We start from the raw sequence: 108,731 nt of genomic DNA, 5'->3' as shown, positions 1-108,731 counted from the left end.
CTCCGCTCCGCCCGCCCCCGCGGTTCCGCTCCCGCCCCTTCCACCGTGCCGCCTCCCGCCCCCCCCCCCCACACCTCCCGCCGCTGCTGGATCCCTCCGCCCGCGCACGCCGCGGGGATATAGTCCCTCCCCGCCGCCCCGCTCGGCGGGAAGCCGGCCCCGCCGCCCTCCCCCCGGCACCCACGCGGAGCACACACACCCCCCCCCGCCCTAGCGCCGGCCCGGCCTTACCCCAGCGCCGGGCGCCGCGGCCCCCCCCGGTGTCCCGGCAGCGCCGCCTTGGGCATCTTCCCCCCGCGCCCGCCCCGGCCGGACTGGCGGCTCGGCCCCGCGCCCCCCGCCCCGCCCGCTCGCGCCCCCTGCAGCCCCGGACCCGCGCGGCAGCCCCGAGCGCCGCCCGCCCGCACCCCCTGCCCTGCCCCCGCCCGCACCCCGGGGACACGGGGCCCTGCACTGGACACCCGGGGACGCAGGGCTGGAGACGGGGCCGCCAGGACGTGGGGCACGGACGGGCCACCCGGGGCTGCCGGGCACGCAGCCCCACGGGCGGGCCACTGGCTGAGGCAGTCCGTGTCCTGGCGTTACCTCCCCACGGCGCCCGAGACCCTGCCTGGAAGAACTGGTCTGTTCTGCAGCACGGCCCCTCTCAGAGGGGCTTCTGAGATGGCTTCTCGGGGTTCATTTCGTGTGTTCAGCAGCACCGCTCTGTGTAGCACCCATACCCCTTCTCCTGGGACAGTGTCCAAAAAGAGAGCCATACCAAAAAAAAAAAAAACCAACAAAAAAAAAACCAAACAAGGAGGAAAATCTGCTCTGGAGGAAATGGCATGAAGACAAAGCAACGAAAAGTTTTTCAGGAAGAAGTGTAAACCACAACCTATTACAGATGGCCAAACCGCCTCCTGCAGTACCCCCAGGAGAGAGGTGTCTGCCTCCCGCTGCCGGTTAACATCTACCTGAAAACCCCAGGTTTGGTAACGTACAACCGAGCACCTCTATTTTGGCAGCTGGGTGTTCCTCGCCATTACAGCATCCACGTGCTGAAAAACACTAAGCGCCACAAGGCAGCCCGCCTTCCGAAGCAAGTCAGAGTAATTAATTTTCCTTTAATGAACGAATGACATACTAGGTTTTTGTTAAGAATCCTGCATGGACCAGCAGTCCTGAAGCGATCACCACCGGACTTCAAACCAGCAGCGTCCACGGGAGCGCACCCGGATCCTGCCGCGATCGGCAGGGCTCGCCGCTCTCCTGGCCGCGTACGCGAGCGCAGCTCCAGCCACCGCTCCGTTCTTCTGACACCGAGCTTCCTTAGTCTATTTGAACTTCCAGTGCTTCCTCCAGCCCACATCTGTGCAACAGGCTGCCGGCAGGTTTACTATTTTTTTTTAATTTTTTTTTTTTAAAGCAGGACTCGCTCATTTGTTTCAAACTCCCTTATTTGGAAAGCAGCAGGGAGCACGAGGAAGGATGCGAGACGCGCGTCGCGGGCGAGAGGAAACCCAGTCGCCCGCGCACGGGGTGCAAGTGGTCCGGACTCACGGGTAGGAATTGAAAACAGCTTCAAAGAGCCGGGTGCGCCTGTAGGTGCTGGGTTGCATTTGCTTTGTACAGGAAGATTTTTGTATTTAAGATATGCGACGGTGGGGATTTTGTCTTTAATTTAATCGATACGGAGCTTTCTGTTGCCCTGAAGGCACTCCATCTCCCTAGGGACTGGTTTTGGTTTTGTTGGTTTGTGTTTAACATTGTCTCCTTCTGGGCTCACACTTATGAAATATCTTGCTCTGCTATCGCTGTTATTTCCTGCAATCTTGAACAGACAGATCAGAAAAGTTCTAATCGGCAGTATTGATCAAAACAATGTTATTTTTCATAAATGCACTTTCCCCCTTTTTTTGTTAAAAAAAAAAAAAACACAAACCAACCAACCTCACAACCCAGCCAAACTCATACTATTCTAACCCAAAACCTGTTCTGAAATACAGCTTCTTGATTAAAAATGAAACAAGTGTATAAAGGGAAACCGAGGCACAGAGTGATGCAGTTTGCTCTCGTTTAGCACAGCGAACGGGGAAACCGGGAGCAGAACTCAGTAAGGGCGAGACCGCAGCGCTGCACACCTGAAAGCGGAGTCCGAACCCCCGCATGCTGCAAGGTAACCCACTCGACCCCGCTGGCGACTACGCCTGGGAGCAAAAGCAGGCGTAGAGTCCTGCCCGTACCTCATCCCTCCGCTCCAAACCACCGGTGATCCTCAGCACCAGGGATGGCAACCTGGTAGCCCTCTCTTTCACGCTAACCACTTGATTGCTTCCTCTTTTACTGATTAAAATCAAAGCCACGAAAAGGAATGAACCTTTCACTAAGAAACGAGATCGTGCAAGACACACCACCCACATTTGGACGCTGCGTTTTGAGAAAGATATGGAGTGACTGGAAGAAAGCCAAGAGGAGAGCAATGAAAATCATCAGCTGTCTACAAAATGACCTGTGAGGGAAGAGGAAAGAACCAGGGTTGTTTAGTCTCGACAAAACAGCTGAGATCTCGTAATAGCCTTCAAATATGTAAAAGGAAGAGAATTACTGGGCTTGTATTGCAGGAGGGGAGAGAATTTCTTTTTTCCAAACATGTAAACTGAGAAGTTAAGCACAGAAACAGACCATGTAGAGGGACTGTGAAATCTCCCTCAATGGCATTTTTTAAGAATAAACTGGAAAAGCCGGGGAGCGGATCCTGCTGTGGGGTGGGGATGGAGATGGTGACCTCTTAAACGTCCACTGAATGTCAAGCTCAGGGTAACAGTAGTTAGAAATCAGTTTTCACTGACAGCTGGTGCAGCGACAGCTTGCAGAAGGGAAGATGTTTACTCTCCTAAGACCGCATGAAATGTTTGGGTAGAAACTCTCTCTTGAGCCCAAGGGAAAATATTCCAGTGTTCCTTTGGGAACGCTGTCAAGGTACAGAGGATAAGGTCTTTGCAGATATTGCCACCAGCTGAAAGCGTATTCAACTGCGAGAGAGTCCGTGTTGTTCCAGGTCTAGCAGATAATCCAAAAATCACCAAAATCAGTTGTTGTCAGTCACAGAAGCAAGCAACAGGATATCCTGACAGAAAAAACTCTTTCATTTAGCCCTGCAGATAACTCTAGTTGAAAGCTTTCTGCTCTGCAGCCGAATATCCCAGACCCAACAGAGGAGCTTATTTCAGAGCAGGATTCGCCAGGGAGCACCCAACCTACCAGCCCCTGCAGAGGGGCAGAATCTGAGGTTGGTTCAGGAGACGACCGCAGGAGAAGAGACCGACAAGGGCTGAACGTAGCAGACTGACAGCGCTGAGGTGGTCACAGTAACGACTCCCTGTCCCATCTCCACTTACACTTTTGACGACAAAAGTGAAGTGGAGGTACCAGCATGGACAAACACTCAGAAGAGGCAGGCAGGAATGCAAGAATTCCTTTTCTTAGAGGCAGGTTTGAAGTTAGATCATTAACCCGGAGCTGAAGGTGCTTTTTGGATTTCTGCAGATCCAAAGCCCCGCGAGCTTGGCCGCCGCTGTGCCCTCTAGTGGAACTCCCCAGGTTTTGAAGGGGAAGCTTTTCCTCTTCCGTCAGGTCGTTGTCTTTTAACTAACTTGTTCAGATAATGGATGTGACATTTGGTTAGCTCATTCAAAAATAATTAGCTGTTAGAAAAGAGGCAATGCTAGGATATTAAAAATTAGAAAGATCACTCATGACACTTGAACAGTAATTATTTGAATTTTAACAGAAATTTGCCTGAGAATGCAGAAGATATTTCTAATAGAGTATTTCTGAAGAGTGCTTGCTTTTGTGGAAGGAGAAATACTAGAAATTAAATCAGTTATATGCTAATCCTAGGGTTAATTAGAGACAAAACCATCATTTGAAATGCTGCAGAAAGCACAAGCAGCTAAACAATTGCCAACGGGCAAACAAATCCACGGTCTGTACATTTCTTGCAGTGCCTGCCTGTGCAGGCAGTTGGTATTTTGAATATGTTTTTCTCCTTTAAATATCTTCTAATCTCATCTACTGTGCACAATGCTATCACTGGTGCTTTGCTAAAGGTAACTCTCACTAACGAGAGCTGCGGACTGACAACTCGGGGAGATCAGGGTCCTTAGAGGAATGGGCAACACAGACAGATCCTCAGCTCGAGGCCTTCTGAAGAACTCTCTCAGCCGTGGGAGCAGAGGCTCGCCCGCCCACAGGAACAAGCCAAAACTAGGTCATTTCTGAAGTCAGCGGCAGCGTGTTATACCCGTCCTGTCTAGACGTGTTGAACAGGTAAGTAAGAGCAGAGACTCTAACTGTTCAAGTCTGAGCTTACAATCCTGATGACGTGCGAGTACAGGCTAATGTAATGTCCACTTCCAAGGCGTACTTTGGATGAAAATGGATCAATATCAATATCCCTATATATAGCACAGGGCTGTTGTTGTCAGACCTACACTCTCAGCATTTCAAGGCACAGTGGCTTTGGCCTTTTGGGAGTCAGCCAGGAGTTCAGGAGCACTGCTGGAGCAGGGGAGTGGGACAGACTGAGGAAATAGCACGGTTATCCCATTACGCCATAAGCTTCTGTACCATCCTATTGGACGTAGCAGGGCAGTGAAGTGAGTTTTACATGCGAAAATGATGTTCCCCACCCCCCCAATTAATTATCAATGATGCTGCCGAAGCAATGCTAAAGCAATTATTCTGTTAAATAAGTAGTTCAAGCGTCCCGCACAGTGCCACCGTTTAGGCAGGTTTTACAACATTTTCCATAGAAACATCACTCAGAAGCCTTCAGCCCTGAAGGTGACACCCAAGCAGCACAGCTACTACAACTGAGATTTTTCCCTGAAGAGATTTGAACCTCTCATTACAGCCAAAAATTATAACGAGGTGAAATCTGGCACTAAACAGAGAGAAAACAGTGATCCTGTTCTTACACAGAGATAAGTTTGTTTGCAAATTCTGGTCTCTGTGGAAAGAGATGAACTTTCCCCCCTAAGTCTGAGTCGTCTGCTGTGGCTTAGTGGCAGAGACCAGATCAAGAATAATCCTTGTACTTCCTTCTTCTAACAGCTGAAAACTTTTTCATCTAAAGGGCTCTGGTAGCGGGTTGTTTCATCACCAATTTATGTTGACAAATATAACTATACCTATGAAGTATAAATACATATTTTTTTTCCTACTCAAAACCCACATTAAGAAAGTAACTGAGTAGCTCTCTAAACCACTGTTTTTCACCCTGGTACATGGAAAGCCTCTCAGGGTTTGTGGACTGCTTTCCTTGAGCCCCGACATTAAGCCAGAAAAGCTAGCCTGTTTTCACACAGCACACACTGTTTTAAAATGGTGCGTGCCCAATCAGACAGTTTAAGAGGTCCACAAATTGATGTTACAAAGAAACAAAACTTTGCTTTAAAGCAAATGCCAGGAATCTGTGTTACCATGAAACTCTGCAATATTGGCTATGAAAAGTTAACTGCGTGCAAGAGTCCACAGTTGCTACCGATCCAGGAACGATTAGCTTAAAATCAACACATCACTAAGAATAGTTCGAGAACTACAGCAGCATTAAGAGTGATGAGCAACAACTACCCGGGGACAAACAAAGGCTCAGCAAACCCAGCATCCCAGCAGCCACTGGTCGATGCCCGAGGAACTGGCACAGGAAGAGAGGCAAACACGCGGCAGGCCTTCCTTAGGACACACATTCAAACAAGCTGAAGACATAACCCAAACCAGGAGTCTAGTCTAAAGAATGTGGACTAAGAAGGTAACACAAAAACCCGGAAATATCATTCACTTGGTTTATTTTGTACATCAGGTTTATAAATTACTCCCAGTAGGACAAGATCTGCTGTGAAAGTGATCAGAGGAAGAGTACTATGCAGGCTGGTCAGTGAAGTTAAATTTGTTTACAACCAAGCGATCACAACTGTTCATGGGAGAGAGAGGGACACCACGACCTGTTGCAGAATCTGTATGGGGCATTTCAAGTTCACCTCAAAGCAGGGTCTCAGCGGACGGATGGCTCCAAAACACTCTATCCAGCAATAAATTTCCTACAATAAACACAAAGCAGTCATTAAGCAGTGCTTCCTGCAAAGTGCTACAGTAGCCAACACTACAGACAGATTTCGAAAACCTCCAGTATCCAGGCAAGAAGTTTCTGTTACAGAAGCCGACACAGGCACAGCAGAATGCAGGCATGCAGGCCTATAGTCTCTTTAGAAGGCCACCATAGAAACAAACATCCTCTTCCTCTATTCCTGTAGAGGAATATGCTCTTTCCAGACGATTTATGCACAATGACACATCAAAGCTCTTGCTTCAAAACAGAGAACACACGCTGTGGTCTCAGGAATGTATCCGTGTTCCTACTACTGGCTAAGACAATTTTTAAGTAAAGAAAGCCCTTACTAGGTAATTTAATTGCCTCTACATGACTTGAGAGCTTTTCCACTGACTTGTCCGTAAACAACTATGGTCACCTGAGATGCTACAAGTGCAGCTGACTTTCACGAAAAGTTTCTTTCATCCTTTGGTTACATGAAGGATCTGTGTGATACATATTTTGAAAACGGGGAAGACAGGGTAAATTGTTTAAACTGCAACAAGTATCTCTGGAAAGAGAGACTTACAAAAGTACTAACGATTTGCTCTGTGACTTCCAGACTCACTGATTTCCCTACAAAATGCTGTGTAGCTTGAAGGCAAGTATCTTAGTTTCTTTTATCAACATTTAAATGTAATTGTTATTCTGACCAGAAGAAACAAGTATTGAGATGTATACACTTTCCTCTGGACCTTTTCCCGTCAGCATCCTTTAATGCAAGGCAAAAATCTTCCTAACTCCCTTCTATCTGCGGCAAGGAATAAAAAAGTTCTAAGCCTGCCTACTATTCAAATAGACGTTTAGAAGGTATCATCTAATTGCTGCTCTAGCTTTACGGATGGTCAGTCTTACAGAAGATTCAGAACAGCACATTTTATATGCAATTAAAGAAGGGGGGAAAAAAAACCTTGAGAAAGCAAATTTTCCAAGGAATTTGTGGTACATAATAACCAGCTCTGAATATTCAACTTACTTTTAATAACAGTTACAAGGAACAGAAAGGAGTCTGAATTTGCCTAGCAACAAAACTAGTCATGAGCTTGAAGCCATTCTACCTAGGATTAGAAGTAAACAGATCTGTCAAAAGTTCCAAATTACCACAGAAAACTTGATTTGACTTCTCAAGAACCACATTACATTGTGAAAAATCCACTGCTTGCAAAATAATCACTTGAAAAACATAGCCTTATTAATATTTCATCCTTCTGGCACCCTGTGAAGCCCCATTAAAAAAAAAAAGAAAGAAAAAAAAAGTCCTGAACAATCAAATTGAGCAGTTCTGGTTTGGATCCGGATTGTGCCCTGGACAAACAGGACGCACCAACGCAACACAATGCCACTACTTAAGCCAAGATATGCACAAACAAAACTTACCATTAGAGGGAAGCTTAGTCTTCAGTTTTAAACTTGCCACCGATGTAGGGAACATACTGAAGGACCAGCTTCCAGTCTGTGAACCATATTAAACCAGCACCAGCTACACCACCCCATGTAACAAGGGTGGGAGTCCTAAAGAAGAGACACACACATGTGCAGGTAAACAACATTAATTCTCCACTATGAAAGGTCTGGCAAATGCTCATTGCTAAGGTATGCGGGAAAGTCATTTCAATCAAGAAGAAAGCTTGGCAGAAATCTTGAAAGAATCTCACATACACAGAAAAGTATTAGTCCCCAAGGCAGTCAAGATATTTTACAGCAAAAGGTTGATACGTTTTTATTTAAAAACGGCACTACCAAGTTAAGAAAAGACATGCTTATTTGTTTAACTATTCTACTGCTATAGCTTTTGCGTCCCCCTTTAATTCTGGCCCGCAGGCTACTTCATTCTCCCTCAAGCAACCCTGCAAAGCGGCACCCGCTGGCACCGCGACAAACATTTCTAGCTCTGAAACACTTTGAAGACAGCCAGAGCAAGCCGGAGCCCAAATCCACCTCAGCCAAAGCACCGCCAGGCACACAGCCTGGCCCAGGCTCCCCCTCAGCCCTTCAAACCCAGGCCTAGCGCTGCTCCTCACCCCCGGGGCCGGCCCCAGCGGGGTCAACGGGCCTCACACGCAACACAGAGCCGCGGAACAAAGCGGAGGGGAACGGGGAGAGCTCGGGAAACCCTTCAGGTTCCTTAAGTGCGCGGGGGATCGGCCGCGGCCCCCCCCCCGCGCACCCAAGGCCCACCGTGAAGGAGCCCCGGGGTGGAGCGGGCAGCCCCGGGCCGGGGTCTCACCAGTTCTGAAGGAGCTGAACGTAACGCGGGCCCACCAACTTGCTCAGCATCGCGCCGTCGCCGCCACCACCACCGCCGCCTTCAAAGTCACCCCCACTGCGCATGCGCGGGCGCGCCGCCGCTCCACGAAGGTCCCCGCAGCCCGCGCATGCGCGTTAGAACGGGAATGTCCGCGGCGCTGCCGGAGTCGAGCGGCGTTGTCAAGGCAACATCCGCCTTAGGTCGTCGGCCTTCATGGCCCCATGGCGCCGCGCCCGCCACGCAGCCGCGTCCCTGGCCCCGTCTGGAGAGGGGACATGAGCCCTGAGGGGATGGATTGTCCCCACGCTGGAGAGGGGACACGAGCCCTGAGGGGATGGATTGTCCCCACGCTGGAGAGGGGACAAGAGCCCTGAGGGGATGGATTGTCCCCACGCTGGAGAGGGGACATGAGCCGTGAGGGGATGGACTGTCCCCACACTGGAGAGGGGACATGAGCCCTGAGGGGATGGATTGTCCCCACGCTGGAGAGGGGACACGAGCCCTGAGGGGATGGACTGTCCCCACGCTGGAGAGGGGACTGTCCCCACGCTGGAGAGGGGACACAAGCCCTGAGGGGATGGATTGTCCCCACGCTGGAGAGGGGACACGAGCCGTGAGGGGATGGACTGTCCCCACGCTGGAGAGGGGACACGAGCCCTGAGGGGATGGATTGTCCCCACGCTGGAGAGGGGACACGAGCCCTGAGGGGATGGATTGTCCCCACGCTGGAGAGGGGACACGAGCCCTGAGGGGATGGATTGTCCCCACGCTGGAGAGGGGACACGAGCCCTGAGGGGATGGATTGTCCCCACGCTGGAGAGGGGACACGAGCCGTGAGGGGATGGACTGTCCCCACGCTGGAGAGGGGACACGAGCCGTGAGGGGATGGACTGTCCCCACGCTGGAGAGGGGACACAAGCCCTGAGGGGATGGATTGTCCCCACGCTGGAGAGGGGACATGAGCCCTGAGGGGATGGATTGTCCCCACGCTGGAGAGGGGACACGAGCCGTGAGGGGATGGACTGTCCCCACGCTGGAGAGGGGACATGAGCCGTGAGGGGATGGATTGTCCCCACGCTGGAGAGGGGACATGAGCCGTGAGGAGGTGGGACTGTCCTCGCCCTGAGCTGGGACTGTTTATCCTCCATGCTGGAGGAAAGTGGCCACTTTCCAGAGCAGTCTCCCCAGTGCCCATTCGTGCCTCTGCAAACCCTCCTCGTCGCTGCCGCTCAGCCTCTCCCAACTGGAGAGGGAGTTTCAAGCCAGATCTTTTCAGCAGAGGGTCCTAAATCCACCATCAATTCCATAATGTTCTCCAGGCTCTGCTCCAAACCAGCTCAGCCTCTTGAGAACCTGCAGAAAGTCCTGGGGGACATTGGAGCCCGACGTGCTCATCTGCCCGAGACCTGCGGCTGGACTGCCAAAGCTTCAGGGCTGCAAACGCTTCCCCTGCTCCCCTGCGCAAACCTGCAGTAACAGTGTCCGGCAGCCAGCAGCCGTTGTCTTCCCTCACACCCTGTGCTGGCTGCTGAGAGCTGAGATTCACAGAGTGGAGCCTGCTGCAAAAATCCAGCTCCTGTTTTTTCTCACCGGGACATGGAACAACTATTTTCTCAGCCCTTTGCGTGCCGGACTCAACACCACATTTCATACTGATGGTTTGAGTGTTTCTCTGCCTAGGTGCCAGCAGAGCAACGCGGGTTACTGAACCATGCAGACTTCTGGGTTCATTTCTGCGAGCTGTTTCCCCGCTGCCCACGCACCAGCTGGTGCACGAGGAAGTCAGGCGGGAGCTTCGTGGCGTGCGTTCCTGCAGGAAACCGGCGCCTTTGCCACAGCCACCGCGTTACTGAGGGTACGGTGGGGGAAGTGAGCCTGGTGAACGGGCTCCGCACAGGTTTTGCTTTTTGAATGTCTGTTTAGCTCCGTGGAGTCATGCACACACAGGAAAGTCTCAGCTTTTGCTTTGCATTGAAAGTTTCCTAGATGCCAAAAAAAAAAAAATATTAATAACAAAGGCAAAATAACTCAAAACTCAAAAGGCAATGAAAAACAGCTCGATGTTTATCTTCAGAAAAGCCTTGGGGTTTTGAAGGCAGTTTTGGGGGCAGTGTATCCTACTGCTTTACCCCAGTGAAGGCAGACAGGGAAAGATCCAGTAATACTACCAATTTCCTGGTTAAAACAAAACAACAGCAATATTAGCAACTCATCCTTTCAATATATTTTGCTGTCATCTACAGTTCAAGCACTGTGCAAAGGGATTTGCGGTCTGCTCCAGACACCATGCTGCAACACCACACTTGCTCCTTCCCTGCAGAAACTCCTTGTAGCTGCTGGGAGAATGTTCACACCGCAGCAGGGACAGCTACGCCTCCAAAGCCTGAGCCCTGAAGGTGCGCTGCCACTGAAGGCGGGGGTCACTTTCTTCTCTTGGTGACTTCTGTGGCACAGGTGTCATTTTAGGTTCGGAAGCAGAAAAGAAAGGGCAGTGAGCCTGGCTGTCCAGAGCTGCCTTAGGGACACCGCAGTAAAGCACAAAGCTGTGTTCAACCATTAGAACAAGGGATCTGCAGCTCTCGGGCCACCAGAGCAAATGAGGATGTCTGTGTTGATGCCTTGCATCAACAAAAATCACTCCCTGTTTAAAGCAGTGGAGTTTTCTGCTCCAAGAGAGTGGACGGCTCTGCGATAGCTTGTCCTTGCTTTAAGGACAGTTCATGGCCATGTCTGGCAGTGCCAGCATGACATGATGTTTGCCCACAGGCTCTGATAGTCTCATCCCACCTCTTGACTCACCTCCAAGGAGAAAATGCTTTTGAGCGTTCACCCAAGAACCTCCAGCTCCGTGTCAGTTGGTGGCCACTGCTTGGATCTTGGGCAAACTATTTGCTCTCAGCCACTCAGCAGCACCTCCTGTGTGTTGCTCCTTGTTCCTGCCCTCACCTGATTTTCCAGCCAAAGCCTGCTCTGGCCACTGCGGCTTGCCTGCTTTACCTTCAGCCTTGTGCATCTCTGAGCATCCATCTTCCAAGCTGCAGCCTTGCTCCCAAGCACGCATTTCTCCCTTGTCTGGATCTGGTACAACCTTGGTTTCTTGGTCCTCCACCCTTCCTTGTACCTGACAGGAGTGGATGGCTCCCCTCCTCGCCCTGAGGATGCCCATCACCCCCTGGCCTGGCAGCTCACATCTCAAATTTCTCAATAACCAAGGTGTTTGGTGTCTTTCAACAGTTTGGCTTATCTGAGCCTGCCCTGGCTTTTAGCCACCTCAAGGGAGAAGAGCAAACAGGCCCAGCACACGCTCCAGCCACAGGACAACGCAACCCCCAAGGCTGAACTAGCTCTTCTACATGACAGCACGCAGGAAACGATCTCTGTGAGGAGGGAACGAAGGCAAAGAGGAGGAGGCAAAGCACATCAGCCCAGACAAGGAGACACGGACTTGAAAGGACTATCATTTGATGCACTTGGTGCAGCTCGGGAAGGGCTTGCTTGCTGCTGAGAGGCGGCCAGCCGGGGCTCAGTGAGATTTAACTACTGCAAGAGCCACTGCTCGGTTAATTTGGACTGTTTTTCTGCTTGGCCCCATGTGGACAAGCCCTGAGCTGGAGCAGCAGAGCAGAAACACAGGCAGCAAACCTGAGAAAGCAGGGCTGCTTTCAGGCAGCATCTCCTCTTTGGAACCAGGGTCTCGGAGAGGGTCCGCGAGGGGTCAGTGCTCCTGGATGCAGCTGCTGCAACTCTTGTTTCCCCCAAAAGGTAGTCGCTAATGTGCCGAGCGAGCTGGTGGCGGAGCGCTAACCCAACCACTGAAACCACAAGGGTTGAAGCGATGACGATTTGGGGAAGTACCTGCTGATCAGAGGGGCAACACATCGGGGACCTGCCCGGCGAAGCCTGGAGGACGAGGGCAGGGAGAGCCTGGCAGGGCAGCGCAGCACAGCAGTGGGTTTGAAGATGCCGTGGCTGGGCCCTTGGCAGAGGGTGATGGAGAGAGATCCCACATGATTAAGCCTGGCCAGGGCATAGCCTCACCCCATGGACGAGGCTGGGAGGGTGACAACCTACGAGGCTGGGCTGTCTCCCAGTACTGGATCCAGCCCATTCTTGCAGGGTTTAAGCCCTCTTAAACACTCTGCCACGTTGTCTCCCCCATTACCAGTCTGTGCTGGACTCCTGGTATGGGCTGGGTGTGTTTGACCTGATTTCCAACTTGCACCCTGCCATTACCACCCTCACTGGGTGCTCCCCAGGGCAGGGCAAAGGCAAGGAAGCAACAGCCGTGCTGCGACATCCCTTCCTTCCAGCCAGGCAGGGGCTGCATTCCCAACACAGATCTTTCCAGCAATAAAAATGAAGACAAGATCCCTGCCACCTGTAACCCGGGCCAAAATGCACACTGCCCCACGAGAACAGCACCGCGGAGAGGTGGTGGAGGACCCCATCGACCACAGCGGAAGCTGTGCTGCGACAGGGAGACTCCAGCACCTACACCTCTGCCAAGGTGTTTCCGATGGCTGCTGGGGAAGGTGCCCAGATCCCATGGTGATGGGCAGCGCCGGAAACGTTCACCGGAGGCCGCGTGCAGCGGGGATCAGAAGCACTCGCAGTCCGTGAGTTCAGGCTGCGCCACAGTGCTGATTCGGGTGGGTAGGACCCGTGCCCAGAGCACAGAACAGAGAGCGAGTGGACAGTGTCTGAAAACCTGTCTTGTCTTGTCTTTTTTTTTTTTTTTTTAGTACAAGGTAAAACCTTTATTACAACTTTTCATTCATAGGTATACAACATCTGAAAGACAGATATGGGGAAAAAAAGTAATATTGTTATAAAATGTCACATTTATTGCTACATTACTGTTATATACAGGACAGTTCTCAAAATCTACTTTAAAAAAGTTAGGATTATTTAAAAATTCCAAATAATCCAGCCAGCTGTTTTGACACTTGTATAAAATTATTTAAAAAAATGAAAACAATTCATATCTTGAGGCACTCAGAAACACAATTTTATCCCCCAATTGTGATTCATTTCAAAGAACAACGCATTTCCCCACCCCCAAATACTTTATTTTTTTTTTTTTTTGCTGGGTTAGGCATATATATATATATATTTACTATATATATAGTTCAAAACTATAATGTGTATCTGATTTAAGAACAAGGATTTCAGCCACTTAAGTACATCTGGATTTACAGGTAGGCAGCATAAACATCAAAAGCAAGGACCATTTTTTTAAAGGCCAAAAACCAAAACCAAAAACAACCCAAAACTTTCTACGGGGTTAAAAATAAACAACTTCCGCAGGCATCTCCCATCTGCTCTCCCACCCCCCCATCCTACAAAAATATATAGAAAGAGCAACCCAGTAACGCTTCGTTTCCCCAACGAGCTGGAGCCCTCCATAGAAAATGGGTCATTTCCTGCAGACCGTGAGGTCCAAGCACGTGGTTGGGGTCACCCCTGCTCCGCTTCGCCAGGTGCCTCTTTCTCCTCTCCCCTCTCCCGGCAAATTAACCACCGCTGGCAGGAAGGTGCACGGCTTCCCACCGCTCCTTCCCTCCCCGAGAGGCCCCATGTTACAAGGTTTGCTCAAAAGCTGGTGGGTTTCAAGTGATTTGGGAAGATGTGGCACCGGGAAGGGGAAACTGCGGTGTCCCCAGCTCGCTGCTGCGGGAGCTGTCACAGGGAGCTCTATGGCTCTCCTGGGCATAGCCCAGGGATGCAGGGCACAGGGATGCTCTTCGGCAAAGGCCTCGGTACCCAGGACACCCCATTTTGAAGCACAGACCCCTTTGCTCTCCCGTACTGGTGCCCCCAGCTGCCCTGTGCCAAGATGTAACAGGGCGTGAGTTTTATTCCTTCTCCTTCCAACGCGGTGGGTGCTTGGCCAGACCAGGGTGGGTATTGCAAGACCTGAGGAGCAAAAGGCGTGCAAAAGCGGAGGAACAGAAATACCGGCATGGAGACCCATGGCAGGGCTGCCTCTTGCCCCTGAGGGTGGGACGCAAGACGGACAGAGGTTTGGCAGAAAGGACACCTATGGCCTGCACCGCGCTCCTAACCAGAGACCACCTCCACGCTCGGCTCGTGGGAGTCCCGCAGGCAAAGGCACTGCAGCTGCCAGCTCTTCAGAAAGGGCGAATTGCGCTGAGCAATGCACAGAGCACCAGGTCCCCCCACGCCTGCCCCAAGGGCAGCGGGGCAGGGAGAGGCAGCCGTGCCGTGGGACCGACCTGCAGCATCCACCTCCCAAATCCTCCCGCCTCCGCCCCAGCAGATGGGCAGCTGGTGGCACGGTTCTGCCCCACCGCAAAGAAACCCACGGTGGCTGCGCACGAAGGGAAACAGCTCAGAGGTGCGGGCTGGAGAGACTGGGGAGCGCAGGAGGAAGGAAAACATGCCTTCAGGCTTGAGGCAGTTGAAGGAAGACCAGCTAAGCCAAGCCAAGCCTGAGGCTCAGGCATGAACGGAGCAGTCCATAGAGCCAGGCAGCAACGAGGTGGGACACAGCTTCTCCATTCAGGGGTACTGGGGGAGATGGTGTGAGATGAAGCATGCTGGCAATAAGCTGCCAAGCATGGAGCAGAAGGCACAGGAGGGTGAAGGGTGCGTGGAGGAGCCCTAGGACCAGGCCTTGCCCTCTCCAATTCAGTGCTCAGCTCCTGTAGCATGAGTTGAAAGGGGTGTTCCTGCGGTCTCACCCCTCATCTACCCCCTCCAGCTCCAGGGCACAGGTCTTGAAATGCTTTTGGAGCTGCTAGAAATGAAGCTGGACCCTGAGAGCAGCAGGGAGCGAGAACTTGGCAGTCATGGACAAGAGCAGAGAGATTGGGATGGGATGGGACCTGGAGAGCCCCGGGGAGAGGAGAGGGGGTTGCATAGGATTTAACAGGACAAAGACCTTGTGCAAGCTTGTGGTACAGAAAACAGGTCTTGCTATTGCTGGTGTCGAGCAGGAACGGGGGAATCCAGTGGCCATGGCTTGCTCCAGCTTAGCCAGCACTGCACCTCGAGGGCTGATGGCTTGTCCTGGCCCAACTCCAGTACTAGCTTTGCTTCACCTCCCCATTCTCAGCTCCTTTCTAAAACCCCAGGCCAGGGGCTTGCTGAAACTGGAGCTGGCCCCGAGTCACCAGTACAGCACACAGCAGGGCCTGCAAGAGGACCACGGGCTCCCCTGGCACTGAAGCTGGCAGCCTCGCCATGGGAGCAAAGCTCAGGGATGCAGGGGACTGGGGGTTTCAAAAGCCTCCTGTTTCTCAAGGACCGCCCTGCCTGCTGACGGGGAGGACGTGCTGAATTGCCCAACATGGGCCCAGGGCCCAAAGGCTCTGCTGGCTTCAGGGGGTACACGCGTGAGACGCAAAGGACCTTTGAGAGCAGCTTCTGCACTGAACCTGAAATTGCAGACTCCTGGGGAAATCCCAGCCTGATTCTGTCCTTCCTGTTCAATTGCTACCGGGCGGCGAGTGCAAAACCTCTAGGAAACCGGCTCATCGCTGACACATGGGCTAGGGGAAAAAGCTGTTCACTGAAGTCACAGCTGGGGAGGTTTCACATCACACTTCTGCATTTCTCTGCTGGAGAGGGCAAAAACCCCAACTGCAAAGCAGCCAGACCCCTGGCCCCGGAGTGACGGTGCACAGGGAAGGCGCAGCAACTTGACCCCACCGCATGGGGCTGGCATGGACCTGCTCCTGACAGCCAGACGCGGGATCTTGGGCTGCCCAGCTAACTCGACTGCCCCCATTCCTGCAAACCGTCTGCCCAGGCCCTGCTGCGCCCCTTGCTCCCAGGCTGGAGCTCAGTGCAGACAGGAGGGGCTCAGACTGGGATCCAGATGTCCCAGGTCCTGTCCCTCCTGCCAACACACCTCCGTAGGACACCAGCGCAAGCTGTGAAAGCAGGGGAGCAGAGAGCCCGAGGAGACGTTGGCAAAGAGCTGGAGCTGAACTCAAGCCAGGCAGTTGCTTGGCTGTGAGTAGGTCTGACTGGCGGGTCACAGGCAGGGGAGCAACTGCCAAACCAGGGGTTAGCTGGAATTTTGCTCCCCGGGGTGCGCTGGCAGCGGCTGTGGGGTTGTGAGCAGGAGCAGGCAGACTGCCACCACCTCCCGTTGATGCCGAGTGCCGTCGGTACGAGACCATAAAGGTGCAGTCTCTGGGAGGCTGCAGCTGTTTTGCTCTGGGGCGAAAGCAGGTAAAGAGGGAGAAAGAACAAAAATCTGCAATTTTTACTGTTAATAAACTGGATTCCAGACACTCCCCAGCACCTGGCGGCATGCACAGCTCTCAGGCAGGATGTGCAGGGAGGCAGGGGGCTGCTTGAGGGGGAGGAAAGAGGAGGTCCCTTGGGCTAGGGACCCGAGGACTGCACCCCAGCGGCTGGCCCTGCCACACAAGAAGTGTCCCATGGCAGCTGCATGACTGGGACCCCAGTTCTGCTGCTTGAGCGCAATGCAGCTCAGCTACTGCGGCCTGAGAAAAGAGAAGCTAGAAAATGCACACAGGGGAAGGCGGCCTCTCCCCTGATTCCCTATCTGATGAAGAAAGCTTTGGGGGGGCTCTGTGGCCCCCAATGATGAGGGGCACACAGCCCAGGAGAACCCAAGCACGCAAGGCTGAGAGAGGAAGCAGAAAACTGAATGCCACCCTGCAGCACGTCACCCATCCGTGACGCCCCTCTTTGCAGGACCACCAGCGCGAGGGACATGCAGACAGGCAGAGAAGCAAGTCTGGGGAGAAAAGTGATCCGTAAGATCACACAGTTGAATGCCAGCAGAGCCGTGGGCTGGGGAGGGCGCAGACCCTGGCCCTCTCTGACCCTGACACCTAAAGACGAGAGTTTCATTGCAACAGGCTGCTATTTCAGGGCTGGCCTGGTGGTATTTTGGGGACAGCGCCTGACAGTGCTCATTTTTAGAAAAGCCACTTTCCCTGGCAGGTTACAGGTACCACATTCACACTGAGCCAAACACGCTGGCAAGCCAAAGTAATTTTTCCTTGCTGCACTCCACAATTGCTCCCTATGCACCCGGAGAGCAGAGATGCCACCGAGGCTGCGCTGGGCTGGCACAGGCAGCAAGCGTGACAGCATGCAAAGCGCCCTGCGCCATCGAGGCACCTCCCGGGCACAGCACTACATTGCGCGCTCCTGCTGGAGGAACCAACATCTCCTCCAAACCCTGGCACTGGGGGTTTATGCTCGAGGACCTTCATCCAAGCCTTGCCAAGGAAGTTAGCTGGTTTTGCTGTCAAGAAAACAGCATCTAAACCACCTAAATGCAGATGAAAAGCCCCTTCTTTGTTGCAATGCCTGGTGGTTTGGGGATGATGGGAAAGGCTCTGTCTCATCAGGAGGCCCCAGTGGCCTGCAGAGCATCAGCCAGGACTCAGAGGGGATGAAGGAGCTCAGCAAAATTTTGAAGAAATCATAAATCTTCTCAAATTTACAATTTTGTTGAGTTTCTGGATTTTTCTTGACTACAATCTCTTTTCTTTAAATCCAGTTGTACGTGACGGCCACCTCAAATTCTTGTTGCAAAATCAAAGTGTTGGGGAAGCACTTTTTAATTTTTTTGTACGGTTTCAAGCTTGCCAGGGCTGGGACATTGCTCCGTCCCTCCCTGGTCCTGGGGCAGTGAGCCAGCAGAAAACCCCGAGCAGCGAGCGCCCTGCCGGCCCCAGCACCGTCCTGCCGATGGGGCAGAAACGCTCGCAGGATGAAGCAGCCTCTTACAGGCTGCAGAAAGCAGCCGATGTGTCCCAATTCCTACCCCAGAGCGTGAATCGGGGTTGTCTGAGCGTCCGGACCCAACTGGAGGGTTACGGAGGGGCACTGCCCCCTCCCTACGTGTTTTACCATCCCCAAACTGAACTTGCTCCAGCATCTGAAGCACAACACCCAACCCGGCAGGATGCTTCAGGGAAGACACAGCTTTTGCTGCCAGGGAGCTGCTCCACGGGGGCAAGGCTGTCACACACGGAGGAAAACCTCATCCATCTCACACTGCTCAGTGCTTAAGCAGGCAGAAGAACCCAAGGGAGGGAAGAGTGTCGTAACCTGAAGAGCTAATTAGGCTGAAACATGTCTGTTGACACAGGCGAGAAGAACGTGTGTTCCCGGGCTGCAGGGACCACAGCCACTGGCCTTTCCCGGCCTTCCTGGGGACAGAGCTGGAGGCTGCTGTGGTCTCAGGTCTCACCACGCAGAAGCGATGGTGGGCAGGGAAAGCCAGGAGCACCCGAAAGCCTCAGAGCTATGGTTGGACCTTGCAGAGTCCCAGGGCAGTGCTGGTGCCAGAGGCAGCAGGGAGAGATGGTTCCATACTGCTCTGGCACTTCTAAGCGGCTCCTCTCTGAGATGCTACAGGGCCTGCGCCCCTGGTACCCGGGTGGAGGTGGGAGATGAGCAATGTCCTGAGCATTTCCAGCAGGCTTTGCCGGAGCACAGAGCATAGCTACGAGCACAGAGGAGCACCAGGAGGTTATGCCACAGCCTGGAGTTGCTAGGAAGTGCCACAGGACCTAATCCTGTTTGCCAGTCCTTCCCTTGCCCTGTGCCAAAGCAATACAGCTTCCCCAGGAGCACAGGCCAGAGAAGCAGAAGGGAGACATGGACCCTGCTGCCGGGGGTCCTACCGTACTCGCTGTCCCCACGTCCCCCTGAGGCCAGCACCCGTGTCCTGTGAACTACCTTGCCTGATTGGGCTCTGCCAGGCAGATCTGGGCAGCAGCTGGCCCCAGTCCGAGAGCATTACAGACACCGCTGAGATGGGATTTAACATCCCCCTGGGGAGCTGACCCCGTCTGCCTGCAGAGCTGGGAAGAACTGGGCACAAAATGTTTCAGAAGGGGAAGGAGAGGGAAGAAACAAGAATAAATTCCCGGTGGACGCTTTTCCATTGCCAACTCCAGAACGGCTGCCGCAGCTCAGCACTGCCGAGCACCTCTTCATTTGCTCCCGTACCTCCAGGGCACCCTGCTGCACGGTGGGGCTGCCGGCGGTCTTCCTCCCACTGAGCACACCGGAGTGGTCTGGAGTGACACTGGGAAGCCCTCGAAGCGAACGGCTCATTGGCCCATCTTGGCTGCTGGAGCATCTCGCGCAGGACGGGTGCTCACTGCTCCCCTCCTTTCCAGCACGGAGAGGAGCCCACATGCAGGTGGCAGCAGCCACTCTGCATCCCCATGGCAAGCCGGGCGGCATGCCGAGCTGAGTTTGCCTCCAAGGATGCTTTGGAGATACGACAGTGGGTGAAGGCAGGGTGCGAAACCACCCCTCTCCCCAAGCCCGCAGCGTTTTGCACTTCCGATGGTGGTGGCTCCAGCGTGGGGAGAAGCTGCGCAGAGACGGGGATCCTGCTGCTGGTCGCGGCTTGCTGAGGGCTGGAGCGAGCACACATGCCAGGTAGCTGCTCCCCTTCCTGCCACCTTGGGCTCTGCTGCCTGCCGCCTGCGTCCGCGGCTCCGTCTGCTGCAAGGTCGCCGGGCACGGTGTCCCGCTGCTGCCTTTGCTCCGTCCACCTCTGCCTCTTCCCAGTCCTCCAGCTTTGTTCAGTTTGTCTTTGTTCAGCGCTGCCCCTGGAAGCGCCTCTGACAGTCGGTGTTTGCTCACACGCGTGGGCGAGAGGCGCTTTCCTCTTGCATCCATGTTGTTTCTTTGCTTACCTTGAAAGCGCCCTAGTCCCTCGGTTCTCTTCCACCCCCCAAGGCCTGCTCTCTCCCGGCAGCTCGTCCTCCCCATCACGATGCTCCGGACAGCCGTGGGGCACCTCCTCTCCCAGGCGGGACCGCGGCCTCCGGGATCCTCCAGGAGTAAAGCAAATCTTGCAGAGACCCTCGATGGACCTCGGTCACCTCCCGGGAGGCGCGGGAGCACCGCTGAGGGATACTGCTGCAACTTGTTTTGCTGTTTAACTTCCTTTTCCCAAATCAGAAGTGGCCAAAGCAAAGAGATGGTGAATTGAGCACATGAGTTTGTTTTTTTTATAATGGAAGGTACAAGCCAGGCAAGGAAGAACATCCCCTCGCTGTGGCTACATTCGCTTTTAGTGGCTTTCAGAGCCGAATCTGAGAATTCCTCTCTTTATATCCAGTCTCTCTTAATACAATTTTAATATTCTGGTTGATCCTAAAGATGCAACGTTAACTATAGAAACAGCAGCAGAAAAGCGTGGGGTACAAGACATTTTTTTATACAAAAAAAAATTCTTTTTGTTGCTTACAAAACATATGCAAAAGAAGCTAAAAAAACCAAAAGGCATTGCTATTTGTTCTACATAAAAAATCTCATAACTAATGTTCTTTTTTTTTAAAAAAGAAATATCAAGCTTAGGCACAATTTTGCTGCTGGCTGCTTGTGAACAAGCCAAGAGAACACGCCACCCCCTCCTAACTGAGTGATATGTATTGACTGTTCTGCACTTTATACTTAAGGCAATTTTTTGTTTTCGTTTTGTTTTTGACAAAGTGTTTTTTCCACCCCTTACGTCATGCCAGGATCCGTCCACGTGTGTCAGTATTAGCAGTACTAAAGTTTATGGTTCGAGAAGGTTGCAGGTCACACCGAGGGTTTTCTTCCTACAGATCTCTGTATCCAGAGGAACAAAAAGATCTACAAATAAAAAAACCGAGAAGCCTGAAGTGAGAGAAACCCAAATGAGAATAAAACTCTGCTCCTTGCATGGGCGGGCTGCAAGTCCCCCTGCCGCAGCCTTGTCTCTGCAGAAGTCAGCCCCGAGGGCTCGACGTGGCTGCAGCAGAGCTGAGACACGAGCTCGCTGTTCTGCCAAGACACCGGCTTTGCCTTTTTTTTTTTTTTTCCCCCAGGGCAGCCCCAGGCACCCACCGGCACAGGGGACGTCGGGGGACCACGGCCCCTCCATGTGCTCCAGGGTGCACGGGTGCTACAGGCTGAGGCACTGCAGCCCTGCAGAGGGGAGCCTCGCTGACGGGGTCAGCCTCTGACCCACTGCTCCTAGATCTGCTCAATCCCCCACCGACATCCCTGCACCGCTCGGGCCAAACAGGCTCAGCTACTCCTGGCCAAGCACGGGGTTCCCTTAAAAACGGGGACAGCCCAGCAGAGCCTGCGCCTGCCATGGTCTTGCTGGGGGAATTTCACCTTCTGTGTCTTTCTTGGCATTTCTGGGACCTGCCCATTCCCTCCCATAGCGCCACCAGGCAAAGGAACTGCTGGTTTCCAGTAGCCAACTGGGGCAGGGCTGGGAGGTGCAGAGCAGAGCTGAGCTCACTCAAGGTGGTGAGAGCACCGAAAGTCTCCGTCCCGGCTATGGGGCTGCACCTCTCCTGCAGGGCAGAGGCTCTGGGTGTCCACAGACGAGCAAACGACATGCACGTGCAAGTCATTTACTTAAGGTAAATTAAGGAGGACGTTGGCTGGTGCCGAACGAGTGGGGCTGAGCAGCCAAAGCAGAGCAGCGCGTGTCGGCAGCGGGGTGAACCCGCAGCAGGGTGCTGGGATCACAGGACGGGGGACGATACCTTTACATGTGTCCAACAGGGTTGTGACCATCTCCTAGACCAGGATGTGAAGCTGAAAGTGTCATCTGGGGATCTCCTACTACTCCGGACACTTTCTCCTCTTCCCGACGCTTCAAGCAGGCTGCTTTAGGGTTCAGATTGCGCTCTATGCCAAAAACAGCAAGGGAGGAAGGGAAGCAACCTCAGTTTGGGCAACAGCATCACGCGCAGCAGCAGCATCCGACAGAGAGAGCGAGGACAGAGTCCCAGGACAGACACACGGGACCATGCGAGGAAACAACCTCAGTGCAAGCTGCTCTTTGCCTGCCGCTCCTTGCAGTGGCTGCAGTAACTTGGCCGGACCCCTGCTAGAGCAAAACCCCATGCCCGGCTGAAACACCATGCCAATTTAAACATGTGCTTGCTTACAGAAAACCCCAAGTGCCTCAGCCAGTTCTCAGAGTTGAGGACTGAGTTTTCCAAAGCTGCTTAATGGGATCCAGGTGCCAAATTCCCATTAAGCATGAGGGGAGACAGACAGAGCGGCCTCGAATCCACCCCGGGCCGGGGCTTTGGAAAGCTCAGCCTGCCGCGCAGTGCACCCGAGGGTGCCGCTGGCGATGCAAACGCACAACCTCGCACTGAAAGCAGGAGTCACAACAGAGATGCACGCGCACGCAGAGATGTGGGGGGGAGAGAAAGGCCCCGAAATGCACCTGCCAGCTGTTACCATACCTCGTACTTGCTGCTCCAGGCCCAGAATGACCTGCACCGCTTGCTGTAGGATGATCAGTTTGGTCTGTGCTTTGTCCGTTTTTAAGTGCATCTGACACATGCGTCCCAGTTCTTTAAAGGCCTCGTTAATGTCCCGCACACGCACCCTTTCCCTGGCGTTATTGGCCATTCTCCTCTCCCGGTCCCTCAGATCTTTGTCCTCCAGTGACAAGGCCTCGTCTGTACTGCTGGGTTCATAGCACCACAGGGATTAGTCAGGGGGGTGGTTCCAAGGGGGGAGCTATACGTTGCCGTGCTGGTAGTGCTTCTGGTGTCCACTGGAAACGGCTCAAACAGCCTCACTTTGCAAAGCCAATTCGTCTCGGGCGCTTCCTGGAGCAGCCCGGGCTATTTGGGCTGTGCGTCACCTCTGCGAGCCATGTGAAGGTGCTGCCAGCACGGGGCCGGGCTCCCACGGGGCTGGAGGGTGCTGCCGGGGGCGAGGGTGGGCAGTGGATGCAGTATCAACACCGACACCTTCTCCCCTCTGCAAAATTTTGCCTTCCTGTTCGTTTTTGGCTGAAAACTATAAGTTCAGGGGGGGTCTCAGCCAAAAACATCGGGTTCATCCCCCAAGGAAAGACTTTTTGGCAGAAAGCAAATCCCTGTTTGTAAGGTTTCCTTCAAAAATCCCATCTGCATCAAAATCCTCCCAGTGAAGGTGTTTCAGGCAGCCGTGCCGCAGCAGCGCGAGGCAGCCGGGCCCGGCACCCTCTTACAGGTGGGGGGCAGCACCGGGGGCAGGAGCCAAGTGCCCTGGCTGCTGCTGAGGGTCAGTCTCGGATGCAGACACTGAATTCAGGTCTTTCAACACAGCCAAAATCACTCCGGAAGGGGGTGATTTTCTTTTCCAGGCACGGTCAGGAGCTTTGGGAGAGCCTCCACCGCTGGCAGCACCCCAGGGGTGCCCAAAACAGGCAGGGACAAGGGGGAAGGCAAAGTCGTGGTGGCAGCATCTTAAACCGTGGCCTCGCCTGCAGCCCTTCCCCTCCAAGCCCCTAATTTACTGTACAGACGACCTTCTCCCCCAGAGCAAAAATTCTTGCAGGAAAGACACCTATCTGAGGAGGGTCCTTGGGTGAGACCTGGCACTGGGACAGACTGTGGCCTTCGGCTCCAGGGGAACCACGCGGGGATAAGCCTTCACTGAAGAGGGGCCGCAGAGTCAGAGCCTTCCTGGGTGCGCTGGGGGGTCTGGAGAGCCTCCAGACGGTGCCCAACTGCGTGGAGGGGGAGCAAGGGGTCCCCAGGCAAGCGTTTGCCTGTGTGGGACAGAGGGTTGCCCACTGTCCCTGCCTGCATCCTCTCCTCGCTGCCTTGTCCCTGCCCATGTCCCCTCCTCACTGCCTCGGTGTCCTAGCCGGCACTGCCGCCACCTCTCCAGCACACCCAGGATGGCCAGGGGGAGCAGAGCCACCAGCCGCCCTGGCACCCAAGCCCACCCGCAGCAGGAACCCAGCTTGTTCCTCTGAACATACGCCGGCAGCCACGGTTCCTGGCTGGTGGCTCCCCCCAGCAGGAACATAGCTCCAGCAGCGCCTTGCACGCCGCAGCCGGGCAGCACGGAGCCGTCTCCTCGCCACCGGCAAATGCTGCCGGCGGTTTGCACGGCCACGCAGGGTCCTCCGGGTTATAAGAACGTGCAGTGCCTTGGCTGCCTTGTGCCCCGCTCGAAGGGGGCACTGACCTGCCTGCCTGGCCCCCCGCAACGCCCCCCAGTCTTGTTGTTTCCCTTCGTGCCCCGCTAGCTGCTGATGGCAGCAGGAGGATCCTGGCAGCCCCGGCTGGGCACGCGGGGACCCGATGGCCCCACTCCCACGGCAGCCCTGCAGGAGGGGACGTGGGGGTCGGCTTCTCTCCTGCAAAGCAGCCCGAAGGCCAAACCCGCCAGAGAAGGGACACCCTAGCTGCCTGCGCTAACGCCTGCTGACAGCAGCACGTGGGACTCGGCTCGCTTCCCCGCCTGCGTCCAAGAAGGGTTTAAAAAGGGACAAGCGTGGGAGACCAAAGTGAACACGGTGCCAACTCTGTCTAGCCCCTGCCCCCCACCGCCCCTCGGCTCCTGCCTCGATCCGCAAGCAGCAAGTACAAGGTAGAGAGTGGGACCACCGAGAGGTCACGGCTGGGGACTGTCTGTAGGAGATCAGAAAGAACAGAACCAAAAAATAAAAACTCGAAATAAAAAAATAAAAAGGAAGGGGAAATTAAAAAAGAGACAGGAAAAAATATACATGTTATGAAAGGCAAAAAATTACAAACTGAAGAGAGGCACAAAGGACTCCAACATCAATGCAACAGCAGAGGCCAGCAGAGAGGAGCACAGCCAGGCACAAACCACCGATGCGTGTTACAACAGCCTCTGCAGAGAGAAAGGGGGTTAACCTGCCACGGCACCCTGCGCAGCGGGGCCGGGGAGCGGGAGCATGCACTGCGGGATGCAGGAACAAAGCAGCAAAGTCCTCCGGAGCGGGAAGCCAAGCCCTCCGCTTCCCCTCCCACCAGGACGCGGCAACCGGGGCAAGTACGGGTGGCCGAGATGGGCGCACACGTACGTGGGAAGGGAGCGAAGGAAGCGAGCGTGCCCCGGCGAGGGGGAGAGCCTGCATGCGCCCGCCTGCAGCTCCGGGCTCCGCTAGGGATGCACAGCGCTCCCAGCTTGCGTCGGAGACCAGTTTGTACAGGCAGCAAGGGCTGCTCAACCCTGGGCTCAGCATCTCCATCCCGCTGTGTCTCGCATGGCTCCAGCGATCCCCAAGGATTTGCCGGGTGCCCGCAAACCCAGGGGAGCAGCGGTGGGGACAGGAGCGCAGAGCCCCGCGCCGGGTGGGCAGGGAGGATGGGGCATCGCTCACTGCTGCTGTGGCCACGGGCAGAGACGGGCTCTGTGCTTGGAGCAGCCCTCGGAGAGACGTCAGATCTGGGCCCCCTCTGGGAGGTTTGCTGGTGGTTTTGGGGTTTTTTCATTTTGCTGGCCAAGCAGCTGAGCAAAACACCCGGCTGCAGGAAAGCGAGGACGGCGCAGGTGCCCCCTCAGGAACCGGCATGCAGCACACGCAGTGGCAGTGGGGAACAAAAGAGAGAACAGCAGGGATGCAAAAAAGGGGGGGAAAAAAAAAAAAAAGGAAAAAAAGAAGGACATCAACAGCCTTGGGAACCCAAGGCCACAGGGGAGAGAGACAGTGCGAGGCACCACAGCACATGTCACAGGAGACAGACAGACAGACAGCCCCGTGCCGATCAGATACGTAAAATATCACCACTCCGGGACCCTCACTGACCTCTAACTTGTTGCTCCAGGTTCAGTATGACTGATACGGCCTGGTGTAGGATTAGCAGTTTGGTCTGCGGTTTTTCGCTGTTTAGGTGGAGTTGGCACATGCGTCCGAGCTCTTTAAAGGCCTCGTTGATGTCACGGACCCGCAGGCGCTCACGGGCATTATTGGCGACCCTCCTTTCTCTCTCTCTCTCGGCTTTTTGCTCTGGGGGAAGAAGATCGTCCTCCTCATCCTCATCTTGACTAATGGTTTAAAATAAGAACGAGACAGGGACATTCCTCGTGTGCACTCTCAGCACTGGTCAACTCACAGAAAAGAAACACACGTCGAGGCACCGAGACGCCAAGCCCCGCGCGTGGCCCCGCAAGCCGGGGCGCTGCGCCCTGCGTGCTCCCACCGGGACGTGCCGGCCCGGTGCCCTGCGCTCAGACACGGGGACACGCAGTGACTTTGGAGAGAAGCAATTAAGAATCTTCTTCTGCCTCTTTTTTTGGTTTGTTTTGTTTTTAAACAACAAAGAAAGAAATGACAACAATGCGATTAAGGCCTGAGCTTGTTGCTGGGAGGTTGCAGGGTGGCCCAGAGAAGGTGGGGGGGCCAACACTGGTGTCCCAAGCTGGCGTTTTGGAAAGACACAGTCCTCTGCCTCCAGGGCAGGAGGTGGCTGCGGTCTGGCAGGAGCGGGGCTGGCGCTGCCCCTCTGGGCAGCATCACCCTGGCGAGGTCTCCGAGCCGATGGTGAGGTTGCAGACAAGCCAGCACGCTGGAAGGACTCTACCTGATCCACTGCCACATATCTGGCTGGATGTGACAGAGGATACAGGAGCCTGAAGCAGACAGCGGAGACGACCCGAAGCAGGGAGGAGGTCAAAACCTTCCCCGCCCCTGGCCGAGGGGAGCTGAGCGCTCGGTCCTTTCTGCACATGGCCACAAGCAATGCCCCGAGCGACCACGCAGGCGGGTGCAGCTCATGTGGATAAGGTGCAAGCCCTCTGCTTTACGAGCACGAGGAAGCCCTATGGCCACGGGGATGGGAGCCAGCAGGAGAGGGTGGCAGGGACCCTTCCCTGGCACGGCCCAAAGCGGCCGGCTGCAGGGAAGCAGCGGGAGCCCAGGCTGCGCTGCCTCTGTGCAAGGAGACACAAGGCTCCCGCGGTGGGCAGGGGCTGGTGGCTCTGCGCCGCAGGACGACCCCCGGCCTCACCAGGCCGAGCCCAGCGTCTGGTGGGTCACTGTGGCCGCACCCCAGCCCGAACGCCCCCAGCCTGGTAACAGAGTAAGTGAAGGGAGAGACCTGTTCAAAGAGCACCTTGTTCTGTTCCGGGAGGGTTTCAGCTCCTTCTTCTCCTCTTCCGAGTTATCTGCCACCGACGTATTCTCTTCGTCCTCCTTCTCTTCCCTCTTTATTTCGCTGGTTCCCGAGGAGACGCTGCTTCGCCCCAGCCCCCCTGACAAGCCTGCTGAGGAAGCAGAGCCACATATGGAGGTTGGAGGGGCCTGACCCACATGGAGGGCTGGGGGGTCCCCAGGCCCTGCTCCTGGTGTGCTGCGTAGCCAGTGTGCGGCATCCCGGACTCATCCTGCATTGCCGGTCTGCAGCAAGAGGAGCCGGAGGGGTGCTGGCTCTGCCCTGCCACCATTCCCCATTCTTCTCCCCCCACCTCCCAGGCCCTCCGGAATCAGAGCCCAACCTCCCCCAGCAGAGCAGGGCCCGGGGGCTCTGTGCACCCGCAGCTGGCAGGAGGGACAGGAACACGTAGGTCAAACCTCTGGAAAATGCTTAAGGTAGAAACTGCCCTACAGATGCTGCAAGGAAGCACCAGCCTTGCAAGAGCACCCGTCTCCCCCCAGGCTGCTGCTGCACAGGGCTGGACCTAACAGGTGACCCGAATTATCCCTGCGGCAGGCGAGCCTCAAGCGTGCACGCGTGCAGAGCTGCCTTACCGCTGTACGTGTCTTGCTGCCTGTTGAGGTCAGGGAGTGAGCTGGGCTGTGACGGAAGTGTGACATGGTTGTGGAGCATGCTGGGGTTGCTGGACAACCCATCTTCGGGGTGACCTCCTCCCACCTACAGCAGAACAAGCAGAGCAAGCCTTGAAGGGGGGGGGAAGTGTCATGGCCAGTGGGCATGGGCACAGTCACCCCGAGCACAGCTGCGGGGCTCCGCAGACCAGGCTGAGGCGCAGCCGCGTGCCCTCCTCGCACACTCCCACCACCCAGAGCGCGGGCATGCAGGAGGGAAGAGCCAACCTGCTCCAGCACCAGCTCTCCTCCGGGGACCATGGCGGGGGCACTGCAGAAAGCAGCTCCGTGCCCTGCACATCAGCTGGACCAAGCAGAAAGCCCCCATCAGTGCCGTCTCCCCCCGCCGTGGAAAAGCCTCTCTCTGTCTGGATGCAAGGCTGGCACACTGGAGAGGACACCCTGCCTGGGCTGCACGTGTCCTGTCTCCATCAAGCACCAACGTTTCTGCCACCTCCCCAGTGCCCCCAGAGCAAGGGACATCCCAGCAGCGTGAAATTTGCTCTGAAGGGCCTGGACGCAAAGGGCGAGGGTCAGGCAGCCTTTCTGAGCCTGCACCCCCCGAGGCGGCACTACGCCGGCCAGGGAGCGGCAGGACAGAGCCAGCCCTGCTGCAAACACTCTCGTTTCTGCAGCTGGCAGCAGTTTTCAACAGAGGACACACATATGATTCATCGCTTAGTAGCAGAGTCTGGGGAGCTCGGAAGGGAAACACGTCTGGTTCTCTAGAGAGACCGGAGACGTGTTACTGTTTGCTGCAGCAGGCAGCCAGCTCTGCCAAAAATGTGCTCCTGTGGTCATCAGCCTCTGGACAAAGGGGGAATCTTGGTGACCCAGCATGGGACCCCAGCATGCACGTGCTCAGGGCACCCGGGACCTGTCACGCTCCCTGGAGCCTGAATGAGCTATCACACATCAGCACTCCCCATGCGCACAGAAGGACGCGGTACCTGCCCGAACGGTTCAGGGCACCCCGGGGACGGCTTGAAGCTGTTTCGAGGGATTTCCATCCATGTTGCAGGGAAAGAAGAAGAGCTTTCACCACCTCTGCCTGCCCCGAGAAGGGGCATGAGCGAACTGCATGTGCGGGGCTTGTGCCCAAGAGTGACCACTGCGCTGAGCGCAGATTCAACTCCCCCGGCATGAACACGGCAAGCCACTGCGCTTCTGTGCACGTCACCCGTTCAAAGCTGTCAACAGCTGACCCAAGCTGGACCACACTGAGCTAGTCTCACACCAAAGGCAACGTCCCTCTGGATGCTAGAGGACCCCATGACGTGGGTCCCTGGCACGTCCCCGCCAGCTGCCACGATGCTTCCACACTTACCAGACTCGGGTGCCTGTTCCCCAGGGACATGACCGAGGCGGGGAAAGCCTGGCCCAGGCTGCCCACGGTGGCACTGTGGGCTGGCGCCGAGCCCAGGAGCCCGTGCATGTCCCCGTGGTTGCTCGGCATGGCGGCTGTCTGGCCCACGGCGTGATTTCTCAGCACGTGGATGGCTTCGTCCAACCTGTCTTCCATTTTGTTTTGCTTGAAGGACAGGACAGAGAAAGAGGTCTGTGTTAACGCCTGTAAAGCCAGCAGCCCGCTGCAGCTCTCTACGCTAAAGAATGGCTGGTGGCAATCATGCGCTCAGCTACCGCAAGGCAGGTATGGGGAGAAATAACCCCCCGACCCAGTCAGTGCCGTCCCCTAAAGGCACAAGGGGTTACACAAGTGGAACTGCTCAGGAAAGGGAGGCAGAAACCAGCCAGAAACCTGTTCGGCTGGGCCAGACCCACAGGGATGTGCACGGGCCGTAAACAGGGTGAGGGTGCAAGGCTGCACCTCTGCCGGCAAGGCTCTGGGCTCAGGGAAGCAGCGCCCAACTCTGCTCAGCTGCTTCCAACCAAACGTCCATCTATCGACTAACCGTCCTCCTTCAGGTCCCAGAGGTTTAGGGGAGAGGCGTGCAAGGGACGGAAGAGAAAAGGGGAAGGCAGATCTTTCGGCGACACTTACTAAAGTGTGGAGGCTCCCTTCGTAGCTGGGAGATAAGGCACCCTGTCCGCTCGCTCGCGACCACTGGGATGTGCCTGCGAACAAACGGGGAGAGCTTGGGACCGGGCATGGCTGCCGCTAGATGGGGCTGCAAGCTGGGCCACCACGCTGGGCACGGGCCACCACGCCATGCACGGCACCGCACAGGCCACCACGGCACCGCATAGCACCGCAAGGGCCACCATGGCACTGCATGGTACCGCACGGGCCACCATGGCACCGCATGGTACTACGGGCTCGCCTCTGCTCTGCCTCAGCAGGAAACTAAGCTCAGGCCTTTGGACCTCGAGAGGTTTTTAAATTTGTATCATCTCAGTGAGCAGGCAGCCAGCACACACGCTGTGCTCCCTCCGACCCCAGGGGAGCGGCAGGCTGGTGGGGGTACGTTGCTCCGCACCCCGGGCACCGAACAGCCTTGGCGCCAGCTCTGCTGGGCAGAAACAAGACCTCTCCCGCTGGATGGGAGCAGAGACAGGCGTTCATCAGGCGCTGAAAATGGTTTTTAGCTCATTGGCTGCTTCCCAGTTCCCACTGCGCTCCTCTCACGGGAGACAAAACCAGGGACAAACTCTCCCAGCCTCTCCAAGACAGGATGCTCAGGGACAGGGTCTGTCTGAATGGCAGGAGTGGGTCCCGGGGGTGGCAGCGACCCTTTAACTCAAGCACGTGGCGGTGCTACCATGTGGGCCAGGCTCATGTCACCAGCAGAGCAACCTGCTAAAACTCCTATGCAGGGGCAAAGCCAGGGCAGGCAGAGCCATCACCCTCACGCACGTGGTGTCTGCCGCATCCGGGCACTGCGCGGCTCCACACGGGGGAAAAGCTACAACTGGTTAAAGCAGATGGACATGCAACTTCACAGGAGACATTTAAAAAGTATCTTCAAGTTTGCTTGTCCTTCCTCTTCACTCTCCTGCTTTTAAAAATAAATGGGATTTGGCGAGACTGCCAAAAATATCTTTAATGAGGGTTTGGGGTTGATCTGGGAAGTACACTGCCTTGGACCTCCTGAAAGCAAACCTGACGTCCCCCTTTACACAAAGAGCAATGTTTTTCACGTACCTGCAAGCCCCTGAGGGGAGCCGACCGGTGTAGAGGGGTTTGACGAGAAGTTATTGCTAGAGTGATCGGGGGAATAAATCTGGAGCGAGAGAAGCAGGGCACGGTCAGCAGCGCCCACCCCTGCGACGGCTCTTCCCCTCCCCAGCAGCGCTGCCAAGCCCAGGTGCAGCGAGGACCACCGAATGGGACCACCTGATGGGACCACCCGATGGGACCACCCTACCCGCACCAGCTCCCAGCCGGTGCCATGGCCCAGCCCGCTAGTGCCCCCGCAGCTCCCCCATTAATGCCGAGGTCTCTCTGTCCCCACTGCCGACACCCCTGCAGCTACAGCCTCTGTCCTTCAGGTCCCGCCTCGGAGGGAAGCGAGAGCCCCAAGAAATTATTGCAGGCTGCAGTGCTGGCACCCCTCTGCCACCGTGCAGAAGCAAAGATCCCTGCACTGAACAGGACAGAGGCAACCCCAAGCTCTGATAGCCCAGTGCCCTCCAGTTTGAACCAGCAGACACAGGGCCAGGACTACTGGGACCTGCAAGTCCTGCTATGAGGGCTGCATAGGGTTGTCTTGCCAGACCGGTACCAGGCTGGGTGGCTGCAGAGCCGGCTCATGGGCATGGGTCTGCAGGACCACCATAACGTCCAGTGCCTCAGTTTCCCCATCTGCCAAAAGGTGCTTTTGCACAGTGCCAGGACTCAGGACGGCAGCACACAGAGGGGGGGAAACACTCCCCTCAGAGGCTGCTGTGTTTTTGGGGTGCATTCACCCAAACTTCTCAACATGTCCATCTTCCCTGCTGCCTAGCGGGTCCCTGTTATAGAGGGGAGGTCCAACGCTGCAACAGGACAGGGACCAGGTCAAGGATCTGCAGAAACTCTTACTGAAGCTAGTGCCTTCCCGAGCGCGTCTCCCGAGCTCCCAGCTGTGGTTCCTCTGTTACCTGCCGAGAGAGGACACAGACATCACTGCCAGGGTGCCAGAAACCCCGCAGGACAAGGCACCCATACAAGACCTTTTCTGGGGTCACCTGCTCTGAGATTGAAATTTCTCGCTCTTACTGCTTTGCTTGAAAATTAAACGGATGCCCAGCTCAGAGCAGCCCGGACGAGCGCACATACACCCCAGCAGCTTTCATGGGGCTGCAGGAATGCCTTTATAAGACGCTGGGTCGAAGGTGTCATGCCATCAACAGCGATCAAATGTCTCTGCTGCCCATTTTCACAGAGCATCTTAAGCCCCTACAATCCTGAACTTGCTTCCCCTCCTCTAAACAAGGGGTTTTCTATGAATCAAGGTCAGGATCCTCATTTTCTGGGGAACACGAGTTCGTTTCAGTAACAGGTTTTGTAACAGGTTCAGCAGGGTTAGAGATTAAAGCACTCGGGGGTTTAACGTGGTATCCAAATGCAGCACAAACATTCCTATTCCGGATTTAGATGAACAGCTTCACACATACCCCCGCCTTCCCGCAACGCAGGTGCAAATCCTTCCCGCAACTCATTTAAGCCACGGCACCTCCAAGAGATAATGTCACAGATCCTGGTCTCCTCCCAGATCCACCAAGCGAGGTGTAAACCCCCAAGCCAGCACCCTGTCTTCCTGCTACAGCCTGCCCAGGCATCCAGCAGCAATAACCTTGCTGCGCCTCTTCCTCACGCAGTAACTCCATGCACGGGTGACACGCAAGGGATAAAAAGTGTCCGGGTACATCGGACACAGATATCGCAGCCTCAGGCATCAGAGGTTTGCACAAGACACTGATTTTCCAGTTAAGCCTCCGCGTGGCAGTGGAGCGAGGGGGGTCGTGCTGGGGACCACCACGTACCCGGGTGCCATACGTACCCATCATGCTGTCTGTCCCGCTGATCGGGGGCGTGTGACTGGAGACACCGTACGGCGTGGAGGCAGAGGAAAAGCCAGACACAGAGGGGAGTCCGCCGTTAACCTCTCCTGAATGAAGCTGGTAGTTCTGACAGAGAGGGGGAGAGGAGTGAGAGGTGCCCTTGAAAGGCTGCCGGGCTTCGGCGTCCGGGCCAGGACCCAGGTCCTCCCTGTCGGCAGCCGCCCTGAGCCGACAGCTACGGGACGAGGTGACGCGCCGCCGCTGACCGGCCGAGCGGAGCCCCCCAGCCCGCCCGCGGGGCAGCGCAGGGATGTGTTACCATGCGTTCGTGCTGATGTAAACTGTTGAAGCCGCTGGACTGCGGGAGCGGGGAGGAGGAGCTGCCCAGCATGGCACCGTAACTCGACTGGCTCATGGCACCTGGTGAACTCCACAGGTCTGGTGAGTTATGGAGCCCGTCTGGAAGGAAAACCAGAGCTGAGCCGGGCAGAGATGCTGGCATGCACCCCACAGCCCACACCGGGGCAAGTCAGCCCAGGCTGAGGGGCTGCGTCTGTCCCCATCGCATCCTGCCTACACCAAGCGTCACCCGCTGAGCAAATCGGAGCCACTTCAGGGCTGCTTCGTGTCTCATGCACTCCTGCCCCAAGCTCCCTCCATCTCACGTGCTGTGCAATTCCTCCCGTCGTCCGTAATGGGCCAGGCAGCTCCTGCTCTGGCTGGCTTGCAGGATGCCGGAGTTGTTAATAACTCACCTGCCATATAAAAGGCTCCGGGATACACAGTGCTGGGAGGTTTTGAGGGAGTATATCCAGCTGGATCCCTGCTGTAGTCATCACCTGAGTTGGATGGATACACCTGTGGGGCAGGAAAGCAGTTAAAGAGAAGGGCTTGGCCACTCCATGGTCCCACATCCTCCCCACGGGTCACCCCACCCCGTGCAGCTTCACTTTTATTCTTCGCAGCAGATGACAGAGTCGGTCCCACAGCAAAGCCGGGGAGGGAACTGAAGCGGCTCAGCCGAAGTCACGGCGGCGGTACCGAATGGCGCAGCTCTGCCGGGGAGCGGTGCAGGGGACGGGGCTGTTGCGCAGACACGTCCCATCTGCCTTCCCGTAACAGCGCGGATCCCCGCAGCCCCCTCCTACAGAAGACGCCGGCGCCAGCAGAAGTTTCAACTCTCTGCTCTAGTTCCTTTTTCTGCGGTTATAACTTTTTATGGGTAACCACAAAAGCCGTCATTTCTGCGTGCTAACCCCGCACCCAAGGGCGCGGGCTGGGCGATGGCAACGGGGACCGGCGAGGCTTCGGGACCTGCTCAGGCCTGCGCCGACCCTGCCGTACGCCGGGCTGCAGCACTGCGATGGCAGCGGCTGCTCCTGAGCACGGCCTCTGCTCAAACCCTTTATGGAAATCAGCCCATCCCGCTTGAGGGGAAACTGAGGCACAAAGGAAGCTGAGGGCTGAGCAGTCCCTCAAAAGGGATGTCACACGGGAAGGGATGGCTCTCAGACAGCTTTTGGCCAGATTTCTGCAGCACTGTTGAGCTATGTTATTTAACAGCATATTAAGCAAAATAAAAGGCTTTTTTTTTTTCCTTCTAAATTAACTAAACCCATCCTAGAAAGCCCTTACCGAAAATCACCTTGTGCCAGTGCAAAAACATACTTTTTTTTTTTTTTAAGTAGAATTTCAACACGCAAAGAAACTGAAATGTCACTCAAAGTTACGTGAGAACTTTTTTTTTTACAGCTTATTTTCATCCCCATTGATTCATTCTGAAACCGCTAATAATTTTTTTTTTAAATACACACGAAAGCAGAGGCAAGTGCAGGGGCTGGCCGGGCACGCTCAGCCAGCTCTGCCTGGAAGACACAGCTCTCTTTGGAAAGGAAACCTGCCCTGAGTTTCTCTTTCCCCACACCCAGCCAGCTCCCTCCAACCCCTCGTCCTCACCCAGCACGACGGGGCAAAACTGTTCTTTTATTTCTGTAACTGCTCAGAACACCAAGAATTTCTTCTTTTTTTGTGGGGGAGTAATAGAAAATAGGGGTCTCTTCGTTTAAAAAAAAAAAAAAAACAAGTCTGAGAAGCACCAGCGATTGCACTTAAATATATTGCTTCATTTTCCCCGGCAGCCGAGCTTCCTGCTTCTCGGAGCAGCTTCCCTTGAAGCCGGGGGAGTTGAGAGCCCTGGGGGCAGCCCTGGCCCCTCGCTGCCGATCGATCGGCTCTTGGGCAGCGGGCGGCCGGACCCTGTGGGGCAACGGGGAGCCGAAAGCAACTTGTGGGCATCGATGCTACAGATTGAGACTGGGGAACTTGTAAAATAAAAAAAAAAAAAAAAGAAATAAGAAGAAAATAAAGAGAGGGGGAAGGGAAAAACCTGACAGACGCTGGCAGCTGCCCTTCGTCCCTCGCTCAAAAAAGAAAATTCACAGCACTTCGCCTTTGTGCGGCATCGCAGGACAGCGTCGGGGTGAAGCGGGCGCCCGGAGCCGCGCGTGGGCAGCGCGTGCGGCCGGGGCGAGCGGGGGAATGGAGGAGGCTGCAAAGAACAAGAATCCAGTAAATTGACTTTTCCTATAATTTGATTAAATAGCGGGAGCTGGGACAGGGAATCGAATGAAGCACGTCTAATAGCCCCACGCCATCTGCCAGGGGCTGGCACCTGGCCAGCGCGCGAGGCAGCTGTGCGGCAGCGGAGCAGGCGCGGGGGGGGCCGCCGCCGCGAGCTGCGACATCCATTTATGAAATCCAGAGCGAAAATAAGAAGAATAAAACAGCAGGCATGAGCGGACCAAGGTTGCAAAGCAGGGGGGGAGTTCACCTTGCAGGCGTTCATCCGCCCTGCTCTGCCATCCCCCGACCCTCCATCTCCTGTTGGATCCCGGGGGGCCGGGTTTCACCCCAGGAGTGGCCCTGGCCCCTCCAAATCTTTCATTTCCCTGCTCAGCACAGGGGAGGCTGTGAAAAGCCAACTCTGCTCTTCCCCACACCGGCCCAGCGAGGAGCATCCCAGCCCCGCCGCGCGCGCGGGGGAAGCCGGCCGAGCCGGCGGCCACCGGCCAAGCGCCGCAGGAAACGGTAAATCAGCGCCAGGTCCCTGCTCCCCACCCCGCGGCCCCAGCCCTCACGCCGCCGGCGGCCTCGGGGACCTCCAGGTGAGGTCATTTCCTCCGGTTAAAATTGCCAGCGCGGCGAGAGAGCGGCTTGAAAAGCCCCAGCGCTGGGATTCGCAGGGCTTTGTGGTGTTGGGTTTTTTTTTTTTTTCCCCCTCCCTGTTTTTCTTGCTTAAATGCATGAACTGGGGTGGGACTTCAGGCAGACTAAAGCTAAACAGAGCAGTGACCAGACTGCGAATTCACAGGCTGAAATGGCTCCCAGCCACCACACTCGCTGCGGCAACAAAATCCTGCAGGAACCGACTTGCACAAAATCCCTCCCCGGTTTCCTCCGGCGAAACCAGCCGATGTGCGGTGGGGGCTCGGGGGCCTCATCCAGCCCCGGATCCTGTGCCTGGACACGTCAGCCCGCGGGGCAGCACGGCCGCCGGCACTAACCCTGTTTTCCAGCTCCACGTCACAGGGAGGCTCAAAGGGGCTCCGTGCCCCGGGGGCAGCCCCAGCGTGCGCCACTGCCCCAGCCCAGCACCTATTTCGCAAGAACTAACCCCAAAGGGCCGTGGGTTACACGCACAGGTACCTCTGCGCCCTTCGCAGTCAGAGTCAGAGCCAGATGCCGTCCCTGCCCGGCATCGCCTTTCACAACCCCACTTTAACCATCTCACGCCGCCAGCGCCTCTTGGTGCCTTTGGCAGAATCACTCCCCTTTCAGCCACCCTCAACTATTCCAGCCGCTGACCTCTCCAAGTTTTCAAAGCAGCGAGGGAATTACAGATTAAGGCACTTCATTTTAATAAGATGCTGATTAACCTATTTATTTTGCACGGGGTCCAGCGATAACATGGGGCGGGCTCCTGCGCAGGCGAGTCAGACAAGAAAGAGCCTTTGATCCGCTGCCTTTGAGGCCGGCAACTCCTTTTGCTCCACGCTCCTTTCGCTGCCTTGGTGCCGATTTCTCTCCACAGGTGTGGAAGTTCAAAAACAAACCAAGAAGCCGGAGGTCACAGCAACGAGAGGGCGGCAGAAAGAGGCAGCACTGGCACACACACCAAAAACTGGAGCTTTGCGGTCAAGGGGCAGCCGAGGCAACAGCCAGTGCTTTCTGGGCTGGAAAAGCCGGTGTGCAGGTGTCGGCTCAGACACAGGGAAGGGACTGAGTTTTGGCAAACACCGAGCGGCTCTTCCTGTGGGAATCAGGGCCCTTTAGGGCACTGCCTGCACGACGGGCAGCGAGCCCCATCACCTTTGAAATCCGAGGCCAATAAAGGGCCATTTGTTGGGAGCGGTGTTTTCCCCACGTCAACTCTTGGAGCAGCTCAGCACGACTGACTGGAGCTGGTTTCTACATGATGTGGGTCTGCAGGGACCCTTCAACACCCTCCAGTCTGCGAGCCCAATCCGGCAAGGCCTCGGTGCTTTTCTTTCCCTCCATCCCCCCAACATCAGCATCTCAGGCTCCATTTCCGAAGGCAGAGCCCACGGTGGAGGTTACAGACCAAGCTTTGCACTAGCGGCGAGGGAACGCCACAGCACATTTCCCCCGCGGGTGGACACCCATCGGTGTTCCCCAGGGAACGGGGGGAGCAGGCGCCCGCTTCCCGTCTGCATCAGCATCAGCTTTGGCAGCGAGCGGCACGACACGCTTGGGCAAGGGCACGTCTCCAGCGCAGCCCCAGCCTGGGCTCCAGCTCGCCTGTGGGACAGAGCCCGCCCGTCCCCCTGCAAGCACGCAAACGCTCCAGCGAGGAATGCAGCCTCGGCCGCCGCACAGCCAGACAGCTCCCATATTCCTGCAGGAACCCTCCAGCCTGCTCCAATTAGCTTTCCTGGAGATCCCATTACTTCTAGCCACAAAGACATTGTTCAGTTTATTCCCCTGTAACAGCCGCAGGAGCATGGCTAACATATTCCTGCAGGCTGCTCGGCTTTCTTATAAAACAGCCCAGGCAGCGCACACACCTGGAGCAGCCCCAGCTGCCTGCCCGCATTACAACTGGTTTGGTTTCCCTTCTGGAGTGAAATCCGATCACATCGAATATTACATTTCACTCGGGCACTCGCGACATAACGTCAAACAGAGGAGAGCCAGTGAGGGCAGGAGACGGTGAGTCCGGGCTCCGGCCGGGAGGTGCCGCCACCGGCTGCTCCGCACGGGGAGCACTGCAGCTCCTTCTCTCCTATTAGTGCCCCGGCGCTGCAGTCTCACAGCGCTTCCCCATTTCTCCTACATAGGAAGCTGTAGCTGGGAAAACCCTTCCTCGTCCTGCTAAAATCCAAGCCCTCGATGTTTGGAATGGCTGGACCCGTAGGGGCAGCAGCTCTCGTGGCAAAGGGAGCAGGGATGCCCAGGGGATGAAGGAACGGGGAGGGGATACCTGCGGGGAAAACACTCCTGCCACTTACCGAGGAGGGGAGTCCAGGAGGCACCTTCCGTACCTTTTTGGGCTGTCCATCTGGTTTAAAGAAAAGAAGAGAGGATCTAATTTTTGAAGGGGGTTCGCGGGAGGGAAAACAACAAGCTACAGCTAAAAGTCTCCAAGGATGAAAGATGCAGGTACAAATTGGGCTCGGATCCCAAATGCCCTGTAGCCAAGGAAGCATCAATAGTGAAAATATCTGAGGATGAACCTCTCCTCCTCACTCGTCTGCACCCTTTGAGGGCAGGTTTCACCCACAAACAGAGTTCACAGGGCAGTCTCTCCCAAAACACCGTGATAAGAGGTGCTCACCGCGCAGAGAAGGGCTGTGCTTGCTCTTTGGAAGAGACTAAGCCCATAAATAACCCCTTGTTGGGGTTTTTTTTTGGAAACAATTTAACTTGGAAGTGGGTTTGTGGACAGAGGATGCAGAAGGAGAACAAACGCAGGGATGGGGTTGTATTTTCATTTGCTCCTTATACAGCAATATACTTGGGAAAGCTCCACTGCTGCAGGAAGGCAGGGACGGCGCTTGCCCCGGGCCGGTCCCTCCCCAGTCCATCTCTCCAGGTCCAGCTCCGAGGGGGGAGGACACAGTGTCCTGGGGGAAGGGAGACAATTCAGGGAGGCAGGAGGGAAACATCCAGAGGAGTGGCTCAAGGGGAAGCAGTGGTTAAAAATTTGAGGGTTTTTGTTTTTGTTTTTTAGTTCATAATTAAGGAAAGCCCCAGCTGGCAGGGTGCAGGATGCTAACACAGCAAGTCTGCCAAGCCAGGGACTCTGCCGGGTTGTAGCTCAGGAGGAGAAATTCATCACACAGAATGGCCTGATGCAAAAGAATCATTTTCCAGGCTGACAACATAAACCAGCAACATTTTAAAGTGGCAGTATCAAAGTGGATGCCTTTTTCTGAAAAGCACTTGAAAAAATACATGTAACACTGGATCGCTTCTGGTTTCGTTTGTTGGGGAAAGCCCAAAATAGCAGCAAGAAAGTGACTTTGGAGGGTGAGGGGGGGAACTATGACAAGAAACACAAGTTCTGGAGAACTGGGGCTTGTCTTCACTCGAAAGTTACATTCACACCCGACCTTAGCCTTCATTAAAAGCAAAATGGCTTATTCCCAGGTAGACCCAGACGTGGGCAACTCCTGCTCTGGAACACCAAAGCAGGCAGGTAGGCAGGGAAAGGTCCTGGAGCAAACACCGCCTGCATCCCAGGGCACAGCTCCCATGCCCCGGCAGAGCGTCCGGACCTCACGCTGCTTCTTAACAATTTGTTCCTGGCAGTCTCGTTTGCTTGCAGCAGGACAGGGGCTCCAAGGAGGGCCACCAGCCATAAAAACAGCCTCGAAGGCGGCCCAAGGTTTTCCAGGAATGACTACTGATGTGCAGTGTGGCTGGAGGCATTTTTAGAAGAACCTCAAGCCATTTGCTGCTTTCACCTCATCTGACTTTTTCCAGAAAGAAGGAAATTCTACATGACTCTGAGCCCAACCTCCCTTTTTTTTTTTTTAAATTATATATATATATATTCCCCCCACCCCTAAAAAAACAAATGCCAAATTCACACCTATGTGCACACCCAGTCAACAGCCCCTGCGGTTGCTTGACCAAGCTGCAGGACAAACCAGAGCGGTGGCACCCGAGGGTGACACGAAGCGACTTACCTATGTTGCTCTCAGCACCTCTCCTGCGAGGATTGTTGGGGTAAGAAAAATACTGAGACCCCCCTTTCACCCCGGTGGGGGAAAGCGTGCTCGGACTCGCGATTCCCATTTCGCTGGGCAGGAAACCAGTCTGCAAACAAGGAGACAGAAAAGCCCTTCCATGTAATTACGCTGGAAAACCACCGCGCTCGCTGGAAGAGAACAGAGCCGCCTTGAGCTGCCTTCACACAAATTCAGCCGAGGAAAAAAATAAAAAAAATAAAAAAAAAAAGAAAAAAGACAAGCCAAAGGGCCAGAAGGAAAAACAAATATGTAAATATGGTGGTAGCGGTGGGGGAATATATGTGCCATTAGAAAAGGGTCTTTCAAGCTGTGTTTTCTCACAGGACCCCAGCAAGGAACCTCTCTACAAACCAAGGGTGCAGACTAGCAGGTGCCATCGCAGGGAGCATTGCGGTCCCACGCTCACCTCGCTGCACACGAGGGCAGGATGAGACCCCGCTGACCGTTTGATCGGCCCAGCCCGCTGAAGGCAAAGAGGAGGCGACCGTCAGGCTGAGGGGCTTGTTCCGCAGCACTCCCCGTCTGCCTCACGCACTTACTCTGAACAAAACTCTTCCCTCACCGCCTCCGAGGTTTTACGGCAAGGGATTAGAGTTTCTGAGGTGATCAGTGCTTTGGTGCCTGCCGGGGACACACCTGATGGGCACAGCGTGTCCGTCCATCCGTCTTCAAAAGCCACATCCGACTGAACAGCCCCATGCTGTCCCTCGCGATACCGTCCGGGACCCAGCCAGGGTAGAAGACAGATACAGTGCTCACCCACCAACAAACCCAGGAGCCCCCAGGCTGTCACATCTCTCGACTGTGCCTAAACCGACCGTAAGAGACAGGAGAGGTTCCACAGCCGGCGGCCCATCTGACTCTGCCTCCCCCAGTCCCCTCTGGCCATAACACCCAGCCCAGGGTGCCAGCACTGACAGTTTCTCTCCCATCCCCAGCGCGGCGCAGCCGGACCCATCGTGGACGACGCAACAGAGCTGCAACGCCTCTGCTGGGGGTGGTTTTTCTCTTGCTTTTTATCAGGGAAAAGCCAAATCCCTCTTTCTAAAAAGAGGAAACTCCTCCCTCGTGTTTATCCCAGCTGACCTTGGGCACTCTGGGAAGCAGCACGGAGCCAGCAGGAGCCGGAGCCCAGGGTGCTCGCTGGCTCCCGGGATGGAGCAAGCGTGTCTTTGCTCCAGGAGCACACCCACCGGATTTGCTCCTTTCACCTCGCGAGAAAGTTAAACGTATTTACGTGGAATTTAAGAGGGCTGGCAAAGGGCCTTTAAGTAAGAAAAGCTTAGCTTTGACCCATCTTCCGAGGGCAACACGTTGAAATAAAGGAGGATTTCAGGCTTTTGAGAAACTGGAAAGAAAAACCCACTGCTTTAAAACTCCGTCTCTTCCAGAAAGGGGTCGGGGAGGGAAAGAGGAGATCGTGTATTCACAGCTGGTGAAATTCCTGCAATCTGTTCCACCGGTCATATTACCTTTGCACTGAAACCGCTACGCACCACGGAGCAGCGCGGCCAAGAAAAGCAAGCGGCACAGCACCCTGGAGGAGATCCCGGAGGGCTGGGTCGCTGCTGCCCGGCTCCTCCAGCAGGTACCTCCGGACAGGCACTGAGATTTTAAGGCAATTTCCCAGAGAAAGGGATTTTCTTCCCCTTTCCTCTCCCTGGGGACGCCTCTGGAGGTGGTTAAGGGTCAAACGAGGGGGGAGCCGCAGCTCTGCCCTGGAGGAGGACGTTTTGGGGAGGAACGTGCTCCCCATCCAGGGCATCTGCCACAGGACAATTTTTCAGCGCTTTTCAAAAAGAAAAAAAACAGATCAGCCCCCCCCCCCCCCCCCCCCCCCCCCCCCCCCCAAAAAACCTGGAGCCAGAAGCAACAACTGTTCTGGGGGCCACAGCGAGCATGCAGACGGCCCCGCTCGCCTCCCACCGCCCCGCACAAGAGGGGTTTTGTCTCCCCTCCACATCAAACGGGCTTCGTCTCCTGTTCTGCCACCCGATCCGGACCCGCGCGCCCGCGCCAGGGCCTCTCCCGGCCCGCGGCACCATTTGCCTACCCCGTTTCTGTTACCTTATATCTCCCCCTCCTCCATGAAACCCCAGCAAAACCATAACATTAAAAAGCAAGGCTTGGCATCTGTCCCATTTTTATTTTAGCAGCTTCAGTGGTAAATTAAATCCACTCTGGCACAGACAGCCAGCACAGCTGTTTCAGCAAAGGAAACATCCTCAGTTCAGAGAAGAGGAAATTATGACAAATTTGTGTAAAATTAAAACATGTAATATGTGTGTGTGTACATGTATAAAATAAAAAGCTGTCTGGCCAAAAGCTGCTCCCTTGAATAAAATGGTGGGACTGTTTTCCCGGGGCCACGCTCAGGCACTGATGGGGCAGTTGCAGCAACACATCAAAGCAGAGGTGCTCGCTCCTTCCTGAAAAACTATTTCTGGATGCTGGTGGCAGCAGGCTAGATTATCTCAGGACCGGTCAACCGCGTTCCCGGGCTCTGATTTATGCCTGTGGTATTCCCCACAGGAAGCAAGTTTTTCCCCATGGCACAGCTCTGGTCCTCCCACCGGGGTTCACATGGGGTGACCCAACAGGGCAGGGCTGCTGCTGCAAGAGGCAGCTCTCCCATGCCGTGTCCCTCCCCGATTACGGAGATAAGCATCTGCTGCAGGTCCTGCATCAACAGAACCACCATAAAACCAAAACACCGCCCGACATCCACCAAAACGATGCTACAGCAGCACAGAAACCATGTCGTGGATTCTCCATCCCCTTAACTGGCGAGTGGAGGGACACGGGGATGCTGGCCGGGGTACAGGGGGACGCTGGTCCGGGAGGGAGAGCGTGCAGCACCAGGCATGGTGCTTGGAGGCAAAGCGAGAGCCCCAAGGCAGGCAGCCGGAGGGAGAAGGTGCCTCCCGGAGCGCTCCTCTGCCCGCAGCCGCCCTGTCACAAGGAAAGGTGTTGCTTGGATCTGACTCGCTGAAACTCCCTCTGAGGGCAGCGTTGGCTAGATCATATCTGATTAAATACAAATCAGCTAGAAACAGGATTAACAATAATAAAATAAGTGAGTCTGAAGAGGTTTTGAAAAGAACTGAGAAGCTGCTACAACCCCATTTTCTAAACTCTGACAACTCTTCTGAGCCAGCAACACACACCCATATAAACCCCCAACACTCAACAGCCGTTTCTGAGCAGAGCAGAGGCTTTCCAGGACCTCGTGCAGAGGCGAGATGCAAACCGCCAGGTTCCTTTTCATTCCCAGGCTCTCACTCCTAGCAGCTTAGCCAGTAAATGAAGCAAAAAAAATCTCAATGCATTTTATCGTTACCTGGTTTAGTCCTGGCATCCCTGTGTCTCTTCCAAACGTGGAGTACGATGCTCTTTCACTGCTCTTCCCTAAGGTGGAGAAAAGAAAAGACAAGGTTTTGTGTAAGGAGGAAGGGGAGGTTTCGCATGCACCCCTGGACACCCGCCCTCCCCGGGCGTCCTGCCGAGGTGCGAAGCCCGCTCTCGTAACGCAGCTTCCTTCGCCCGTCTGCAGAGGTGACTGCCTCCCATAATAGCGTGTTGCTAGAACAGGAGCTCTTTTAAGTTCACGGACAGCAGGGCTTGGCTGGTCCATAAACAGCAAAACCCCAAAACTGCAGCGACGCAGGGAAGTGCTTGCGGCCATGGAAACTGGCAGTGTCAGACTAGAGCAAAAAAACCCCTCCAGACATATTAAAAAAAGCCAGCCAAATTTGGCAGAGGCAGTGACAGAGCAAACCAAAAGCGCGGCGTGAGTGACCAGACTCTGCAGGCGCCTTCCATACAATAGGAAATACAATTTCAGCGCACTCTGAGCAGCAGCGTGCAGAGCTGAGCTCCTGCTCCTTATGCCGCAGGGATTACCTTCTTCCCCTTTCCTGGTGGAGATTCAACTTTCCAAAACCCCATCGAGATCTAAAGAGCAGGCATTCAATAGAAAAGCATTTCCTTCCTTTCCAAGCACCCTCCGTTAGGTCCCACCGGGCAGGCTCCTCCCGGACGGCGGGGCTCCTCGCAGCCAGAGCATCCCTGCTGACCGGGACGTTGCGCAGGAGCGGCCCCGTGCGAGCCGAGCCCACGTGCCCCAGCGCTGCCGAGTGAACTTTAGCACCCAGCGACGGCTTTTATCAAACACGCTCAACCTCACCCTGCCCACACGCTGCTGAAAATAGTGTTTTCGGGGGGGTGGGGGGGGACGGGACACAAAAGAAACCCAACGCACATGGTGAAATGTTTCCATTCTGAAATGTCCTTGCAGTCTCTTCCCTCGCGGTCACCGCCCCGGAGCACACGGCGGCCCCCAACAAGCAGCACCCATGGGTGCCAGGGCAGCATCACAGCCCCGGGGAAGGACCCCAGGCCAGGCAGAGAGGGAATAGTTCTACACTGTGCCCACGGCAGCCAGAAGCACAACAGTCTGCTTTGGGGTTCCCCCCCCAACCCAAAGCAAAATTAGACACTTTTCTAGCGGGGAACAGGCACTTTTTCATAAAAAAAAAGAAGAAAAACTGGACTGAAAATATATGAGGAATTTTTCCCTGCTGTTAATTACAGCCTATTAACGGTGCCACCAGGGAAAAGGGGGAAGGAAGAGAGAAACAGGAGATGATGATGATCAAAAAGGCTTTGAACCCAGGGCAGGATGGCCCCGCTCCGGCAGCTGCCCCATGCCGGCGCAGGGGAGTCTGCCTGCAATGCGGCCGGGAGGCGTTGGGCTCTGCCAACCCCCCCCCCCCCCCCCAGCAAAAGTCCTTCCCTGAAAAGGGGCGATCGCATCCTGCCTCCGGTCTGGCTTAGTAAGCAAAATTGGGAGGGGGAGGATTTTGCCAATCTGCTTAACCTAAAGCCATCACCGAAGCCTGCTAAGATGCAGGTTAATGCACTGGGGTGACGTTTGGGCTGGCAGGCAGTTCCACACATGGTTAAGAGGTTTTGGGGAGCAGATGAAGAGGGAGGGGGGAGAGCAAATTTCCCCAAACCTGCCCCCCTGAAGCCCAGGGCAGAGAGACGGAAAGAGAGAGGAGGCTGCTCAGTGTTGCAACCTTAGCATGGGGGCCCTGAACTCAACCCAAAATTTCAGAGTGGGTTCCCCCACCACAACCCCCAAACTCAAGAACCTCCTTCCCGACGGTGCCGGGGGTCACAGCGCAGCACGCCAGCGTCCCGCCGCCCCTCGCCTCCAGTGACAGCTGGATGCGCCAGGCGCCGCTGCCGTTTCATTTCAGAGGCTTAAACGTTAAGTAAACAAAGGTCAAAATGTCAGAGGACGGATCTCCTAAATGACCTAATTTTTAAAAGAGCTTAGCAGCTCTATTTGCCGCAGCGCCGGCAACGTTACACAAATAACTCAACAGGTTGTGGCATCGGGCGGATCGCGATTACTCCTAAACCAGAGGAAAACCAGGGTAATGCCACGCTAGTTTATCTGGTCAGCGACAGCCAGGCCTCCCGTCTGATAATACACTGCCGCTTCCACGCATGGCCTGAGTCGTGAAGCGCCGAGCCAAATGCCTCTGCCGTCACCAGATAACCTCGGAGGCTGAACCACAGGGCTCTTGGCACGCGCAGAGGAAGATGAAGGACTGCAACCAAGTGCCAACCCTGCACTGTATTGCTCCAAAACCCGCTACCTTCACCTGATGGTCTTTCATACCTCGCTTGGTTCACGTGGGACAGCAAGCGTGCAAGGTACCAGCAATCTGCTGCACGCTTGGATCAGCAGGCATCTCGCATGGGAACTGGGAAAGGGAGGGCAGCCCCCTGGCCAGCCCCAGCCCCTGCGCCGTCCTTCGTCATCACATAAAAAGGGTAAAAAGCAGCAAAAACCTCAGCAGTAGAGATTCTACATTTAATTATCTAGGAAAACAAGGCAGAAGGAAGAACGGCAAACTTTTCTGGATTGGAATGTATCTAGCTTATTGAAATAAAAAAAGTCCACAAGTTGGGCAAGACAAAGCTGAACTTGCCAGCAGAAGGTGCTGTTTCTGCTGCCAGGGAGATGCCAGCCGGCACAAGCGGCAAACCCGGCTGCGCCAGGACTCATCTCTTCACAGCCACAGCCCAGGGGAACCAACCAGAAAAGGTGGCGAAACCCCAGGACCATGGCAAGGACCGGGATGGAGGCAGGTCTCAGCAGCAAATGCCAGGAATCTCCCCAAACTCCATCTCGCTCCTGACCAAATTACTGAAATCTGGCAGACGGGTGTTACGGGACCGGGGGCGGAATAAAAATCAGAAGATATTGGGAATAAATCCCTTGAATGGGAAAGCGGTTTCCCTTGGAAATCCTACCTGTTGGATTTACCTCTGCAAATTTTAGCATGCAAAGGTGAAGCATGGCGGAGGGCACCTTGAGCAAGGTGCATCCAGAAACTGGCTGGGAGCATTTAGTATTTCCAGCTTTTTATGGCATAGCTTCGCTGCGAGTCCTGGCATCCCCCTCCTGCCTCTTCCACCCCCACGAGCTCCCTCCCCTGCCCCTCGCCTGCCCGCGCTGCCTTCAACCCTGCTTAATAAGCGATTTCCCAACCTCTCTCCTCTCCCCAGCATGTTCCCTCTTGCAGGATCCGGCTGTGCCGGGCTCAGACGAAGCCTCCCCCAGGCCTGCCTTCACCCGGAGCTTTTGCAGGGAAACCCCCGCACGCCGTTTGCGCGCTCTCCTCCCAAAGGCAGATTTGCTCCCGGGCTCGGAGACAAGGTGGCAGAATAAAAACTCTTCTTTCCCGAGGCTGTTGCCAGCTCCGGCAGCGGCAGGGTTTGGCATCAGCACCTGGGACCATGGCAGCATCTCACCTCCACCAGAGCAAACCACGCTTTTAAGTAACTTGTGGTTTTGCCATTTCTCTCCCCAAGACAAGCCCCACTCACAGATATGTACAAATAAGCCAAGAAAAGGCGATTCAACGCTGCCTACAAGGTTTTGCCTGCCTGCGAGGAAGGCAGGTGCTTTGCCGAGGCCCAGTGCCCTGCGCTCCTGCCAGCCTATGGGGAGTTCACACCAGTGCCACCGCATCACCCCGTCCCCACACTCCAAAACAGAGCTCCGGTGCAGCCCCCGGCACCCACCGCCCCAGCCACGGCACAGCCACCCACCGTGCGCCTCCCCCCAGCCCTGTGCCGGTAATTCCATTAGAGTTACAGCCTGGGGAAAAAGGGGAGGAAAAACACAGCCGGGGATTAAAAGAAGGGGGGGAAAAAAAAAAAGTTAAAAAAACCAGGAGCAGTGACAAACCTCATCCGTGGGCAGATTAAAACCATTGTCCAGGAAGAACCCAATCCACAACAGCTCACAATACACACAAGATTAGAAACATTCCTCTGAAAAGAAGCTAATTACTAGAAATAATTACTAGAAAGAAATCTGTTATGGCTTATCAGTTTCCCTGCTGTTTAAGCAATCCTCCTCCCCCCCACCTGCCCCCACTGAAGATGAATGGTAAGAGAGTGGCAGATTTTGAAGATTGGTGATTTAAAACAAACAGAAAAGCCCTCCTCACCCTCTGGGACTAGCCGGTTCGTCACTGCACTGTGTCCTGGCACCACCCCGGGCAGCCAGGGATGGTCCCCATCACCTCTCCCCACCCGAGGCTGGGATGCTCAGACCTCGCCGGGACGTCACTCGTCTGCTGGGGAGCGGCACCAAGGGCTCAAAGCTTGAAAACTTGGAGGAGGGAGCGATGGAGCTCGCAGGCATTGCTCCTGCACCCTGCTCACGGGGTTCAGCGACCCCCGCCTGGCAGCCTGGGGTGATTTCTATTCAGAGCACTGACAGTATTTCCATTCAGGGACTGACTTACTACTTGGTTTTTTTAAATTTAGGTTATCCCATCCAGTGCAACACAGGCCAGAGCTCCCTGCCCAGTTAGTCTTGCCGACAGCTCTGGTTTTCCCCATCACCTTGTGGAGCTGAAGCTGTGGCAGAGAGGGAACTTGGGCTTTGGAAAGCATCCGACTGAAGATCGCCCTCGCACTGTCCTCTTCAGAAAGTGCAACAGCGGCGTCACCCGCAGCTCTGGAGGAGCCCTGAGGGCAGGGGAAGGCCAGCTCCAGGAGCAGCACCCGCAGGTCCCGCTGTCAGTGCGGGCCCTCTCCTCCTCTGCGCTCCAGGTGCCTCCCAAAGTCAAGCTCCCATTGTGCCGGATGCTGTACGTTCATCTAAAGAACATCCATAAGTCCCAAATACCACATCTGTGTGTCCCAGCTGAACAGAAATCAGTACTTTTCCTTTCAAAGCATGCTATGTGAATTCAAACCGGTTTTGGACTAGGCATGCACCCTGTGATCTGCAGGGCCATCATCCCGAGAGTGGGTTGGACTGGGGCTGCCCACGGATGAGCAGGCAGACAACTGGCCCTCCAGCCACCAGCACCAGTGCCTCCTGCTGCTGGGACTGCTGCCTGCTTGCAGGAAACGACAGACAGGCTGTCCTTCTGGGATTAAATCTGTCCAGCACTTTGCACCAGAGCTTTGTGCTCCCCCAGCTCCTCCCCAGACCGAGCAGCCCCCTCCACACCGTGCTTGGGAGGGGGACTCTGGGTGGGGAACAAGGGCACGGGCTGGGGTGATGGCACAAGGGACCTGCCTGGACAGGCAGGCAGGAACAAGAGGCAGGGACGCAGCCTTGCGGACGTTTCGGGGATGTGCTGGCAGTGCCCTGCTCCCCCCAAACTCAGAGCCACTTTCTTTCTCTCCTGGACCATGCAAATCCCTCCAGCCCTGCCCTTCTCATGGAGTTTGCTGCTCTGGCACTGCTCTCAGTTTTCCAACCCCTAGCTAAATACACCTGAAACCAATGCTCTGCGCTGCTTCTGTGCATGATCACTGCTGCTCGCAAGCCAGACCCACCTGCAGCCAGAGCTTCCCTGGCCAGCCCTGCGAAGGCAGCTCCCAGAGCAGGGACACGCCGGGAAGCAATCTGGATGAACATGCTTGCACGTTCCACTGCTCCTTTATCCAAATGGCCACTACACCCTGCAGTTCCCAAATATCTCTCCTCGCACCCCTGCTCATGTCAGATCAGTTTGTGAGCGGCAAAACAGCTCACGCGGGAAGGGGAGCACCCGGCTGCACCCCTGCTCCTCCTCCTGCACACCACGGCCCCAAAACGCCGTCAGCTTTCAGGGGTAGGTGAAGTCTCCATCCTCGAAAGGATGCAACCACTGCTTCAAAGCTTGGGCTGGCAGGAGTTCCCCAGCCCACCAAAGGCTGGTGAGAGTGGAGCCTCCTTTCCATTTACCAGATGCATGTGGAAAACAGAGCCAAAAAGTCACCGTTTAGCTCCATTCCTCCAACAAGCGCTGCCTGGCCAGCAGTGTCCCTTCGCTGCGGGAAGGGTGCTCGTTGTCCCTAATGCACATCGTTAGAGGATGGCTGGCTGCAGCCTGCCTCTGGGACACTGCATTGACTCAAGAAACACAAAAGCCGGAGGACACGGGTTCCCAGAGGAGGCCACCACCACCCCAACCGAGCAGCAGCCGGCAGAGACCAGTGCTCAGAGCCCACGCCAACGGGGGAAGCCAACGTGCATGTTTTCTTTGTGAGGCCCTTTCAGCTCAGCCTCCCTCTCTAGCTGGCCGAGCCCATCATTTCCAACACAGATCACGTTCCTCCTGAAATGTTTCTTCCAGCAGTTTCTGATCCTCCTTGAAGAGATAGAGGTTGAGTGGGAAAGAGATACAAATCCTGATTTTGGAGAAGGGCTTGGATGATAGTCTCATGCACCTTTTGTCCCCCAGTACCACTGGACATGTCCATCCTAATCTGCTCCTTCCATCTCCTCACATTTTAAAATTCACCAGTTCCACTCAACTGCTCCATTAGCATGAGCCTGCCCGGCCCGCTGCCCCCGGGGGGGACCTTGCTGGAAACCAGGGACTGGCAGCTGAAGTGACACATCTCCAAAACTCACCTTTCCCTCCCGCTTCACCACTGCTTTTACACTGAATGTATGCAAAAGCATTATTTTTTTTCTGCTCTCCTTTCTCTCCCCTTCCACTTATCATTTTGCTACTTGAAAAGTTTTCAGAAGCAGCTTGGTAAAGAGGAAGGGAAAATCCCACCCGTGGTCTTCCTCCGGTCCATCCTTCTCAGCACACGAGCACAGAGGCAAAGCAAAACTTATTTATGTATTTTGGAACCTGCTTCACGAATTGATGTTTTCTACTGTAACCACATTCAATTTTAGGAACAAAAGCGACTTCAAAATGCGAGGAGCGCCCTGCCCCTCCTGGCTGCTCTCTCCCGGCCTCCCCAGCTCCTGTTTCGGCAGTGGAGCTCCTGGTGCTGCACCCGACCGCCCAGGCCAGCGGCCAAGACCTTGTGCCGGGAGACACAGCCCCAGCGGGCACTCGAGCCTCGGGCACAGTGCGTGGCCACCGTCCTGCCTGTCCACTGCGGAGACAGCCGGTGGAAATCACCCGCCGGGGCGGCAGAGGCTCCAGCTCCACGTGCTGGGGACTGGTTGGGCTCGCAGCCTTGCCGGGGAGTGCCGCGGCGCTTGCCAAAGACTGGGAGCCCTGTCTTTGAGAGGAAGCCAAACGCGTCTTCCCTGCACACATCAAAGGGGAAACCTCCGTGTTCCTCCCCGGGCAGCTCCTTCTCAGCTGGAAACTCTCAAGGCTGCCTTGGCCCCAGGTGTGGGACGGGTTGGGATGGGTGCCCCGCACGCACACCCCCAAGAAACCCTGCTGAACTGCATCAAGGCTCCCCCGTCTTATTAAGAAACATCTCTTCTGCTTTGCTTACATCCTCCTGGGGCAGAAAATGAGAAGGAATAACCGCCCTTGCAGAGGGACAGGGGGGAGCTGCTTGGAAATGCTCTTCCACGCCTGCGCAGGACCCCCGAGGGGCAATTAAACATTGTGCCCCCCGACAGCAAGAGGAGCGAAAGTGGGGAGCAGAGCTGAGAGCGAGCCCCTCGCCCCAGACCCGAGCCAGGAGGAGCAAATGCGTGGCTGCTTGCTTCCCAGCACGACCCTGCTCCTCTCTTCCCCTTTCCGACCAGCTCCGCAGGAGGAACCTCCTATCGTGGTGGGGATTTTCTGTTTCAAACACAATTCCCTCTTCTAACCCCACCCTTCAAACCACGAGCAAACACAGCTAGCTGCGGGGCCCTGCCCCGACACCGCTCCTTCCACACTCGCTGGAGGGTTTTAACCACCGCTGCGTGGGCAAAGGTGGGGAGAACTAACCCCAGTTCCCGACCTAATGTCATTAGAGCTCTCTAAGCCCTTCAGGATGGATATTTTCTGCTCTTAATCTCTCCTCCCACCCCCAAGCTGGGAGAGGTAACTGGGTGAATTCTTGCACGCATCTGGTCATGCACAATCACCGTCTCTGGCACAGCAGGCGGGGCTGGGGCCGCACAGAACTCACCGGTCCCCGCGAGCTCCTCATGCTGCCCAGTTGCAGCGGGGGACGGAGGAGCCAGACCGGGCTGCTGGAGCCTCGCAGGACACAAGAAGCAGCCCTCCAAACCCCACTGCAGCGAGGGGGAGCACCTCCAGCTCTCTGGGGAGACTGCACCGCCCTGGGGCTGCGAGGCTGGAAAGCAAGGCAGCCCCGAGCCTGTTGCAAGACCGTAACGATGAGCTGTGTCTTTTCTCCCCCTCTCTCCTGGTGCTTTTCCACCCTTGATTACCAGCTCCCAAGAGCAAACTCAGCCCATCCCGTGCCAGCACGGCAGGCATCAATCTCCGCTATTGCCTCTGGGTGCTACTGTAAAGCAGGGAAAAACAATCACGCACATAAAATACAGCGGCTGTCATGCACATCAGGCACTGATGAAAACCTCTGGACAGCAAGCTCCTTCAACCACAGCTTTGAGAACACCTTCTGGAGCAGGTCCAACGTGGGGAACAGCAACGCCGGCCAGGGCAAATGCTCCCACCACCACGTGCCATTCTGCGTTAGATTTCCCCTGCTTTGACCACGTACCCGCCAGGCAGCTGAAAGGCACTTACCCACTAGTCCAGCTCCCAGGAATGGCGATGAAGATATGCTGTTGTGAGACGGCAGGTCCCTGTGCTCGCCGTAGTGGGGGCCTTCGCCATAGCTCTGCTGAAGCAACACGGGAGAGTTACCGCCGGGCGTGTGGGGATGCTGAGCCAAATGCCAAAACTCAAGGCTGTCAGAGCTCAGTCTCTCCCATAGCAGGAAGGGTCAAAGGCTCCTCGTAAAAAGGGCACAGAAATGATCTTAGCCTCACGACAAGGGAGAGCAGGGCAGTGCAGCCGGGAGGCTGCGGCATTGGGAGGGGATATGGCACCAAAGCAGGGACATACGGGGGGTTTGCCCCATGCTGGCAGCTTCAGGGAGTTTCTGCCTTCACCCAGCGGCCTGGCACCCACCAGGTGAGAGCCAGGCAGCCCCCTCCCCGAGCCAGGGGGATGAAGGGGCGAGGAGAAAGCCTATAAAAATGAGAAATGACATCACAGCGCCTGCTCCACCACTGACCTAAGGGAAGGGAAAGGTGCCATTGCAAAAACGAATCATACAAACCCATTAAAACATGAGCATCTGTCAAAATAACACCATTTCAATTAAGTTAATGTCTTTTCTCTCTTCTCCTCCTCAGGCCCCAGTCATGCGCTGTTGCAGCCTCGACTCCTTCCCTGCAAAACCCTTCTCGTGCTCTCCATCCCTGCCGAGGGCACCTCGGCCAGCTGATGCGGTAGATTCCCCCCAAAGCAAGCCCCAGTCGGCCTCTCGGGCTTCCAAAGCCACGCACGGCAGGCACCCAGCAAGCTTTGCCAAAGGCACAGCCCAGCAGGCGAGATCCCTCAACCCACTCGGCTGTGACCCCATTTGGGGACCTTTCCCACCCCGTGGCCAGGAGCCTCCCTCTCCCCGTGCCAAAGCCGAGTGCAGGGAGGAGAGAGGCCTGAGCAGCCGCAGGGAGCCCACACGGGGTGTGGGCCTGGGGGAGGTTTTTGGAAGAGAGGCCTTCTCCAGGGGGACCTCAAGGCAGCAAAGTCTGGGGAGATGGGGATGGGGGGGCCCCCTCTCCTCGCCATTGCCCCTGCAGGGTTAATAGAACCAATGTCCAAAATGGGACAAGAAAAGCTGTTCCAGGGTTAGACCCACCCTGGGCACAAACGCACGCGCTGAGAAGCCATGGTAAAGCCCCCGTTTATTTTGGTTGGAGCTCAGTGTTTGTGCTTCGTCCTTACCCTTCCTTGGTCAAATGTGGAGCTGTTTTGATCTCCCGTTCCCCAGGAACCTGATCCCGGTCTTTCATCCAAACCTACCGAAAAACAGGAAGAACAAAGGTTACTCTTGCTTTATCAGCAAAGCCTCAAAGGTGTTCTCGCAAAATTAACTCTTCCTTCTACAAACAAAACAATATTTTCATTAATAAACCACTTCCACTTGGCGTGACCAATCCTCCCCTCTCCCTCCTCACCTTCCCACTCCAGCTGGGAGTTTATTCCACAAACTTCAAAGCAAATCCCACCACAGCCTGGAAACGCTTCAAAACATGGGACAGTGGGAAGAGGAGAAACAAGTATTTTAACTCGCTTTATTCCAGAGAGCGCCCATGAATCTCTTGTCCCTGGAGACCGATGGTGAAGAGGACTATGAATTAAAAACTCATTGCACCCATTCCGATGCTCCAGTGGGACCCGATTTTTGTCCATGGTACTGCCAGGTCATGGACCAAACCGTGTTCTTCATTGCACCCAAGCAGATTAAATGAGAGCCCAGACCTGAAAGAGCCTCAGATGGGAACTGCTGGGGGTACAACATTACCTGTGGCTTAGTCACACTTGTTCAAGGTCATTTGTTATTTAAGCTCCCTCATGCTCCCGCAGAGGAAGGTGTGCTGTCAACACAGGGCTGATCAGAGCACGCTCCCGTCCATCTCATTTTTAGCCCTCCCAAGCATATCCTTGGCAAAGAGGATCCGACCCAAAATGGCAAGGGACCAAACAGGAGGGTTTTGCAATGTGCCTGTACACAGACTGCGGTAGGAAATCATCTCCTTTCATCGTCTGCCAGGTCCACCCAGGCTGCGCCTCTTGGGCTACCAGCACACGAGGCACCCAGGGGAGATGGCGAACGTCCACCGGGACAAAAAAAGCCTGGGCAGTCGCATCAGCAAAGCTCTCGCAGTTCAAGCTGGCACCACGACTGCACGGAAGAAACCTTTCCTGGCAGCTGAGCCTCAACTCGACTCAGCAGCAGGATTTCCGACTGTGCTGGTCCGTCTCCTCTGCTCCGGTGGGTGACCGGAGGTCGGTGAGCGGCAGTCGGCGTCTCCCCGTTCAAAGGCTCATGGGGGTAAAGCTGGGCATTTGAGAGGGGGCTGGGCAGGGCGGGGGCATCGTTCTGCCCTGCTGCCGGGCTTTGGAGATGCTATGCAGACACTGCGAGCTCAGCTGGGGCAGACAGGGAGAAATCCCAGATCTGCAGGAGGCTGAGCAGCGCGGATGGCACCGGCCAGAGCCATCTCTCTGCCTCGTCCCACGGAAACCCCAACTCCACTGCGGGGGGGTATATGGTCACACTTGCTACAGCGGGGCACGAGAAACCTCTTGCAGCGGTTCCCGGTGGCGTCCAGCATCACCCTGTGCCAACCCCCAGCGCCAGGGGCCCCGGGGGCTCTCTGGGGACCCCCTCCACACCGGTTCTTGCAACGATAGCGACGTGCCAACAGCCGAGGTGCCGGCAGGGCCTTACGGGAGATTTTCTTTTAGGAGCAGAGACCCGCTCGCAGCAGCGGTGACAGCGGGGGCGCAGGACGGTGGCAGGGACAGGGGTGTGTGCGGGAGCAAGGACACAGAGAGCAGCAGGGTTGCAGGGAGCACTCCAATTTCATTTTAGCAAAGCTGATTATTATGGCAAACACGCCATGTATTTGTCTCCTCCGCTCCCCTTACTGTTCATTTAACCAGAAACTTCTTTCAAATTACATCCTTCTATTTCTGTGCCTTTGTGTTAATCATTTCCCCAGAGAATTGGTGTTTAATTGCTGTCTAATTTGCATAATTATGCATATTAATCTCCACACCTAATGAATATTCATAATTCTCATTTAGATTTTGTTTTCTAATCAAAAATTTCCAATGTGATTACTGTGCAGAGCAGGGATAAGCCTCTAATAATACCTTGGATACTAGGGAGAATTACTGCCAATTCTCCCACCTCCTACTTCCTAGAATAAACTTTTGCTTTGCTAATGTGTTTTTCTAAAGCAATTCATCTGCATACCCTGCAAACACCAACAGAGATCAGGAGGCAGAAATGCTCCTTCTATTCATTTTGCTTTCACGGGTATTTTCAAAGCTCCCCAACGGTCAGGGCGAAGACATGAGCAGGAACCACAGCCTCAGACATCCTTGGCAAACTTGCCCCTTCGTGCTGGAAGGACAAGGACCGTGGCACCGACCAGGCTTTGGCTGCAGTCGGTGTCCCCACGAGGCGCCTCGGGAGCCCCAGAGCCAGAGGGGAAGCCGAGGCACGGGGATCCCGATCCCCACACCCACCACACCACGCAGGACGGGCGTTTGCGGGTCCCAGATCACCCTGCCCTCCCGCAGAGCCACCCGGTCCTGCCTCTAACCCACCCGACAGCAGAGGAGCATCCCCAGGCCAGGATGCGCCGGGAGAAGATGCTCAGTGGGGCAGGCTGCGCAGGGGCTCTGGAGGGAGTTCAGATGCCTGGAAGCCCAGGATGAACTTTTTGCCAAAATTCCCAGGGGGCGGGGTGGGGGGGAATCACTGCCAGGCCTCCCCAAGGAAGGAGGGAAGAGGAGGCGGCGGGTGGTACAGGTGACAAAAGCTGAGGCCAAGAGGCTCACGTGTCCCCTAGACACGGAGAAACCCTCTGCACAAGCTACTTCCACGCTGTGGTGCCACCAGGACGCCCCAAAGAGGGGTCAAAACCACACCGGGCGCTCCAACGACATGCACGCACCGCGCAGGCTGCGGAGGACAAGCCGCTCTCCCAGAGCATGTGCGAGTCCTGGGCACCCCTCTTTTCCCCTCACTGCTCTTGGGGAGATGCGGAGCGGGGGGCAAGCAGCCCCCCACCACCCTCCCTGCACCAGCCGAGCGGGAACCGGGAGGCAAACCCTGACCTCCTCCCATCAGCTCTGCAGCACGCAACCGGGCAGCAGGCGCAGCGGTGGCCAGATCCTGCAACAGCAAATCAACCCCCAGGAAAACCCAAAAGGCCTTTTTTTCTGCCCAGGCGCTGGTGTACACACAGTCGTGCGGCTGCCAAGGTGAAGCGAGGTTATCGCTCTCCCACCCAAGCGGCAAAGAAAGCAGCCCACGGCTCTGGAAGCGGCCCCAAAGGTTCAGCCACCTCCAAAGGTGCCCACGCCAGCGCACCGCTGCGGGGCCAGCCCGCTGTCCAACGCCTGCTGGAAAAAAAGGTCTCACACCTTCCTGAAGCTGCAGTCACCGGCATGAAAGGTGCCGGCAAAAATCTCCCATTTTCAGCCCGCAGGTGTTTTAAGAATTCAGGGATTTCTGGGATGAAGCCAGGAAAAAACAGACTGCCCACTTTGGACTTCTGGCACCTGTCCTACATTCAATGCCAACCTGCTCTTCCCTCCCTTCGTATCCAAGTAAGGATCTAAAATTTGGCAGCAAATGCCCTCTGCCAACCCTGCAAAAACCCGAAGTTTGGCCAAAGGCGGGCCTTCTGGAAAAGCCCCCATTAGCAGGGTTTTGCTCCGCTCACACCATAAAATCCCCGAAGACGGTGCCACCACCAAATGCAGTCACACTTTCCCCAGCCCGCGGCACTCATCGGCGGTGCCCTCGAGCCCAGCCTTCCCGCGGGCACTGCCTGGCACTGAGCAGCCCGGCTCGACCCAAACGGAGGAAGAGGAAGGGGAAGGAGCAAAAGACAGGGAAGCCTGGGGTGAGAAGGACACCACTCAGGCAGCCCCACGCTGGTACCCCCAGGGCTCTCCCCGAGAGCTCGCCCAAGGGCACCCAAGCATCCCACCCGGCCCCTTTTGCCCCAGCAGCTCAGGAGGCGAGGCTAGGTGCCTGGGGGACGGTGAGAAGCACCTTGGGGCACCTGGCGATGTGTTTCCTGCCTGCAGGCATTGCTCACGTGCTGCTGGGCTCCCTGGGTGAGACGGAGATCCCACAGGCATCTCCCTCGCCCCCCAATTCTGCCTCATCCCGGGGCACAGATTTCCTGCGTTAAAGCACGCACAGTCCCGAGCAAAAAAAAAAATCATAAATCCAAGTCACCAACAGAGATCGTGTCAAAACTCACGTGGCACAGAGCTGAATTATGTTTGCACAAGCGAGCTTAATTCTGGCATATCCTAGCTTTTGAGTGCTTGGCTTTGCAACATTTACAACACTCTTCCAGCACAGGGCGTGTGTGCAGTTTTAGAGACGCCCACGTGTGCACGCAACTGTCGGGAGCCAACTTTATTTTAAAATAAACCCATTTTCCAACTGACCAAGTTAAGGCACACTTTCCAATTCAGAAAAGACAAAAATAGGAACTACCTCCTCTCTCCATTAATACAGTTATTAAAAAGCGTACAGATTAATTGTGCATTTTAATAACCCTGATCATGAATATTCATAACACATTTCTTGCTCATGTTCTAATTAAAACATACTAATAGAATAAGATGTAGCTGTCAGACAGTAATTTTTTTTTTCCCTTACAATTTTTGTGCCGCAGCTAAGAAGAGCTGATAGACAAGAACCGTCCTAAGCTCTCACAGCACGGATAAAAATAATTTGTCCACATTTAGTCTCAGCAAAAAAGCCCTTCACCCGATAATGAGCCACAGTAAAAGGCTACGCACAAGTGACCGGCGACACAGGGCACCAGGAGCTGTTCCCCACTCAGGAGGAATGAAACCACTTTAAACACACAACTCTTAAACAAGCAAAGGCATGAAGGAGGGTGTAGGGTTTTCCGCCCCATCCCCACATCCCAGCAGCCACTTACAGTCCCTCCTGCTCAGTTCCCAGTCTGCAGCTTCCAGCTCCCACCCACAGGGTCCCCAGAGCCAAAAATAACTCACCAAGGGATGCTGCTCTGGTTTCAATAATCCGAGCCCCGAAAGCTACCTGGGCACACACGCTGGCCCTTCAGCCAGCCGTGAGCCCCGAGGTGTTCTGTAGCTCTGAAACCCCCGATCTGAGCACAGCACTGGGACGTGGCTTGGGAGGGAGCATGGCTTCGGTGCCAGCCCCTGCTCTGCCCACCCAGAGATGGCCAAGAAGGACTCCCCAACGTATAGCCTTTGCACTCAGGCCAAGGTCTTTCAAAACAAGCTCAATCCCTAATGATTCCTTTGTGAGCAAAGCTCAAGGGGTGGGCAGCTGTCCCTCCGGACCTAGAGGACATGCAGGGATGCAGAGCAGGACATTTTGCTCCCGAGACCTCTCAGACACCGTTTGTGCAGCAAGATCCAGAGTTTTTGCTCTTAAATCCTGCACCAAGGGATACTCGGAGGAGAACATGTGCTGCTGCAAAGCTGCGGTCCAGCAGGCTCAAATGACCTCAAAGGTGCCTAGTTTTCGGCGTCAGGAGGGGGGTGCAGCAAGGGGACCATCACGGCAGCCCCACGGGTGCCAGTGGGGGACACTGCTGGGGATGCTGCACTGCTCGAGCTGTGGCTGAGCCGGGCTGAGCACTTCCCTCCCCCAGGCTACCCCTGCCTCCGCAATCTGCCAGCATCAAAGCACCCTCCCTAATCTGATTGCCATCAAAACAACTAGACTTTTTTTTTTTTAAAGTCTATTAAAAATATTTAGGCCAAACCCCTCGTGTGGCTGGACAAGGTTCGGAAGCAGCCGCTGCCATGAAGATGGCATCTTCTATCTTCAAGGGTCTACTGACCACAAGGTGCCCGCAGCGAGGCTTTGAAAGCCGGGCAGCAAATTCAGCTCTACAGCCGCAGCAGTGTACATGGGCCGGAGCAGGACAGGGATGTGGTGGCAGCTGGGAATAAAAACCCCACAGCCAGCAGCCCACCATGCTTATGTTATGAATACACTTAACCTCTGCTAGCCCCCAAGCCGCCCCGGGAGAAGTGCGAGGGACCACGCTCCCTGCCTGCCTCCGTCAGAGGTGTGGGACGGTACAAGCCACCATGGATAGAGACACTGGTGCCACCATAATTTGATTTGAAATAGAGGTGACAGAAGGCTGCTTGATAAACACTTCCAAATTAAGCGGCTTTGTGTCCTAATCGCTCTGGCGATCAGCCTCACAGCAAAATCTCTGCTAAAAGGGATTTGAAATCAATAAAATTAGTCGACTAGTAATTAGCTTTAGTCCCAGTCAAACTAGCAAAGTTGTTTTTCCTGGCAAGAGTTGGCTCCCCAGACCTGTGCACCACCGCTCGGCAAGGAAAAACCCACCGACGCATCTCGGCACCCAGGCATCCCCCGGGAAAGACCCCCGGGTGCAGGCAGAGCCCCTGCAAGGGGAAAAGTGGGCACTGGGAGCGGTCGCCAGCTCTGCCTGATTATTTACCAGCCCCGTCCACCCCCGAATAGGAAAAAACAGCTGTGAATGGAAGGCAGGCAGCCGGTAGCTGTTTACAGGACGTCGATTGTGGATGGGACTATACAATTTGTTCACTTCCTTTTCCCGGCGCACGACAAAACAATTTATAAAAAAAAAAAAAGGCAAAACAAATCCCCGAAAAGCAAGCGGTGCTGAACACCTGGAGGGCAGCACGGGGTCCCTGGCAATGCCACCCTGGAGGCCCCTGCTCATGGGGCAGTCGGGAGTCCTCGCCCCAGGTAGGGGAGCTCCGTTTCATCCCCTCCACTGCCTCCAAGTTTGAGGTTGGGCCAAAGCTGGCTGGCCGAGAGAGCAAGGCTCAGCTTTTCTGCTGCCTGGGGAGAAAGAATTTTGGTGGATCTCGCTTGAGAGTGGGCGGTTTTGTGCCTTGACCGCACAGTCCGTGCTGCGCTGCTGGTAGCCGCAGCCTGGCTGGTCCTGGGGGAGGCACGCAGCGTGGCTGGACGCAGGATGGGACGGCTCAAATGAAGACAGCAGCTTGCCGGGATGTGCTCCCCCAAACCCACAATTTGAGGGGCATGGGGGTGATCCCTGAGGATGAGCACCGCTGCAGAACTGCCCCCCAGACAGCAAGGTGCCAGCCCTGACCAGAGGGACCCAAAGCCACCGCATCATGCCCCAAGAAGGGGAGGGAGCCACGCTGCCCAAGAAGGTCACAGCTCCCCAGGACCCAGCTAGGTCCTGTCCCCTGCCCCTCCGTGCTGCCGCTTCCCAACCCGTCCAGGAGGAGCAAGTGGGCCAGGCGGCACAAGCGGATGCCAGTAAAGCGGAGGGCAGCGATGCCGTTCTCCAGATCGGGCACCCAAAGCGGGGACACATACAACCGTGCCGACACGTTAAACAAACAGGTCATCTCAGAGCCCGCTAACACAGATCCCTACAAGATTTATGGGGCAGACTCTGCCCATTTATCTTTGGGACGATGAATGTACCGAGAATTCAAAGCCAAGACACGCACATCCACCTCGCACAGGCCCCCGCGCCCCTGTCCCCAGGGAAGCGCCCGCTGCTGCCTCCCTCCTCCCCAAACGCACACTCAGGGATAATTTTTGACTTAAAAAAAGCTGATGCCACCACTTCGGTGATCATTAATTCCTCCGCTTAGCATCTGCTCTGGCATCTCCTGCAACATATTCTGGTTCAGCAGTTTCTGCACAGTCCACACTCGGAGCTGCATTTTAGGAAATGTTTGGGGCTACGGAAAGATGGGAGTGGTACCAGGCAGAAAGCGGGGAAAACGATCCATTCCCCGTTGGCTTTGGATGAGGGATGAGTATCCAGAGAAATTAAATCTACAGCCAACACCAAAAAAAAAGTGCCAGAAAGAGGGGAAAAAAAGCCAAAGAAGCACTTTAGTTACTTCTGGTCTTTTGGAAGACGGTCTGGGAGATGATGCACATGGCGTTTCAAAACGAAGCTGCATTCACAGCTTCTGCTGTGGGTCAGGACACTGCTTCGCTCGAATGTCACAGCCCACAGGCGGCTGCAACTGCTCTCAAAGGACAGGGCAGGCTCCAGGGCAGCCCCCGGGCTGGTTTCGGAGGTGCTGGGGTGACATCCCAGAAATGCCCCGGAAGAGAAAAATAAGTGTATAAAACAGTGCCCAGCACACGGGTGAAGAAAGTTTGAAAGAAAGAAAGAAAAAAAAAAAAAAAAAAAAAATCCAACAAGCAAATTCAACCACCTTGCACTTTAGAAACAAGTGTTATTTGCAGACCCTACAGGAAGGTCCCCACTGCGTTTTGGGGGGTGGCTTTTTGGTAATCAAAATGAGAGTTTGCCTGCTTAAAGTCGTAATTAAGGAAATAAATCACCTGGACGAGCCCAAACCTCATCAAGGCCTTGCAAAACAACTGCACACAGTGTCGGTGGTGGGACAATGCTGCACCACAGCATGGCCACCGCCACCGGTGTCCGCAGCGCGGCGAAGGACCGGACCCAGAGTCCCATGGTTCATGCCAGTGGCAAATTGCTGGGCTACCCTCTTCCTGGAGGATAGGCCAAGCTGGACAGGATTTATCAAACTAACAAAAGGCCAGTGAGACCAAGCAAAGGCAGTGAGGCCATCGGGCCTCCCAAGCGCAGGGAAGAAACCCGCTCCCTCCAGCAGAAAGGCACAGAAAAGGTCCTACCTCCCAGCCCCTAGGAAAGCCAGCAAGATGCCACAGGGAGAAAGAAAACAAACCTGTGACGACAACCAGAGGGAAGAAAATAAACTTTAAAGCTCAAAACACTTCCCCCAGCTGTAAAAACAAAGGCACAGCAATGACCAAACAAGAGCACAAAGGAGCAGCATGAAAAGGGGACGGAGGATAACACAGGGCTCGACCAGTCGGTGCTTTCAAAAGGTCAGCAGCCTGCAGGATGTACCCACCGTGTCCCTTGTCCCCAGCCTCTCCGGGACGAACCTACCCATGTCCCTCATCCCCAGCCTCCATCCAAGCCCAACAGCCCATCCACGCTCTGCAAGAAGCGGGATGTCAAGGAGGGTCTAAAAGTGCAGGGAAACGGACCAAGAATAACATCGGTTTGAGTCAGACTGATAACAGGTGTCAGAGAATTCGCTTTTTCTTTCCTAGCACTTCGGATCAACGCATATTTCGGAGGAGTAGCTCTGCTACCCTCCTTGCAGATGGAAAGAGACCCAGCGTGAGGCGACAGTGGGAACGTCACTGCCACTGGCCAGATAGCCCTGTGGTCCCATTGCACCATGACATGGCAAAGCCGGGCTGCAGGGACCGCGGAGGGTGGAAGAAGCACGAGGGGCTGCCCCAAGCCCTGGAGATGAGCCCACGCCTGGAGATAAGCCACCCGCAGCTGCTGGTAGTAGCTGGTGATAAAACCAGCCCTGCAGAAAAGCAAGAAGGTGGCTCAGACCTGTCCCTGCGGGACCCCCCTTTCCAGGAGGGTGCCACGAAGCACCTCAGCCCTCCCCAAACTGCTTTTCGACAGGAGGCTGGGGAACACACCACCCATGCATCGAAAGCGGGCTCCGACTCAGGGCTGCTAAATCTCAGTGCAGAGAAATGCAGCGCTGGACACCAGCAGTGCCACCCTGTCACCTCTCCAGCAGTCCGTCACCCCAAGCTTACTGAATGCTGCCACCACGCTGCTCCTCACTATTTCCAGCATGCAATTTGAAAATGTTTAATTCTATTAACTAAATATTAAAACCTGTGGAGCTATGAGGAGTTACATCCTTGACCTGAACACCAGACTCATGCCACTCAGGAGCACCCGGCTTGAAGCCCATATGTGTGTCTATAGGACCTCTGAGGGCTCCTGGGAACTGCAATCCTGCAAACTGAAACGCAAAGACAGCCCTGTAAAGAACTTTTACTCATGTTCTGCATCACATGCATTCAACAACATCAACATGTCTGTTACCACAAAACAATTTAAATTCAGTAGATACAGGCAAAGCAAGGGGTTATATTCCATTAAACAGAAAGCTTTGGGGAGAAGAGCGAGGGTAAATCCACATCCTGTTTTTTCCAGCTCATTTATTTTACCACAAAGTTGCACACTCATGAAAGATGCAGACACTCGACACTAACGCACGTATTGTTGTCCAAAGAAAGAATTCATTTTGCTGAGCGCGCACAGCAGCCCAATGCCAGCAAGGAATGAAATACGACGGCTGCGGGTCCCCCGAGATGCTACGTATTGACCTTTCGTATTTCGCTGGCAATTGTGTATTTTGCACATAAACGCAGATGCACGGAATAAGCGCATACACCCCCACTACTTTACTTAGAAGCATATACCTCTGTTTCCGCTCTGATTTGCATCTTTCCAAGTATTGTTTGATTTGCAATGTAAAATAAAAGTACGGTATCAGAGATGCAACCAGAATACTGTCCTTTTGCTGGGGAATAGAAATCTTTTCCCACTTGGTTTCCATTACTCACCAAGCAAGAAAATAGGGGACAAAAGCCTGTTTACTTATACCTGACCAAAAAAACCCCCAAAAGTTTGCAAGAGAGACATTTCAGATCAAACAAAAAGGCTTTCCTTGGCGGCTTCCCCGGGCCACGTCCAGAGAGCACTGCCAGCCGTGCGTACGTGAGCCCTCCCAGCCCACCACCACTGCCATGCTCCGAAGCCAGCAGGTAGGGAGGCCAGAGGCAGTTAAAAATTAGACAAATTAAAAGACTCTTTCCAAATAATGTGGAAATTACGTGGGGAAACGGCCAAACACACACATACACAATCACAGTGGCCTTGGTAGTTTATTTGTAAGTCTTGTCTTACCCGGGAGAGGGATGGTGGTTAATGACTTGTATGCCCTAGCTAACGAGCCAGCCCTTACCCTGCAAACTTCCGCGGAGCAAGAGGAAAAAACAGATCCCAAAGGGGAGAGGAAGGCTGAAGCAAACGCACATCCAGGAGTGTTTATTCTAACCCAAAATGCAGGGGCTGCAATCCTGTGGGGTGCTGGGCAGCCCAGCGCCCTCCAGCTCCGCCGGCAGCACAGGATGCCCCGGACCGCACAGGATGCGGCCGCGGGGCTGGCTAGGATAGCTAACGTGTTCGCCGAGACGATGATTCAGCCCACAGGAAGGATCATCTAAGAAGAATTGTTCGACACAATGAGAAAAACTTTCCCAAACAAAGTGTTCTCAACACCACCTGCCTGCCTCCCTCTGCGGGGCTGGGGCAAGCCCTCAGCTCCAGCTTTTGTTTGCAAATAACTTCAAGACTATGGTCGCCACAACAAAGGTTTGCCTTTTTGCCTTCTCCTTTCCCGAGGCGAGCATCGCCGAGCGCGCAGCGGGCTCACGGCTGCAATCCTGTCCCCTGAGAACGAGCTGGTGAGCAACACAGAAGCCACCAACACCTGTCCCTGATGCCGAAACCCCTGGCCAGGCCCAGTTACAGTGCTGTAACTGCAGGATTGCAAACTTCAGTAGCTGAACATGGCCCAAATATACAAGCTAGGCTTACCAAGGCATCCCTAAAGCAAAATCAAATGCCACTAGTATACAAGGTGCAGGGTTTTGGGGATAACTGCATGTACAGCCAAGGAGTTTTCCCTCCCAGGCACCAGTTCTTACAAAATTTGGTCAACACGAGACAGCATGGTGAGATATTTACCTCAAGAACAGTTTAAGGACAGATGTGACCTATTTAGAGCTCTGCCAAATATTTCTGTAATTGAATATACCATCGATTATTTAAATTGCATTAAAAAGGGCTGTATTCGATCTACTTGCTACTAAGAAGCACCATTTCCAAGAACCACAACTCTTTTTTTAACTTTTTAAATATAAACACTTCAAGATGTTCACTTGTCCCTTCCCCTGCGAAGAATCCACATCTTTGCATAACCATACTCCATGCCCCAAATTCCCCTTGTACCCCTAAAGCCAAAAGGACAAGTCACAGGAAGAGCTTACCTGAAAAAAAATATAAGATCATCAGCTTTGTTTTAAGGTCTACGGAGCCTTATGGTGTAGACGGCGTACAGCCCATCAGGCAAGGTCTCAACCAGCCTCTTGACCTCAGCAGAAATCAATGATGCGTTACACTGTGGGTTTAGGCTGTCAATCAGCCTCTGTGACACTGTTTCTTATCACACGTCGGCCAGGGGACACCGAAAAGTTGCTCCAGCCCCTTGTGCCCCGGTTCCCTTTGTCTGTAAAACCACATCACAACACCCATCTCCAAGCAGCGCATTAGCCCAAACGCTGGCAAAGAGATTAAGGGACTGAGCTGGTGGTGCTGGGTTGTTTTTTTTTTAAATCTGGATCTGTCACCTGGTCTGGTTCAGTATATAGACAAGTATCTGCGACCAGCTCAAGGGAGGGGACAGCAACGGAGGGGACAGCAACGGAGGGTGGCACGGCTTCTGCCAACAGCAGCGTGGATGCATCCCATGCTAAATCAGTCATGGAGGTATGCTATGAAGCATCCAGCTCAGGCTGGGATGTGTCAACCTCAGCAGATACCTACTTCTGGGCTCCTCCTGCACTGGGAGGGACTACAACTTGCTTGGACAACGAGGACATCGCTGAACGAGCGGAGGGGAAGCCCATCCTTGCCATCCCTTTGTCAACAGGCTGGGCACACCGAGCCCTCTCTCCATAAGCCCCACAGTGGGTCCTGTGCTGCTGACCTTCATGACAGCTCTCCCTCTCCCTGGGCAAACACATCAATACCATGGATGAGGTGCCAGTAGATGGCACTCAACGTGTAGCACAGCTCCTCTTGTTCTCTAGGACTAACCAACACTTTTTTCCTGCGTGCACATTTCAAACCATTTCCTGGGTGCAACTTCAGCATCGCTTAACGACGGCCGGCAGGAGCTGGTCCTCCTTGGTCTGATCTCTCATGCTGAACAACAAAAAAAAGCCCTGAGAAAAACCCACCACACAGTCCCTAGGAAGCCCCATGAAGATCTCATGAAAGCAGGTTTTATTCTTCTGACTATTACAACACTAAGGAGCAACATTTCACCTAATTTACATCTTTCATATTACCCTGGGCACGCACCGACCCATCGTTCGGGTTGCGGACTGGTGATGCAGTGCTGCCGGGAAGGGTGGGAGTTAGTTTTCTCCCCCTGCTCTGCAGCCGGCGTGGCGAACTCGCACAAGCATCCAGCCTGGCTTCACGCACCGTGTCCGAGCCCTTTAAATGCTCTTCACATCAGTGCTGTGCGCTATTCAGAGGAGCAAGCTGGAGACAAAAAGAGACACATTAGATTATCTTGTCTGTGTCTCCTCTCCGTGATGTTTCATTTTCTAGTGCTTTTGTCTAGACAAGCAGTAACACTTCTTATCAGGAATGCCAATATAACTGTCTAGTAAAATTGACCATTAAGAAGTTTCTCTGATATTTTGCTTAAAGCTTGCTTTCTCTTAACTACAAGAAGCTCAAAGGAATTTTTTCCTCCATGAACAGTAAGAGCTGCATCAGTGCCCAACCCGTAAGTGCAGAAGCTCTGGTTGTCTGAAGGGGGTTAAAAACCTGGAGCTCCACAGTTTGTCGGGACGGTGAGAGCCGAACCACGTGGCTCCCAGCAGGCCTGGGTGAAACGCTGTGTGTGCGCAGGATGAGAAGCTGCTGCCTTGCAGAAAAGCGGCTGCATTTTTAAATGCAACTTTGGAGAGAATATATATATAAAAATGGGGGGGGGGGGCGGAGAGGGGGAGGGGGAAGCCTCTCCTAGCCTCAGTGCTGCAAGGAAAATGTGAAGGACCAAAGTCATCACTGAACGACCGGGCTGCCTCCAGCGTGCGAGCTCTGCCGGCAGCTCCCACCTCTGCTCCTGGGGAGACCCGGTGCCACTCAGGCCACGGACCAAGCTCCCTCGGTTCCTCGCTGCACTGGGTTCACAAGGTGGTTCAAGGCATTGCAGCACTCGCTGCTCTGGAAGGAAAGGGTCCTTCTCGCTCTGCTTGTATCTTGAGCAAGTTCTGGGGCTCACCGGACTTTCCAGGGGCTGCTGAACGTGTAAGACAGCAGGAAACCCAACGAAAATCAGTTCCCCATTTGGAGCACAATGTGCCCCAGAAGCCCCCAAGACGGGGCAGGCCAGGACGGACGGGAAGAGGAAGACCTCGGCCGGCAGCAAGCGACCGTCAGCTCAGCTGTTTGCAAAACCACAGCTCCACACCTCTCGCTTTTCAGGCGAGACGAGAGCCCCATTTGCTTCTGCCACTGTGGCAGAGGGAGCAGGTCAGAGGTTGGAGGGGACAACCGCCTCCGTGCAAGCTGCCTCAGCTGCTCCACTGGACCCCCTCAACGCCAGGCAGAATCGAGGGGAAAACAAGCCGGTTGTAAACCTCTCTGGTGCCCAGGATCCATTGCACTCAAGGGTTTGGCTGTCCAGCTCCTGCCCACACTGCTCTGATCAGGACAAGGAGCACACATCTACCTCCGGTGACCTCGGGCATGGAGGTTTAACTCTCTCATGGGAAGCTAATTCTGGGCTTGCACGGTTTTGTCCATCCTGCGCATTCCCCCTTATCTCAGCAGCATCCCAAAGCCTCAGTTGCTCCCTGGCATCCCAGGGGGAACCCTGTCCACTACAAAGTACACAGCATACTGCCTCACTTAAACATAAGCCCACGGTTTTTTTTAAAACCAAGAGGTGTAGGTTTCCCAACCAGAGCAAGAGCCCCTGTAGCCCACCTCATTTGAAAGCAGGCACCATTTGTAGCGATTCAGATAAACCGGTTTCTCTCAAGTTAAAACTAGATACACACGAGCCACTTGAATTAAAGCAAAGACCATCTCCAGAGAGCTGGGCATCGGTTCGATCCGTTTCTAAAACCGGTTGAAATGAAAACCACTGCACAAGCCCCTTGTAGGGCAAGGAAACCCCGCATCCAGGTCACGTTATCCATCCAGCTACAACAGTTAACCATCCCAGCTACTGGCTCGCAGCACAGGGACCACGGGTCACCACCTCACTCAAGAAACCCTCGGCTAGCAATTAACTTTCTTGCGTGCTGGAGCCAGCCTCCAGCTACGTACGTACCCTTCTCCTCTTCTTGCCGTGCCACTCGCCGCAACTTGCTTTAATAGGTTTTAAGGGACTTACGTATATGTTATGGGGGAAGGCAGGGAAGCAGCAGAAAAAGTTGAGCTATTCTTGCAGAGCCATGCATCTTGCTCCCAAAACAGGATCGTGTGTCATCAAGCAGCATTAACGCTCTCTGCTCCTGCCCAAAAGCGGAACAGTACTGAAAGGCAGGTACTTAGAGCATAGGGAGGAGGAGAGAAGGATCCCTGAAGACTTCCAGCCTGACACTTCAGCCCACCTGCCTCCAAATCCCTAGAGAGCAGAATTCCCAACTGATCTGCTAAAAATTATTCCTTCGCACTCCATTCTCCCACCCTCTGCCAAAAAATCCCAGCGTCGCCAGATGTCTGGCAGGAAGACCTACCCCAAAACAGCTTGTTCTGGGATGCCATGTCCATTGAGTAGCTGGCAGCCAAGGAGCCCAGCGCCCCTGTGCCGAGCAGTCCGAGCCCCAGCACACTCCTCCCACCCGCCCGGGAGTGCCGGGGAGGAGCGCAGCTCCCGGTTCCTCCGTCCCTGCCCACTCCTGCCTGCCTTTGTTTGGGGGACTATAAAGGAGTTCACTCTGAGGACAGGCAAAGGCACTTAAAAGAAAGTTAACGAGGTTTATGGAGTGGATTAAGTTTACCAGGGGATTTTATGGTGCACTGCCCAGAGAGCAAAGAGTAACCCGGCAGCATCTCTTCCAGACCAGGTTCGATCCCAGGGAGCCCTGGGACTGCCTGAGAGCATCCCAAGCAATGCAAAGCGCAGGGAAAAACTCACCTACCTGCCTCAATCCTGCTCTCATCCACAGATGTTATCTCCTTAACACAAGCCCTTTTAAAGGCCAGGGTCGGGGCTTAGCTGCACCCCTCCTGCTAGCAGGGCTCCCAACCAAGTCTGCAGCAGTGGCTTCTGGAGCAGTTGTTTGCCCTCTAACAAAAGCCATCTCCACCCAATCCTGCATGGCTCTGTTGTGGTGATACAGGGTATTTCTTTGGCACAGCTCTGGTCGCTGTTTATTGTCTTGCTTTCCTTTATCTGCACATCTCAAAGCATTTTATAAATGTTAAACCTCAAAGCCTCTCTAGGGAACAAAACTGTTTCTAGCTATTGTACATATGGAGAGACTTGCCCAAAAATTAGGGCAGAGCTGGAAATGCAGCAGCAGAGACCAGAGCTGAGACAGCCTCTCGGCACAATACAAAGCGACACAGATTATCCCTTAAATACCTGCGTGGACAGACACATCTCCAGCTATTAACCCACATGTTGTCGAGCCACCTCTTGGAACAAGCACTTGCGCTCACTGGGTCCAAAAGCCCTGCACGCTGGAGCGCGCAAAAATCTTTACAACTGGCAATCCAAACCACAACATCTCACTAATCTTTCAGTTTTCTTCTTTGGGTAAAAAAGCACCAGTTCTACAGTTTCAACTTTTTAGAAAATTATTTAAAGAAAACAGAACAAAAAACCACAATGCTTTTAAAAATACAAAGCAAGCTGGGGGAGAAGTGCTGTTCTCTATTTTTGAGCTGACCCAGAAGGGCTGGAAGAGGCAGCGTGCTGTAGGAGATGCTCATGCCTGGCTCTCCTTGCCATGTGGCGCATGTCCTGCTGTCAGAGGTCCTAAGCTGCAGTGGTTTCACAGTGGGAAGTGTAAGTCTCAGCTTCCCATCTTTTTCCTCAGCTTTATTTTCCATGCACTTCAGTTGAAAGGAACCTGAGGAGCGGCAGGAAGTGGGAATTCAGTGCCATCCAGGCCTGGCTTTTCCCACCGCTCCAGGGAAATGCTGTGGTCAGCCGGATGGTACGGGAATTATGATTCCCGTATGACCAGCGCTTTACTCGGGAGATCACTGCCAAGTGATCTTAGACTTCGGCTAGGGGAGAAAATCGAAATAACCGAGCGTCTGGGATGGGAAGGAGCCAGCACAAGGGTGCCCTAGCTAGGGGAACAGCAGCTTGAAAACCTCACAGGAACAAGAACAAGCAGCAGCGGGAGGCAGCCTTGCAGCCAGCACAAGCATCCTCTTGGATGCATGAGCTCCTGTGTGACCTGAAACCACTCCGCTTGGGCTGTAAAGGCTTTGGGACCAGCTCTTACAAGAAGCGAGTGAAGTGCCTGGCCCAAAGGACCTCCAATTTTGACTGCAACAAGCAATCTAGAGAGGACCTCAGAAGTTTGCTGTGAGCTCATGGCTCCAGACATCAGTTCCCTGAGATGCCTCAATTCCCAGGCCCTTCTCGGAGCAGCATCTCTCCCCCAGGCCCAGGATCTCATGCGACATTCCTCTGGTTTCTGACCCATACCTAGTGCTCTGCACCACAAGAAACCTGGAAAAGCAAAACTGGCTATCAAGAGTATGTAAAAACCCCACAGGACAGAATTCAGGACTTGTTTTCCACTCCGAGCTGCTCGCATCCGAGTGGCGTTTCCAGCACGGCAGAGCTCCATTTGGATCAACTTCACGCTTCCCTGCAGAGCCGGGCAGTTTCTGGAAAGTCAGCGCAGGGAGAGCAACACCTCTGTGCTGCTAGCCCTGAAAAGGGACAGAACCCGAGACAGGCCAGGCAACCGCCAGCTCCTTCCACCGCTTCCCTGCAGCCACGCTCGGGAAGGGTCCAGAGCCAGAGGGGCTACGAGGCAGCTTTTACCAACAAGGAGAGGACAATCAAGGGCTTGCGCGCACCTTGGCTAGAAACAGCAGCTTAAAAATAAACGAGCACTAAGTTTTGAGTTCTGAACTAATAGAAACCGAGAGGACTTCTGCAGGATCTCTGCTGACCACAAGGCAGCAAAGACTTCTTCCTCTTCAGCTGTTTTGCCCCTGGGTTGCTTTTGCAGGTCGTGGCTGCAGCCGCTCTAACCTCAGAAGCTGCTCGTTACATCACGGCCGAGAAGAAGCTAACAAAGGAAACACAGCCAGGACAGACACCACCGAGGCTGCACCTCAGAGCATCCCACTCGGCCAGAAGGAGAATTTGACTAAACCAAACCCAAAGCGGGAGTCTATGCCCCAGTTTCAAGCAAGAAGATCCAAAGCGGACCTGGGCTGTTTGGGCAAGGAGAAGCTGCGGACAGCAGCCATCCTGGGTGTTGCTCCCCAAGGAAGCTCAACCTGCAGGTCCCTCCCAAAGGTTCAGATCGGCTGAGTTCACCAAACCACCCACCCTACCCCTTCTCTCCATTTTGCACACCTCTACTACCCACTGATTTCCAGGGAAGGCTTTAATTAAAACCATGATGACTGCTGGGTCTTGCAATATCAACAGTGAATTAACTGCAGGCAGATGGACAAAGAGGAGGAGGAAAAGAACCATGAGAGCTCCAGGATTTAGGGTGAACACTGCCCAGATGGGACAATTGCCACCGGGCGACTGACCACATGCACCAGGACAGGAGCTCAGGATCCACTTCTTCCATGCCCACCACTGCCATGTCCGCGGGGCTGGATGCGCTGCTTCTGCCAGCATGGAACTGGCTTTCATCCCGTGCAGCCCTGGGCTCAGGTGAGACCTTTGGATTGCCCCAATTAACACCTTCAGAGGGGCAGTGACAAAAAAGCTGAACTGGAGCGCAAAGGTACAATCCTGTGCTGGTGGCCTGGGCCAGACCAACCCTGCACCTGGGTTGCACAGCATCCCGAGGCGTCCACGGCACTGGGTAACTCCTGCAAGTGCACAGGCGCTCGCCCTCCCGTTAACGGCACTGCCGGAGCCTCGTGCCTTGGTCCTCAGCACTCGCAAGGCTGGCTCCAGGCCCAGTGAGAGCTGCTCGTGCCATTCGAAGGTGCCCCAGCGCTCCCGGGGCACAGACCCTGGCTTTTCCTGGGAGAGTTTTTAGAGTTAAAGCAACACCGGTAGTGGGATTGTCAGCAGCACAAATGCACAATCAGGAGGGGAAGATGTGGGGGGAAAGCATCCAACTGGCGAATATAATACTTGGAAGGAAAAGCAGATTTTAAAAAAAATAAAAAATGAGGGGGTGGTAAAAAAAAAATCTCAGGAAGTCATCTAGTCATTCCTGCTCTTTGCTGAAACAATAGACTCGGGATGCTGGCTAAGTTATAAATAATCCTGCTGGCTACACAACACAAATACAAGACAGGAGCAGGGTAACTATCGGCTCAATGGAAAGTGACTCACTACCTTCTTACAGCATACCCAAAGAAGGGCAAACGCCACGGCCCTGCTCCCGCTCGGCAGGGCTGTGCCGGTGCAGGGGCTCCGCTGGCCGGTACCTCTGTCCTGGGAACGGAGGAGCAGCTCAGTGCTTTGGGAAGCCAAAGCCCGTGCGGCTCCGAGACACATGCACCCTGCGCCACGGTGTGCTTTTGCAGCGGCGAGGCTGTCTCCAAACCAAAGCAGACCGCACAGCCTGACACTGGGGGACCGAAGGCAAGAAAACACTCAAATTGGGGAAAATAATGGGAAGCCACTAACTCCGCAACATCCTTCTCTTTTTAGAAAGGAAGTTGCCATTGCGAGACGATTTGGCTGAGCTGTTTTCCAGATCGCTCCTCTGAAATCTGACAGTGAGCACAGAGATGAGCAAAGCCAACACACCTCAAGATGCTGGTGAAATTGCCCCAGGGAAGGGCAGGCGTGCAAGGGTCTCTACCCTGAACGCAGCACTGGTGGATGTACATGGCCCCTTTGGCCTGGCAGCTCTCATGGGGAAAGGAAGACCCATCTTTTGGGGCACCCAGGACAACCTTGTGGTTGCTCCGGGTGCGTGGCCAACCACAGCACGGAGCACAAAATGCAGCAGCCCTTACGCCAGGACCAGGGTGCCGCGCGCACGGCCACAGTAGCAAGGAGCCCTTGTGCCAAGAGTAACTGAGAAAGGGAAAGATCTTCCTAACTGGAGACTTGGATAATTTGGAAGTGACATAAATTCTCCTTTTTAAAAAAAAAAAAAAAAAAAAAAAAAAAAAAAGGAAAAAAAAGAGCTTCCTGACTTGTTATTCCATTACCCAAATCTGGAAATGTAATCATATTAGTTCAGCTGCATTAACACAACAAAAAAACCCAACAAAAACTGTCTTAAAGATTGAACTGATCTCCAAGGGGCCAAGAGAAAGGAGAACAAAAGTCAGAAACCTGTGGCAACCAGCTCCCCCTGCAAGCACCACGGCCAGCCCGGCACCCAAGCGATCTTCCGAAGACGGATTCGCAGAGGCAGAGGATGTGAAATAATCAGGATATGAAGTGATTTTTAAGGGTTTTTTTTGCCAGGTAGGTGAGGTAAAAGGTCACTAAGAGCCGTGTGAGCACACCCAGCTCAGCAACGTAATGCTGAGCTTGTTACAGAGCTTAGCTCAGTTTAAACGTACCTCAGATGAGGAGAAAAATCCAGCCTCCAGCCAAGTGGAAAGTCCAGGCAGCTCTAAGAGACCACGGGGATGCGCTGCCACCGACCCAGCCACCGTATGGCTCCTAAAACAGGTCTTCTTCCAGCAGCCCAAGCAGCAGCGAGATGCCACCGCTCCTGTTTTACAGTGGCCAGGGAACACTGCCGGAGAAGCAACGGCCACAGAGAAACCATGGCCCCGTCTGGGAAGGGGCTTGGAGCTGCCACCACTCCAACAAACTAAAAGTAAAAAGCCAAAAAGCTTCAGCCCCCAGCTAGGAAGCCGTGGCCGGTACACTTTTAGCAAAGCCCTGCATGCCAGGAGACAAGCCGAGGCACACGTGCACAAACCCCATCCAACAGCAGGCTGGGAAAATGAGGCGAACAACCCTCACTATGCTTCTGCCGCAGAGGCAAAGGCGACTCAGAGCCTGCACAGCCGGGCCGCTGACTCGCCTTTTGAAAGAAAAGACGCCTGTCGATACCAAAGTCTTTTTTTAAGTCATCAAAGGAGATTACAAACCTACGAGGACAGAGCAGCCGCAGCTGAAAACCAAAAGCACGGGGACACTCGGCAGCAGGCTCATCTCCTCGGCCATGAGCGGAGCTGCCACTGAAAACATGCTGCTTAAGAGTAAATCTAATCCTTCTCCTTCGGGGGACTGAAGCCTCTGTAATTCAGAGGATGCAGGAATGACCAGCCAGCCAGACAAGTTCACTTAAGGTTTTAGAGGCAAGGTGTGAACCATTTGAACCATGGTACAAGAAATAAAGGAACTTTGCTTTAAAATTTTTTCTTTAAAAAAGAAAAAAAAAACCAAACAAAAAACCAACCACATGCGATAGGGAGGCACATCCACCTTCCCACAGCCTCTCGGGCCATTCATCATTTGGATAAAATCCAGTTTCACATTGAAATTCAGCTGGACTTTCAAATGCAAATAGGAGGAGAAGAGCAACATATGGTAGAGGTTAGTACGTATTTTTCCTAATTAAATGGCATACTGCTGTTTTGTATAACAATGTTAACGGGGCATTAAGAACCCTTTGGAAGAGAGACTACCTCACTTTAAAAAAAAAAAAAAAAAAAAAAGTCCCAGAAAGCAGAAGGGGCCCAGGACGTCCCCGCTCTCCGAGGAGCGGTCACACACTCACCACCACAAGGATGGGTTTTGTCACTTGTCACAACCAAGCCACGTGTCCCCACCCTGGTTGTGCCGGACGAGGCAGAAAGGTAAGAGAGGTGATTGGCAACACCAGTGTCTTTCAAGGCTTGTCCCGCAGGAGTTTGGCTGGGTCAGGTCAGGGCCAGGTCCTGTTCCAGGTCCAGGTCCAGGTCCTTGTTCCAGGTCAGGGCCACGATGGGTTGTTCCCTGTGGCACTCCTGGATGCCACCACGTCTGCGACCAAAGAGCACCGCGACGGAGACCCGGGAGAGCTTTTGGAGGGGGGAAAAACCTTGCCAATTCCTCATCCTTAGGGGCCAGGGATGAAGGATGGTCAGAAGAGGCTTCAAAACTCTTTGAGAAGGAGAGGAACAGCTCTGCCTCGAGTGGTGGCCAGCAAGCTCTGGGTGGCCACCACCAAACCCGCTGCCCGCTGGTTCCCAGGAGAGATGAGTGCTGCTGCTGAAGGAGACCCCACGGCTCGCTGACGGTCCCCAGCACCCTGCAGACAGGACACGGGGAGCGTCACCCACTTTCCCGGAAGGTTCTTCCTGTTTAGGACACGCCAAGGTTTTGTAGATGACTGTCCTTTGCCCTGCTTGGTATGAAAAAAAACCCACCTCCACACACATCCTGGGGTGCTGGAGGCTGCCCTTCCTCCCAGCCTTGTCCTCAGACGCTCTGAAATGAGGCCCATTTATTCATTTTCTGTCCCTGTCTAACCATGAAGACTCCCCTGCTAGAAAAAGCTTATGTCACATTAACCTCACCTCCCTCTTGCTGGTGACGCAATCCCCAGCTAAATTTAGAGGAAGATATTGCCTCAGGTCACTTTGGAGGTGGGGATGTGCTTCTCAGGGTTAACAGGCAGATGGACAGTATTTTTTAAAATTTTTCTCCCTGCTGGCTTTGGAGCTGGGCTACCTGGAGAGTTAATTGAAAAAATCAAGATTAAAAAAAAAAGGGGGCAGACGTCCTGGACTGCCTCTTTCCCTCCTTTAGTCGGGGGAGCAAGGCGCTGTGAAGACATCCTCCCTCCAGAAACATTAATCACGGCAGCGAGAAGAGCATCAAAACAGCTGCTACAAAAATTCTCAAAAGCTGAATCAAGAAATCTTCACTCACAGTTCAGCTTTTTCCTCTTCTGATGTTTCTTCATATGTATTTCCACCCTGCAAGGCCACCCGGGACAGACAAACCCAGAATCTCTATAACCAGATGGCAAAAGTCCCTATCCTACCCCAAACACAGCTTGAATCGGTTTCAAGACGGCAAAGACGCAAAGGCCACAGCGGCTGCTCCTGCTGCAGCCCGGAGAGGACAGACCCGGGGGAGCCGCAGGCACGAGTCTTGTCCGGCTGTTTGGCTCCAGTGGCTGGATCCTCCGGCAAAAAACCAGCGACAAACCCTTGGGCGCAACAGCGTCTTCAGACACCGGCTGCCACTTTGGGTGGGGAGGTTGGCCTGGTCCTAACTCCCCTGGGGAGTGCTGCTGGGGCGCACGTCCCCCCGAATCAGCTCGCTGCTGCCGGCTGAAAGCCTGGCTGCACCGCCACTGCCAGATGCACACGTTTCGGTGCCACGAGAGCTCTGTGCCCCAGCTTGCCTCAGGTGATCTCCTATCCTCAGCGCTCGCTGTGCTCCCAGTCCCCCGTACAATTACGCATTCAGCACCACAATATATTTCACACTGTATTTCATGCCTCATTTGGCAACAAAATTAATTAAACTTTAAGTCAACGCTGAAGGAGTGCAGTACCTTTCTTCCCTCTGTGGCATATATAACTCAATTTGTTTAAGCTAATGCGCTAATCAAGACTTGCAAAGTATTTGGGAACCTTTTGGCAGAAGGGCTTCCGAAGCATGCAGCGAGATGCTCTCTGCGCCGGCTGGTCTCCGCTTGGAGGTCCAGCAGGGGCACAGGCATCAACTGACTGACAACAGGCTGTCTGCAACCACCCTCTGAAAAAGCCCCACTTTCTTAAAATGCAATCCCTCCCCCGACAGCGCGGTGCCTGCATTCAGGCCAGCACATCGTCTTAGGGGTTTTTGCAGCTTCTGAGCTGCCCGCTAGCTGGAAAGCATGACACCAAAGCGGGTCACTGCCATCCTCGCCTCCCAAGTTGATCAGGTTCAGGCAACTGCACGTATCCAGCTGGGCTGGTGGCTTGGGAATGTGCTGGGAAAACCCCAGCACCCAGTCCTGACGCTTCCCAGGTTCCTTGTCCTTGCCACACAATGACAGGCGGGCAAGCCAGTGCTCCTCCTCGGAGCCTGCGGGCTGCCACCCCCTTGCCGTGCTCCCGGTATTTCTCAGCTATTTGGAAGCACTGGGAGAGGGCAGGATAATCCCAACCCACGCGGCTGGGAATCCAAGAGGCAGATGTGGGCAAACTTTTTGGCATAACTGAGACAGCTGCATCGGCCGCACGTCCACCACTGGCCCACCGCTCGGCAGCCTTCCACGCAACGGAGAGGGCGCTGGGCAGCCGTCAGCGCGCAGGCGGGCAAAGCCCTCCGCTCCTGCGCCCAGAGCAGGTAAAATAGGCTGAGTAGAAGCAGCAAGGAGCCTCGTCAGGGAGCGAGCACCAAGACAAAAGAGAAACAACAGCTAGCAATCAGCGACCCGGGGTTTACCTGCACCGTGATCCCTGCACCATGGGGGAGAGGAACCAAACCCGCTCCCAGGAGCGCAGTGTGTTTTTCAGGCACAGCCTGGCTCACACTGCTCCTGGGGCAGGTTTCCAGCTGATGCAGCCAGATCACCTCCGCTCCCACAGTTAGCTAATCGTGCCATGTTGCTGCCAACGGGCAGATCAGCCCAGTTTAGACAATCATCTCGCATCAGCCTCATCTATGAGGGGATGTGGTGTTTCCCGAGAGGGCTTCACCTGACCACTGAGTTTAGTCGATGGTCTCTTCTCGTGCTCTCAGGTCTGCAGCTCAAAGTGCTCAGGAAAAGAGATGCTCACGACTTCATTCTGATGACCACGGGGAGGCTTGTGCCAACATTTCCTTTTTCCAGCTAAAGGGGTAGATCACCATCATCTTCCTATTCGTGAAAATGTAACTTGTGAATAACCTCGTTATCCGGTTGGGTTCAGAGTCTGCTCTTGTGTTAGAAGAGCATCGAAAATATCACCTTTACCAGTGATTTTGGGTGCTAGTGAGCAGAGAAGATGCATTCATAGCATCCTTCAGCCACGTTAACACTGGAGAATGTAGTGCCAGGGTACAGATGAGGCCATCTGGAGTAACAGCACTATGCATTAAATCCATCCCCTTAAGACACCTATTTGCTGTCTCAAACTAAATAAAAAAGAAAAAAACTAAAAAAAATTTCCAATTTGAGTTTCACTGCATATAAACATTAACAATGGAGGTGCAATAGGCAGAGTAACTGGTCACACACGGGACACGTGCTGGAGTAGGGCACCCTACAGAGCATGCAGAATTTGAAATTAGCAGCAGCAAGGTCCAGCAGAAACGCTTGCCAGACCTGCTGGGCCCCTTCCAAAGCCACCTCTCCCCTTTGGAAAGCGTGAAAGGCCTTGAGCTGGGATGCTGAGCCAAAGGCTCAGCCCCGCACCAACACGTGCCACTCGGGCAATCCTGTGTGAACAAGATTTGAGGTGGGCTGAGGCAGAGCTGCTGCATCCCAGCGCCAAACCCCAAGCGTGCTGCCCTCCAGAAAATCATTTGTAATGAGACCCTGGCCCTTGCGATTGAGAAGACAGCAGTACGAACAAGGCAATGACATTAGGCATGCAATTAATAGGCAACCAGCTCTTCTTATTAAAAGAAAAGCAGGTGCTTGAGCTTGTACATGTTCTTTTGAAACACAGAAGGTTCACTCCCAGCCCAGCTTCACGTCAGCCTTAATCCAGGCAAGGCACGTGATTTTTACATAAGATACACTCATCTCGTCATAACCCCTCAAGCAGGCACAGTTACACTAGTACTGAACTGCCTCATCCAGGGAAGGAAAAAGCTCTGCCGGCAGGAGATAGCTGTACTGCTTTAGCTCTTCTGGCAAAGTTAAAACTGTGCTTAAACAAGGTCTGTGTCAAATTTGCAGTTTCTAAACAAAAGCTGTCACTTATCTCAGTACAGCTTCAGCTCTCTGGCATCCCCGGCATTCTCCGTGCTATTTCCTAGTTCAAAATCTCAAATCCAGCCAGGACGACTCTTCCCCGGGGTGGGAGAAGAACAAAAAAAACCCAACCCACAACAACAACAAAAACCCCCTCCCCTAAAACATTCACCCTTTCACCCCCTGAAGTTAAACACACACCAGACAGGGACCGCGTTATATTTGCCTCTCCCCAACTGCTGGAGAAGCACTGAGCCGCTGTCAGAGCATCCCCACTGGCCCAGCAGCATGGTCGCCCTTTTCCTGCTCTTCCCAGGCTCACTCCTGGCGTGTCCGTTAGAAACCAGCTGTGCCTCTGGCAGGACACCCTCGCTCTCAGCCTTGCCCGAAAATTCAAGGAAAAAAAAAATAAATTCGAAGAGAGGTGACAGAGAGAGGAAGGCCTTCATGTTTCAACCTCACTGCAAAGGCGCAGGAGAAACAGCTGCCCGGGAGGGAAGCCCTGGGAGCAGGAACATGCACCCCAGGACACGAGGATCAGAGGTGCAACTGGGGTGTGATGCTGGATTAAGGGAGACAGGCGTGAAGATCTTCCCCTGCCATTTGTTCCCCCACGCTTGCTATTTCCTGCTGACCCACAGTCCCTGCCCCCAGCTTTCAGGCCCTCCAAGCTTTTTCTTCCAAACCCTGCTTTCTGTATCCTGGTTAACGGGACCCGCCCCACGGGAAAAACAGGGAGTACAAAGGGGAGAGGAAGGAGAACAGGAGCTTCCCAAAGGCAGGGACAAAAACAAAGCAGAAAGCCGTTTAACACACCTAACTAGCACGTGGGAGACGAACTTCACTGAAAGTCCTCCAGGCTTTGTTACTGGAAAGGTTGGGACTGCAGCACCCTGGGTGTTTCCCTGCAATACCCTCAGCATGCTGGCAGCATCCTCCTACACCCCGGGAGCGGGCTCTGCCAGCAGCAGGAATGGAAACACTCCAGGGGTGCGGAGAGCAGCGGGGGGCTGCAGGGATTGTCTCTTTCCAGGCTAACAAGACCTCACAGCTTTGCAAGCTTGACTTGTCCATGGCAAGGCTTGGTTTTTTCCTTTGATAATGGCTAAAAGGTAATTTTTACTTTGAAAGAAACGGTCACATCAATAGGCAGGCAAGTCAATTTTTCTGCTTCAATTTTTTTGTTGTGGTGGCTTTGCGTTTAGTGACAGTTTTGCAAGCCTGCTATATGGGCACGCACACAACTGCAACATAAACAAGCAGCCTGAAGTACGTACTTTAATGGAAAGTGCCAGTTTTAAATATCAAGTCACATATTGTGCACCTCATGTTTGCCTTTCATCATCTATCAAAATAGCAAGCAAAGCCCATCACTCCCACTTCAGCATAAGCAAAACATGTGGGAACTAGAGGCAGTTAGTAGGAAAACGTGATACATCCTTACTAATAAAAGCTCCTGCTTTCCTTACTATGGTAAATAGTTGCAAATGCGTTTCTGCAGCCTGAAACTCAATTGCTGACAGTATGGCAACAGAAACGCTGCGCTTAGCTCTTCGCAACTCTCTAACTTAGATGCTTTTACTGCAAACTACCCAGCCGGCTGCTCCGCAAGCGGAGCCCAGCACCACTCCTGTGTTTGCAGAGCTGCCGGGGCAGGCACCGTGCTCCCAGCCGGCGCACCAGACCTGACTCTCCCCACCTTGGAGCTTCCTAATACAGGGCTGCGTGCACGCACAAAATAATTAAATCTTCAAACAGCTCACCCATAGCACCAATTAAAGAGACAACCTCAGCTTTCATAGAATTTATTACTTTCAGTGCTGTTGCCACAGGTATCCAAGTTTGAACGTTGTTTAAAGCAGGCTTTCAAAGGGGATACAGACTCACCTACCTCCAGGGAGAATGCATTTACTTTGTTCAGTAGACTATAACTTAAAATTTGTTACATGCACCAGCTTGTAACTCTTTGAAAAACTCCCCGGTTAACCAGCTTCAAATATATTTTATGAACTTGCCCCGATCAAAGCAATTCCCTCAACAATGAGCCTCATCTCACCATCTCACTAGCAAAAAAGCACCAAACACATTTTGGGGGTGGAAATCACAGCACAGACCAGGAGGGGACTCTTCCTTCCAAACCCACCTAAGAGATCCCAAACAAGGGAGCTCCCTTCAGCACAAAGCAAGAAGGAAAAGACATTTAATGGTGAATTCACTTACTCAAAAGGGAAGGGGAAAAAAAAAGGCAAAAAAAAAAAAGCTATTTTTTTAGCAGAGCTTTTATTTGTCGTGAGCAGAATCATCTGTCAGCAGGAGACCGCCTGGGCTCCTGTTTCAATAGGACACAAACCTGGCATCACGCACCATTTCCGATGCGAAGGGGAGATGGTTGCACACTCTCCGTATTAACCATGGATGCAAAGCGCTGCTCATGAGCTGCTCCGGGAGATGCGTTACCTCGCACAACCATTTGCCTCGGTTTTATTTCCCTGCTCCGCAGAGCCCCATCTCATTTGCTGAAGCAAAGGCGCAGCTGGCACGCACTGACCCTACCGAAAACTCAGCAGCCACGAGGCGACAGCCCCGGCACGGCCCCATGCCGCGGCAGCAATGCCACAGCCCGGGCTGGGAAGAGACAATGAAACTTCTTTGCCTCCTGCCACTCCTACTGTCTTAATGTCAATTAAAAATGGTTATTTCCATGTGAAATTTAGCACGAGCCGTTTCCTGCTAGAGGCACAGTTTAATTAAGCGCACTGGGAGGGAGCTCAGTTCTGATCAGATTAGTCATTTATGAACTATGACATGGGGGGGGGATGGAGGACACAGTTTTAAATGTTTTGCTACTGCAAAGAATAAACAAAGTTTGGAGAGGGGACGATGAAACCGCAGCCTTCTAGGACCAGGACAATAGGCATACACTGAGCATCCCGGCTAAAATAAAATACCAGCAGCAAATGACACAGCTTACGCTGGAAAACACTAGTTGCAGCTCAAAGCCCCAGGAAGACCAACTTCCCCGCGGTGACCTATATGTGCTATAAATGCTGCAGACACGGTCTGCATGACGTAAGCTCCATCCTAGTGGCAATTGTTGGGTTTCGCCTTGCCAAGAAAATGCAAAGCGGAGGTGCTGAATTGTCCATGCGGCGGGGTAGCTAAACCAGTTCCTCCCTGGTGCATTTAAGGACAGAAAGGAGGGAAACAGTGGCAGAGCTTAAAATAAAACCAGGAGACAAATATAAAAGCAAAGGGATCTCAAAGCTGGAGGGCTTGCATTAATACTTTGAATTTTCCTGGCCTGGGAGAGAGAAACAGGTTCTCCTTTGCAAAGGGGCCACCTGCACGAGTGCCAGCAGCTTGGCCAGGGCAATTATTAATTGGGATTTGAAAAGGATTTGAATTTGGGGCAATTTTATCACTGTGATTTTCTAGTAGCACTGTTTCAAATGACTGCGCTACCTTATTTACCAGCTGCACTTTGGAAGCAAGAACCTCACCTTGGCAAGTGGGGCATTTTGGTCGGGAGTCATCAGAGTCACTGCCTTGCTCCCTTCACTCCTAACTTCCCCCGGGGAGGAAAGAGCCTCGAGTTAATAGCTCCTCCAGAGGGGAAAAAAAAAAAAAAAAAAAAGCTATATACTGCCCCAGGATTTCCCCAAGGAGGAGAGAGATGGAAAGTGGGAGGCCACGAATTCACATGTCCAAGGGCGGGCTTCCATTTCAGAAGCATGAAACACCAATTTTTCTGGCACATAAGACAACACCGTTTATTATCTTGGGGTTACTACAATAACCCCAAATAATGAGATACTGGCACTATGGTGCACACTACCGAGCTAAGACTTAAGCGAACTGGTGTTTGCTTCTCCTTTCCAGGCAGAGGGACAGCAGTTGGAGGGGAAATGCTGCGCTATCTTTATCAGGGGTATGGGATACCGATTGAACAGGAGTGTTTGAAAAACATGAGGCACATTGAAGACGAAGCCTAGGCCTTCCTGCAAGGCAAGAAGATTTAGGGAGCTAATCTCCAGGTCCAGATTACGGCATGGCTGCAAGGCACTCTGCTCCCTCAGCAAGTCCAGGTCCCCAAATCCAAGGACCATCTGCTCTTCACCCTCTGACCACATCAGGGCTGGTGATGATTCAACTTCAAATCAAATTTTGAGCCGGATGGCTGGCTATGCCTTTGGGGATGAACTAGTATCTGATTGTACCTTGCTGTCAATTAGTGAATTAAGCTAAACCAACATCAACAAAGTACGGAAACAACCACTCGCCGCTATCTAGGACCTAGTTTAGACACCTTGGATCCTTCTAACAGACACAGTGCATCCCTGTGCATGGCACATCTCGTTAACATCTTACTGCAGTTATTCACCCCACCAGCAAAAATCAATCGTCAAACATTCAGGACCACAGAGAAGTCACAAAGCTGACACGCAAATGAAATATGCTCCCCGCTCTCCAAAGGTGAGGCCAAGGATGACTGGCGAAGGGATAACTCCGCTGCTGGCGCAAAAGGCTTCTCCTAAACCAAGCCCCGAGCTGCGTTTCAAACCCACGATGCCCACGGCAGGACGAAAGAGCCACCGCAGAGCCCCAAGACCGGGACAGCAGCGATTGTGCAACTGCCTTCAGTGCAGTTGTATAACATCAGTCCTCTGTTTTTATGAACTGCTCACAGCCAGACTCAAAAAGCAGCAGCCCAGAGGAAGGGTGGTGTCAACATTACCTTTCACTCACCCGAAAGAAAAGAAGCGGGGGGGGGAGAGAATAAAAGATTTTGTGTCGTTTCGGCTGCTGCACAGTCAAGCAGAGGGGGGTCCAGTCGCTGCGCCGGCTGTACCGCAGAGCCCTGCTCGCAGCCTCTCCTCGCTGGCCAGCACTATAAACTCAGCAGCCAAGCCAGCCTCCGAGCAGGAAACAAATTAATGCGAGCTGCTCCATTACTATTCTCTCACTAGCGTGTAGCGCGTCTTTTGTGGATTATTTTAACAGCAGAAGTCACACACAGGAACACTCGCTGCAGAGATCAGCTTCCATCTGTGTTAAACCAAGAGTTTTCTCCCCTCGAATTTCCTCCAGCACCCACTCAACAGCTTCCCTCCCTGTAAAAATGTTTGCTCAAAACCATCTTGACACGCAGCTAAACAGCCCGATCCGAAAGCATCAAATTTCCCCAGCCAAAAAGGGCAGGAGCAGGGCAGGGCAGAGTACACCCCTCCCGTCCCGCTTCTGCAGGTTTCCCCAAGAGCTGCCCCACAGCACGTTGTGGCATCAAAGCTGCTATCCAGAAATCCCACCCCGGTCTCCAGGATGCCTCCCGGTGTCGGGGCACGGCCATTCCACATGGCCAGGAGTTTCCCTGGACAGCTCGAGTCGGCCCAGGGTAGAGAAGGTCAAGTTTTAACCGTCCACAAAGCATCAGCGTGTTTCAGCAAGAAGGGCAAATTAACTGAACTTCCTGCATGCCAGGGGCCACAGCGAGCCCTGCACAGAGCGGCTTCCCCAGGCATCAAAAGCCTGGCACGGCACCGCGCTGTCCGCCTGGCCGGGGAATTCTCCGCTTCAGCCTCACATTAACCAGCGCCACGTTTCCCAATCAGACATCTGAAGCTACGCGCCCTTCAGAGAGTCTCCTACCGCAGCCGGATCGCCAGCCCGCTCCTCCCCACAGACGCCCTGCTCCCAAAGCCCTTTGATGTTGGCACCCCTGGCCCCTCCTCGGCATCCTGGCCAGCAGAGATGCAGCCACTCAGCGCTTCTGGGGAGCGGGGCCAGCTGCTGGCTTCGGGGGCACTGCAGCAAGGTGGGACAGGCGAGGCTCTGCTCGACAGCACCCCAAAACCGCAGCGGGGTCCAGCTCGGAGGCTGGTGAAACGGCTCCAGCCACCCCTGCTCTCCACCTCCCCGGGGCGGCCGTGTTGCCTGGAGGCATCTGGCCAGGAGGGCTTTGCAAAGGTCCCTTTGGGAATGCCGAGATCCCACCCAACAGCAGGGAGCTGCTGGAGGGGCTGAATGGAGCAGACACCCAAACTGCACCAGTCTCCCTTTGGGCAGCTAAGCCCCAGGAATTAACCACCACCAACATGTCTTCTCGGTGACGTACAGCAAAAGTCTTCCAGGGCGTACGTCTGCAGACACGCGTTTGTCTAAGCAGCTTAAGAGAACAGCATTGACTGTCTGCTCTCAGGCTGCTTCAATCGGAGCAGCGAGACAACAACCTTCAGCTCAGGTAGTGACTTCTTAATTGGAGACAGATCAGCAAGAGCAGCTTTGCCTACCCGGAGACATGTGGAGCAACAAGAAAACCATCCAGAGAAATAGTAGCAGACCACCACTAGAAAAATACATAACACAAAACTACAGAAACCCCTCCTTTTGGGTCTCTGGAAGCAAACACAAATTTATTGCAAGAAACATTACGGTGTTAAGAAAAAAAAATATTAAGATGACAGTACCTGATCCTCCAAACTGAGTGCTCGCTAGGGTCGTGGGTCTGTTTTTTCCATTAGCCACTGGCAGGGGAAACATCTAGAAAAACAAGAAGATGAGAGAGGAGGGAAGAGAAAAGAGATTTCAGTATGTTAGTTTTACTGTGCTGCTGCTAAGGGGGTCAGATTGGGCAGGTGGGGGGGAGGAAAGGGGGAAGAGAAGCACTTTATTGATGCAAAAACCTTTCCTCTCCTTGTGTCCCTGCTACATAGATCAGCTGCAGGAGGGACAGGAGAGCAGCGCAGCTGTGCGCTAATATACACACACATTCCTACGTGCATAAACTTCTGTGTACACAGCATGTCTGGTTCCTTAGGTGCAACTGAAAACCATCCAAGAAGCATCATTGCTGTGGTCAAAACCAACAGTTTCTTCCCTAACTTATCCACCAAGGCCCAGACTAGAGGGTGCCCGTGGGGCCATGAAAAAGACCGATTCCGCTCATAAAAAGCTAGCAGGAAAACGACAGCACCCCGCCGAGACAGCAGCGCCCAGCAAAGCTCATTTTATCCCTCAACACCCCAGCACCCGCAGTGGTCCAGGTCTCATCCCGCATCTCCCACGCTCCCAGGCCTGTCTCCGGCAACGTGCAGTGCATGAGAAGGACGCGGGCTGCCCGTGGGCTCCAGCTGGCACAGGCAGAGATGACTATGCCACACGCTCCGGCGATGCTCGACCTCGGCGCAGGAAGCCTCACGCCAGCTCTCAGAGGGAAGAACCCTCCAGCCTCGCGGAGCAGCTCCCACCCCTGGTGCCTCGGGGGCTCCGGCGGCACCGTGATCTAACACAGCCCTGGGGTCCAGTGGGAGAAGCTGCACCAAGGGCAAAGGTATTTAACTCACGATTAGAAAGATTAACGTATTTTACAGTATCAGTCATTCTGGCTACTTGTTTGCTGTACTGCTGCAGCTTCACTATCGCAACTAATCATCTCCTGCCAGGGAGCTTCCTCAAAAATACTGCATACCTCATCAGCTAACCTGTATAAATATTTTTAATATAAGTTGGGAGGGTTTCAGAAGCTGTTATTTAAAAATTTATATGCACCTGCGTGCAGCAGAAAAGAAAACTAATTCTTCTCCACACAAATGGAGCTCCAGCCAATAAAACAACTGGTGGGAAAACGCTTAGTGAATTAACATTTTAATATCCTTTTACTACTCAACTCAAGATACTTTCACCACCAAGTCATTTGAATTTTTATTATTTTTAGCTTTGCAATGTCTGAGTAACTCAAAAGTTTAATGCTTTGAAGATTAAACAATGTAATGGCACAAGAGCCTACAGAAATGCAGCATTTCATGCCCTGACATAGCTGATGTCTGGCTGTGGTCAGAAACATTCCTTTGTACGAAACCGTCTGCCCAGCTTTGTTTTCACAAATGCTGGGGAAGAAAAAAAAAAAAAACAGTTAAATGTGGTAGAGATGCAAGGAGTGCAGTTAAGAAACCAACTGCCATTCAAAAAAAGAACACAAATTTGGGATCATATATATGTATGCACGCACACACACATCATGTATATGTTATATATATGTATTTAAATAAAGGTGTAAACAGTGTTTAAGTATGCAGCCCGCGCGTAGACAACCACTCCTGCCAGCAAGCCAGCCTGCAGACACCTGCCTTCCTACGGCTTCGCCCCCAGCCGTAACCCCACTCTCCCTACACCCTCCTACATGCAGCCTTGCGGTCAGAGCTGCTGGACGTGCGCTGCCGGGGGGGCTCCTGCTGCAACCCCCCAGGAGGCTGCTGCCCACCAGGGTGGGCTCCAGAGTCACTTGGGGTAGGCTGGCAGCCCCGCCATCGAATATGCCTTGTTTCCTCAGGAAGTCAGGCTAGAAAACAAAAACAAACCCTGACGACACCAAAGACGTGCAGCCTACCTTCCTTCTGCAATGCTACAGGTTTTTCCTGCCCCGCCCCCCCCCCCCCCGGTGCAGGACAGTGTTGTTTTCTGCAAAGATCTCCAAAATTACTAAAAATGGAATTTACATGGCCGATCCCAGCTGACCTGTGCTCACTCCCTCCTCTTAAGGTAGGGAAGAAGATGAAGTGAAGGGGTTAGAAGCCCCCTTTCCAAGTGGCAAGAGGCAGTTCTGCACGTGCGAGACGGGGGGGGGGGGGGGGGGGGGGATGCACGAACATAATGATACCGAGCAGGAAAAAGCAACAAAAAAACCCAAAAATCAACCAACCAACCAACCAAAAAAAAGCACTGCTGGCTCTTTTTCACAAGTATTTCTGCTTAATACTTGCTGATGCTGAAAAACCCAAGGTTTGAGCAGCAAACACGAGTGGAGAAAATGAACAGCCTTGTTCCATTGTGCAACGAGCGCTTTCTACTTCTGCAAAAGAGGTGGTCCCCCCCGCCGCCACGCTCGGCAATCCCCAGCACGCCCCCGCACCCGGCCCCGCCGGGGGATGCCCTCCCCACCTCTCCCCTTCGCCCGCCTCCGCCTGCTTCGAGAGATATTTCGAGACTGATGCAACACCTTTCTGCTCTCGCTCCCCAAGGGATTAAGGAGTCACGGACCCCTTTCCACACCAAGGCAAGTGGGGATGCTAAGGCAGGGTGATGCCGGAGAGGGGGGAACCCCGGGTTACCCCTCACCTCAATACAGGCTCCAAACACACTTATCGCTTGCCAACTCCAGGAAGTGTTTTGGGTTTTTTTTTTTTCTTGCTGCCAGCTTGTTTTTCCACTGTGGTGTGGGCTGAAGCCGACCGGGTACGCTGCCTCGAGGAGCCTGGCGCAAGTCATACATGAAGTGCCGGCTGCCTTCGCTGGCGTATGTCACTCACAGGCAAAGTTCACCCACCCACTGCGAATTTCCTTTCTGCTTTTAAATGCTGCTTTAAAAATAAACTGGGGGGAGGGAGGAGACAAACTGGAGCTGGCACGTACCAGAGGGACCCAGGCATCGAGAAGGGACCCAGGCATGAGCGTCTGAGGAACTGTAATTGGGTCATTACTTGGCCTTTGTTGGATTTGAATAATGTAGATTTAGACGGTTATGTAAAATCCCCCATCTTAAGTCGCTGTATTTGGTTTCTCAAGCCCTACCTCCAGCCTCCCTGACAGCTGACAACAACTTCTGCGTACCCTCGCAGCTCAATTTCCACCCCTCCCAAAGAATTTATTCTCCCTCCATTTCTCCCAGGTTGAAAGATGCAAATCCAGCACCTGGGAAGATCCAAACACCCGCACCTGCCACCGGGGAGGCTATAGCTGAGACCCCACACTTCCAAACGCGACCTCATAAGCAAGAAAGGGAATTTGCCAGACACAAGTAACAATATCAAGCAGCATTTCATTTATTGTGTACTTCTACCAGTGCATCAGTGTTTTCAAATTAAATAGCTGTTTGCACTTTCTCCGCTCTTCCACCTTATGAACTCCAGGCTGAACCAACCTCAGGCCTGAACTCAAAACCTGAAATCTATTTTGCAGCGTAGAAAGTATCCAGCTGTTAATTCGGGGAGAAGAGGGAATTCGACTCAATAAACATTGCCAGCAGGATATTTTATACGTGTTCATTTAAGACAGACCTTCCTGACTACAGCCCCAAACATTCACTGTGGTGTAAAGTCAAACTTTACAACTGCTTCACTCTAAACAAAGCGAGAGTTTTATCATGGAAACACAGGCGCTGCGCCTTGGCCGGAGCAGGGCGCAGGGCACGGCTTCAGCATCCTCCAGCAGGTCAGAAGCAGCAGCGGCGAGGGCAGAAGGAGCTTGCACGAGCCCTGCTTGCTGGTAACAGCTTGGCTTTGACCTCCAGTTCGATGGCTGTAGCCACCAGGGAAGGCACGGAACGAGAGCAGTCGCTTGCGGAAAAATCAGACGGCAAGTTCTAATGTGACTGCTCAAGCCCCTGCCCACCCTGCAACGTCTCATCGAGCTAGAAACCCACCCTGACAACTAGCATCCCCGCAGCATATGGTTAATACTCTGCTAATAATCATGGCTGTTAACAGCATTTCACTTCTGCCAGAGACCTAGGCTGGCACGCAGCCGCCTGCCTCTATCTAGCTTGGCAGGCACGCTCTGCGGCACGGACAGGCCCCCAACCCCGTCCGCGTGCCTGCCCGGGCTGCTCCATCCCGGCTCTCCCCGTGCTGTGGGGTGTCCCTGCCCTCCAAGCACCCCAGCCCAGGCAGGATACCTGCCCACACCTTCCCACAACGCACCAACACCGGCAGCACAGCACAGCCGAGACGCTACCCAGGATAACCACGGCAAGTCCTCGTGGCCGAGCATCTCCCGACGGCACAGACTGAGGGCAGCTCCTGCCGTATGCAGCCTGTGCCCGTCAGGCCGAGCTGCAAAGCCTGGCAACCACAGACCAAAGGATAACGCACCAAAACCCAAGGCTAATAAATAGGTTAAGCCGGCAACTTGAATCTATAGGCAGGATGCTTTCTCGAAAGCTCTCCTCCAGATTTGCAAGCCCGTCCTGGACTACTGCCAGGGAGCGGCGGTGAAAGCAAGCTTACAAATTACCTGTACTTTGGGGCAATTATAAAAGGCAATTTGTTCAGAGGTAGAGGTAAGCACACTGCCGTGCACACCCCAAAGCAGCGATCAGACTACATAGGTGGGTGTTTGGCTCCGGCTCACTTAGATGCATGTTACAGATTCCTTTGATTTTTCACCCTTATTGGCGAATCACATTGGCACAAAGCTTTGGGCGAGCGCTTTGCAGCTCAATAACTACCCAATGTATTTTTTTATTAAAGAAGGCACGAGTCCTTCTTTTCACGACTGTAAGCCCAATTTATAGCATCTCACGCAACCCTGCCATTTACTGACCCCACAAACTCACGTCTGACTGTGCAACCCCGTTAGGGCCAGACCTTAAAATTCACTCACTGCACAGCAAAACACAGCGTAGAGCTGGACCACAGACTACTGGGGTTGAACATACTTTCCCTAGAAAAAAGGAATTGAAATACTGATATGAAGCAAATGCTTCCAGCTGCTCTGAATCTCTCTCTCTGGTCTTCCCTCCCATCTACTCTCCTGGAGAGGATTAGGGGACCGATGGTCTACTCCTGCTTATTCAAAGAAAAATATAAATACACGTGAAAAAGTGAGCTTTGTGGTCAAAAAGCCTGCATCCCAACAACACAGGGAGAGTCACTCACGGAGCAGCCTCTTCGACAGACCCACATTGTGCACAATAAGCTTGCGACGCCAGGGTGAAGACTGTCTACTAGCTAGGAAGCTTTCCATTTTAGCTACTCATCCTTCAGGAGAGATGTTAATATTCCCCTTATGCAAACTCAGGAGAAGGGTGTGCGTGTGTGGAGATGAGGGTTTGTGAAATAGATCTGGCTCAAATCCAGACTGCGTCGGAGCCCATCGGCCAACTTATCCTGGAGGGAATGTCTTCGAATCATTTGCTGGCAAATGACATTTGCAGGCCCTGAGCCTGCAAGCAGCCACCCCCGGTGCTGCTGCTGAACACATGAGCCTTACACGAACACAGAACAAGTTCTGGTCGTTCCCAGGTTTACACCAGCGTAAGAGCGTTGGAATTGAACCCCAATTCAACCGTTAGGTGTAGATTAATCTCCAAGGACAGAAACATTCGTGTACAGAGGGAACAGGTCAGGACCCCTCCAGGGAATACAGCTCTGAGCATGCAAATGAGGATGGTTCGTTAAATTTGAAAATAAGGTCTTGTTTTTTTTTTTTTTTAAAGCTCTAAATGGTGAGTGGGATTTGATTTTTTTTCTAAGGGGGAGAAAGAGCAAAGCAGGAGCCACTGCAGCCCCGGCCAGGGAGCAGATGATGGGTTACTGACCCAAAGTGCAGTTCAAAACCTGGCACTCTCCGGTGCAGGAGATGGAAAGCTCCAGGGCTCCTGCCAACCCGCAGGACCTCTGAGATGAGAGAGGGACACATAACCACACACCGCTCCCCAGCGAGCCCTGAACATATTCCTGTTTTTAAATGCATACTGCCGCTGCAGTCCCCCTACCAACTGTAAAACATACTAATGTAAAAATAGACCACTGCTAATTTAACGGAACCAGCCTCCCAACACAAGCATGAAACTGGAAGAACTGGGCCTCTCCTCCTGCAGGAGAATTGCTCTTCAGGGGACTGAGAGACCCCACCACCGACCCCCCCCTCCAGCACGGAGCCCTGCCGGGACAGCTACAAGCCCCAGCTACATAAAAAGGTTTATTTCCCGTTGATAAACCTCAGTGCTCGGGTGCAGAAAAGCAGCCGAGCCTCAGCACTTCCCATAGCCACAACAGGTACCAGGACAGCGCGTGCCCCTAGTTTTGCCACCACTTTTCCCCCCTTTACTCCCTTCTTCTCCAAGGGGTAAGAAATCAGCCCAGTGGGGCCGTGGGCTGGGCGACCCAGGACAGCCCAGAGCCACAGCGGTGACACTCATGGTTATTCCTCCTTGTGGAGCTGTTTTTTCTATCTTCGCAGCACGTTTGCTTATCTAAAAAGCAAGATGCACGCTCCAAGTGCCATGAGGGTGCAGCAGACAACAGAGGAACCCAACAGAAAGTTATTTTCTTTTGAACACAAGCTCTCCCCTCCACAAGTCACCTGCCAACGACAGCCAGCACCGGTGCAGCAAGCACACAGCATATACTGTGTGGCACATCGCCGACCCCGGACGGCAGCACAGACAGACGTGCCGGGGACTAACCCTCGCTCTGCGACAACTAGAAGGGACTTCTCCTCCCTCTGAGCTGTGCACACTCTTCTGGGGGAACTCTTAGGTCCTGTTTCTTTGAAAATAAACAGCTCCTAAATGCAGCTAAAGGTTTCCAGGATACAGAAGAGCAGAGCGTGGGGAACACAAGTGTCCAACTCCTGCAAAAATAATGCGCTGGAGAGCTTGGACACATTTCAAACTGTGACAAAATAACCTGTGGGAGCAAAAGTTTAATAGTCTGGATCTGGGGAGAGGAAAAAAGCCTGATTAATCAGCTACTGAAGTTACATCTTTGCATGGCTTCAGAAACAGTCACCCAGCCCATTTCACGGTGAGCATTTAAACAGAGAACACACAACTCCGTTACATTTCCCCAGAATTTCCCATCAAAAAAAAACCCAACCCACCTCTCTCTGCTCCCTGCAAGGAAACAATATACGTTTGAGGGGAAGGAGGGGGGGAGAGAGGAGGGGCAGAAGCTTTGCTTTAACTTGAAAATAAACAAGTTGCAGCACATGTGCATGCACACAAACACGGCACATCTGAAACCCATCATGTCCAATTTACAGGCTCACATTTCCTCCCTTCTGCAGCTCCAAAACACTGCACACAAGCAAAGCCCCGGGGCCTTTAAAGCCCCCCGGCCGCGCTGGCTTACCATACTGAAGTCCAGCAGGTCACTGAGCTCTTTGTCTGTCCCAACTGCAGCCATTCTCTGCTGCTGCTGATTCATACTCCCACAGACTCAACAGTGGCAGTCCTAGAGAAAGCGAGGGGGAGGGGAAAGAGATATTTTAATGACTAGAGCAAACTACCCACCCCATTGATGAATATTTTAAAAAGACAGAGCGAGAGAGAAAGGGGCGAGAAAAGAAAAATCCTTTGCGCATCTCCAGCATCCAACTTCTCCGCTGAGAGCACAGTCGGAGTCCTCACATAGCACCCAGAGGCAGGAACAAGCGCTCTATTGACCAGACACACTTGTATGTTAGTTTTTTGCTGCCAATTCCACTAGTTCGGGCCAATTCTGTTCCTGGCGTGTGGCGAATGAAGAAGAAAAAAAAAAAAAAAAAAGAGTCAACTCATTTATCAAAGAGTTCAGGCAAGTTATCACTCAGGCGCTTGTCTGGCTCGGCTCGCCCCCTCTCCTTCCCCCACGCTCGTTCCCCGCAGGAGGCTCTCTTGTCCTTGCCTAGTTTTGTTTAAAAAAAAGGGGGGGGGGGGGGGGGGAAAAAGTCTGATCTTATGCCTCTTTCCTTCGGGTTGCCGAGCACCTGCAGCTGCTTTTTCAGGGGCTGAATTTGGGGACGGCCAGCCAGGCCGTACCCGGCGAGAACCGAACCTCTCCACTCCCAAAAGCGACTGGAAAAAAAAAAAATTTTGTTTTCGGAGAGTTTTGCAAAAATAAAGCCCTCCAGGCAACCTTGCAAAATAGGTAAATATTATTCTTCCTAATTTTACAGATTTTTTTTTTTTTTTAAAGGGAGATTGATCTTTTTGGCCAGCTCACTATGATAGAAAAATATTTCTTTGGGAGGGAGGAAGAGAGGCCTGGGATGAGATAAAGGATTCCTTTTTTTTTGCCCTTTTTTTTTTTTTTTAGGAACTCATTCATGGTTACAAAGGGCAGCTGGCCAATAAATTTAACTCATTAATCATAAGGTTAAAAAAAAAAAAGAAAACTCCATGCTATCCAAAGCGTTTGTAGGCTGTGCCGGCTCAGCCACCACATTTCAATGAAGTTTTAAAAAAACCACTGAAATCAGCCCAGCATGTAAAAACCCTTTGCCACTATAAAAACAGCCAGGGGATTTTTCTTTTTCTTTTCTTTAAAAAGCCTTTTCTTTAAGTGTCATCAATGCATCTGGTCAGTATTTTTAAAGCAACTTTACCAACCTACTGCCCCGGTGCTTTGATCGCCCTGGCAGCATTGGGGGGAGACGAGCTCGTCCCCGTTAGACCCTGGAGAAACCCCCGTGCCCCCGGCTGCTGCCGGGGAAGGGGGGGGGGGGAAAGATGCATCACTTCAGCAGCCCCCCCCCCCCCCCATCCCCAAACCCCACGTCCCCCAAGGCGACCGGCAGCCCTCGCCAAGATCGCGGACAACTTGAACAATACGCGCTCACCACCCCAAATTCAGTCGGGGCCTTTATTTTTATTTCCTCTCCCCCCCCACTCCCCCTCCCCGGCCCCCCCCGCTCCTATTTTTAACTCCAAACCAACCCCCGGGAAGCCAGCGCCCTTCCCCGGCCCGGGAAGGGTTTTATCCGCCCCGGCAGCACAAAGGCCGAGCAAAACTTGACCCGGCAGCAGGAACAAGGGGCGGACGAGGGGCGCGGGGGCCCCACCGATGCCGGGCTAACGTGCAGCAGATGTCCGCCTCTCCCCCCCCGTCTCCCCCCCCTCCGTCCCGCTCCGGTTTCCTCCAGCGGGGCCCGGCGGTGGCGGCACCTTCTCGCCTCGGACAAAGGCTCGGGCGCCCCGAGCTGCTCCCTCTCCGTCTCCCTCAACTCCAGGCGCGGCCTGTACAGCCCGGCTGCTCCGGGACACGCTCAGGCCCAGCCAGGCCGGACCGGGCCCAGCCAGGCCGGACCGGGCCGAAGTGGGCCCAGCCGGGCCGGACCGGGCCTCGCTCACCCCTTGCCAGGCCTGGGGTCCCGCCGGGAGGGGGTCAGCGGGCTGCCCCTCCCCCCCCCCCCCCCGCAGGGAGGAGAGCGAAGTGGGTCACTGCCCCCCACCCGGGTCCCCCGTGCCGTGGGGAGGGGGGTCACCGCGGGCTGCCCCCGCCCAGACTGGAGGGAGGAGGCCGAAGCGGACCCCACGGGCCCCCTCCCTGCCCTGAGTGGAAGCGGGTTGCCCCCCACGCCACGGGGGGAGGCCGAAGCAGCCCCCCCTCCCCCGCGTCGGGCCCCCCAACTTTTGCACCGCCCCGAGCCGGAGCCGTGTGCTCCCACCCGGGAAGGGGGGGGGGACAGGGAACCCCCGGGGGCGGCTGCGCCCCGGGCCGGGGGGGGGGTACCTAGCTGAAGTTCGCAGCAGGACCGGGCACCGGCCCGCCCCCCCCCCGGCGAGGCAGGGGGAACCCCCCTTCAAGGAGCCCCCCCCCGCATGCGTGGGGACCCCCCAGCACGCCCCGTCCGCTGCCCGCCCCGGCAAACTTTGCCGAGAGCCGGCGGCGCCGGGGACAATAGAGCCGAGCCCCGTCCCGTCCCGCCGCTGCCGGCCCGGGGCAGCCCCCGGCGGAGGGAGGGGGCCGGCGCCCCAAGTCCCGCAGCCGCTCCGGGCGCGGGGCGCTGCACCGGGACCTCCAGCGCCCGCAGCACCGGGGCAGCGCGTCCGCATTTTATTATTTTATTTGTTTTATTATAATTATTATATATATTTTTTTTTTTTTTACCTGTTCCGGGGCAGGCGCGCACCCCCCGTGCGTGCGCGGGGGAGGGGAAGCGCATGAAGGTTCCGCGGGCGCGGAGGGCCGGGGGCTCGGCGGCGGGCGGGCGGGCGGCGGCCGCAGCGCCCAGGGCCGGCGGGCGGCGGCGGCGGCGCCTATTGTTCTCGCGCCGCCGGCGGATACAATGTAGCGAAGCGGCGCGATCGCCCCGCACCGGGCGGCGCGTGCGCCCCGGCCCGCCCCGCGCCCCCGCCCCGGGTCCTAACGCTACTGCTGCTGCCGCTGCTGCTGCTGCTGCTGCCGCCGCGGCCGCTCCGCCTCCCGCTGCTGCTGCTGCTGCGCCCGCCAGCCCCGCTGCCTCCGCATGGTCCCCCCGCGGCGGCGGCGGCGGCGCGAGACGCGGCGGCCACCCCCCCCCCTTCCCCCCCCCCCCCCGCACACACCCCCCGCACACACCCCCCGCCTCCCGTCCTCACGCCCCGCCCCTGGCGGACGGGCACCTCCTCCCCCCCCGCCGTATCCCTCCGCCGCCCGCACAGGCAGCAGGTGATGTGGGAAGCACTGCCCCCCCCACACACCCTGCTGCTGTGGAGGGAAGTGGGACGGCACCGGTTACGGCGGGACGGGCCCCAGCGGCAGCGCGGGGACGGGGCGGAGGCACCCTCCGAATGGGGAACTATGTTTCCTGGCGGAGGGGGACGGGCGGACGCAGCGCCGCGAGGTGGAGCGAAAGGCTCGTGACGACACGGGAGCTCCGGGAGATGGACTGATAAGGCCGCGGGGCGCCGTCCAACGGAAGGGCCTCGCCGCTCCGAGTGGCAGACGGCACGGCCAACCAGAGCGCGCCCTGTCCCAGTCCCCGCCCACCGAGCGCGGGGGGCGGGGCGCAGCGGAGCCCGCGGGCGGCCGCTGGTTCACGTCGCCGCCCGCAGCTTCCCCCCCCCCCCCCCCCCCCCCCCCCGCTTCGCCGACGGGACCCCCGGTCGGGTCGGGCGGGCAGGGCCGGGCAGGCCGTGCGCCCGCCTCGGGGTGGGGGTCCCGCCGCGGGGCCGGCGACGCTCCGGGAGCCTCCGCCCGGTAGCAGCCGCCTCACAGCTGGACGTCTCCTCAGTGCCCCGCCGTGGGGTAGCTTCGCTCGGGGCAGCCCCTCGCGTGGGGCTGGAGGAGCCTGGCGAGACCCGCCCTGGCGCTGCACGGGGGCCGCGGCCTGACCCCGCCGCCCCCTCGGGATGACCCGGGCACCCTCCGCGGTGCTGGGGACGTCGGGTTCCCCACCGCAGAGCAGCCCTGAGCTGGTGGGGCCGGGCCCACCAGCGTGGGGTCACCCGTGGAGCACTGCGAGGCCTGCGTCTGCCCGCGCTTCCCGCACTCCTGCCCGCCAGCAGCCTCAGCCGGTCCCCAGCAGCGCAGCGGGCGTTGTGATGTAAAGTCCACACTTTATATCCAGATCTTTACATCTTTCCGCCCGTTTACCTGCCCGGTTTAACTTTGCAGCTGGGTGCCGGCACTTAGAAGCCAGTCGGCGGGCGCTTTGTATCAAAGCTGCCGACGGGCCAGCCCCGGCACCCTGTGTAACGTGCCGTGTGTCCGCCCAGTTCACCGGGGCCGAGGGAGGCTGCTGCTCGGCGGGATCTTTCCCTGGTGCCCAAGGAGCTGCTTGCCCCGCGAGGGCTGCTCGCTTGTTCGGTGGCTTTTTAAAATGCCACATGGGGAGAAGGGAGCCGGGTTGGGGGGAGCGGGGGCTCTCAGCCTGGCATCGCTTCCCTGCTCCGGGTCACGCCGCGGTGGAGAGCCGGTGCTTTGCCCCCAGTTCAATTGATTCGGGCAGGTACAAAAGCAGAGGCAGAAGCAGGCAGGGGGTGGTTACCTCAGCTCATCGAGTCCGCACCGGCATCCGACGGGAGGGATCGAGGAGGAGCTGGGCTGCTGCCCGCCCGGGAGCGGGCGCTCTCCCTGGCAAAGGCCTGCTGCTCCTGCCCTGCCTGCTGGGCTTCAAAGCCGTTGGTCAGCAAAGCTGCTTTCGTTTTCACTTTGCCTGACCCTCTTCTGCAGCCGGGGTCCTGGGCCAGCTGTCACCTGGACCTTCGGGCCATTTGGCTTTTTTTATTCGATTTTTTTTTAAAAGCGGAAAGAATTACCTGCATTTAAATGGGGTCGGTGACCGAAGTCATCTTCCTGTCATCGGGGATGGATCTTCCCAGGGGTGAGAATGGCCCCCACCCCGATTCAGCGAGGATGGGGATGTATCCGGGCTGGCAGTGAGGTGCCGGTTGTGGTGGTGGTCCGAGGCACGCGAAGGGGGAACCGCCAGCCGCCACGCTCACAGGCAGCCATCTGCGCCCCTCCGAGAGGAGCGTACTCCTCTGGGACGTGGGATTCAGCTGCCCCGGCACATCCCACACCGATCCCACGTGTGACACGGTGGGCTGAGCATCGCCCTTGGCCCTGCCGCTTCCTCGCAGGCAGCCAGCCCTGGGCAGAGAGCCCGGCCGGGGGTGACGCTGCCTGGGCTCGGGGTGGAAAGGCATGCAGGGCACGGATGGGGCTGGCCATTGCGTGTAACTGCTTTTGGGAATCAGCGCGGGGCTGAGCCCTGGACGGCAGAGACGCAACCCTCCCACCCGTGCTACGTGCTCCCCCTGCTCCCGAAGGAAGGGGAGCGCTGCCTCGTGCGCTGCCGCTCTGCAAAAGGAGGCCATTCGCCTTTTTCTCCTTCATTTTCACCGTGCCTGATGGCCCCTTGGGCTGCTGTCGCCCCGCAGCACCCCAAGCCTGGCTGCTCTCCCCCACTGTGAGGCACAGGGCCATCGCCTCCAGCCAGCATCGCCCCTCTTCCTCCGCTCCCCCCTCTGCCTTCTGCTCTTGGGGATGACAAGGAGAAGATGAAACATTTCCCTAACACAATTATATTCTAATTTTGCATGTGTGGCCATAATTTCCTTGTCAACAATTGTAATTAAACCTCAGAGCCTAGCTATCCTGCCGCTGGTGGCTGTGCAAAGCCACGTGATGGAGAGCCGTGGCGGGCAGGAGCTGGCGTGAGCCTCGCCGGCTTTCCCTGGGCGTCCGAGGCCGGGACGGTGCGGGGTGAAAGCGGTGGGGAGATTTTCCTGCTCCGAGCTGTTTTGGTCACTGTGCGTCTTTGCGTATGTTGAAACCAGAATTTGCCTTTGAAGGCTCCTCCTTCCTGGTGGCAGCACGGTGGCAAGAAGCGTGTCCCCAGGCCTGCCCGTGGGGAAATGGGGAGGCTTAAAACTCCTCCGGCATCATGTTTTTTCTTGAAGCTGAGAAGTTCCCCCTTCCAGTTTACGGCGCGGCCCGCTCAATTTCCTATTTTGGGCTATTTTGGCGTAGGGCAGGAGGAAGCAGAAGGGATGAGGGGGATACGCAAAGGGGTACCACAGGGATGCCGTGCAGACACCTCCACCCAGGGCACTGGAGGGGCTCTGGGTGACATTCCCTGCCTGGAGATGCGGTGGAGCCTGCGGGCTCAGGAGCAACCTCGACGTCCCCTGAGCACCTCGTGATGTGAGATACAGGCCAACCCCAGCCCCTTCCCCCTGCGTAACGACATAAAACACAGCGGCGTTGCATGGGCAACATCTCAAGTTTGCCTTGTTTCCATCCCCTGAACCTTTTGGATGGGGTTAGCAGTTTTCATCATCTTCACAACTGTTAGTGCTAATAACATACAGCTAATAAATAAGTAAATGGAGCTGAGATTGTATCGTAGTCCTACGACACCAAGAGCTGTATCTTAAATAAAATAAAGTTTCACAATGACTCTTGCAACGCTCAGAGCTGGCGATGCCAGGGGAAAAAAACCATTGTGTAGTGGAGGCTCCAGGGCAGGCACCGGCTGAAGGAGGGCATGGAGACCTTCCCCCACGGGCAGGTTATCCCCCAGGGCTGAGCCTTGCTGGAAGGGGAAAAGCCCATCCATGCAATGCTCCCTCTTTGGAGGAACAGCGGCCATTGTTGCAAAAGCATTTGCTACCTTTGAGAAGGGTTTTGCAGCCCTGGAAGCCGGTGGTGAACCCGGCACCGCTGGCAGGGCCGGAGCAGCCCAGCCGCTCTCCGGGCATCCAGTGCAGATCCCCAGCAAAGAGCCTCTAGCTCTACCCACGCTGGGTTTGCCATCATCCCGCTGACTCCCGTGGAAATGAGTCCCTTGGTTGCTGCATGTAACACAGCCGATGTCCCTCAGCTTTGCTTCCAGGGCTGCTCGCTGTCCCCTTCCCAGGGTCCCTTCCCATCTCCTGGCCCCGCGCTCCAGCAGCTCCAGCCCTGGGTCCCTGCAGCGCGGTACCCGCTGGCTGCAACACGGAGCAGGGCACCTGGAAAGTGCAGGTGAGTTAATAGTTCTGCAGGAATCAAACCAATCCCACTGGAGCCAAACCTGGGTTCATCAATTGCCTCCCCCCAATGCAATGCCGTGTTTGCAGCACTGCGTCAAGAGAAACAAAAAGCAATAAAATATCAACAAGGAACAGTGCTGCCGGCAGCCGGAGGGGGTGGCGGAGCGGTGGTGCCCTCACCAGCCTGCACAGCGCCGGCTTTTCTGCTTCCCGCTCTGGGGATTTCCCTGCATTAAAAGTTTTGCAGAGAAACAACATCCCTTTATAGCCCTTGACTGAGGTCCAGGGGCTCCGACCAGCTCCGAGCTCCAGCCGCGACGAACTCCCTGCCCTGGGTCTTGCTCCCCATGTGCAAAGTGGAGCCATCGTGGCGGCCGGTCACAGGCGTACAGCTCTTGGTGTGGCCGCCTCCTCCTCGCCGCTGAGGCCTGGGCAGGTTGTTACATGCAATCAGGCAGAAGTCAACAGAGAGAGGCGACAAGCTCCGACAGCCGGCAGAGCCATGCGCCATCTCCACAGGAAGACAAGCAGTTACTCTCGTCGGGTCTTTCTGTTTATCTGCGGCCCCGGTCTCCGTGCCTCTGTTTCCCCTCCGTGTGATGACGGCAGGGCCAAACTCTGCTCGTGTGAAACCCTCAGAGACCTTTGTAGGTGCTGTTGGGGATACGGCAGTGGCGTGTCAGCCCGCGCCAGCATCCTCGGGCAGCGGAGCCCTGAACAAGCCCCGTGTCAGAAACCCCGCAGCAGAAACGTCCCTGAGCCTGGGGGGCTGCCTTCTGTCCCGGCCTCATTCCCAGAGTCAAAAACCAGCCGAGTCTTTTAATTCCTCGCCGAGGAGGTGCAGGACCCGTCGCTGTCTGCAAGGAAAGGGCTGCTGGCACAGAAGAAAAGGCTGAAACCTGAAGCGGGATGGATGGATACTTGCTCAAAGGCAGCTTTGGGGCAGGTTGTTCTGCCTCTGAGCCCCTGCCCTGGCCTGTCACTGTCCCCATCTCACTTCCCGGCAGTTCGGGAGGGTCTGGGAAAGGCTCGCTGCGGTCCTTGGCCAGGAGAGCTTGGGAGCGCTGGGCTGGTCCAGCCTAAGTATTGCGGCAATGTCTGGGGGAGGCTCCGGCCCCGGCGGGGGCTGCGGGACACCGGCCACTGCCGCTTTCCTCGGAGCATCCCACCCCCCTCTTACAAAACTGAAAATGAATGAAAGTTCAGGTCAGTGCTGGGCCATAAAAACAGGCTTAAAAAAAAAGGTAGTGGAGCAAAATCCCCATTTCCCTGGAATTTCCTTCCAGCAGGGCTGTTTTTCCAGGGTGTGATGTGATTCCCTGGGTACGGCGCTGCTTGCTGGGACCTGCCCCCCCATTTGGGACCCAGACTCTTGCCCCGTCTATTAATGACTGGGGACCCCGCGTGACAGCCACCCGCACTGCGAGGGACCTGACGTCCGGCGCAGAGGAGATGGATGGGCCGGGACCACCCAGCGAGGCCGGTGGCTGCACAAAGTCCCTGCGCAGAGCCCCCCCCGGCCCTAAAAATCAGGGCAGCCCGAGGAGGTCCCCTCAGCGTGGGGGACAGCGAGGGGCAGGACCAGGCGAGCATCTCCCGCCCAGAGCCGAGGTCTGGGAGCGCTGTCCTACCCCCAGGCTCCCCCTTCGTTCCAGTTTCAGGGAAGTAAAACAAACCAGGAGGTGCGGAGCATCGCTCGTCGCTGTCACCGTGGAGGATGCTCCCGCAGATGCCCACCCCCAGAGCCACCGAGACGTGGGCCAGCATGCGGCTGGGCTCGGGCCACCTCGCCGGGAGTCCCAGGGCGAGGGGAGCGGTGGGAGCTCAGGGCTTCGCACTGGGTCCCGGCGACTTTAAGGAGCAAGTTTGAGTTCATATTTGCATTTAGTCACAGTGTGAGTCAGACATTCCAGCCCCGGCTGCCGAAATGCCTCAGCTCTGACTTCTGATTTCCCACTGCAACCTCGGGAGGGTTTTTTTTTTTTTGGTTTTTTTTCCCCCTTCTCTTTCCCTTTCTCCTCTTTTTCTTCCCTTTCTTGCCTGTCCTTTCTGGCCAGCCCCGTTTCAAAGGCAGGTCGGGCTCCCATGGGAGCAGAGTTGGCGCTGGGCACGGGGCAGCCATGATGCTGCGGGGGGGACGGGGCATCCCGGAGAGTTTATTTTTCCTTGTAGCAGTGGGGAGCTGAGGGGGGGGGGGGTTAAACCCTGCCAGACAGTCCAGCTGTGGAAGAGGTTGAGCCAGGGACCCCCTCACATCCCTCCAGGAACGGGGGGGGATGGACATGGGGGTGGCAGGAGCTCTGCTGAAGCCACCGGCAGCTTTCGGCTACCCCGGCCATTGCAGCGAGGCCCCAGGGCAGGGCAAAACTGGGGAGGAAGAGGGGGAGGAAACAGAGAAACCTCCCAGGAAAAGCCCACCAGACCCTCCGCCCCGTTGCAGGGTACGTGCCAGGCTTGCGCAGGTTTATTTGGCCCCAGCAAAGCACCAGTTCTTGATTTGTAACGTTTTTAATTAAAAAAGACCTGGAGCTCAGCCGGCACCGACCAGGGAGCTGCCTCCCCACTGTGCCCCCCCCACTGTGCCCCTTGCTGTCCTCCTGCAGGCACCGGGCACCCAGAGCTGGGTCCCGCGGGAGCATCGGGGATGCCCAGCTCTGACCTGGGGGCTGCTGGACCCCCAGAGCCGGGGGCTGGGGGAAGGAGATACGCCGAGTATTTGGACAGAAAGGCAGTTTTGTTTTTGGTTTCCTGAATGATGCATTCCACATGGCGTTGCATCACGCACAGCTGTTACATCACTTTAGCCAGGAAATTTAAAACAAGTGGCCTCGGCTGGAAATGGTGGTTTAATTATTATTTATGGACAACAACAACAACAGGGAGAGAGAAAAAAGGCCTCAAAACTCTTTTTTTTTTTTTCTTTTTTAAAACCCGCCCATCTCTCACGTTACAGCGACTTTGTCCCTGGCTCCCTCCCAGCCTGCGTGATGGTGGAGCGGCCAGGCTGCCACGGGGATGGGCTCTCGGCAAGGGCAGGCTTTGGGCTTGGCTCACGCTCTCCAGGCAGCTTGGCCAGCGCTTACAGACCCTTTGGCCACGCTGTCCCCCTCTCCTCCAAGGGTGTCCCCTCCTTCCTGGCCGCCCCTGCAGCACCCACAGCAGAGCAGGGCACCCTCCGGCTCCCGGCCACCCCGCAGGGGTGCTGCTCATCCCTGTGCACGGATGCTTCCTCCGCCAAAGGCCGAGCATGTGCCACCGGCAGCTCCCTGAAAGCATCGTTAGCTTCGCTCGCCGTCCTCCCTTCGGGTGCCGTTTGTTATTAGCGATGGCTCCCGGCAGCCCCCGCAACACGCACCACTGGTAGAATTCTCTCAGCTGAGTTAGGATGGTCAGTATCTCCCGCGGGACAGTCTGGAGTCGCGTGATAGATCCGAGTTCATCCTTGCCTGCTGGGGCTGCCTGTCAGCATGGCCTGCTCGCGTGCCCCACAGGGACTGGCCCTCGGCACAGCCGTTGGGGACATCGGTGGCAGTGACGAGTTCCTTCTCCAACCTGTTCTGCTCCTTTTCTTCCAGCTGTGGGGACAGAAGTGATGCCGAGAGCGTGATCATCCTCCCTGCCTTCGCGTGGGGGCATCAGGGACCCTCTTCTTCCTCTCTTCCTTCACCCTCTCTTTCGGGCACAGCATGGAGCAAGGACATCAATGGCCCTGACCCCCCGCTGCCAGCACCCCAGGGGTCCCTGTCACCAGCGCTGGAAGGAGGACACCCCCCTCCATCAGGCTCAGCTCCAGGCTAAGTGTGAGTGATGGCTGCACGTGGCCAGCCGGGGCGGGAGCCCACGCCGGGGCCACGTGTGTCCCCAGGGACCCGCGGGCAGGCAGAGAACTGCCTGGCTGCTCCTCCAGACCCCTGCTCGGGGGTTTCGTGCAGCCCCCAGCCCCGTTTGCAGATGGGGGCAAAGGAAAGGGCAGCGGCTTTTCTGCTGGAGCACAGACCTCAACAGCGTGGGGTGGCCATCGAGCGTCTCCACAGGCACCTGCCGGGCAGGGCCACATCCCTGCCGGAGCAGCAGCGGGATGGAGGGGAGGCAGCGGCGCTGGAGGGAGGCACTGGGGGGAACGGGGCATGGTCCAGCCCTCGCTCGGGACCCGCTGGAGAGCCGGGCTCTGGCGGGGCCGGCCAGATCCAGCCCTGCAGAGGAGCACAGCCACAGCGCCCGCCTCTGCTCGCCTCCCAGCCGGGGCAGAGCCGGGATGGAAACTTCTCAACCGCGCATTGAAAAGCTTCGGGGCGGCTTGTTGGAAAATTCAGCGGGGAATTCTTCTGTGTGCAACACCCCTCGCTTTGTGCAAATGTTGAAAAATGCAAAAATGCTCCATCAAAATGCTGCCCCGGTGCAGCGGTGATGACAAACGCTCCGGCTGCTTCCCACCACCACCATGCCGCTTCTCTCCCTAAGTACACCCGCAATAACATTTTCCAGCCCATTGTCCACAGACTACTGGGTGCTGATGGGACCCCTGGGAAACACGAGGTCGTGCCACGATGCAGCGCACCCCAGCCCCACGGGCTCTCCCGGGGCTCAGGGGAAAGCGGTCCCAGAATTGTAATGTTTTGATGACTCAGTCGTAAAGAAATTGCACCCTGGGTGCCCTAGGTCGAGGGTGCTCTTTATCACCCTGGCAGCGGGATACAGTCCCCACGGCACAGCAGAGCCTGGGGATGCTTATATCTGCCCCGGGGGTGTGATCCTGCCCAGGGGGGCTTGGAAAAGCTGCCTTAAAATCAACCACAAATGAAGCGGGGTCATGAGAGAGCTCTCGGCACATTGTGCCGGAGGAGGCAACGCGGCGTCCCCGGCCCCAGGTGGAGTCCCCCCCGCCCGCCGCTGCAGCCCGCGGCCCAGGATAGCATCCGCCTACGAACAGGAAACCCTCTGTACGTGTTTGCCGAGGCGGGGGGCCTGGGGAATCTCCTCTGAATGGAAAGAAAAGGCACCCCCGCACCCAGACACCATCTTAGCGCTTCCTCTGAGGCGGGGGGGGGATCTCCGGGGGTGCCCTTGTCTGGGTGTCCCGGGGGGGGCCGGTGGGGACCGTCTTCCCCCGCCAGGATGCAGGGGTGAAGGTTGCTGCCGGCTGAGACAGCTCATGGGTGGGAGAAGGTTAATGGAGGCGGGTGGGAGATCCTGCTGGGAAAAGGCTGAGGGGAGCCTGGTTCCCGGCTGTGCAGGCAGCCCTGGCCTGGGCAGAGGCACAGGCAGGAGGCTCCAGGGAGGGGGGATGGGGACAGGGAGAGGGAGAGGAGGGAAGGAGCGAGGCGGAAAGGAAGAGAGAGATGGAGGATAGGAAATAGCTGTCACGGGAGTTGGGTGCGGAGCAGGGGACAGGGACAGGAGCCTTGCCTGTGGGTGCTGACCAGGATGACAAATGCCCCGTCCAGCACCTCTTCACAGGTGAAAACAGCAGGATCTGAGGGCAGTTGTCAAACCTGAGGGTAAATATTCCCCATGGACAAGGAAGGTGGCAGCACGCATCTAAAGGACTGCCAATATACCCCCTGCCAGCTGGAAAAGTCCCCTCCATCCACCCCAAAAGTCCCAGTGAGGAAGGGACAGGAGGAGATGGCAGGGTTTGCCTGGCTGAGCTGGGGGTATGAATGCTGCTGGGATGTAAACGTGTTGTTAACAGGGCACGTTTCTAGCTTCTTCAAACTGAACAGCTAAATGAATATGTTCTCATGGTGGGTGAGGCTCAGAAAGTTTCAATTTGCAAACATGCCCTGAAGCGGAGCTGCTCTGAGCGCCGGGACGCCGAGGACCGCGGTGGCCTCTGTGCCTTTGCTGCAGGGGAAGGAGAGGACACAGGCAGTGCCTCTTTGGGACTGGCCGGGGGATTTCCCTTCCCTACCCAGATTTCTTCCCTTAGCGGGTTTCATGATATAATGTCAAGTTTCAGCATCATTTGAGGAGTAATAGAAACCTCCCCGGTGAGGTGAGTCCCTGTTCCAGGCTCCTTCCCCTCCCGTGAGGCACGGCCATGGGAGAGGATGGCCAGATCCTGGTGACAGCTGTCCCCACAGCAGGAATGGGCTCAAGCCTCCTCTCCGGCAAAGTGAGGGTTTGCAGCGGGTCCCGTCTCAGCCCCATTTTCCATCCTCCCTCCTCGCGGTCTCAGCCCAGGGGGTGGTTTGGGCACCGCCTGCCCCCCGGCTGCCTCCCCATTGCCAGATCCAGCCCCGCCGGCACGGGGAAGATGCAGTTTGGCTCCGTCCTCTTCTATACTGTCCCGGTCCTTGACCTCTGTGTCTGCACCATGACTTCATCCCACTGCGCGTGACTCTGGCACGGGTGGAAGATGCTGAAAACTCCCCCAAAACCTGGGCTTGGGCACAGCAGCAAAGACCAACCTGACTGTGAGCAGGCACCTAAAAACCAACCCTGTGCCCTGGAGAAACTGGCCCTGAGTGACCTAAACTTATAGATCCGCTGCCCAGCAAGGGGCTGAGATCTAGATGTGCTTCTCCTGGAAGGACACACGAGCCCAGATCACCTTGTCCCAGAGGGTGCTGGGGGCTGGAGCCAAATGACACCCCCCAAATCACCCTCTCTCCCGGAAGGGCTGGGCACGGGGATGCCGTAGCTCTGCCGCTCTTGCCCATTCTTTGCCGCGGCTGCAGGTGCCTCTCCGCCGTGTCCTCCCACCCGGCCTGGCCCGCGGCACCGCTTCTCTTTCGCTTCCCTGGGGCCAACGCGGCGCGTGGGTGGGGGAGCCAACCGCACCGGCACAGTGGTATAATTAGATGCCGGCAACCCCGGGAGCTCACGTCACTTCTGCTGAGAGGAAGGAGAAGCAGAAACTCCTGGGAGGGCTGAGCTGCCGGTGGGGCGTCCGGGGGGGCTGCGCTTCAGTGGCCTGGGGACGTGGCAACGGCAACCGAGGGGAGCAGAGCATCCTTCCCCACGCTGTGCCCTGTCCCTACCTGTATGGCAGGGCAGAGGCTGCTGCCGGGGAGCGTCACTGGCCGATGTCCCCATGTGGGGAGCAACCAAAAATCCTGCAGCTCGGCCATGGGTGCCTGTTCCGCAGCTGAAGTTGGGTCCCTCCCCAGCGTTTTGTGGGGTGGTCCCCCTCCCCTACATCTGGAGCTTTGCAGGGTCTTTGGGGAACAGGGGGGTGCAGAGGGGAGATGGGACGAGATCCAAAGGCGGGTTAAGGGAGGAGGAGGAGGCTGAAGAGATGCTCAGCCCTGGGCATGTGAAAGGACACGGCAGCAAAAGCCATCTCCTCCCAGCCGTGGCGAGCAGGCTGCAGAGGGGTTTGCCAGCGGGGGGGACGAAGAGGGGACATGGGCGCCCCGGGCTGGGTTTCGGGCCGTTCCCGAGTGGCAGGGGACATTTAGGATGGACCAGGGTGCTGTGACTCTGGCCATGGGCCGGTGGGTTCCCAGCAGCCCTGCCAAACCCCCCTGGTTGCGCTGTGGCCCCCACCCTCTGTCCCCATAGGGCTCTGCCACCCCCTGCCCCAGCAGCGGGGAGCCCGGGTGCAGCCCTGAGCTGCGGGGAGGTGGGCTGCGGGGGGGGGAGGGCGCAGGAAGCCAGATTAACGGCAGCCAGTCGTGAAATCTAGGGCAGACCCATCTGTCAGGCGTCTCCCATTCGAATCCGGCTGCGATGCCTCCCCGTGCATTGCCCCCACCTCCTGCATCCCCTCCCCACCCTGCTCCCTGCAAACCCACATCCGGGGGGGGCTGCAGGGAGCATCCTCGGGGGGGGGGAGAGGAGGCCTTGGGGTGGCGAAGGGGCTTTTTACCCCCATTAAACCCTGGATGTGCCTTTTGTTCCCACAGGCAGCCCCTGGCCCGGGCTCCCGGCTCTCCTCCAACTCAGTTTTCGGACACCTGGGGGCTTTCTCCTCTTTTGAGGTCTCCGGAAAGCTCCCAGGTTGGGGAGTCAGGGGGGTTTCATGATAGTTTTGTTTAAAATCAGGAGCTTAAGGCCAAAAAAAAAAGAACATTTGGAGAGGGGAGAGGAAAGGGCAGAAAGGTGACTCTGGCTGTGCCGAAGGCTCTGAACCGCCCACGCGTGCGGCCGAGCCCCGGCTCTGCGGTTCCTGGACAGCCCGGCTTTTGAAGCCGCTTTCAAAGCTTTCAGTGACTGGTGGTGTTGGAGCCTCCCCAGGAGCCGCCGGGGAGGGGGCGCAGGGTGCCAGCTCTGCCAGCCCCAGGAGGTGCCGGGGGTGCCGCCGGCAGGACCAAGGGGCTGGAGCACGGAGGAACCGGGGCAGCGAGAGGAGGCTGGGAGTTGGCAGGATCGTGCCTTGACAGCCGAGCCCCACACCGACCCCACGTTCACGCCGGGAGGGGAAGCCCCCGACACCTCGCTCAACCTGTGAAATAGAAAAAAACCTGGCTGCCCAAGAAGCTGCCCCTCTCCCACAGAGCATCTTGCTCAGATTTTGAGCAAAACTAAGCAAAAAGTGGCTTGGAAACCCCCAGCCCTGCCGTCAGCTCTGCTCAACGCTTGGTGCTGTGGGAAAAGGTGCCTTTTTATCAAACCGGGCAGGAGAGCCGGGTGGAAGGACACAAATCTGCCTGAAATGAAAATATACATCTGGATGTGTGTGTATGTAACCTGGGGCTGCGGGGGCACGTTCACCCGCCTGGGTTTGCAGTGACCTCAGTTTAACTTGGCAGCCGTCAGACGCCTTATCTTATCTCTGCATCGAGCTGCGCTCGCAGCTAAACAAGTGCCAAGCGCCTTGGCTTCCCCTGCTCCTGTCTGCTGGGGCACCCGCATCGTGCAGGCGCAGCACCCATGTGCTCATCATCGGGGTGGGTGGGGGGAACCAGCTGCTCCGCGCTCGGTGCTCGGAGCTGGCACTACAGCTTTCCCCCCGGGTTAATTCAGGGAAACAGGGGGTGCTCCCATCCCCGCATCCC

At 55.2% G+C, this 108,731-nt stretch overlaps 2 protein-coding genes across 12 annotated transcripts; both read right to left on the bottom strand.

Annotated features, from left to right (window-relative positions):
• Nucleotides 1-5,820: 5,820 nt before the first annotated feature.
• LOC127025507 (cytochrome b-c1 complex subunit 10) lies at nt 5,821-8,423 on the bottom strand. The gene is made up of 3 exons (XM_050910537.1): nt 8,361-8,423; nt 7,511-7,645; nt 5,821-6,083 (listed from the first exon to the last, which is right to left on the bottom strand). Exons 1-2 carry the CDS (start codon nt 8,408-8,410, stop codon nt 7,525-7,527), a joined length of 171 nt encoding a protein of 56 aa, XP_050766494.1. The 5' UTR covers nt 8,411-8,423; the 3' UTR covers nt 5,821-6,083; nt 7,511-7,524.
• A 12,141-nt stretch (nt 8,424-20,564) lies between these two features.
• TCF3 (transcription factor 3) lies at nt 20,565-95,562 on the bottom strand. 11 transcript variants are annotated; one of them, XM_050910522.1, is made up of 20 exons: nt 95,438-95,562; nt 92,699-92,800; nt 85,316-85,388; nt 53,366-53,439; nt 52,157-52,253; nt 43,498-43,565; nt 40,095-40,224; nt 38,412-38,461; nt 33,639-33,741; nt 33,203-33,342; nt 32,883-33,009; nt 31,922-31,980; nt 31,043-31,121; nt 29,942-30,015; nt 29,267-29,470; nt 27,862-27,985; nt 27,212-27,377; nt 25,921-26,159; nt 21,890-22,034; nt 20,565-20,999 (listed from the first exon to the last, which is right to left on the bottom strand). In XM_050910522.1, exons 2-19 carry the CDS (start codon nt 92,771-92,773, stop codon nt 21,892-21,894), a joined length of 2,025 nt encoding a protein of 674 aa, XP_050766479.1. In that variant the 5' UTR covers nt 92,774-92,800; nt 95,438-95,562; the 3' UTR covers nt 20,565-20,999; nt 21,890-21,891. The 11 variants fall into 11 exon arrangements, with proteins under 11 accessions (XP_050766479.1, XP_050766483.1, XP_050766485.1 ...); XM_050910526.1 differs by lacking the exon at nt 25,921-26,159 and adding an exon at nt 22,604-22,830; XM_050910528.1 differs by lacking the exon at nt 25,921-26,159 and adding an exon at nt 22,604-22,827.
• Nucleotides 95,563-108,731: the final 13,169 nt, after the last annotated feature.

The sequence above is a fragment of the Gymnogyps californianus genome, chromosome 24, assembly GCF_018139145.2.
Source record: "Gymnogyps californianus isolate 813 chromosome 24, ASM1813914v2, whole genome shotgun sequence".
In the NCBI taxonomy this organism is placed as follows: Eukaryota; Metazoa; Chordata; class Aves; order Accipitriformes; family Cathartidae; genus Gymnogyps; species Gymnogyps californianus.
This window is presented reverse-complemented; position numbering and strand designations above follow the sequence as displayed.

Coding starts and splice junctions, on each gene's coding strand:
- LOC127025507 (XM_050910537.1), bottom strand. CDS start 8,410: ATGCTGAGCAAGTTGGTGGGCCCGCGTTACGTTCAGCTCCTTCAGAAC. Junction 7,646..8,360: donor GTTCAGCTCCTTCAGAACTG/GTGAGACCCCGG, acceptor TCTCTTCTTTAG/GACTCCCACCCTTGTTACAT.
- TCF3 (XM_050910522.1), bottom strand. CDS start 92,773: ATGAATCAGCAGCAGCAGAGAATGGCTGCAGTTGGGACAGACAAAGAG. Junction 85,389..92,698: donor ACCTGCTGGACTTCAGTATG/GTAAGCCAGCGC, acceptor TTGTTTTTCTAG/ATGTTTCCCCTGCCAGTGGC. Junction 33,343..33,638: donor CGGAGCCTTTTATATGGCAG/GTGAGTTATTAA, acceptor TTTTCCTTCCAG/ACGGGCTCCATAACTCACCA.